The following is a 125,048-nucleotide window of genomic DNA, read 5'->3' as shown; positions in this document are numbered from 1 at the left end:
ACAACCAAACAACTTTTTGGGTGCATTCTCAGTGTGATGCTTTTCGCACCAAGATGAAAGTAAATTAAACAATAAAAAGACTGAAATTCAGAAGAAGAAGAAGCGAAAGGAAGGCTCAGCTCCTCAAAGACGAGCATACAGTGTGAGGCGATGTACATCTGCATGGGTATAAGGTAGCTGAAAACATATCTGAAGACTAGAGTCTAATTAAAAAGTAAACTTAATCTGCTCCTGCCTCAGCCCGGGTAATAACAAATGCCCTAGTTTGTGTGCATGTTTGCGTACGCACACGCAGACTTGGATGTGAGTGGTATCGTGGGAAATGCAAATAATTCAAATGGAAGAGCTTGTACTAATGAAGTGATGGAGTAATATGAGGACACAAGTTATCCTGACTGTGTATAAACGCAAATAAATACAGGATATTTGTTTTTAAAAAAAGGGTTTCGGCTTTAAGTTACTCCTCTTAGATGAAAATGCCCTTTTGTCACCAAAAAACAACACAAAAGTGGAATTACTGAACAGAACAAAGTTTGTAACATCTTTTCAGTGAACACAATTTGCTGCGTTGCTATTGAATTACTACTAATGAGGAACCACACAGAAGTGAATGCCCTGTTGTTGCATAAGAGATTAGACATGCTCGAATGCCTCAAATGGGGCCACGGGAGGCGACGCCTCTAAAACTCGTGCTATATTTAACCAAGGATTAAAATCTGGTAATGATGAGGGGTTTTGTTTTTTTTTTTCTTTTTTTTGGGAATAAAACCGCTTCTCGGATTTCTAAAGAACAATTAAGTCAACAGTTCTTTGCGAGGACCTTTTGTCCAACCACTTACACTGCTACACATTCTCGGTTGTGACATCTGGAAATTCGTTTCAATCCAGTCAATTTCCAAAATAAAGGCTATATTTAGAGAACAGCTGACAAGATATGACAAAGCATCCTTTAATACATGTGTACCTTTTATACTATTACATTCACAGGAATGGTTATGCATGCGCTGTCATGATGACTTAACATTGCAACACCATATGACATCCCAGCATGTGGTTTGCAGGATTTCATAATGATACAACTAATTTTGTCTTAAAGCAGAAGTGTGTCCAGTGCTTTATTGGAGAAAAGTGGATGACATAAGCTGTGTTTTTTTTTTTTGGCAACTGACCATGTTACATTAATTCTGGATTGCTGCCAAAGGGGCGACTGTGATATATTTCACTGCTGTGTTTGCCGTATCCACAGTAGCTGCAGCACACTAGAAAAGCATGCTATCACCTCAGAGCTGTCTGTTAGGAAAAGTGACTAAGATAAGACATATTAATGTTTTTTTTCTGAGGAAAATGTCCCCTTTAAAGGCATTTAAAGCTAATTTCCGATCTTCCGTGGTGTCATTAGATGAGAAAAGAGCATTTTCCAAGTCGTCTGAAGGTCTCAGTGCTTCAGTTTGTCCACTTATCGGTTGTGTTAGCCGTTGTAAGTTAATCATTTTTCACTCGCTATTTAACAAAGAGAGGAGGTTAACACTTATTGACCAGTCAGGAATATAGATGAGCTCCCTGAGGTCAAAGTCAGATGCTGGGTTACTGTGAGGAGCTGTAATTGATACCAAAGGGGCTTTTGCAAGTAAACAGGAACGTGATCTCGAACGCTCACTTGTCCACACTAGCTAATTACTAGTCTAGCTGTGATCCATGAAGTAGTTTTTATTTTACTCCGCTGCATTTTGTGCACTTAACCTCTCAGCCCTTGATATAAAGTGTGACTTCATATACTGTATCTCAACATATACCTCATGCATCCCATCTAATTAAATCATTCAAATAAATAAACGCGCGCACACACACAAAGTCACAAGAAACTCGTCAGTCAACTTGTGCACTCAGGGATCCACCCTAACACACCCTGCTGCTGCTGCTTGACAGGTCGAAAATGTTTCTCTAAGTGGAACAAAGTTATACGCATTGCGTCATTTCACCTCATTTCAGCAGTGGAATGCGCGCCCCCGTCACCCTTTACCTCACCTCACTGGCAACCCAACACCACCCCGCTGACCCCTGGGATGCTTTATTTTTCGCTCATATTTTTAGATATCCCATTGGGCTTTGCACTTTCCTACGAGAACCACCACCTGCTGCACACATCACGTCTATCGTGTCATCAGACGACCAGGACGTGAACTGAAGTGTTGCAGTTATTTGTGGATTTTAATGTCAGGAGGTCGCTTTGACACAATATTATGAGGTTAATCCCAGATTTCCAACATGTGTTTGTGGTAATCATGAGCATGTATTCTACCAGCAGTCTGGCTGTTAACTCCTCAAAAGTGTGTCTCCGTGGTAAAACCTTCAAGTGAACCGTATGTCTCCCTCTAGGTACAACTCAGTGCCCTTGCAGTTTTTGGTTCACATTTGTTTTCTCACTCGACCCATGCATACTTACAGAAGTCCTTCGGGGATATTGGCTGGTCATGTGGCTCAACCTTTTAGCAGTTGTCTGTGTCAGCAGCCCGCTGCACACTCGCTGTTCAGTGCTGTGTGTGCAGATGGAAACCCGAGGGACTTTTTAACATGACAGTGAATGCAACAGCAGCAGAGTTCACTGTTTAACTGCTGATAAAGATACTGAAGACCAGCTGCTCGGTGAAAGGCCCGTGCACGGTCACGGTGTCTAAAAACAAAAGATAAATGTTGAAATGTAGTCGGATTTGACGCCTGTCGCAGTCCTCGCACCTTTTTGACACACACCGAAATGCGTCACGTTCCCATCTTATCGAGGTCCGTGTTGCATAACAAGTGGTCACTCCGGTGTTAGATTCCTATCAGGTGTTTGTGTGCTTTCTCCCTCTTCAAAAGCACTTTCTAAAAAAGATTGTGCTGCACATGAGCTCGCTGAGGCTCCAACATGCTATCCCCACACCCCACCTGATGCTCTTATCCAGAGTGATTTAGAAGGACTGAGCATGGGTCGGTTTAGTGTCTTGCTCAATGACACTGCAAGGGGTCAGTTTGAGGACAGAGCCTCTGACCAAACCCGGGAACCACATTGTTCAGAGCAGGCTCTGCACCTCGATGTGTATAATTCAGTGCTCACTACCTACTGTGCCATCTCATGCCAAAGCAAACATGCCTGAGGGAAAAGTGGTTGCAGTTAGAGAGTAATAATCGAATCGTCTGGCTCGGCAACCCTCAGCCTACGCTACAGCTCTTGCCAATAATATTTCCGTTGCTGCATTTTGATAATGGCTACAATGAAAGTGCAAAGAGAGTTCATGCCTGCCCTTGATAAACACTGCTCAATATTTACAGTGGTCCTTGGCAGAACTGCTGGCCCTTTTGGATGCTGGGTGAACACACCCTTCTCCTGAACAGGCTGGCAAGAGGAATTCAATAGGACTCAAAGGGGGAACGGCACGGAGAGCTGCAAATTCCAATAGGTCTCCGGCAGAGGCGAGGAATGTGGCGGTGCTCGACTTGGTCACATGGCTCCGAGTGGCTGTCCATTCATTTTTTGAAGACTGAAAAGATCAATCACGTTGAATGAAACACACGCTTGTTTTTCAGTCAAAGACACCCAAGTCTTCCGGGCCATTAAGATTGAATGAGAAAACGAGGCAAATTATCCAATTTGATCAAAAATCAGTTGTTGCAGCCATTTCATGCGTATTTTCAGCCGCTGTGTGCGTCTCTTTTGGATTGTTCTTTGGAAGAATGACTCACTGCACCGCTTTTGTAAAACTCATTGGTAACTTTGAATCAGCTGTCTGTTTGCTCAGGCCTGTTAAATCTGAGATCAATCCCTGAGTGTCGCACAAATAAACAGAGACTAAGATAAGGGAATGGGCACAGCTCATCGAGCAGCTCCCCAGTCAGTCGCACTCCCGTGGCTGGGCATAGCCGAAAGGTGTGAGACACATAAGTCAAGCTGATCATGTCACTGAAGCAGATTTGATTTGTCACGGAGCGTAACCTTGAGGCGTACTACAGTGGCTCACATGTATCTTTGGCCTCTCACACGTTGCAGTAAGTGATGGGTTTGCATACGAGTACAGCACACAGGTGTAGTATCATTCACTCAAGTGAGCCTTCAGTGTGGATCAGAGCAACTCGCTGAGGTTCCTGCGGTGATGTTGTCGAATATGTTAAAGGTTTACATCCAGATTTTTAGAAGCTAAAAAAACAAACAATGGAAATAGTAGTCAAAATAAAATAGAAAAATGTTGTAGGGCATTTTTATTGAGCAAAAACTTGCATTAGCAAGATAAAATACTCTTCAGCACATGGATATACAACAAATTCAGTTTATTTCAGTAGTGTCTCCATCTACTGCACATTAGTTCATGATTAATTCATTTTCTCAGTGCAAAAGCTAACATCACTGGAAAACCAAGGGATGCTGCAAACGTGGTAACTTCATTGAGCGGTGCCCAACAGGACACAGTTTCCTACCCTGACGCGTTACCCTTCCCACTGAAACCCCAGGTGCAACAACTATAGTAATTAGACAGACTCTGTGTGACATTTGGGGTTCAAAGGTCTTCTGACTCAGGGATTAGCGCGGGCTCAAGGGAAGCGGTAGGGCGGGGAGCCGGACCGCCCGCCGACACCCAACCCAGAGCAAATCTGTTGAAAGAAGGTCGGTTTGGTGCTGTGTCGCCCTGGAGCTCGGAGAAGTTCGGGAGGGGATCCACCTGGAGGGGTTTGATGGGAGCAGGCCTGGGCGCCTTGCTGAAGCCACCAAATGGGGTTGCCACCCTGGAGGTGATGGAGTGACAGTGTTAACAGTAGCCATCATGTGCTAATGAGAGGGACTGCAGTGACATTTGAAGTGATGCAACTAATTAAAGCCAAGCAAAGATTTTGACCAGGGGACATATTCTAAGAGATACTGAAGCTGCTCAGAGTGAGAAGCATAGTAGGATGAAGGACAGTCTTTGTTTTACTCCTCCACTTGTATGCACATTGAATTAAAGCAAAGCTATGTCAGTTTGGAAAGAACAGAATAGTCAACAGAATAGTCCCAAATTTATAATACAAATGAGAAACTGAACTTATGCTGCTGATGCTGTATATAATTTAAGTTACTGAATCAGTTTTCAGACTTTTCTCTACTTGTGCTGCTTCTCCTGCATTTACCTTTACTCCATTACTAAATTCCAGTTGTAGTCACAGTGGCTACTGTTCAGTGAATAGCCTAGTGTTCATATGAAAGCAGCACCAGACCTCTCGTTATGTTCAAGAGAAATGCAACTATGACAGGAGCAGATTTTATATTACATAGAGCCAAACTCCACATTGATGGATCCATCCGTCCACCCTAACAGGATCAATGACCAACAGGAGACAGTTGTTCATTTCCCGATTTCCAGAACAGCTTTCTCTTAAAGCCATAACTATAGTTTTTCTATAAACTCCAAAACTAAATAGTCTGTGTGCCTCAAACATTTACAATCTCATCCCCCATTTTACTGAAGACGTCCTGTTCATCGGCTTGGATGGTACCTGTTGAAGCTCTTGTATCCCGGCAGACCTTGTTGGGGCTCTGGCTGCGGCATGTGAGTTACAAGAGTGTCAGCTAAGGCTGGGTCACTGATGATCGCCTGCTCCCATGGCGAGTGGTAAGCCTTCGGCACAGCCGTATTGTTGAACTTCTCTGGAGGGACGTCTTTCAGAGGACGTCCGTACCCTGGGTGGGTCACACCACACAGACAGTGATTGAACAACAGGGCTTTTCTACGTCAAATAAAACAAATTATGATTAGTCGGTTATAGCTGCTTATTTATACGTCTCCTTTTTGCTGCTGTCAGATTTGGGCACTTGCTAAGTAATGATGTGAAACTTAAGAATTAAATTCAAAACCGTGTTTTAAACAGCACCAAGTAAACACGCTGTCCAAAGAACGCCGATCCCTCCCTTTGATTTCTTTCTGGTTAGAGGAGATCACAGACCGGTCGGCTGGCCTCGACTAAACTTAAGGGGGGAGCGCATGCTGTTTGCTGATGTGTGTCATGATATGATTTCTGGGTAGTGGGGTTAAAAATGTGTTAAAGAGAAAGGTTGTGTATGTAGGTTGTTATAAATGTGTAATACACTAAGGTTGTGTTTGAAATTATAATATCCTCTAATGTTAAAGTTCACAGCAAAATAAAAGAAAGAGCATCACTGTGTGTGTGTGTGTGCACGCCTGCATGTGTGTATGTCTCCTTGCATAGTCTTTGTGTGTTGATGGGAGAGGCCTATCCAAAACACTATCCTTCAAACCCAGTGCTTCACTCAGGGGGGGCTCGCAAACTGAGGCATTACATAACACGGGGCGTCTTGTCACGTCCTAACCTCTTACAATGAACAATCCCCCCTTCCTGAGTTTATGTTTTGCCCTGAGGAGGAAGCAGGAGAGACCAAACAGACCTGTGGGGAAGTTTACAGATTTTTTTTTTTTTTTTTTTGGGGGGGGGGGATTTATTACAAACCACTGTGTAAAACATTTTCTGAGGAATATTGTTCTTGAAGTTGGACGTTTGGCTGAGCTGATATGCTTGTGGGAAAAGACTGTCACACTCCCAGCACCGTGTACTCTCTCTGTGTGGAGATGAAAGCACTGGAGGGACAGAGGGCGAGACAGCCAGCGTGGTACATTTCTACATGCTGAGATGTGTCTGCAGACAGACTGATAGATTGCCTTTATAATTAACCCGTCTCCAGCATATTTCCATACTATGTCAGCTCTATTTACTCTATGATTTAACTGTATATCGATAACTCGATACCTAAATTTTGCAACCAGTGCAGTGACATGGAACATGCACCCCTGGGTGAATGGCTCTGCTATTTTAAGAGTCCTTACCATTTGATACCTGATGCACTTTGGCCTGATTTCTGCTACAGCTGGAGTGACTTCATTCAAACACTGAAGGGTGGTGTCTGGTCCTGAGGTCCAGAAATAACACCCCACCCCTGCGTAGATGTACTCATCCCTAAATCTGTTTTGGTTTTGTGTCAACTGGGCAGAATTGAGACTCAAGGGAGGATGTGAGCGCAAAAAGCTGATGGTATCATTGGCACAAGAGGCAAACAGGAAACACTTCCCAGCGGTAAACCTCAGCAATTTTTCAAAAGATGGTCAAAGCTGATTGTCTCGAGGAGGGGTGTAAAGGTGGAGAAGGAGAGAGTTATCGGAATGTGGAGCGCATGAAACAAAGGAGTGGGATGAGAAGAAAGAGACAAAGAGGAAAAGAGAGAGAATAGAAAAACATGTAATCATATTCCGCCTGCAGACGCCTGCAGATTCCAGACAAGAAGGAAATGTTTTCCAAAATGATCAAGGGCTGCACGAGTACAAACATCCTTATCAAAACACAGCACATCTAGTGCTTTGTGGCGAGCACAAGATGTGCCGAGCAAAACACTTAAAGTGTTGTTATATTTCAGAAAATTGCACGACCAAAGCAAGAAGGTTAATAAATAAGCGCAAATTGTGCCTAATTTGTTAGTAAGATTGACAGATTTTGCATTAAATCCACTAGTGAGGAGAGCACTGGCCGGCTGTTGTGTGAGCTGTGATGAATGGATAGCAGATTCTAGTGTGTTCTTCTCCACAAACAGGGAGCGAGTTAGGTCAAGTTGTTTGTCTGCCCGGCTTTTAGCTACAGTATATATCACCGCCGCACTGGTGTCGGGGTCCTTGAAAATGTGTTAGTGTGTACAGTGTATCACCAGAGTTGCCTACCCGAAGCGATGCTGTCTGGATTTGGCACCGCTTTGGCGTCTGGCGTGTCAGACGGCACTTCGGGTGGCTGGTCGGCGCCGCTGTGGTTCTCTGTTGCGTTCCCAATCTCTGCCTGGGAAACCGCCATGTTCTAAAAGGAGGTTCAAACACAGGAGGTTCAAAGTTTACTGTCAGCCTTGGGCATGGTTGTTCAGGACACTTTTAGTCATTTTTTTTTTCTTAAGCTTTTGACCATTATCTTCATTTCCTGCGCAGCTACATCTGCAGAGTAAGATTGTGTAATACGATTAAAAAGCTTCAGCTATTAAGTGGATCTAAATAGTTTTATTAACAAGGTTTTGTAAAATAACATATTCTGGTATATTCAAATTCATGGGAATACAAAAAAATTTGCAAGTTGCATGCACAATCAATCATACTGAAACAAAATCTTCCACTTTTCGGCGTGTGGTTAACAAACCTTGATTTATCATGTTTTCCAGCAGCAACAAGAAAGAGAATTTCCCTGTGTGTCCATTTCCCCCTCAACATTAGAAACATTGTTTTTTGGGGTTAGGATGAAATGCACTGCAGCCTAAGCATCCAGCTTTCATCCCACTGAAAGATATTTATGATGATTTACTGCAGGACTTCCTCAGGAAATGTTGACAACATGAAACAAAATCCCTCTATTGCCTTAAGCAATAAATAAACCAGAACTATGCGAGTCCTTCTCACTTCAAAGATGAGTGGGGGAGAAAAAACTACCCTGGAGCATGATAATTATTTTATCTTTGGATGTCAAGCCATAATAACTACACAAGTCCACTACAAAGCTAAACAAAAGGGGATATAAGCTTTGCTCGTAATATAAAGAGCTTCAATAAAGAGAAACTTCATATGTTTGCTTTAATTTTACTGAACAACTCACTACATAAAGTGCTTTATGTGTGACCTGGCCATGCTAGACTTGGCACACTGTCCATTTATGCACAAAGGAGCTATGCACGACCAGCTGGAAGACTTTCACTACCACTGTCGCTGCTCCATGTCTATCGCACGAGTCACGACGCTTCCAAGTGCGCAATCTTTCTCACATGTGCTTCGTCAGGATGTAAGGTTATTGTGGCAATGTTTTTCATGTGGCCGAGGCGAAAGGATGTTTATGCTAAGCTAACAAAACACACAGATGTGTCGGGGCAATCCTGCAACAAGCAAGCAATCGTCTGACGCCTACCCTTACCAGAGGAGACAACATGGATATTAGCTGCATGTGTGTTTATGTGTTGTGCTTCTGCTTACACTGAGCTGCTTGTTGTTTTCATTCTGGATGCTTTCAAATGTGTATTTTTCGGAGCGTCTCTGGCGAATTTTGAATAGACGGGAGCCCCGGTTTGAGGCGAGAGACAATTCCTCCAGCATGATGTCCTTAGGCACGCTCATTTTCTTCCCGAGATCCATCTCTGCATCTAGACCCAAGGAGACAAACGAAAGACTGAAGAGCTTGTGTGTTTTCACTATATATCACAGTACAGTCTGCACATTGATCAGACTTCTGTCTAGACACATCTCTTTCTCTATTTCGTCACCTATCGAAGCTCACTCATCACAAACCATATTAACATAGCATAAAAAAAATCGCCTGGCAGCAAAAAGCGCTCTATATGTATTGCTGACTTGGTTTTCCTGCCAATAAGATGAATGAGGAATTATCCCTCCTTGTAATCCACTCATGTCCAGTGCTTGTTTTTGCGGTTAGCATTGCGTGCTTGCAACTGCATGCTGATCATGGGGATGTCACAGGCCTATATGAGAGTGTGAGACACATAATTTGCCAGAATATCTTTCAGCTGTCAGTAGCCTTCAGACCCTCCCAGTGAGCCGCACAGTTGCCCTCGCCCTGAAATAGAGCGTTCAAGGAACAACGACAAAAGGGATTAGTTACTTTAGCCCCATAAAAGTATTCATTTGCTTATTTATAGTCAGGGTCGTGGAAGGGATGTTTGGCAACTGCTGCACTGGCAAATGGAGGACTCGCACCTTCTATAAAGTGAATGTAGCAGTGACCCGCTGCATGTGTGTGTTGGACAGGGTGAGGTGGTGTTCACAGTAGTCTAGGAATTAAAATTGTGCTGTAAGTTATGGTGTTAAATCCACGTCTGTGTTGTTATGTATGACTAAAAAGATGTCATACAGACAGAAGTGAAGAATGCTATGCAATAAAAAGAAGGAGAGCTACACTGATGAAATGAAGATGAAATGATACAGATACCTTCTAGGGCTTGAACCTCCCTGCAGATTGCTGCTGCCTGCATTTTCCTCTCCCTCGTCGTCATGGTGGAGAACTGTGACATGGCTGCCCCTGGGGTGTGAGGGAAGAGGCAGAAAAGTCACAGGAGACAGCGTGCATCAGTACAAGCATTTAAACCACATGACGAGGCACCAAAGAAAGACAGCATGGCTGCATCGATTGGTCAACATCAAGAATCCACACCACGCACAAAGACGCACCGAAGCACGTAGAATTTATTGGGGCAGCGAAAAGGGCAAAGTTAGCACAACCCCTTTAAATAACCTTGGGCTGTTAAACGCCAACCACATGGTCTTCAGACACGGCAAGCAGCTGTGTCAGGAGTCCAGGAATCAATATGTTCGAAATTACCCAAGTAGGCCGAAAGGACACAGACAGAGAACACGGTGCTGTGACAGCAAACACGTGAAACGGTGAAGGAAAGAGCACAGCAGACGGTTAACACCAAGGTGTCAGTGAACACAAAACATATAGCAAGTACTTCTCATTAGGAAATGCCAACGTCTGCTCACCACACAAATCACTTCATCCTTTGGAGGTTTTTTTTGGGGGGGGGTTTCAGCTCATTCATTTTGATTCAGGTTTGCAACATTTATATTGTTATAATAAATGTTGTTAAGTTAAATATACAGCATCACAAGGCAAGCAGTGTGATCGACAGGGAAATGTGAAGGGAACGACTGCAGACGGTAGCGGGGAACACGCCTGACTCAAAGTGCAAGTGTCACACTAGAGCTGGACAGCACACCTGTGGAGAGGCCCAAGTGATGGCTTACCTGTTCTGAAGGACCCTCGGGGGGGGGGGGGGGCGAGGGGAGAGTCTCAAGTTGTGCCTGTCTCCTCGGGGTAGGAAGTCAGAAAGGTGAGATGCAAGAGGGTCAGACTGGGTAGAGTGACCAGCGAGGGTGCTTGTGCTCCCCGGCACTGAGGCTCGTCGCTGGGAGGGTGCGTGGAGGGGGCTGGAGCCTGACCCGACTGACTTAGTGACTGAATGAGTGGATGAGTGGGTGTCAGTTTGTCTGTTGTCATTGGTATTTGGTTCACAAGAGGAGGGGTGACTAAATTTAGAGCGCTGCCACTACTGCTCCCTTGGCCACCGTCTAACTCTCTGTCTGGTGTTATTACAGTAGCTCACGGATCAGTGAATCCCAACCAGAGGAACTGAAACTTAGGTGTAAGTTATTTTTGCAGTTGACAGTATATGTGGAAAGATTGTTGAAAATAATTGATAAAATAGTTTTTAAAATGTGATTTATAACATATACCCACATATTTGAATAATCATGTGATTGAGGTTGTTGCAAATAACTAATAAGTGAATATAAACAGCTAAAGATATACAGATATAAGCAAAACTAGCTAAAGCAGAGAGCTACAACCTAAATTAAAAATTATAGATGTAAATGTAATATATAAATGCAGCAATACACAACTAAAGCTATTGAATAAGTAGCAATAAACAGATGAAAGAGTGGACTAAAAGTAAGCTAAAGGTAAAATGTTTTAAGTGAGACCGTGTATTTATGAGCTGCTTTAAAGTTAAAAGATACAACTATTGGAAACATAATTGAAAGGAGTCCACGCAGTGATAAGAAGTTGTACTAGCTGGGTGGTAATAAATGATAAGCAGATCAGTGATTCAAACTAACTGAATCAACTTAAAACATGAGTTCATTTGTATAAAAATGTTTGCAACATTTAGTTTGAAATTAATTACGATGAATTCATTGCTGGATATTGTTAATGAAGAGGTACTGCCATGGCGGTGGGGGTTCGTCTGATGTAAAGGACTGGAAGGTGGTGGTCAGCTGTGGTTCACCTATTAATGTATCATATGCATGAACTGAAAAGCAGTAAAATAACAATACCACTGGAAAACCACTGACAAACCTTGAAAATCTAAATTAAAGTTGAGTCAGCCGCATTTGTCTTTATCACTGCCACAGAATTGCTGCGCACAGCCAACAGTAAATATATTCGGTGACATCCAGTATGGGAGTACGACCCCCCCCCCCCAGGCCCTGCAGACCAATCACTTACTATTTGTTTGAAATGCCATCATGTGATATACAAGAGACCAAGTCCTAATGGGGTGCACCCACCTTATAGTCTAGCCACTATGTTTCAACTGACCTTGCTAAATGTATTTGACCTCCTATATGTTTGTTCACATGTTGAAACAGACAAACAGCGGGAGTCAGGTTGGGTGTGCAGCGTCTAGTGGGGAAGGAAGGTGTTTAAAAGGAGAAAGTTCATTGTCATACAGAAAAGTATGCGAAGAACCTCCTTTTGTGTTGCACTTTATGGTGTGTTGTTCACATGTCGGTTCAAGCTCCATGCATTTAATGGCGTTTGAATCGCTCTCAAAGTGTTTTCCAAATCTAAATTATGGCCTCCCTGTGCGTCCTTATTTCTCAGTCTCCAATGGCTCGGCTACCATAGGTACCCAGTGTTATTACATAACTGGCGATCACCATGGGAACAAGTTCTCCTCCCAACCCCTCCTCCGCCCGGATACAGAGCTAGTGACTATTCAAGACAACACATCATACAAAAAAGCTTCATGGAATGGTACAGCAAGCAACAAATGGCCCAGAGCAAAGGATTTCATGCTTGAAATAAAGAGCAGAGAGCATAAACACAGCAATTTGGGAAATGGTGCTATTTCACTGTATTTATTTTTTTCTTAAAAACACTGGATGTGAAACCACATCTGAATCAGAACAGACATTGATTACTGAATTATAAGTGCAGTGGGTATCGATCAGTGTAATTATCGCAGCTACACAATAGCATGTGAGGATGCTCAGGGAGTCAGTTGAGACATACGTTAATGCTGTGGGATACATCTCATTTACCAGCCTAGTTTTAGTCTGTGGACTACTAGACGACTGGTCTATAATAAAAAGCAAAAAGCAATTACACACTGCACGAAAGTCTCCCTAATCTAAATGAAGTACAACAGTCTCCTTTCACTCCTAATTAAGATGCATCAACTTTCACTTTTAACTAATACTATTACTATTACATTGTCCTACATTATCCACAGATGCATATTTATGTAGCTCACCTTTTTCATAGAGAGCGGCCAACAGTGCAACAGATGCACAATAGAAAGGTGTTGGGTAACTAAAACAATAGAAATATACCAAATGTATGGCTTCTCACCTTCCTGTTCTCTCTCCTTTACTAATTAGTGACCACATAGACCAATTAAAACGTGCCTGGTAAGTAAGTGAATTAATCTTTCTTATTAAATCCCACATACTGTAATAACATGTCCACCCACTACGTGCAAAGAGGTATAGCCCTAACCTTTCCCCAAGTTTTAAGCCTCGCTTCTGATGCATCCCTAATCGTACTGCGACAGTGAAACGACTTCCAGATTTTTCACCGATTGAGAAAAGTGCACAGTCACTGCAAAGAACGGCATCTCATGGTAACAAATCCACACATTCAAAAACAATTTATCTTTCCCTCACATGTCCCTTACCTCGGGATGCTATAGCTACCTGTTCTGCGTGATCAGAACATATCAGTTCACACACATAATATCCATTCTGAACAACATACTCCTACACTCACTTCAGTGCATTTACCAAACTTGAAATGCTCAACTTTTAGGTCTCCTTACATTTTCAAAGCAACCATCTCTTTTCCGTTTTGTAGCATGCAGAGATTTCATCTCAAACATTTTATACTATAAGCATCAACAGCAAAACATAGAAGGCATTTTAAAGCAGTTATAAAATCATCAACACCAGGAAGAAGTCTAGCAATCTTTCCAAATATCAACTTTGACCTTTTTTAAGCTCACACAACTCACTCGTCATATTATGGTTTGTTTAGATGTTGGTGAAATGAAAATAACTGCACTTAAACGTGGCATAGTCGCACAGAGTCGTATCCTACCGCCTCCAGCTCCAAGTGTTGCTGGTGTACACTGACTTGTAAGTTTGCCCTCCCAAGGGCCTCTTACACTCAGGGGAGGACACTGAGGGCCCTAGGTTTGCCTGTGACTCAGACTTCTGAGGCTGCCACTGTCTGGGCAGGGACCTGTAACCAGCGTGCCCAACAGAGACAGAGCTTTTCGTTGAGGACATAAATGATGGCAACGGAGCTCGACTCTGGCTGTGCCTTTGGCTCTGGCTCCAAGTCTGGCTGCCTGTTTTCTGCGGCTCTTGGTAAGACACCCTGGCCTTCCACTGCGCTGGAGGCTCGGGCAGCATTTTGCGCTGTGCAGCCAAACGGATGTTTGAGGCAAGGGTTTGCTGGAGGTTCTGGAAAGCAAAGGCTTCATCCACCATGCCCAAGGGATGCTGGGAGGCGGCCTCCCAGGGTGTAGGGGGTTTGTGGTCCTTCTCTAGCCGGGATGTCTGCCTTCCTGGGTGAATTGTGGAGGCCCAAGGCGGGGGTTTCGGGGAGGAAGAAGCTGAAGCTGACTTCTTGCCTGCGGATGGTACTCTGGCTGGTGGTGAAAGGGAGTAGCTCCTGCCAAGTGCCTGCAAGGAAAGATCCAGACATGTTTATTTTAGTAAGGGCTCATTTTTGTTTGGCTGACTGGTGCTCCAGCCAAATCAAATCAGCTTGGAAAACGTTGGGAGAGTAGAGCAGCTCTTCATCATCAGCACATTTCCTGCAAGTGCTGTAATACTTTAAATGTACCCTGTTTAATTCTTTGAAGTATACATACAGTATATAAATAAATAGCCAGAAAAATAATGATTAAAGCTGTGTGGTTTAAACTATTGTGGACTTATAGCATGCAAAAGAATTCAAGCCAAGCAAAGTGAACCAGTATATACCTCAGAACAACCTGCTCATGAGAGTACATTGCCCTCCTACAGTAAGTGACACTGCTGTTGTTTCAATTGAAACTTCTTTGCAGCAGAGGCATCACTTCAATTCACTTCAATGGCATTTGAAAGTATCTAAATTCTCACTGTTAGGGTTACGTAGGGTGAAAAAGCAGAACCTTCGCTGCCTCTTACAACGAATGATGATGAATGTGGGAGCCATGCAGAAAAGGTAGTGCTGCCATCATCTGGTGAAAGATGGCAAGAGATGGCAACAATGAAAGCCCAGGATTTAAGAGAGTGCAGTAATATAAAAAGAGAGAGAGAAATGCATCTGAATGAGTTACAGAGGTGTAAATGATCTGCTGACTCATGTATCTTGTTGGCCTAAGATGCCAGCAGCAGTATTATCCTGCATTAGGACACGTACAAGAATGAATGAATAGATTAGCAGACAATCGGAGGCCATATTTTCAGGGTTTTGCATAGATGACTAGTACTTTGCCTGAAATAAATTATGTCCTATGTGCATTAGAAAGCTGGATCTTAATCTGATTTATGTGTAGATCACCGCTACTGCTGTGTTGTGATAATGCAGGTAGCACCAAGTGCAAACTGTTAGTAGGAGACAACTAAAACTGCAACTAAACCATTGATGTGTGGACAGCTGTGCATAAATAACGCACTTAAATGTGTTTATTTATGTACACATGACAGATGTATTTCAATGCACTCCTGCTTCCAAGGGTGAATTTTAAAACAAAAATGGTTGAGATAAAGTTGCATGTGTAATTAACCAAAAAGGCAACTAGGGCCTGTTTGAGTATAGGAATCAAATTCATCCACAAATAGCTGCAGTAATCTGCAACTTAATCATTCGTTTGATGTCAAAGTTTCCACTTTACAAGTTACTTTCTAAAAATGCATGATGCAATGTGGATATATATTTCAGCAGGAGACCGCTCACTTGACCTCTAGAATTACCCAGTGAGGTTGTCTGTCTTGAGTGAAGTCACAGGCCTATAAATACCCTTCATACATGCATCATCAGGCAGTCAATGTGCAGAAATGTGTGTCTCAGTCATTCTTTGTTGAAGAAAGGATCAGTGATTAAAGAAAACTGAATTATTTGAAATTAAAATTAAATCCAGATTTTTTTTTGGGGGGGGGGGTCTGAGCAATTACAGGCTAGTTTTGGAAGTATTTATAGTACAGGTGGAGAAGCAAGATGAAAAAAAAAAAAAGAAGAGACCAGAAATAGAAAACACCCAAAAAGCATGCTCCAAGGACAAAAGAAAGGAAAGCCAAACAAGGATAAAAGATGTTTTAATGGCACTGCAGTAAATCATACAGAGAGTGCACTATGAAGAGAAACACACAAAGGAAAAAGAAAAAGAAAAGAACATGAAGACCAAAAGCAGCCCTGTACTAAAAATACATTTGTGAACATCACCGGGCTGGTTATCCTCTCGATAATACTCCTTTAGCATGTCATTTATCAGCTATTCACATAAAACGAAAGCAAGACAAGGTGCCTGTTGTCGGAAAATAATACCACAGAGGTCTGAGAAATAGTAGCTTTCAGTGACTTAAGTTGAACTTTAAGCCTACTAGCTCTGGACCTCAGCACTCCGTCTCATGAGGCAGTTTAAATATAGTATCGAACATGATGCAACAGCTGGCATAAAGCTTAAAATAAAACTAACCTACTTAAGTAGGTGCTATGGAAAAGGCACAGGGGGGGAAAAAAGTACTGAAGAAACAAATCAACATTTGAAGTTTCAGCACTGTTGTCCCTCTTTGAACCGAGTACTGCTGTATTCTCCAGCATTTACTTCAAACTGCACAGTTATATAATCACAGCACTGACAATGCAAATTTTGCTTTGTGCTTGCTATCATTACAGCAGCCAGACTCTACCCTTCTTTTTGCCACTATTTTTGTGTTTACTTATTAGATTACATTATTCAACTTTGCTGTATTTTAGATGTTTTTGTTTATCAAAATAATATTACTCACATTTAGCATTTTTGTTTCCAAAATCAACTTCCTGTTGTCGCTGTCTAGCACAATTTCTTTTTTCTCTCATTCCTTCCTTTCAGTTTATGCTGGGCATCCTGCCCCCCTACCTTCATATAATTCCTTCATTTAGTTTTTTTTTTTACATAAAATTTAACTAATCAACAATAATTTCTTAAGTATTTATATTTCTTTCCTATAAAATGTTTCTTGCTTTGTATATTTGTACATATATCCCATTCTTATGCTTATGATCATGACATGTTTGTGCTACTTCCATTAGCTCTCAAAACTTTTAAAACCATCAAGCTCTGTACTATGACAAGAGCAGGTGGAGAAGAAGACAGTTAATGAAAGCGTGAGTTTGTGTGCTCAAAATATTTCACTTGTCAGTGGACAGAGCACACAACCTTTGATTCAAGAAGACACCAACTATGTGATGACTCAACCAGAATCACTCTTTATCAACAGCTGTAGGCTTCCACACCTGAGCCGAGCTCTTCTTAGCTGTAAACTTAGGCTTTGGAGCAGCTACAATATTGCCACCTGATGCAGATTCAGGTTTTGCAGCCAGAGGGAAACTAGGAACAACATAGCAACTGGGAGGCTGTGGCTGGTAAGGTGCTGAGGGAGCTGATAGGTAGGGCGGGCTACTGGTTGGTTGGTAAGGGGCCTGCACTGCCTGTTGGTACAGAGTGTTTGGAGATTGAGGAGCTTGGGGCTGATAAGGGGGTGGAACAGGTTGCTGATACTGTTGGTTATATGGTTGCTGGTATGGACCACCAGGAGGTGGCTGGTAAGGAATAGAGGGGGGATAAACATTAGCTGGGGCTTGCTGGTAGTGGCCATCAAGCATCATAGGTTGCATGGGCATCCCATAGGCCTGCGGGGGATATGGAGCATTAAACTGTCCAGCCGGCTGGATGGTGGGCATTTGCTCATATCTAATTGGTTGGTTTTCAACAGGTGGGTTAGGAGGTGAAGGGTCAGGCTTAGGTGCAGGGGGTTTGGGTGCCTCTGCTGCTGGGCCAAAGGTAAAGAGTGAAGAATTGAGTTGATAAGGTTGATGCTTCATGACATCTATAACATTGAGGGGTTTAGGAGCAGGTTTTTGTATTTCTTTGCCTTTTTTCTTTGCTTTGGATGAAGGACTACTTGGAGGGGGCTGCTTTGTTGCTGCTGGGGGATAAAAGGGGGACTGAATGGGATTATATGCTCGTGTAGGTGGAGCACGTACATTGGGAGTGTATCTCCACTCGCTTGGTAAGGAAGCAGTTGGCGATGTTGACCGGCTTGCCTTGTTTGCCTGGACAGTCTCCGAGTCCACAATATACTTCTCCATACGTGACTGCCTCTTAGCGAACATATCGGCTCCTTTCCCTCTGACAGCTGGCATCTCATAAGCTGAACCTGGGGATGATGGGTTTAGGACAGTAGCCATTGGGTTGATGGAAGAAGAAGCTCTTTGACTAAATGCAAAAGAGTGCATTCGCTGTGGTGGTGGTGGAGGAGGAATCTGTTTCTGTGGGGCATTTTGTGGTGGATTCCAAGGTTTTGGAGAAGGGCGTGTGTTCACAATTGATGGGGAAACATTCACAGTTTGCTGTGACTGTGGTACCCAGGTATTCATAGGTGTTTGAGGCTGTGTTTGAGCTGGAGGCCATGTATTCATTGGAGGTTGAGTTGGGGTCTTTGAAGAGGATGGCTGCCACTTTGGCTGTGGAGTGGGCTGGGGTGAAACTGGTTGAGCCCAAGGTGCTGGATGTTGGGTCTGAGTTTGCTCTTGGGCCCACGATGGTTGGGCCTGAGCTTGGGCAGGTACCGGTGCCCATGGATTCAAATGAGCTTGAGGCTGTGCTTGGGGCTGTACTTGGGAAGATTGGAGGTGAGCTTGTGATGGAGACCATGCAGTAATTGCAGGCTGCTGTTGCTGTTGTTGAGGCTGAGGCTGATGTGACGCCCAGGGTGGCTGAGGTTGACCTGGTTCTTGGGCCTGTGGCCATGCTTGTTTTGGAGCCTGATGCTGTGGTTGCTGAACCCATGGAGGCTGTTGCTGGGATTCTGGCTGAATTGGTTGAACCCAGGGCGGTTGTGCTTGGGGTTGTTGCACCCATAGTGGTTGATGCTGAGCATCCGTTTCTGGTGGTCGAGTCCATGAAGCCTGGGGTAGCTGCTGCGCTGCCTCTTGAGGTTGACCCCAAGTTTGCTGAAGGTGTGACTGCTCATAGGATTGTGTCCAGGAGGACTGAACCTGTGGCTGAGACTGTGGTTGCTCTCGAAGTTGGGTCCAGGATGGCTGAGCATTTGTCTGGGCCTGTGCCTGCTCCTGAGGTTGACTCCAGGATGGCTGAATTTGAGGAGTCCATGTATTTGTGGAGGGCTGAGGCTGTGCTTGTGCCTGAGAAGGCTGACGTGTCACCCAAGGTAGCTGTGGTGGGGACTGACTTGGGGGTGGCTCCTGGGGCTGCACTTGAGATGGATGCCAGGAATTGGTAGATGGCTGTTGCTGTGCTGTGGCCCAGGTAGACACAGGAGCGGGCTCAGGCTGCATGGTAGAATTCATGCGGCCATTTTCTTCATGAGCTGTCACTTGGTGAGGCTGTTGAGAATGGGGCTCTGGGCAAGTCCATGTGCCCTGCTCCTCTGTAATAGTGCTGGCAGGAGCTTCCTGTGTGGTAGAAGGGGGAGGAAGTTCAGGGGCAGGTGCAGGAGTTGGCTCTAGCTCTGGAGCAGGGGTACTCTCGGTGGTGGGGGCTACAGCAGGTGTGGAAACACTATTTTCAGCACACTGAGGCATGTCCTGGTTGGTCACTTCTATCTGTGGGGACCAAGGAGGAGACTGGGGGTTGATGACAGGCTTTGGAGCCACGGGTGGAGGGGTTTTGTGTTTAACGCGTTGAGTTTGGAGGAAATTACAAGCCTCAGCCCCAAGGCTAAGGTAGTCTTCCTCAGGCCCTGACTCAAAACCCAACTTCTTATCACTCCGGTTGAGGAGGTTCAGCAATGCTGGGTTTGGTGACACCTTTGGTGCTTCCTTGAATGTGAACATAGGCTTTCCAGTATTTTTTCTCCTTGTATCTTGCAAAAGACCCGTCCTAATTGCAGGGGTAGAAATGCGCTCATCACGAGAAGCTATCTGCTCTCCTTGGCCCACTGAATCTTGATTGGTCCCACTCATAGCAGAAGAATAAACCCCCATATTTTCTACTGAGAATGGCTTTGCAGTACGATTGCTGAAAGTACTCTGAATTTCACTGGTTTGATGTTGGACTGCTCCATTAATATTTGCAGTGTAATGCTGCATTTGCTGTTGCTGTTGATGATAGTCTTGCTGCTGTTGATACACTTGTTGTTGATAATTCTGTTGCTCATACTGATTTTGCTGATACTGCTGCTGATATTGCTGCTGCTGTTGGTAGTTCTGTTGTTGCTCATAGTACTGTTGTTCTTGATATTGCTGGTACTGCTGTTGTTGGCTTTGTTGGTGTGTATTTACATCCATGTAAGCATGGCTCTCTGTTGTGGACTGCATGTAAGAGTGTTCCACTTGCTTCCTTTCAGTTTCCTGCACTCCTTCCACAGGAATCCCCTGGCTTCTAAGCTCCTCATGTTCAGCAGAAATCTCATCCATCCTCTGACGTCGCTGGGCAAACATTAGGGCACCCTTGCCCTTGGTTTCAGGCAGACATTCCATATCTGCTCTGTTGTTTAGGTTCCTTTCAATCTCAAGGAGACCCTTGTCCCAGTTGATAGTTAGAACACCTTTACTATTATGTGCATTAGTGAGGAAATGCTTGTCTGTGTCAGAATTGTTTGCAGCCAAAAGAGTAAATTCAACAGTGTGGTTTGGTTGTTTGCCGTCTATTGTTTCCTCGTCCTCTTCGTCGCTGTACTCTGGTTCGTCTTCTCCTGTGCCGTAGCTCACAAGTGTGTATTTCTTGGCCCTCTGCCGATGTTTCTTGAACATCAACACCCCCTTGTTGTTGGGGTTGGGCGGAGCAGCCGTAAGAAGAAGAGCAATATGTTTACATTTGGACTTGGCTTCCTTTACCTGCTTCTCAGACAGACTCTCGCTACGCCTGAGCCCTGTTTAGAAAAGCAAAGAGAGATTTCAGTGTTTAGACTAATGAGGCTAAAACAGAGGTATTAAAGGGATTTCTTTTTAGTATTGACAACTTATAGAGGAAATATTAGCATTACCACAGCCTGTGTCAACACTGTGTCTGCACTGATCACACACTACTGACTAAATCATTTCAAATGATAATTGTGGCAAACCTTTTCAATATTAACTCCATCTATTCCATAATTTGGAAAATAAAAATACATTTTATTATGTAACAATTTAGTCCAGCACTCATTTGAAGAGTAGAAACAGAGCTGGCACAAATAGCATGGTGACAGATTAAACAAACAAGTTTCAAAAGAAAGTTAAGCCAGAAGGAAAGCAATTAATTTCAGTGAGCAACATTACACTGAAATCAGCCTTCTGTGAAAACATGTTTCACAAATGCAAATGCTCACAAGCAGACTTCAATAACGGGCTGAATCATAATAAATCAACATTTTTAGAGAAGTGTTGATTTAACTGTCATCAGTTTTGAAGATCAGGTCTATGGTAGTTTCGATTTTTCATCCACCCCATTTACGTAGGTGAGACTAGATTTAATAACAGAAACAAATCTCTGTGTGATTCAGTCCAGTTCAACAGTAGTTACATCAACACCTCTCTAAACAGTTTAAACAAATACTGAACATTAGCATTTTCATAGAGAAAGTACAGGAATGTGCATTAGTTTTAACAAGGGGTCCTTAATAAACTACCAACTAATAGCTTTTATTCACATATCATTATTTCACGTTCCTCATTTGTAATTGTATTATTCTAAATTTGCTCATTCAATAGAAGATAAAACATCCACCCTTAAAGCAATTATGAAATTCTCTGACCCATGTCTAATATCCTCATTTGTTCACTGACAATGCACTACAATAAATCAGTTGTTAATCCACATGAATTAACCTGAATTAGACATCGAGAACAATTAAAGTTAGCCTGCATGCAATAAATTGACCAGGACCAGAGCGCCTTTACCACAACCTTCTGCTTTTCTTACTTACTGTGAAATTTGCTGACACATGAGCCAAATTGATGCAATAATGCAGCATTAATAGGAGTTCTGCATTATAATATAATATTGAACATATGTAATAATAAAATAACAAGCAGGTTTACTTTTAAATATTCCTGTAAGACTAACCTGAAGGTGGAGGAGGTAGCGGGAGTGAGCAATAGACTCACTTTTAAAGCTCAGTTAAAGCACCCAGTTTGAAAGGATCAGGTATCAGGCTGAGGGAGCACATGCTGGTGTCTGTCAAAAGGCCACTTCTGCAGGCATCATCAGCATGCTGGTGTTATATTTATGCCTTCTACACCACTCCGAGGAACGCCTGAGTATCCATATTCACCGTCAAGCTTCTTCACAAGGAAAGGTTAAGATGTTTTATAATTTTTTTTTTTATTATTATTGTTTTTTAACCTATTTTCATATTGAGTCTTTATATAAAGCTTTCGTTAACAGTCACCTTTAGATCTTCACCATGCCTTCCCGACACCAATTTCTGTCTTAATTCAGGTTAGACCCGGATGTATCTGCTTCAGTGCAATGGAATGAGCACCCTCCTCCAACTGCACAGACACATGCTATTTTGAGGAGTACACTCAACACACCAGTCGTTGGAAAGCTTACAGATTGTGAAATGCAATTTTGTGTTATATGGAGTTTGGAAATTCTTTCTCAAGAAAAATATCCTTTTGTCTTCCACGCACTCACATAGAAAAAAAAACACAACAGGATAATGCTTAAATGGTCTATATCTACTTACTAGCGTGCCTTGGCCGATGCTTGTTAGGTCTGTCTTGACTACCTTCAGAATCAGAGTCTTGATCTTCAGATGGTGTTGCCTCTTCAGAGGGAATTCCAAATGAGACAGTAAAAGACCCAGGAATTCCCGCGTTGTGCCCTCCTCCTTCTTCTCCTTTGCATTGGGATCCCACAGATCCACTAACCCTGGGGCCACCCACACTCAGGATGCTCCTCCCTGCTTCTGATGCTGCTGGCTGATGCAAAATGACCTCCACCTGCCCCAGCATCAATGGAGAGCTGAGCACTACCCCGTGCTGGCTGAGCGGCTTCCTGACAGAGCAAGGCACACTGTGTGATGTGGTGCTGGTATGGATAGTCTCAATGGCCTCTCTGTTTGAGAGCTCTCCCGCAATCCCCAGTGCACTCCCAAGAGAGGTGCAGCCTGCATCATCCAGTGTTTGCTCAGACAGGGACACCTGCAGCTCAGCCATGTCCCCAGGGGAGAAGCACCGCCGTACCTCTTCATCATTGTCTTTAAAAACCGGTTCTTGGTTACTCTGATCACCAGATGAGACAGCATGTAGCTGGGTGCAAATCAGCTGGGGTCTCCTGGAAAACTCTTTGCCACTCTCCAGCTCCCTATAGTATGCTTCACCCTGGGACTCAGATATCACAAATTCCCTTGGGCTCTGGGACCTGTCCACTGGGGAGAAGATGTGCAGGGTGGTGCTCTCTGAAGTCTTGCCAGAGACTTGCTCACCACAGTACCTCTCTTGCGATTCATAGTCATCAGGGGAACTGGAGCAGTATCTGTCCGAGAAAAAAGGGAGAATAACAATGGGTGATCAGGTCAGCTTTTCTTAGTTGTTTAGATAATTTTTGTCTTAAAAGTAAATGAGACAGTGTCGCTTCAAACATTATTTGTTCCTTTAATGGGATATTGGTAAAATAGTTTGGACTTATGCATTAAATACTACCTCATATGCAAAATGTACATTATAAATGCCTGCATTTTTCCTTGCATATGAAGATATTAGTGATATGATTTGATTATGACTTTGCCAACTTCACCATTAAAATAAGAAATACCTAATCACCAAGGAGAGAAGCCATCAGGTTGCTCAGAAAGACTGTCTTGCACGGCTAAAGTTGTCAAAGTATTAGATTTATTCTTCATGCAGGAAGTTAAATGTAAGGGTCAGGTCTCTGAAGTGGAATATAATCATGTTTCAACATTGCTCTGCCTAATTTACACTTTCAAGGTCAGCAACGAGTAGAATAACAGAATGTCGTTATCTGTGACTGCAATAAGTCAGTTGTAGTCAATTAGACCTCTGTGGCTGCCGCTTTTCTCCAAAAAGGAAAGAGTGACATATCATAATACATTTTGATAGCTACAAGCTGAGGTCATCTGCTCTCCAAATCTACAGAGACATGATCCACACAGTCATAGAAACCACCCGCAATGTGCTCATAGGCCTGCTAGAAATTTAAATCACAAATTAACCTAATTCGAGAGCAAGACTTAACATAAAATATGCCTCTAAACAAGTGTGTATCCTTCTCAAGTTTAAATATGCGTGCCTTAATGCATGCACAGCAAAGATTTGATCATGTCGCCAGCTGCATGTCAGTCAGACACTCTGATTCACGCTGAGTGGCTGACACATAGCTGGTAATTCACTAATATACACACAGACACTAACACGTGTCTTTTCACAGTCAGTGGTTCAGTGAACTATGCAAAAGGGCGCAGGTCATAAAACAACATGCTATCTAAATGCTAATACAGCCGTGCTATAATCGTTTTGCTTTTCTGAGCATCAAGGACCCACACTACTGCTGAATGGCTCAGTTACACTGATATGACAGTGTTACTGAATGTACAGACGTATTCAGATGTCATATTGTGCTCACTGATCTTTTGTCGGGAGTACTCTAATGGGTTTCATGTGGAACTACCTTTTCAGAAGCAACTGCAGGCAGTCGATCGACGTGTCGATGAGAGCAAACGCTCGTAAAAGGGTGAGATCAGCACACGGCTCTCCGTTGAGTGATACCACCTCATCACCTTCCCGCACTCCAGCCAGGAAGGCACGGCCACCTTCTTCTACCTGGGGATGACAACAAAACACTAAGAAACCGTACATGCCAAATGAATAACATGAAAATGGGGTTTTAAACAGCATTATAAATATTCAAGAGATATGAAACAAGAACATAGGATGATAGTGTCTTTTCTCCCAGATGAATGCAAACACTTGTTTGAAACCTACACGATCAAGAGCTCACCGTAGAGTCAAACTCAATTTGCACTATAATGACATATTGAGCAACAGTAAAACCAGCAATTTTACCCTGACTTTTAATATTCATATTATAGCTGTAGGCATGCTCTCTGCAGAGTCATTTAAAGGGCACTTCTTTACACAGTTAAACGAACGACTGATGGTTTTATTCTCTTGTAACTGTTGCCCGAGGCCTATAAAGTGGTTCACTAATGAGAGGGTTTAATAAGCAGAAATACCCCATAAATTCTGTACAAAAGGCCAGTCATATGGCCAGGAGGATAATTTACTTCAGTTAAAATATTAGGAGATAGTGCTCCAAAACTTCATTCACCATAATTAAGTCACATATTTTTATCCGTTGTGGCTAATTCACCTAAAAGAGTCATTAGCATTTTTTTTTTTCAAACTAACATTTTTGATGTTCAAGAATCAATACAGGTTAGGCCTTGATGATGGTGAACATCCTCTTCTGCTATCACTCATGCTTACTGTCTGTCCACTTGACACCACGGCAACCCTTTCTTCTACTTGAATTATTTCACCACACCATCACAAAAACCAAAACAGACTCCATGGTTTCTTATGATGGAGTTGCCCAGAAAAGGTTCCTGGCAAGAAGCAGCCACGTAAATTGTGGAACAGCTCATAGCTCAGGCATTTCAAAACTTAAAACAACCATGGTTATCTCACTCTTTGTTTATTTTACCAACACACTCAAAGCATAATTTATATAGTAAATCTAGTTTCTATTTTACTAAATATACCTAACTTGAATAGATATTGTACAGCACAGTACAATATAGATGTTAATTTCCAACCCAGCAGCACTGCAACAAAAACATTGTACATTTTAAATACAAGTACTGAATAGTCTTGCAGCAACACCTCCATCCACTTGCAGTAAAGCAATCGTGTCACTAGATGGTGATGCACACACACACACACACATCTTGTACTGCAGAACATGGAAGGAAATATCCATGCATTACAGTGTTGATCAATTATTTTCGTGTTCCTATTGCAGAGCACGGGGTACATTCATACGTCTTATTTCTTCTAACTTGTGTTTGTCTTGAGGGGAAGATCAAAATCAAGCTGCACCTCTTTGCATCCAACGAAACCAAGCATTTCAACAGAGATATAAACAGACTGCCAAACACATAAGCGTGAGTCTAACAAAGCCAGAAACCAGGGCATTAAAAGCAAACTATATGATATATACAGTATATTTTAAGAGTTGCTTTAGAGCGGGTGACATTCTAATAAACCCCCCTACCTTTTGGCTCAATAGCTGAGGTTGTGTGAGCAAACAGGCCCTATAAGGCAACCTGTGCGCCTATCTATGGGGACTCACACCTCATAACAGGGAGGATTGGTTTGTCTGGAAGGGACACAGCAGCCGCTCATGCTCCAAAAAAGGAGGGGAAACATTTGTCGTTGTCTCTCCTCGCAACACAAAGATACACAAACATTGAGGAAATTTTGAAAAGAAGGCAGATATGACCTAGTGTCTCATTCCTCTTTGTTCCAAACTGCCTGTAGGAAGAGAAAGTAGTTTGCAGTAATTATGCTTGAAAGAACAGAAAAGAAATTATTCTGTAAAAATAGACACAAAATGCTTGACTACCGGGGCGATCGTCAGGTATTTGCATCACGTGGGGTCACAATTAGGCAACATATGTCTGTGTTATCCTGCGTTGCCCATTTTCAAATTATCTATTTAATGGGCTTAAACACAAGTGAAAATCACAGGAAATACAGAACACGTAATGTGTCCACATAGCTCCTGGCAGTTCCTGCCCTTCACAGCTTTAAGCAATTATGCTTTTACATTTCAGGAAAATATTTTCCAGCTGCTTTACAGGTAGCATTCACACCATGCGGGGAGGGCAGTTGTACTAAACGTCTCCACTCACTCATCTGTTCTTTTTTTGCCTTAGAGCAAAGTCACCTCCACTGGAGGGTTATGTTATTATTTACAGGAAAGCAATGGAAAGATGTGTTTTGCACTAAATTAGAGTCTATTAGTGTTTATACCGAAGCTCCAGTTCATGGCAAATGGCAATGAAGTGCTTGTGAATACAGTCACATTTCAGTTTCTGACAACCACAAATAGAACAATTAGTCTGATTTTAAATTGAATTAAGTGTTTCTTTAGATGTTTGCAGTAAGTATTAAGTTAAAAAAACAACCAAAACCCAGTGGTTTACCTTAAACCAAACCTTAATAAATCACCAATCATACCAAATCATATTTTTTATGGGCTAAAATCATTTTGAACTGGACTGACTATAATTTAACTACTTATATGGACAAATATAAAATCTTTATTACAGCACCATTACAGGGGGTGATGTGCTTTTCATAATTTGATTTACAGTAGATCCAACGGGGCTTCACTTTTGCATGGCACCGGCTTTAAAGCGCGGCCAGAAACACTGCAACTACTATTAATAGCATTATCAGACACATAAAGCTGCTGAAATATTGACATTAATTGCTTTGGATGATATAAAATAGAAAGAAATGTCGCTGCGTTCTGAATCAGAATGTAAATATTTTGCTGAAAAACGCAAAGCCAAAACTTTAGTAATGGAAGGAGCAGTGGAGAACTTTGTTTACTCCTGGAAATCAGCACTGAATGACTGAGGCAATGGTATTTTGCTGATTGCTTGGCAGCTTAATGCGGTTCCTATGGTGCACTATTAGGGCTGAAACATCAGCAACAAGAGTTCTCTCTGCTCTATAAAGACCACAATAACTCAGGCAAAGATTACTTCTCATTTAGGCTAAGAATATAATTTAATGAACTGTAGATGTCATCTGGATTATACATTTTAGAGGGACTTTGTTTCAGCGTGCAGACTCCAACTCCTAGTCCCCAGAGTTGGATACATGAAAGACTGGCATTAACATTACATTCGGTTGATCATTCAGCGTTCCACAACTGAGTTGATGCATGATGACGGTCCACATACCAAGATGACATACCTTAATAATGAGGAGGCCAAAAAGTCTCCCGCTCAGGTTGGTAGGATTTAGCTGATTTCTAGTCTGGAATATCTGTTTAGTAATAACACAGATTAAATCAAAAAGCATTATGCACAGCCAAGATGTGTGTAGCACCGTTATCATAGTTCAGATTTAAATGGCTCGGTGTTTTTGTTGAGGTGTTGTTGTGTTTGCAGATCGGGACGTAGAAAACGCTGCATTGTGCCGTTTCTGCAGCTTTAAAGCTGCGTGACCTCATCAACTTTGTAGTCAGGCCAGGACTCCAAATAAGAAGAAAAATACAGCTCGCCTTATATGGAGAGAACCTTTTAAGAGTGGATACCCCCGTGCCCTTACACTGTACTGCCTGTCAGTCCACTGAACAATCACTTTCTCTCAGTAAAACAAAACAGCTTCCACTACATTCAACAGTAGCTTCAAAAACACGTTTTGTTCGACGCGGGAGAACCTGTAGCTTAAGAGTATTTGGCATGATCTTAATGTGTTAGCTTTGTTGATTTTTCACTAACAGACTTGGCTCCCCGTCCTCCCCACAAGAAGAGTTTTGGAGGTAGACTTATGCCTTCCAGATGAGGTGGCCCAAAAGCCCCAGATGTCCTAGACTGAGCTGTATGCATCACATGTACACATCACATTCACTTTAATAAGCAAACACTCAGATGAAGTGAATTCGCAAGGCTCTTATATAACAGACGAGAACGTTTTGGAGGCCAAACACCACATTTATGTCTAAAATTAGACATAAATGTAGTGTTCTAAAGGAATATTAAAACTTAAACATGCTTTAGATGTCTGTTGGAGGACAGAGACTTTCACGGTTATTATACTCACTAAACCTCACTGATGGTGCTAATATTTGGCCCAGCTTGTTTCCATCGTGTTGACTCATCCTCATGCAAGACTTTATAGGCTATTTGTTTAACTTAACTGGTTTGCGATGTTGTTGTGAAGCTTTAGGTATTTGTGTAAAACTTGCAGACAGAGAACTTAAATAATTTTTGTTCAATCCATCATTTTTATGCTTTTTGCTGCATATGAACTGCTCAGTAAATGCATAAGTGAATTCTTTCAATCCTTTAAAATCAAATAACCCTGTCTGAGTTAATTCAACATGTCAGTCGATGTGCAGCCACTAATTCTCACGTGTAAAATGTCCGAATAATACCTTTATTTATTTAAAACCCCAATAGTGGTCACTAATGAACTTCAGAATTAATGGCTCAAATACTTGAAACAGGTTAAACATCTGTCGCCGAAATGATCTACTGACGCCTTCACGCCACTTTCGGGTGGAGCTTTGAAGTTGCAGGAATGCAGCATAAGAAAAACATTTACACGTTGACTTCACGGAGGACAAGTTGATGAGGGGGTCTGCGCAGTGACCATGTATCACTGTACCATATATAGAGGCTCAGCTGCTCTTTAGAGTAACGGCACTTGGCTTTACTTCTTCACGATGGACCAGTCTGTCTCGCATCATTTCATGAGAAAAAAAGTGAGAAAAGCCTCTTTTTTTACATTTTTATATTAGCATTTAAGACCAAATGGATAGCTTTAAAGATTAATGTGAACTGGAATAAAACCATTGCACAAAACTTTAACATCTGAGTATAATTAAAACAATTTCTTTGGGGATTGGGGATGCATACTGTACATGCTGACTACTAAACATCCAAAAAACTTACTACAAGTAAACCAGTTGGACGCAACAGTTATACATTACAGCTTGTGTAAATTAAATAAGAGACTGCTGTCTTAAGCAAGATTGTCTATAAACACTGGTGCTTGCATGTAAATGCATCATAAGTAGCTTTGTCACCAGAGGCTGGATTACATTCTCATATTGTTGTAAGGTTTATTTTTTACCACACCATCAGGTTAAACAAACAAATAACATGTAGCTAAAGTGTTTATAACATCATAGAATCATATTTGCTTGGACTCCCTTCTGTAACTTATCTAAATGTTTGTTTCAAGTGAAACCAGCATGGTCCTATCTACCTGAACTCCATATATTTGTTGGCATTAGGATTCAGACACAATGCCCTCAGCCTGCTTTTCACTCTTCAGTGTGGTTACTCATCTGAACAACGCTGTGCTTTCTTGCTATAGTTTTTTTTGTGAGTGATAACAGATCACTCTGCCTGCAGCTTCGCACTCTCGGCCTTGACCATATAAGGGTCCAGAGGAATCTTGCACCAAAAACACAGCCAACGCACACAAAAATGCAGCGAGACGCACTACTTTGAATTATTTCACCCCCACATGGGACTGTTCAAATAAATAAAATCATTCTTGCAGCCAGTGACTCAACGAAACTCTATGAAAAGTGATACCATACTTTGCACATACTTCTGATCTGAACTGATTATTGTACAAGATCTCCACAGAAACAAACTTCATCATCTTTGCAAGGAGACAAGATTTTTGCAGTGAGAGAGATTAGACCAACCCCGCCTTGACCTCAACTGAATGTTTTGAATCACATAAATATTATGAATAAAATCAACACCTGACACAAGTACGCATAGATACCTGGGAAACGAGAAAAGGTATGTAGGTGTCCCCCTCTCCCTCCCTCAGGGTGAATCCCCAGGGTGCACCACCACGCAGCGTTACGCAGATGTAATCCCCGGTGCCCATGCTGCGTACAGCTCCTCAGCCAAACCTCCAGAGCGCGATCATCGAGCTGAACAGCCAGCCCAGCAGCTGTTTGCAAAAACTACCTCCACCGCACCACTGTTTAATCCCCATCATCTGAGTTCTCCCCGAGTCCAGCCCGTTTTGGAAACGTCACGGCGCACGGACACGCCTGCAGGCGTTGCATGCAACTTGTGCTCAGTCCCGGTCATTGCTCTTAGGAGTTGCACTTCGTCATCTGTGGAGCTATACTATCTTAAAATGAGCTATATGAACGTCTATATGATCAATTATATTAAACTCTCCAAACAATAACAAAGTTAAAACCTACTACAAAGGATAAACATAAACCAATACACGTCATCTATTTACAAAATCACCTCAGCAAAATGTGCACAAACCCAAAGGCAAATGTGATCACTCTTATTTTTAGACTATGGCCGCAGACGCAGGCCTACACCGATTTCTCCACGGTGTGTTATCTCATCTCTTATCATAATATGACGGCGTTACTGTGTGTTTGGAGTCTTTCCTGTCAGGGCCGTAGCCAGTAGCCTATGCTAGAAACAGAAACTTCTAATTGCATCCATGCACCCACCACACTGAGTTTTCCAATTACCAAATTTCCCCAAACCTTGCGCAATTAAGTCTGCAATATAGTGGCCTACATATTAAAATGCCTAATCAATAAACCCAGGAAGCTTGTTGTCACTACTTTCACATATCTTCACAATAAATTCCATACAGGATGCTGACATTTCGTCCATCTAGGGTGCTTTTCTCATCTGACAGACTGAGAGATGTGAACTTTGATGAGCTCAGGTTCACCCCCCCCCCCCTGCGCGATCTGTGCTGACGTGTATGGGTAACGTGTATCACGCATGCGCACAGCGTCAGACACGACTCTCGAACCCGGCATGTTAGCGACAAGCACGTCGACGTAAGCCGGAAGCGCCGTTGTTTACGCGTCAGTATAAACGCACGCTGTGGGTTTTGTTTTTTTTTACGAGACTGCATGCGTGCTTTTAACGATGCAACCGCTTCATAAAGCTAGATCAAGCAAGAACTGGGAAAAAGAGGGGGGGGGCGCGTACGCTCCGGTTCTACCGCGTTAGCTGCGGTTTTCACGACGTTGGGTGTTTTATTTTGAAACGCGCCCGACAGGAAGCCGCGTCAGCCCTGCTCTGCCCCGGTTGTCGTGGCTGGAGCAACATAGCGACCGGCGCTCCGGTGAGTTTGACGTGGCACTCTGCTTCAGCTGGGAGCGACGGAGAAGAGGACTCTGCTCTGTGTTCAGGTAAATATAACCACAGCAACGTTTCCACACGGAGCAGGACAAATGTTTCCACTAGCTATGGGCGAAGGGGTTTTTGCTTAAGTGGACGCGGCGTTACGTTTAACACCAATACGGTATCAGCGTCACGGCAAACTTTGTAGTAATTTCCGTGTGGCTAGCAAGATGTTTCCAATCAACGCGCAATTAACAGTCGGGTGACTGCGCCGGGACGACGAGGTGTTAAAGTTTATTACTGTGCTACAAAGAGGATAAAGTGTGTTTCAGCACTGCTTCGTGTAAATCCACGAAATATTGGGATGCTCACGATTTTAGCCATCATAACGGTCTTTGACGTGGCAACTCCTGGAGACGACCGCACAGTGGCTCGATAAGAAACAAACAACAAAAAAAAAAAGATCAATTAAACCTGATTATTTGTTTTTTTATGTTTTGCTACTGTCGTGGTTACATGTGTTAAATGGCTTTAATATGATTTAATAGAAGGCTTTTATAGAGATGTCAATACGCAGCAGTTAGCTAACACTATTATGGGCCCAAGCATTGCTGCACTTTATTACCTTAATGCTAACTAACTTGTTTTTTACAAGTTTAAAACATGAATAAAAGTGTACATATTGTTTATTATAACTCACTTTTTTTTTTAACTATTGGAATCCAGATGGCAGCAAAACCCACAGCTCCCTTACAGCCCTGTAGTGTTTTTAAATGTAAAGACACACTAATTACACGTCTGTGTGATTATTCATGTTGCTGGAGTCAATGTAAATATTGGGGCAAAGACTACTTCTTAATTTTGATTGCAAAAAGAAGAAACAAACAACCTATTAGAAGCTCGCACGACCACAGAAGGCCTGCTTTATCTCTCAGTAAGCAATGTCAAAAGTCCACCTTACAGAGTGTTGATGATTGCATGAGGTCAAATATCAGCTGTTGTTAACATGCTACATGTGTTTTATAATACAAATACGAAGTGGAGCGCCTGTTGCAACCTGAATGGCAGCTTTTAATCTATTCTGATCTGTGTGTTATTTTATTTTACAGAACCTTAAAAAAGAAATGGAAAAAAAAAAAAAAACGCATGCATACATATTGTAAGCTTTCGATTTGATCGTTTCAACTTTGCAGGTTGGCGCTCTCACTCATCGTGGCATGAGAAGACCGTGACAGCCATCTCATCAAGATGAGTCAACAGGGTTATGTTGCGACACCTCCATACTCCCAGGCCCAGCCAGGGATGGGGGGATACCAAGGTGGGTTTGGAACGGGTCCTGCACAGCCCCTCTATGGGCACTATGGGGGACCTCCACAGGCATTCAACGCTCCACCGACAGGTAAACTAGTTTCGCTTTCCATATCTAGATTGCTTCCAAAATAACATTGCTGTTCTCCCCTTCAGGTCCAGTCTTGCCTCCCAAATGTGTACGTGTCACGTTATTCATATGTTTAAATAACATATATTATTGCAATTACTACACTTTCTCTCTAAAAGCTCACAAATCCCAGACGGATGAAGTTTACTGTTTTGGGCTGACACGAATAATTTGAAATTATAGCTCATAAGTGCATGCTTTGCAGAATATGAGTAATGACTTGTAACATCTCTTAATGTGCAGCTGGATGTGTCATCTGTTGTATTGATCATTATGCTGTATCTGCCAGTGGATGAACTTATGTATCTGCCCTTTAAATGATTCATGTGCTCTAGCCCTGTGATAACACACATTTTATGTTACAAAATTACTGACTGTATTTTAAATGCCACGGCACCCTGAGGCAAGTTCTGTATGCAGGGTAAACCAATTCTTGCTGTCCCTTCCCTCCAAGTAGAACTAATGGCATAATGAAGGTCTTTTGATGAAATAGCAAAGAAAACATTAAAGAAACGAATACACCACACTACACTAATACACGTCTGTTACTTGATGCAGGTATGATGAAATCACCAGTGTCCTCTGCCCCTGGTATGCCTCCACCTCCAGCATCCAGTCAGTACAATCCGAATGTCCAGCAGAATGGCGCTCATCCACAAAGGTACTGACCTTCACTCAGACGGTGACTGAGTGGGCGGCTTATTTTCCCTAAAATTGGTATAGACATCATAAATGTGTAATACAAGTATGGCTGATCAAGGCTTCACATTGTCAGGCTGCATAAAGAAAAGAGTCATTTGATGGCTAAAACTATGAAATAATAATGTTAAATAAAAAACAAAGACAGTTAAGATTAAATGGCAAAAAGACAATTACATTCAGAGGTGGCTCTTGACTGCTGTTTTCAAACAGTTTAGTGTGGGAATGTTCCAGATGTCAGGGGGAAGGCTGAAGTACTTTTATTACTAACTTCACTAACTGTCCTCACATTCATCAGATATCCTGCTCAACCAGCTGCATCTGCCACTTATGGACAGCCTCCACAGTCACCATACAACAGCATGGCATCGCCTGGCCTGCCTCCGGCTCAGCAGCAGCTGACCAATCAGATGAGTGCCATGAACCTGGGTAACTTTGGTATGTTCACTTATGTATGTTTTTTACCATTCAGGCAGCAGCATATGACATTCACATCTGCAAGTAATTGGTTTTGAGAAGTATTGTTTTTTAGCAGAAAGTACAAATCACACTTGATCCAGCTCTTAGCATAGCATTGATTGGTTATTAGTGCCAAAAAAATGTTTTGTCAGATAGAATATTAACGTGTGTGGTTGCTAATTTCTTCCTCGTGTAGCCCCAGGTTCTATGCAAAGCCCTCCTCTTCCAGCAAGCTCTGTAGCCCAGCAGCATTTCCAGACACCACCTCCTCCGGCAATGGGGCAGCCACAGATGCTTCAAGGCCCACAGTCACCCCTCATGTCCCCCCAGATGTCTCCGCCACAGTCACCCCAGGCGAGTATGTCCGTGACAAACCAACCTATGGCAAGCCCCCAAATGGCAGGCCCACCCATGGCAGGCCCACCCATGGCAGGCATGGGTAGACCATTTCCTGGGGCACCTCCTCCAGGCCCAGGAGGTTTCCAACCGCCAGGTCCAGGAGCTGCTGGTCCACAAGGATACCCACAGCAACCAGGTAACTGCGACTCTGGACGCCAGTAAAAAAATAAAAAATGGCTTCTATCAGTCAGAAAAGTATTCTTAAAAGAGCTTTAAATTGTTTTTGTCATAGGACTGTGTTATTTACTTGCAAAAAGTCTGACACTTTGAGGTTTGCTCTTCATTGTTCCGTGTTTAGAACCATGGTTAGACCAATCTTGCTGCTTGACACAAAGAAAATAACAACAGCGACTAAAACATTTAAAACCACAACACACTAGTAAAAACATTAATAATAAAAAATGTCTGTACTTTTGCTACAGTGTATCTTCAATGCTTTTCAGGTTACTTTATGTCGTGACCCGTTTTGTTAACTGAATAGTCTCTAGTGTTGTCATTGTTAGTATTAGGGCAGTCAGATCAGAACTCATGTTCATCCAAGAAACCAAACCAAGAAATACTAACATCCAGTATGTGCCCTTTTAATGTTCAGGTCAGTTTGGGGGACACATGATGGGGCCCCAACCAGGCATGCCAGGAGCCTTCCCTGGAGCACCCGCAGCCATGTCTGGGCCACCGCAGAAGAAACTGGATCCTGACTCTATCCCAAGCACAGTGAGTAGACAACAAACCTACCTTCATGCATACAAAATATACAAAGATGTCACAAATGTGATTCTTCGAAATGGGTCTGCAAATGGCACATGCTTCTTTGCTTTTGTTCATATCAATGATGTAATGCATGATAGAAAAGGATGAAGATGGAGTTCTAGCAATGCAGAAAACAACAGATTTGTTTAAATATTATACAGATTATATATAAACTTGGCAAATATCACATGTATTTGTAGTTAGTCTATATGCATTAATAAAGTATCTGTTTTTAAGTCACTATTTCTGGAATGTCACACGGTACTGTACATAACTATAGACTCTTGTTCTAGACCCAAGTCATTGAGGATGACCAAGTAAAAAAAGGGGGGCAGGTCTTCAGCACCAACATCCGAGGACAGGTCCCACCCTTGGTTACCACCGACTTTACAGTACAGGATCAAGGTAAAACCGAATAACATATAACCTTCTCTTCAACCACAAATTTGAGCAGCTATGGATAATCAACTGTATTTTAAAGTACAGAGAGTATCAACTTTAGTTCCTTTGTACAGTTTGTATATATATATATATATATATATACTTGTCCTTATATATGCCCGTTGTGTGGTTGACATTAGGCAACAAACAAACTCACTTTGGCTTAGGTTAGAGAAAAATCATGGTTTTGTTTAAAGTTTAACAGTCATGCTGTGTGTGAAGTTTTTCATTCCCTATAAAAAGTATTTGTAATTGCAGTTTAGTTGTCTACAGTAGAAACATTTTAGGAGACAGGGATTTAAAATAAACATGGAACTAGAGCCAGCACTTCATTCCTACAGTCTTAGATGTGCTTGTAGCATCATGGTCAGTGACTCTTTTTTTTTGCTAACTTCAGGCAATGCCAGTCCCAGATTCGTACGCTGCACCACATACTCTCTGCCCTGCACTGCCGATCTGGCCAAACAGTGTCAAGTGCCTCTGGCCTCCATCATTAAGCCCTTTGCCAGCTTGCCAAAGAATGAGGTAAGTCATGGTTTTATCTAGAATTCAAAGTCAGTTTCTCCATCTAAAACATGTTTAATTATATCAAATGAACATTATATCAACATCTATTCACCAGCTATGATAAAACAAAAAAACAGAGAAGGACTAGTTTTTGGCTGCTTGGCTGTGGAAAAAACACTGGTGTGCTGTAAGTCCAACTCTTGCAGGGAATGATGAATGCTAATGCACACTAGTGCCTCCCACAGATGGTGAATTAATTTGTGGTGGTCAGCCTTGTATTTGGAAACATCCATCAATTGATGCAGCATTATGCCTATAGTTTTGATGACTGTTTCCCACTGACACATACGTTCCATCATTTCTTTTTTAAGCAAATCCAAATAACACACACATGACATACGTACATACATACAAGACAATTCTTTTTTTTTTTTTTTTTTTTCATGAGCCTAAATTCTATGTATAGGAAATATTCTAGCCAAACCATTTCTATCTTTAGAGTACAATGTGTTTTGGAAAATTTGTACACTGTCATCTCAGTAATAACTCACAACCACACTTGTGGGATTTTGTCTTTATGCACTGTGAAGCACAATTAAGGCAATTCCCTGAGTTGCATTTTGTTGTTTGTGATTTCCTACTGCAGCATTTAACACCAGGATAGAGACTAGTACATGTGTTTTTATTTTTAAAAACGTATTAAAACATAAACAAGCAAAATGATCACTTTGGGACACCGCGGTAGAATATGCAACCACAACATTTACTTGTTTAGAGAGATGATCCTAGTACCACAATTGCATTCATCGTGGTAAATAAATAAATAAATTTGTCCTGTGAGTGACCTCCTTTTGTATCATGTGTGGTCCAAGAATCTTGCCTTAGTTATTTCCCCCCTCCACTGGCCTTGTCCCTGGCTCCAATTGGCCTTTTTAGGCAATGTTAGCTTTCTCTCAACTGGCTTTAAGCTAATTGGCTAATGTCAGATCTGCAGGGACCTCTGTGCAGGAGACGAGGCATGCACAACACGAATTTAAGTGGATTGCACTCTCAGATTAAGTGTACTGTGTCAATAGAATTATACCAAAATGGAAAAGAACAATGTATTGCGCTTTGTTTGTTGTTTGGGTTGTGTTGCCCTGAGATACACCAAACACTTCTGCATGTCCCTGAAGTCCCCTGCCAATGTATTTCTTTCAAAGAGCCTGAGAGTTGCAAAGAGCTTAAAATAACTAGTGTTAATAATAGCGTCATCTACAGGTATGTGGTATATTAAAAAGCTTCACGCCAGGGCTAAATGTTCTGCATATGAGAATGCAATGTGCTTACTGTGGTTTAAATGGCTAATAGTTCATCCTGAGTAATATTTACATGGATGTGCAGAATGGACAAGTGTATAATCCAAATACAGTAAATAATGCCTTAATTAAAAACAAAGTAAACATCACAGTGAATAAAGAAAAAGAAAAACATGTGATCACTGTAAATACAATGTCTTTCTGTTAGTTAGTTTATAGTTCTTAAAGATTTCAGCATCCTTTTATACTAATGTCTGTTTCTTTAAAAAGACAGTGACTGATTTAAATTAGAGCACCTGTTGATAATTTTAAAACAATGTCCATTATATTTGTACCTGCATAGACCCCTCTGTACGTCGTAAACCACGGTGAGACAGGTCCCATCCGCTGCAATCGATGCAAGGCCTACATGTGTCCATACATGCAGTTCATCGATGGCGGCCGTCGATACCAGTGTGGTTTCTGCAACTGTGTTAATGAAGGTACAGTACTATGGAAACAAACTGCTAACTTAAAAAACACAATAAGATGACAAAATGTCAGGTAAACTGCCTCAACAATAAGAAAATGGGAAGCGAGTACTATAAACATGCTGTGCACATGTTGTCTCAACACAGTGCCCGTCTTCTATTTTCAACATCTTGACCACATGGGCCGGAGAGTGGACTTCTATGAGAGGCCTGAGCTGTCCCTCGGATCCTATGAGTTTGTAGCCACCCTGGACTACTGCAAGGTACGGGACGACTCCTCAAGTCTTCACTTCTCTGTTGACTGCTATTTAATACACATTATGCAGAGTGCATTAAGACAATCAATAGAGACAGGCACTCAAATCCATGCATTGTTTGCTACTGCTGACGATTTAAGGCTGCAGGGGTCATAAAAACTTGTCACTTGTTCACACAGAAATGAAATTTCCATCTTAAGGATTTTTATTAGTGATTATTATAAACACTAAAATGGCAATTATGCTAATCAACTGTATCCCAATGAAGGCTGTGGCCGTTGAGAACAAGATAAGAGGGTCAGATTGCGTTGGCAAAGCTGAGTCACTCCACTGGCCTACTTTTACTTTTGTTTATTAAGGCTTATAAACAGACTCCACAGGCCGGCTATTAAACACAAGCCTGAAAGGTGTCTTGTCATGGCTTGTAACGGTGGAAACATAACAATGTCTTGCAGACAGTCCCCATCACACACACTCCATTACCATCATACCTGCCATGGTATACCCCACATTATAAGCAAGTCCAAATGGAAATATCACTGGTGTTTGAGACCTGTTAACATAGAATTCAAGGAGGGCATGAGGGTAGAGTCTACGTTAAGTACGTTTTGGGCACTTTCTTGATACGTTATGAATAAAAAGAATAGTTCTGATGCTAGTGGCTAGTTTATTCATTAATTTACAGTTGCAAACTCATGTGTCAAATGTGTCGCCTTCTTCCACAGAACAACAAGCCTCCGAATCCACCTGCCTACATCTTCATGATTGACGTTTCCTATAACAACATTAAAAGTGGACTGGTCAAACTGATATGCGACGAGCTGAAGACTCTGCTGGAGAAGCTGCCCAGGTACATACAGGGAAATGGGGGAGAAACATACAGCCACAGTATCAGAATCAGTTGAAATGCAAATCTGAATGCTCGTTATGTAGTTCACATCTAACATATGAAGATTTTTGGATGATGGTTTTACAGACGGCTGCCAAAATGTAAAATATCCTGCAGACTCTCACCTTTCACTGGCATCCAAAACAAAACCAAAACGAAAGGGTTTTCTGAACAGGCACCTTACGGATTTGTGGCAACCATTGTTTTGGTTCTGTTGTATCAGTGAGTGTTTTGATTTACCATGAAGGAGAGGATGAGTTACTTCACCTGGCTACTCCTAAAATAACTTTCTTCAGTCCTCCCTACCCCCTTAGTGCCAGCACCCATATATTCATATTTGTCCGCTGCCATTACATCATCTGTTAAACACTTCGAAGTGCACTCAAGATAAGTCCTATCTTCAGCTGTGAATCTTTCCTTTTATTTTTAAAGGCACTAAATTCAAAACACTGAACACCCACTGTTTTTATATGTATCATGTAATTCATCAAAATGCATGTTTAATTCACTAGAGTGGAGGTTAAGTAAATGCAGATGTACATCTTGAGTGTAGAAATGACTTCTTTGTAGTCATCACTGGTATTTTTCAATCCCTGTCTGGAACGAGAAAGAACAAAACAAACTCAAATCATGCTGAAGTGGTTATTTCCAACAACACCTGTGGCTAATGTTTCAAGGGGCTCACAGTGAACCAGTGGTGTATTTTTTCTTCTAAGCTACATTGGTGTGTTTGAGGGATTTATAATAAGCAGAGAGACGTACAAAGTGCAGTTGCAGGCAGCACTCGGGCTCAAACAGGTGTAGTTTTCATTAACAACCAAAATTAACTCTGACTTATACATAAACATTATTAATCTGGTCCTGGAAGGATGTTACTACACTTTACTACTTGATATGGATTGGAAATCGAGCTTTTAATAGGTGAAAGTGATTCAGTCCATGCCATCCCAAAGACAAAACTTGAAGATTTGCTGATTTACAGAGCTACATGGCAGCGTACACACACACAGCTTTGACCCCAAGATACAAATGGATTTGATGATGCAGATCATAAATAACAATCATTCATCCTGGAGTTCACGGGTGCTTGTTCTCTCTCCCTCACCAGAGAGGAAGGAGCAGAGAGCTCTGCCATTAAGGTCGGCTTTGTCACCTACAACAAGGTCCTCCATTTTTATAACGTGAAGAGCGCCTTGGCCCAGCCCCAGATGATGGTGGTCTCAGACACGGCAGAGATGTTTGTCCCGCTGCTTGATGGCTTCCTCGTCAACTACCAGGACTCGAGGGCTGTTATCTACAAGTAAGATACATGTTATCACCCATTATGCAGTAAGGAAGAAATAATTAGACATGTTGTCTAATAATTCTCAAGCTTTTAAATTCAGCTAAACAAGAAAAATGCTGTAATACTTCCTTTAAATTGAAAACTGTTTAGCTTAGCAAAGAGGTTAAGATAGCTTCAGTCAAACATCTCAAGAACAACCTCTGTGAAGCCATTATAATAAGACATTACAGTCAGCGAGTCAGCTGAAGACAGCTGCTATAAGATCTGACGATTGAGTCGTAATCCTGTTCATGTTCTCTTCAGCCTCCTGGACCAGATCCCTGACATGTTTGCAGACACCAACGAGAGTGAAACGGTCTTTGCCCCTGTCATCCAGGCCGGTGTGGAGGCATTTAAGGTTAGCCACAGGGCGACATGTGTCAACATGAAGTGGGAGATGAGGGGCTGTAGGTGTAGCTGTTGTATGTTTCGCTGCAGTTGTGAAATACATATTTGACAAACCGCATTTCTCAATCCTCTTTTTATTTTTTAGTGCATTTTTTATAAATATGCTAATAGATTCCAATAGTGAAGCCAGAACGCATAATAGTGTATTTTTCAAATAAAGGTCAGCCAGTTTAGATCTAAACACCCACCGACCCCCGCAAGGTTTTCAATTTTTTCAAAATGTTTTAGCTGCGGTGCTCGTGCCAACTTTGCCAGTGATCTCTGAACTCTTTCAACCTTCAAACTGAGTGAAGCAACACATTTCTTTTTTGCCTCCTTGATATGTTTGTGTTTACTTTAAAATCCAGCAGTGAAATGAGGTCAGCGTTGGCGCGCACTAAAGGAAAAGTGTAATTGTCAGCAGTTGTGAGATTACACAGCACCAAATAGTCACTGACTTCTTGTTTGTTTTGCTCATGTCTTGTAATGTTCATATTTTTATTTTGCATATTGCTTACATATTTCTTTGTCTATTTATTTGTAACATTGTACTGGCCAGTTGAATGTTGCACCTCCTGACCTCAGGACTTCACTGTAATGCAGTTTGATCACTGTAATGTAAAGGAAAACACTACGAATGCTAGAATCATGCTTCACACATTTTTATTTCTTTTTTATTTTATATATCACTCTCCATCCTCCAGGCTGCAGAGTGTAGCGGGAAGCTCTTTATCTTCCACTCCTCCATGCCTACTGCCGAGGCTCCCGGCAAACTGAAGAACAGGGATGACAAAAAGCTGGTCAACACTGAAAAAGAGAAGGTGAGTAACATTTTGTCTGCAAGTGGAAACTACTGCAGCGGATGCTCTGTTTGAAAAGTGAGCCGCAAGGAACCGTTGACTAACACAGCTGAAATGTTTTTCTCCAGACTCTGTTCCAGCCTCAGAAAGGAGTGTATGAGCAGCTGTCTAAGGACTGTGTGGCACAGGGCTGCTGTGTGGATCTTTTCCTCTTTCCCAGCCAGTATGTTGACTTGGCAACAATGGCTGATGTGCCCTCTCACACCGGAGGCTCCATCTACAAGTACAACAACTTCCAGGTAAAACATTCTGCAGACCTACATGTTTATACAGTATATGGAGGCCACTTTCCGCAGTTTGTACTTGTCATCATTGTACTAAGACATCATAGTTTGCAGCTGAATAAAAGCTTGTTGTGTCCACATAATGAATCTGGCACAGCAGCCATAGTCTACTATGTCATAGTAGACATAGAACTGTCCCATCCCAACAACAATGTGAAACTGCTCCAACTTGTGCAAACGCAACACATACTTAACTGATTCAGTGCGGTTCTGTGACTTGAGCACTAAATAATGTCATTTAGTGTTAGTTCACCTTTGCTCAGGCTGACATTTCACTAAAAACATCTCTCTAAATATTAAACGGTTACTTTTTTAATGTACAGTAATGATTCCCCATCTGCTTATCATTGGCACAACAATAAATTATTACAACACTGCCATCTATTGGTTGGATTTTCTTATGATAGTTGCTGCTTACTCTACTGGACATTATGCTCTTAGGTGGAAACGGATGGGGAGCATTTCCTGAGAGACCTGAGGAAAGATGTGCAGAAGAGCATTGGATTTGATGCCATCATGCGTGTTCGTACAAGTACAGGTAAGTTCTTGTAATGGTTCAACATTTTCTCTCTAATGACGACCTCTCATTACTTTAAATTGACATTGTTGTGTCCGATCTGTCTTCAGGCTTCAGAGCCACAGACTTCTTTGGTGCCATCCATATGAACAACACCACAGATGTAGAAATAGCCGCTGTGGATTGTGACAAGGCTGTGACGGTTGAATACAAGCATGACGACACACTCAATGAGGAGACCGGGGCATTTATCCAGGTAGGTGTCTTTTAAAAGTGTGGCTCGTTTAAGAGAAATATTAAAGCAGTTTATCGTCTGTCAAGAGTTAAACTCTTCTATTTGATTGCGCCTCTTTTCCCAGTGTGCCTTGCTGTACACCACAGTCAACGGGCAGCGACGCCTGCGCATCCACAACCTCAGTCTGAACTGCAGCTCGCAGTTGTTGGAGCTGTACAAGAGCTGCGAGACCGACTCCCTCATCAACTTCTTTGCCAAATCAGGTGAGCACCCTCGTATTTAAGTGGACTTAAATACAGAAAACCTTTATCTCCTGCTCTAAAGCTGCATTCAGGAATGTGTGTTTGCTCATCCCATACAGCCAGGTCTCTGCATGTGGGGAGTGTAATGGAATTTGGATGTAGCCTGCTGATGTACTGCAGTATCATTCAGATCTTTCCCAATGCATCACTTGATCGATCTCTGGAATACTCACCGACTTACGAGTAAACGAAGAATGACCTGTAGAAATAAGAACCACATGTTGCACATAAAGCACAGATGACACTGAGCCTGGCTCTAATCTGCACAGACACACTAGCAGATCTTTATTACAGCTGTATTACTGGCCTTCACTTTCTTTTTCTCACTGCTCCTGCTTCCCTTTGACTCATCTTTACTCCCCTTCTTATCAACCACTGCCAGTCAGCCCCCCGGGGTTCCTCTCCTCCCCCACGTTTGTCTTTTAACTAACCTTTTCTCATGCCTGTGCAGCTTACCGTGCCATATTGAACCAGCCTCTAAAGAATGTGCGCGAGATCCTGGTCAACCAGACAGCCCACATGTTGGCCTGCTACAGGAAGAACTGCGCCAGCCCCTCCGCTGCCAGCCAGGTCAGTACAGGCCAGCACATCAAACGCCTTTAATTTAGGGTTTGGCCTCAATCTACAGCGCTCCTCAATGTGTGGCATCTCACAGGAAGTAACTGTAGCATTTTTCTGCATGTAGCTGATCCTGCCTGACGCCATGAAGGTGTTCCCGGTCTACATGAACAGCCTGATGAAAACTGCTCCGTTGATGGGCAGCACCGAGCTCTCCACAGACGACAGAGCGCATCAGAGGCTGTCGGTCATGGGCATGGGGGTGGAGGACACACAGCTGCTGCTCTACCCACGTCTTATTCCACTGGTAGGAAACAAACCTTCGTACACCCGAGTGCACACTGACCTTTTTGTATTTCTATACTTGTAGTACACCGCAGTAAATTATCTGTCTACACTTAAAATGTCAGAAACCTGATCCGTTTTGTTTTGTTTTTCTTTTACAGCACAAAATGGACGTCGGCAGTAGCGGCTGTGCCTGCTCCAGTGCGCTGCTCAGAGGAGCGACTTGACGACTCAGGAATGTTCCTGCTGGAGAACGGACACTCCATGTTTCTGTGGCTGGGCCAAGCGAGCCCACCAGATCTCATCCAGGGCATCTTCAACCTGCCCTCTCTTGCCCACCTGCAAGGACACATGGTCAGAGTTCATTTAACTGCACTTAAACTTCAACATATCTACAGTTCTGTGGATATTGTGAGAAACAGACTTTGTATAACTCAGCACTGTATATACTGTATATTATACTTGAAGCAATTTATTATGATAGTGGCCTTTCATAACTAACGTAACAAATCATTTATTGTCATACTGTGCTTTTCAGCCTGCGCTGCCGGACCTGGACAATCCATTGTCCATGAAGGTCAGATCCATCATCAGCGGTCTGCTCGAAAAGAGGCCAAACTCCATGAAGGTACAGTAACAAATACAAAGCAGATGCGTCAATGTATCAAAAACCAAAAGCTTTCACATTAAATACAATATAGTTTCAATTTAAGGAACATTTTTTACTCAGTACAAGAGACGACAATTTAGCGGAAACAATATTTAAATACATAAATAGCCCCACAACTGCAGCTTTAACCCTCAATTAGTATTTCAGTATTTTTATTTCATGTTTCACATAGTGCTGGTGAGTCTAGTACATCATATCCTACAACACCCTTGAACTCTGCTGGTACACGTCCTTGCTGTGTAGCCAGCCAAGGTTTCAAAGAGGACACTTAAAACAAAAAACACACATACACATAGGGATAAGAAATTCGGTTGAAATCTGTCTGTGTATGTTTGAGTTGTTGCATTTGAACTGGAGGCAGGCGGCACTTTGTCTAATTTCTTGTTTCTGGTCCACTTAGCTCCAAATCGTGAGGCAGAGGGACAAACCAGAGATACAGTTCCGTCAGTTCCTGGTGGAGGATAAAAGTCTGCACGGCGGCGCCTCCTACATGGACTTCCTTTGCTACGTTCACCGAGAGATCAGGCAGCTGCTCACTTAACCCCCAGTGCTTGGCCGCAGTGCTCCCATCCAGACTGGCCTGTGAGTAACACAACAACTAATGGACCGTGCGCAAATCTCACAGGGTCCATCTCAGCAGGCTTCATTTCAATCTTAAGGATGATCCACAGAGAGAGAGAGACATTAAGTGTCAAGAAGAGGGAACAAGGAACCAGGGAAAGCCTTATGATATTCCTTGTCAAGAGTCCAGAGCTGCCTTTATCATCACTTAATAAACTCACAGTACGAACTTCAAATAGCCTCTTGTTACTTAAGAAACTTCCAGGAGGAATTAAACGGACAACAGATCCATAAAGAGACTGGAAGGACATCAGTGCCGGAGGCTCAAGTGCATTGTTGCATAAAGCTCGTCGGCATAAGCAATACATCACACACCTCTACTGGGTGTTCTGTCGAGTAAAGCATTTACCTTTGTAGAGTTACAGAGTTTATATAAGACAAGAGATTATTTGGGGGAATACTGTAGAGGTTTAATTTGAAACTCCCATGAAAACCAACTATGTAAAGAGTCTAAACAGTTGAAAATTTCAATTTCTTTTTGAAAATGTTTAAAATTCTACTATATTTAAACAACATACATACGTTTCTGCATTTTATCAAACTCTGGCGCTCCTAGTGAAGATGTATTCAACCTTTAAGCAGTGTATCCACATGAATTCATTCTTTTGCAGAAGCAATGCTGAAATAGAAGTCAGCAGTTTGTCAGGACTGAGAATTGTTCCTGTCATTACACCGTGAGTAATTCCGAGCATTCGATTCACACATGCTCCCACTAACATTCAGATTCTTTGACCATTTATGGCTGAGGTTTTATCTCCATTGTGTGCAGTGACACAGAAAATGGTTTTGTTTGGGTGTTTTGAGGTCATCAAAACAGCTGTTGCTCAACTTACGGAACTTTTTTCCTTCAGAATAAAAGTCAGAATTAGTTTAGGGACATCATTAACAACACATTACGGCCAAACTGTCACCACAAAGCAGGGAAAGGGAGCACGTTATGATTTAATGTGTCAATGTCAAATCACATGTCGGTGTAAAGACGTCTCACTGCCTATAATATGCAAACTTTTGTGACAACACTTAACGTTTCAGTCCTGAGTTTCAGTCCAGTTATAGCATCATACTACGTTGCCTTGTTTGTTTTTAACAGCAGGAAAATGCTTTTCTGTAATTTGTCCTCTTCATTTCATAAATACTGTACAATGTTGTGTATGTGTGGCCTACAAAACGTTTTTGTACATTAAATGCACATGTTACCATCTGCATTACAGTAAGAAAATCTTTAAAATCATTAGCAAATTTTGTTTTATATACACGTTTTATCTCAGGTAATTTAAGTACCTTGCTATTTTTAGGTTGGAAACCATGTCTTACATTTAACTGGAAATACAGATGGCTGTTTTTTTGGAGTGGACGGGCTTTATCTATCGTGTACTTTTATTTCAAACCTGAAAACAACTTCTATCTGATTAAATCCTTAACTATTGCTACAGAGCTTTTTTTTTTATGTGAATATGTGTGTTTCAACACCAACATGTATATTTTGTATATTCAACCAAGCCACTAAGATGCAACCAGACATCTGCAACACTACTGTGCGTCAAAGGCAGCATCAAGCAAAAGTTACACATTCACTTTGCTGATTGGTGGTCGTCTACGTCTTCATATCCAGATAGCAAACACGAAACCAAGCAATCATGACCTCTTCGTGTTTTGGTTTCGGTGTGTTAAGGTGTTATCACCACAAGGGGGCATCAGACGACTGCTGTTCAGTCACAGTCAGTTCTGCTTTTTGATCAGTGCTTAATTGTCTCTGTTTTTGTTGGATAACAATCTGATTTTAACCTCATGAACAACAATCGATCCATACTGAGAATTATTATACGAGTTTAGGACGCGTTGTTAGAAGTACAGCAGAGAAATGCAGCTGCTGGACTGGAGCACTGTGATCGGTCATTATGTCTGTTCATATAAAATCATATGTTGTACTTCCTGTAACATATCCCAATGATCCAGTAGTTTCCAATTAGCGAATGGAAGTCAGTCAGACTTGTTCTTCTTCTTCTTTTTCTTATGTATTTGCTCACAAATGGGGGGCAATCAGCGCTTTAATCAGTGACAGCAGAAACTGGTGTGGGCGCCTGAATACCTGAATGTATCAACACCCCCAAAACCCCTACTGCACCTTGTTTTTGAAAGCAGCGAATCATATGAAGAAATCTAAAGAGCTGAAATTCACCCGAGAGCGAATTTTCCTTTTAATACTGTACAACTGACAATCTTTTGTACAATGAGCATAATACCATATAAATAACCTCAAACACTGCTCTTAGTGTGAACTAAAACTAAATTAAACATCCTCATAGATGGTTTACTTTACAGGGAATATGCATATACATGTGGTTAAATGAAATACACTGAAAGCAGCAAAGATCATGATCTAATGCTATACTTAATATAGCTGTCTGTGTGCTTCTGTAGACAAACCATTGATATTATGGTCCGGTTTTGACATCAATACAATCCTCGTGTTGTCTCATTCTAGTTGGCAAGTAAACATAAACAAAGTTGAAAAGTTTTGTCATAGAGCTCTCGTGTGGTTTTATCTATATTATATACAAGTTAAAACAGAACAACGTACGTTTCCTTCTCTAAACGCTTCCTGCACAGAGCAAACGGACAGACCACAATGGATGACGACGGTGGGGGTGGGAACACTCTGGAAACGGAGCGCCGGTCTGGAATGTGAAAACGAGGACAAATGTGAAAACTACGTCAGATATTTAGTTCGGCTCCTTTTTTTTTTTTTCTGATGCTTTAAAAAGTCACAGTGATCTCACTTGGCAGTAAATAAAACAAAGCTGCAACAGAGCTAGGAGAAAGCTCTCGAGCTCCTTTCATGAGACGTCTTTTGATGCCGGTGGGCTCTTGATGTTGGAACTCGCTGTTCAGCTAACAGACACTCGCACACGCGTCCTTTCTCTCTCCACTAATCGTTTTTCTTCCCTTAATTCAATAAATGGTCAAAAGGCGGCTAATTCCAGAGTGTTCACACCGTGTTGCCACCTCCTACTTGTGGCCCACAGTAATGAATGAGATTTTATCTATGATCAAAAGTCTGCATAGGACACTGTACACAGTATGAGTCCAAGTCAGTCAGCTGGGCCGAGCTAAAGATGACGTTCTCTTCGGGAGCCTCCGCCGTCAGCCAAAAGTTAAAGAACGTTCTCAAACAGGTGCATCGATCGCATGATGTTCTCGTCCTGCGGAGGAAAAACAAACAGTTGTGCAAATGAGCCAATGCAAGCGTGCACGACGGGGGCGAGAGCAGATGTCGCGGAGTGTCCTGCTTACGTTTTGGCAGCAGTCGATGAACTCGTCTATGGTGACCACGCCGTCTTTATTCTTATCCATCTTCTGTTGGGCACAGAGAGAAGGACACATGAAAAAACAAGCAACAAACAACCGTTCTGCTGGAGCGTCTTTACTGTGACTGGCAAATACAGAGAGGTGAACGCTGCCACTCGCCTGGAAGAAAACTTCTACGTGCTGACGGGGCGTCTCCTCCTTGAGGACGGGGTATGTGCACTTTCCCATCATGTCGTAGATGGCCTTCATGATGTCTAGCATTTCCTGGGACGTGAAGAAAAAAGGGGTGAGCTGTAGCTGTGTTTGTTTTGTGACAGGTCGAAGCCTCTAATGAACCCGGCTGCTTTGAAATCAGTAGAGCTTACAGGGACGTACCTCTTTAGTGATATAACCGTCTTTGTTGATATCATAAAGGTTGAAAGCCCAGTTGAGTTTTTCCTGGATTGTGCCTCGCAGAAGAATAGAAAGGCCCATAACAAAATCCTGAGACAAACAACAAGCAATTCAAAACCTGTGTGAGAAATCAAACAACAATATGCACTCTGATTTCATACATTAACATTTGTTTTACAGTACATCAGGTACTAATTAGAAGCCATTGATGAAACAGGAGGGGGGTGCTGACGCTGTGAATTAAAAAGCACCTCATTATTCAAATTATTAGCCAACTCGTAATCCACGTCGGCCCCTCGGGGGAATCTAACCCTGTGCTTTATACACAGTTTGGACTGCACAGTGGCCTGTGAAGCTTTGGTGTGGAGTGACGACAGCTCTTCTGTCCTAATAAGCAAATATATGCCCTTCATAAATATTAATCGCATGTTGATAGCATCCCTAGTAGACTCGCTTGGACTAAATTAAAATGACTGGGGCTGCAGGTTATGTAACGCTCCAGTGAAAACACCTCAGGGGCCTTGCGGTGTCAACACTTTAAAAATGTTATGTTTGACGTCCTTTCGCAGCGTTTTTTTATGCAAACAGAAAAACGCACATGCTAATATGGTCTTACCTCAAAACTCACAGAGCCGTTGTGATCTGTGTCGAATGCATTGAACAGGAAATGTGCATATGTTGAAGCGTCTGTGAGGAGAAGAAATGCACAGAGAAGATATAAAACAGCAACTTAATTAACACCAGTAGTTCCAGGTATAGATTTAAAAGCCTCTTAACGTCTTTGCTTTTAGTGCACGATTATAATATTTGCATTACACCGAGCACTTCCACGCTCCACAGATACGAACCTGCTTCCTTCCCTCTGTATTTCAGAGTCCCTGCATTATCTCTGACAGAAGTTTAACTTCCTGTTTACTTCCTAAACATGAGTAAAAGACTCGAAAAGAGGCAACACAAGCAGTAGAAGTCAAAGTGGGGCACAAACCTCCTTGTGGGAAGAACTGCGAGTAGATGTCTTTAAAAGTTTCTTCGTTGACGACTCCACTGGGGCACTCCTGCAGAAAATTGAATTGCACAGGTCAGTCAGCATCTATTATATTAAAGCCTTGCTCTTATTTTAAAGTCCTCGCCTTAAATCTGAGTTTAAGATGTGCCAATCATGGTGCGACATACAGATACCGTCTATGTCCTCCACTGAAAATCAATTTTCAGTGGAGGAGGCAGATATCTTCGCTCCAGCGGTTAAAGTCTTACAATGAACAAGATTTGGAGGAGTAGATGTCTTTTTTTTTTTTTTTTTTTTGCTTTTAATTTTGACATGATTTAGGAAAAAAAACATGTATCAAATTACAAACGATTCCTTTATGACGTTCAAATTGTTTTACACAGTGGATTAGTTAATACTTTCTATCAGTAGCAGCAGCATCCATGTGTTTCTCTGACCTCATAAGCGTACTCATCAATGTTGAACCACAGAGGTCAACGAAACACTGTTTTATCAGCTGGTGTTAAGTTTGTCTTTAACCTCAAATGAATAAATTAATTGCTAGTTAATCTCTGAATAACGGTATTTGACTGTATGTTGAGAACGGTATTTAACAGATACAGATTCATGTCCAAGTTGGTGATATTCAATCTGCAAACCAATGAAAGCTTAAGAAATTTCTTGTCCACAGTCACTCAAGGTCACCCACCAGTGGCAAAAGACTGAATGCTCTTACATAACACATTATTTAACCTCTTTTGAAATCAAAGAACCGACCGAAGGCACGGCGGATGACCTCGCACGGAGCAGCGTGGTGATACAGGCGGGTAGCTCTGCAGGTTCAGTTTCTGCTCCGCGCGAGGCTGCACGCCGCATGCACACTCTGGCAGGATATTGAATTTAGAGACATAGGAAATGGTTTGTCTATAAAGAGCATTTCTACATTAGGAGGCGTGCAATTCAGTGGTTTCTATACAGATAATACATCATGACCACAGGGGAGGTTGTGGTAAATCAAAAAAACACAAGGAACAGATTGAAGAGGATACAATAACATGAAGACATCTATGATACATGTTCAAAAGAAGCAGCAAATAATAAAGAAAGTGTGAAAACATACTGAAATGCTTTTGTGCATCTACATGTCCCGTAAACGCATTTGTCTTAAAGACTTTTTCCACACTTGATTAACCTCAACCTGAAGAAAGTTTACTGCAGCCAGTTGTTTTTCTCGACTTTTCCGGGCTGACTGGGAGAAAAGCAGCTTCCTCCATTCGAGACATGGTTGATGAATCACAGGGCACACCGGGGGTTCCTAATTCCTCACATCACTTCTGATCAGCAACTTTGGGAAACAAGGGGAGGTTCGAAAATAAAGATGAAACCTTGTTGTTTTGCTTCAAACAGGCTTTTTTTTTCGGTTTGTTTCAAGATGATGCTGCAAGGTTGTGTGCATCCGTCCCCAGACACTCTTCCTCTGTTGTCTCAGGCCCGGTTGTGTAACTTGTGGGGTGATGTGAGGTCAAGAATTTAGGGGAAAAAAGACAGAAAGCGAGCACAAGTTTGACTCAAGGTGATGTTTTTGAGGCTCAATTAAACGAAATCTGTGAGTCCGTGGTGTCGGGGTGATGCAGCACGGTGAAAACTAGTAGACAGATCAAACTGCATCTAGATTATAATCTGACCATTGTGGCAAATGAAAACTATGTAAGTTCTTCCTGTTTGGTTTTATTTTGTGGGATATATTGATAAAACTTAATATGGTTCGATTGACTTTAATTGGTGACTAGTTTTAGCATTTAACTCCATGTACAGCAGTGGGGGGGGGGAATCTTAAACATCATAAGCAGCATAAAAAGTATGTTCCACTGCATTTGTGTACGTCTGACACAGCAGGTCTTTGTTGTTCCGTAGATTCATTAGGACACTGTTTATTTTCCACAGCATGGCAGTGAACGGGTTGTCAACAGTCAACCTTTGAGTAAAGCAGCTGAAGGAAAAGTTGTGTAATTAAGTACTTAAGTGAGCAGAGTGGGATTTGGAAAACGAGCACTGTCATCTCACTGTGGTCCGTGCACGCCTCTGTGTGGGGCAATTACAGTTGTCAACACTAACGACACAATGATGAGGCGGGACAGTAATATACAAGTGGCTTCTTCTAACAAAGCTAACTCACCCCTCACGAGTGCAGAAGAAAAAGGTAGATTTGAGCGCTCAGTCGAGTCGACCGCTGATGACATTGGCGAGGAAGGCAGTTTCTTTTTTTCCAATTGAGAATGAAGCCGGGGTGACATTATCGCATACAACACAATTCCCCTGCAATTCAATTTAAAGTTCAGTGAAATCGTTGCACTCACTTTATAACAGCCTTAAGGTCGCTTGAGGATAAACTTTGATGTAGCTAAGCTAAAAGTCGGGACCTCGTTCTCACATTCCCTTTATTTTTTTTATTTTTTTTTACATAAGCCGCTAAAATATCGAACCTTCTGGGAAAAGGTGAAGCAAATTCTCCATATAGATATTTTACATTTCTACGGTCTTTACAACAAACTCGGATCTAATGTGAGTCAATCCTTACCCACACCGTCCTTTTTAAACGTAGGGTCAAGATGCATATATGGTTATTTAATTATTATAAGTCATATTCCATTGATTGTTTGAGACTCTATAATGAGCAAAGAGCAAGTGGAGTAATAGTACATTGTGCAAAACGACAACAAATGAAAGGTGTAATTTTCCACTTGTCCCTGGATGTTGTTCCATTTTGCACATTATTCAGTGCCAATCTCATTATACAAAGAGAGAGAGGTCAGACAATGTATTTGTATTCATTTGATATACTTGTAAAATTAGCTCATCCATGATAATAAAATCACAAATACAATCTGTGAAATGCAAATCCGGCCAGGCATGAAATTCCTTTCCGTGACTTGTGAAGTGATGCAGCAAGCAGGCTAGGGGGGAATGAAATAAACCTGTGTACAGCAGGCGCATCATCACCGATGGAAGAGAAACTAAGATCTTAATCTAGTGCCTGAGGCAGTGCCCCGGACTGTGAACTTCGAAAGCCCAGCTGATTTTTCCAGATAATATTGTGCTTCTTCCTGCAGTCTGGGGTCAGCGGGTTTATGAAACAATGAGTTCTCACATACTTTTTAAGTAAACTCCGGAGCCACAAGTGTTATTTTTGTACCAGCTAGACGTATTTCTAAACCTAAGTTCCACTTTGACCACCTGCAAGTGAAAGACTCGGTAAGACAAACGACCTCATCTTGTGCCATGGACATTAGAACCATTTGATTTGCTTTGAAACCCCGGACACCAAGGACAAAAGGCCACATTTCTCATCATAGGAACCATGCCAGCTACTATTAGTCTGGCTGGCGTTAAAAGCTTGTCAATGTCACTGGGCTGGGGCAAGACGAAGATGAGTTGTGGGACGACACAGGGCTTTAAAAAAATCTGCTTCCTTACTTCCTTAGTAATGGACGTAAGCTTTTTCATATTCCTCCTGCTATTTGTCTTTGTCAGATTGGGACTTCTGTCTAATTACACAGTAAAGAAGAGTAACTGGAATATAAAGGAAGCTTATTCCTACCACACATTAACAACACTACAGTGTCTACTGTAATGTCTGGGTAAGTGAAGATGTGGTGCTACAGGTACAGTCCCAATGTCTTGGGGGTACAGATGTTTGTACAGTACTTTGCTGCAAGACATCTAATTGTTGTTGAGGTTTTCGTATGTTGGACCAAAGTGGCGGACCAACAGACACCACAGTCTCTAGAGCCATGTTTCCATTGTGGCTAAAAATAAAATGAAAAATCTGTAATGTAAAAAATGACATCGGGGAAATCAGGCAGTTTGTGGCACAAATTAAAGGCCTCATTAGTCCAGGTCTTATCTCCTACTCTGTCTCAAGTGGAAGTGGACTAATGGGCAGCCTTTGCAGGGACTTGGAGCAAAGTGCAGGCTAAACAGGAAACTGAAGCCCCATGGGAATTCCACTATCACAGGATTTTGGGTCACCTCATTATGCCTCACACCAGAGATGACAATGAAGTGTGGTGGTTTGATGTCGGCTGCTCTCGAGGACTTTGACCTGGATTGTGCATCAGTAATCTTCAGTGGCGGCTTTGAGGTGTGACCTAATTATCCCTGGCGTCGTGAACAGTGTAGAGAGATGTTCTGTGGTACGCACAGTTGGATGCGATAACATTTAGCGAAAGATGCAGATGATTCAGCAAAAACAGCTTTGCTCAGATGGCTAATTATAGTTTCATTGCTATATAAAAAGAAAGTGGAGCTGTTTGAGGACAATCGAGTGGAAACACCCCTGCCAATACAGATAGCTGTAAAATGATAAATAAATAATAACAACAAAACGTCCAGGAGAAAAGAAGGAGAGATGTCCGGGAGAGAACGACGCTGAGGCTGCACGGTTGCCTTGTCACTTACATTCTTGAAGCCTCGGTAAAGGATCTGTAGCTCCTTGCGGGAGAAACGTGTCTGGGATTCGAGCTGTTCCAGGCCCTCCGGGCGATGGCGGACTGCAGAGAGTTCGAGCTCATCTTCGACGCTGTCTGGAAAGGTGAAGGCAGAGGGTCAGATGTGAACAGATGCTGGAGGGACTCTCTGCAAATGAGCATTTCTAAGACTAGAATTTAAAATATCCCAAAATTAAAATATATTCTAAACTTTATTTAACTTTTATATTGAAAACATCTATTTTGACAGAACATGACCTCAAATTGAAGGTAATCCTTCTAGGTAATAAAGAAAATCTGCATTTTTTTTTATTTATTTGCAACTGTTATTTCACAAAATCAAATAGAAATCGGAACCGTTTCGTCTTCTCTACACCAAATACAACAGCTAAAGTAATTAGTGTTATTGGGACCCCAGGAGAAAGTCCTTGTAGGGAGAGTCTCTTCGTGACGGAGGGCAGTGGAGCCCTGTGAAACGTTTTAATGGGCCTGTAATGATGGCAGATGCTGTCTGGGCCCTGTCACCGACTGCACTGTCCTTGCAGCACAGCGTTTGACATGTCTTGTTGGCGCCGGACCCCTCATGTATTTGGAGTGTGACACAGTGTCTAAATGCCTCATTAGCTCCACACAGTCTTAGTGTGGCCCAAGGCAAAAGGCCACATCTTCTAAGAGAGCACAATTAACCTGTTGCTATGGAGCCAAAGCTTTGAATTGGGAGCTGTTATGAAGTAATAAAACAGTTGTTTGATCCCATACATTGTCCTCATGCAATGTAGGTGACGACCCAGCGAATGGAAAGAAAATATTCTGCGACGCTATGATGGATTTTACTTTTTTGCAAACCCTCAAATCTTTCGCAAGCAAGCATCAAAGCAGCATCTGTCTTGTGTCTCTACCTGCATTTCTCAAATATTCTATGTGAAATGCAAAAAAGTGAAGTTTAAAGGATTTCTATGAAGGAACGTTGCAGCTGAAATGCAGCTTATGCAATCATGTGTAAGCCTGCAGGCTATTGAGTGTATGCCCCGATACCAGGAAGAGCCACAGAAAGGAAACACTTAAACAAAGAAAAACAAAAAAAACAGAGACATAGAGGGACAGAGAAAGAGTGAGAGCCTTGGAAGAGCCACTTGCTTTGATTACTGGACGATGGCTTTTTGGCTGTGGAGCATGGAAAGAGCCTCATGAGCCGAGCTCTCACCCCGCGCTTGTGGACAGTCTGAGGGTAACCTGGGAAATACAGCATTATAGGTTTTACAGTAACCCAGGCAACTCGCAGCCTACAGAAACCGGACATGCAAGAGGTGAGAGTGTTGTTAGAGGTCACACAGACGTAGTGTCTCTGCCTCTCGTCGCTGGGTCTTCAGGACAACAATGCAGAATTGTGAGCTATATTCATTTAAAATTGCACCAGGGAGCCTCAAAAGACAGAAAGACATGACTTCATGAGTTTGGTTAAAAAAAAATAGCGACGGCTAGGACTGGCACCAGCACCCCAGCAACTCTTAACAGGAAAATCTGTAAGGATAACAGATGGATAATACTGTAGGTGGTGTTTAGTTGTAGTAATTTCTTGATAAATGAAAACCTTGACGTGCTGGTGGTGCTAGTTGGAGAGAAAGGTTCATCACCGAGGTCACACTCTTCCGACTATGGATGAAAAACATTTCGCGACAAAGCATCCAACAGCTTATCAGTCTGGACTGACAGTTCGCCGCTTCTATCCACACAGTATGGACAGAATATAGACCTGGACTGAATACACCACAGTAATGCTACACATGTAAATAAGTGCAAGAGAGGTTTCCTGTCTCACTTTTCTGTCTCATGCATGTCTACTACAGTAAGAAAAGAGCAGTTCAACTCTGCCTCGACATCACTGCAAGTCACGAGCATGTAGTTCACTGGGTCGCATTACTGATTAACAAGTCTCCTGGCACACTGCAGGCTATCACTGTAAAACACAGGTGGATATGATATGGACCCTGTGCCTTCAAATCAGACTGTAATTTAATATCTCACCAGTCTTTTTACGCAGTCAAACATGTTTCCAATAGCAGCTCGGCTCTAGTGACTCGTAAACAAAACAGGCGTGTCAAATGTTTGAATTGATGGCCACAGCACAGAAATCAACCTCACTTATGTTATATGCAGCTCCTCCCTGAGCATGAAGGTCATTAAGTAAAAAGTTCTTGCCTAAAAGCACACAAGTCCATTTCCCCTCTCACTCTGGGCTATTCTTAAAAATTTAACGTGAGGTTTGAAGGCAGCAGTGAGAGCGTTACTATGAGAAAACCATTTCTCAATCACACCGGCAATTAATTAATTTCAAGGCATCAATCACAGGTAAAAATAATATCAGTGCTGAAGCTGATAACTAGTCATGTAACACACACACACACACACACACACACACACACACACAAAAGCAGGCCAACAGGGGCAGCAGCCCTCTATAAAACTGGGCTATAAAGGGACATGGTGGTAAAAATGACATCATTGAATAGAGAAGTGAGTAATAAATCTGTAACCCGGTCTGGAGCATCGTGGAGGTTCTGAGGAAAACTGGATGTGAGCAGAAGCATAAACCTACTGATGTATCAGATGAACAAGTACACAAATGCCAAAAGTGCATTTACTTTAACTGAAAAGACAAGAGACTCCACATGCTCGACGCACTGTGAGTCTGTATTCAGGTAGAACAGTGCTTCATGCTGAATAGAAACATTCAGCAACAACTCACAGGGATGTGAGAGGTGCGTGCTCCTCTTATTAGCACTTGAACATGCGGTTTTATCTTGATCACATGTGTTAAATATGAAATACTGCTCAGCACAATTGGTCACGTATGAAGCAGAATGCTTGATGCTCGGACAAAGACGCTTCCCAGAATAGTTGCAAAGTCAAAATGTGCTGGTCTAGTGCAGAGACAAAGAGCCAGATGGTTAAAAGCACTTGGCTCAGATAGTGGCGAGGTGCACACAATGACATCAGGGAGTACAAAAAATAGAAGTCTGATAAATAAGACACTGTTGATTCAGTCAAGCCAGTTCATATTGCCCTCTATGGTGACACAGTAACTTTGAGATTTAGAGGATGAAGAGACACGCTCAAGCTCTCATTTGTCCTTGTTACCTGCCTGACACACACCTCCCTTCCCTGAGTGGAGAGGACACGTCTGAGCGCCCTCACTAGGGTTGAACTAGACAGATGTTGCTTTTGTTACCAAGATATATTAGTCTTGGCAGCAATCTGGCTTTATTTGGAAGAATTACTGTACTAGACACTCACATTTCTACCTTAGAGCTCGAGGACAAGGTGATGGGCCCCCGCCAGCTGAACAGTGAGTTCAGGGTTGCAGTTCAAACACTATGATCCGTCCTGTCACTAACGGCGTCAAAAGCGTGAATGTTGGTAAAAAGCCGAACTGAACGTGAATGCAATAAAAATTGATCTCTATAGTAGAATAACAGCGCTTGAGTGACGTAGCACTTAACCGTGCAGGAAAAGAGCATGCATTCATGACTGTCTGATTAATGTTTGCCCTTTTAGTTTATTGACAAAATCGATTAGACGCTCGAGTATGTGTATAATAATGAGATCAGACAAGGCAGCGGCTCGTGAGCTGGTTTCCTCGTCCCCTTAGCCACAAATGTCAAAAGTGTGCTGTATTACTGGCAGTGCATGTCCATTTTATATAAAAAAAAAAAAAACCAAACATAAGCAATGTTGTTGTCCTGAAGACTCAGGAAGGCTTTCAGAGCAGGAGGATTTCAGAGAGTCTAAACATCTTACATGACAGCTTCAGTCATTCCGTGCACACACATACATACCGTCATGCCGTACTGTACTTTTGCCTTCCTCGAAAAAAAGAAATAAAATAAAAACCTAAAAACCTGATCTGAGGAAGTTGTGGGGCGATGGCTCATATAGCAGCAGGTTGTAACTTACTGCACAGCTCAGAAACACAATTCATAGCCACCTCTGAATTGCAAAACTGCCTCAGCCATTTTTTTCCCCTGTAGCAATACGAAGAGAATAAGATTAAATTCCCTGTGAGGGTTATAAACAAAGAAAAATGTCTCAGCGAAATATAATTACCATGGGACATAGTTTAACTAGCTCTGTAGACTGTAGATCCGTAAAATGGTCTACCTCGCTGCATCTTCTGTATCAATAAGCTGACAACCTGCAAAACTACTTGCACCCTGAATAATGAATGTGGCGATATTACTCCCCCAAATGAGCCTGCTGCACCCCCTCAAGGTAAAGTCAATCAAAGGGTAAACCCCACCTAGCCCTAAATCGATTGGATCCATGAACTGAAGAAGAGTTGCTACCAAAATATTTGAAGCTTAAAATAAATAAATCTGTGCTGAACTGATACAGTTTGAGCCTGCTGCTTCTTTAATGTGGCGTTAGGGTCTGTGTAGTGCTACACTGAGGCAAACCGTGGCCCGGGTTAGTTAAGAGAAGAAGCTCTGTATTTGATTTGAGATACACATTAGAATGATTGAATTGATCTGTGGTGGTGGAGGGGGGAAGTGTAGGTTTAATCTGTGTGAAATTGGTTGAGATGATGTCTCAGGCATCGATATCATCCATCATACTCTGCATTTCACTTCCCCACTGTCTCTCTTTTAGTTGCTGGCCATGAGCAGTTAGTTATCTAAAGTTAGTGTTATCTAAAATAGTGCGGCTGTTCTTTTTTCTCTTGCGTCTGAGTTATAGTTTTCGCTGTGTGAGTCTGAGAGAAAGTCTAGTAGAATATGTTTGGTTAAAATTAAGCCTGGCTTTTTAAACATTTAATCACTGAGTCGAACAGAAATAGAGATAGGAAGGGACATCAAATAACTGGAGCTTGGACAGGATAAAAACCTTTGATGCAAACCTTTAATGATTAAACATTATTAGTATTCTTTGTGATAAAAAATTGTGATAGATGTGGGCTACGGATCAAACTGTTTTTTGCTGAATAGGTTATACAGCGGACATAAGTAACATATCAACACTATACATGAGAGCCCGTTCAGATTTTCTGTAGAAGCTACAGATGGCATAAAGATTTGATGTATGTGTATTTGTAGATCTAGTTTCAAACGCTAATTTCTTGGCAGTTCTTCTCATAATTCATTTCAGGTTAAACCTATATTTCGGCACAACTATGTGTCAATTATACTACTGTTTTTAATTTTTTTTTATTTTTATCAAAACACTATCATTAGAAGCCATCTTGGCTCACAGAACCAATAAATCACTCACGACCTCACAAGAATGTCTCATGGGATTTGCGGCTGATCAATGACTCACATTTCGTCGCTTTAACGGAGTCGGCCACCGTGAGGATTCCCATCGATAAGCTCCCACCGCTGATGACAACCCACCCCGCTGTCGTTGACAAACCAACACCTGAACTCTATGCTGATCTTATCTCAACCTGAGCTTTCTCCTAATATAGCCTGTTCCAACTCTGGGTAATATAACACAGAACTATCAAACATCAATCTGAGGATATCTAGTCCATCACAAGGCTGCACTGTGTCTCCCGCGGTCCATTTATGGGAAAAATATGTAAACTTAGGAACAAGCAGGTATGAATGATTGCAAGAGCTCAAACAAAGCAGCATTAGCTAGACAGAAGAGTTAGACAGAAAGTTACTCCTAAGCTTTAAGCTGATATTAGCATTTAATATCCAAGTGACGCTCGAGTTGGAATTGAAATTGTACCAGCGTGATTTTATCATGTCTTCAGGCCCGTTATAATCAGTAGTCATGTGCTGGGGCACTTCAAGTCCTTCATCTGCGTAATCTTATCTGGCAGTGGATGCCAGTGCTGGCTTACCATTTTTCTGCACCTTAATGCGTCGTCTATACATTGTGGTTCAAAAACTGGTTCCTCACTCGAACGAGATTAATCAATCTGCAGAGAGCAAAAATCCAGACACTGATTATTTCACTATATGTTAATCATTCAGTGGGAGAGTATCTCAGTATACTGCAGCATACTGCAGATCGTTCCCATGCAATATGCTGTACCAATATACCATCATCAACATCTTTGCATCTTTTGCACTACTCCAGTCTTAAATTTAAACTTTTAAACTCTGGTAACGAATGATAGCATCGACTCTGACAGCAAACTAACTGAACCAAATCTATTTATTTAAATGTGAATATGCTGTAGGACATATTTTGACATGTTTGCTGTTCTCACATCAGGTTTTAACACAGTGAATCCCATGTGTTTATCTCCAACACCTTAATCTGTCTCCTTCAATCTGAGAGATGTGTCGAAATAAAAAAATGTGGACATTAACGCTATACTTATTTGAGTGCAGTATTATTCTAATGAACAAAACACGTACACATATGTTTTAACCTTATAACATATCAACTCATTCTTACAGCAGCACTATAACAACTGCAGGGAAAAGAGGAAAACCAATGAAAGGCACTGCACAAACATGGGGTTTAGCCAATACACCTCTTCAGTCTTGAAAAAGAAAGAAACCGCTGGTGTACTAAGCAACAATTCAATTCAATTTGATTAATTTTATTTGTATAGCGCTTTTACCAATTGTCATTGTTGCAAAGCAGCTTTTCCCAACCAATGAAACTATGGAATGTTACATGAACGTGAATGAATGTGTATGAATCAGATAATAATAATAATCAGATTGTCCCTGATGAGCAAGCCGAAGGCGACAGTGGCAAGGAAAAACTCCCTGAGAACTCAACAGGGAACCCATCCTCGTATGGGTGATAACAGAAAGCAGGAGTTGATCATTCATACTGTGTGTAAGGCAGCAGGCAGTTCAGTATAACAGTTCATGTCTTTAAGTTAATATGGAGTCCAGTTACAGAATGGATTGGCTATGTGAGGGCTTCTCATGCAGATAAACGAATCCATCAAACTAAGACAAAACACGGTAAAAAAAAAAATCATTACTAACAGCTAGAAAAAAATGTGGCTTCCCTCACATGCAAATTGAAGCTAATGATTTATTACATATTTTGCTGGCTGGTCAATACAGCTCTCTCTCCCATCCCTCTAAAGGTCAACACATGGAGCATTTACAGGAGGTCACATTGTCATGTGGTCGATTTATCAAGCACGGACATAAAGCCTTTTGGCAACATTTAATGTAAGTCAGCCAGCGAGAGCCAGAGGATTGGCGGCTACTTTTTATGCCCAATATTTATTGTGTCAGTGTGCGGACAGCATGCTCACTTTAACACCTCATCCTAGACTTAAAGTCCCAAGGCTGCATGTTGTTCTTGAGGGAAAAAGGGACAAATGTGACAGACACTTGGCACCTGGCAATTAACTGAAATTACACCCAGCGAGACAGGGGACGAGAACAGCAGATGAGCAGTGTCTGGCAGCCTGGCCAGTGGTTGATTTTATCCATGCTGGCATGACTCCCAAAAAGAAAAAGGCCAGAGTGATATCAAACTGACCTGCTTTTTCCGAGTCACACCAGTGCTACTGGCACCAGCCGCCTCTCAGCGGTGTACCAAATTGGAGAAAGTGTTGTGTTGCCATTTTTGATCTATTGCTCAAGCAGTGTCTCGGTCAACAACACATCTGCTTACAGATGAGCCGTGCCTCTGGTTCTATTTGTTGCAATTTAATGCTGTCAAAAAAGATTGTTTTGATTTGCTCACGTGAAGTTTATTTATTCTCACGGTAAAAATAGAAGCTGATCAGATTTGGGCAATTCATCTACTGTTTATAAACCCATACACATATCAAGACAAGCTGGTGACACTTTGAGTATAAGAGGGGACGAATAAGTCAAATAAGTGAACTGTGAAATGAAAAGTGAAAAGATAAATGGAAGAGCAATGGCACATATAATGCCTGCATATCCAGATCTGCCGGATGACAGAAGATAAAACATCTTGCTTCTTTGCAAAGGCTGACTTTGCCTTTCTTGAGGTGTAATAAATCCCCCTTTTTGTAGCACCAGAAATTTTATTATGCTCCAAAACAAAATTATAGCAGAAGTCCAGAACACCAAAGCTGGACACTGGACTGATTACTAATGTGCTTTCAAAAGTGTTTGATTTGCAGATCCAAGTCAATAAAAGAAAAGTAATTCATACACAGTCCCAACAGTGTAATGAGAAAGTCTCACTTTATATGAGATAAATCACACGGACGATGAGGGAGGTGGATACCGATCTACTGTTTGTTCCCATTGGGTGAGCCCAAATACAAATAAGCCCTGAGACTGGAGCTGGGGAGAGCGATATGTCATTCGTGTTATTAAATAAAACAGCCTCCCGTTCCTTATGGCAGGCGGAAAAATGACAGTGAAATTGACTTAGGAACAGGAAGACAGCAAAGCAGGGTGGGTGCATGGCCTGCCTAAAAAACCAAAAGCAATTTTTACACATTACTGAGACCACAAATACCTACCGTCTGCACAACGGTCATGAATAAAAATGTTTACAGATATTTGCATTTTAAATCTTTTTTGAGATAACATGATGAATTTTCTTATCCTGGGACGTGACACCACAAGTTTTGTGCCTTTTTGGCAACGATAAAAGTCAGATCCAAATAAATCTCAGTCCGAGACTGGGAACAGATGTGTACAAACAGCCAAATGGGCCGACGCCTTGATGATTTCCTTTAGATTAGCTACTGCAAGGCAGGAAGGCGAAGTAACAGAGGCTCTTTACTGGCATAAACAATGTATTAGCCATTAGTTTCTGACATTAGTGCAATTTGCTACAGTTTGTTTGCTGCCTCATGCACTTACAGTAGTTATAATCAGTTTAAACAAGCTGACATCTCAGTGTTTTCAAGTCCACGAAGCTAATTGTTCAGCTTTAAAATGGACGACACATGAAATGCAGTCCTTTGATGTGTGAGAGTGTCAGTGACTGCACTGACAGAAGCGATGGGGACTGGATGCCAAGGGTTTTTTTTTTTTTTTTTTTTTTTATGAGTGAAAGCATGCTCTCACACTGGCCGTAATGACGCACCATCAGAAGGCCAAAGCGTATATTGGCATCTGGAGGAAAGAGCAGTCTATGCTTTTAATTGCAAACATTTGCCACTTTCAGTGTTTCAGTTATTGAGTGTTTCAATAACGGTGTGTGTTTAAGAAAACCCTTTGTTGGAATCGGAAAGGAAAAGGCGTCTGCCCTTTAGTCTCCAAATCACTTTAAACATTACAAGGTGGGGAAGGAGATGAGGTTTTATCATGTTTCAAAGTTTGAAAGAAAAAAAAAAGGCAGAGATTCCAAAACAGCCTCAATAACTCTAGTTGTGCTTTTACTGTTGAATTTTGTGGATCGTTTGTGCATCCATTTCCTTTTAGTTGATTATCTTTGAGCATTTAGAAAAGGACATTTCATGAGCAGACTATCTTTGATCAGTTTTCCATCCAGGCTTTACAGCTGATGCTGTATGACGTCCCATCAGGCTTATCCCTGTGCAGCAGATAGTTGCAAGTGTACTGCAGAACTCGCTGGTAATGATATTGGTTCACACGGGCACAAGTCAGCACTTTCTAACCTCGTGTTCCAGTACCCTTTTAAAGTACTGCAGTACGCAGGCTATTCCTACCTTCAGACACACTCTGTCTTCAGTCAGCGCAAACAATGAATGAACTGTGGAAGTTTGGGGTAGAGTTAGAAACAAAGAGTTGAGATCTTGAGACTCCAAAACATCAATGTGGGCCGAGAGGGCGTCTCTTTTTGCGACTTCACAAAAGAGACACTGAAACAAAAGTTTTCTTTATTGAATCTATGGAAATTAGAGGGGAGTTAAAAATCCTGACTACATTGAATGCATCTGGAAACAAAGCACAAGGGTTTATTAGTTATATTTCTGGCAAAGGAAATACTGAATATTGCATGAGAGCCTCTGTCCTTGGGATAATTGTGGAAAAATATTGTTGCTTAATCCACGTGGTAACATGATTATTCATTTTGTTGGCTAATTAAAGTCATGAACATGATACCGGCTGCATAGCCTTGATTGAAAACTAAATGCCACATGTGCAGTTTTGAAGCTCTAGAGATTGTTAGTTTATGAAAGACTTTTTCTCTGTTTATAACAACACTTAACCTTAAGCAATGCATTCTTTTTCTTCCTTTAATTAGACTTTCACAATCTGCAGAGTGAAGCACTGCTTTGTGAGATCTGAATTAATGAATATCAGAAAAGCCAAGCGAACGTCTTCACATTTAATAACATCTGAGGATTACACAAGCTGGTGCTTTAGCAACACTGCACATTATACTGCATCCCATTACTGCCAGTGCAATTTAATTAAATACATCTTTTTGAATACCCTCTTCCACAGGAAGCTTCTAAGCACAGCAATCATCCATGTCAGATCTTTGGCTCAGACCCATCTGTCATCCTCCTTATATCAAAATGTATTATCTGTGATGTTTTCATCTCAACTGATTGCTTGATTGATACTCGCCCTTGCTTCCCTGACTCAAATTGACAGGCCGAATGCTCTTACTTTAAAATAAGCTCATCCGCCGTGCCCTCCTTCCCTCTAAAGACACCAGATGGATCCATAACTTGGGATGCTCAGGCAAAGGTTAAGTCAATCATGTCACTGCTCTAAATAGGCATCTTGGAAAAAAGCCAAAGGGTAATTGCCCCAGTTGATTGTTGTCCTTTTAAATGGATTGGTAAGTGGATGGACAATTACTGTTTGCAGGAGAGCTGCCGGCAAAATATCTCACACCTCACTACCTGCGACTGAGTCATTGTTTCCACCTTTTTGAATCCTACTTTGCCCCCTTGAGTAATAACACTATTAATTTCCATGATGGACGTTATGAGATAGATTCAAACGGACTGATTTTAAATGGCATCATCTGAAATAATGACAAAGATGCTAAGCACTTCTGCTGACTCAACGTTGGTGATGGATGTGTGACTCGACACAGACAACAAGCTCATAAAGATGCAGTCAAGTTTATACCAATCCCCATGAAACAGTGGGCGTCCCGTGAACGTTCCCGGCTTGAAAAAACGCCGAGCTTCGGATCCTAAAACACAGATGTGATTCTCATGCTGTAAGTCGGCTCTACTCCCACATGACGTGATTATCAATGACAGGCATGTCAGGGCGGCTAGAACGCAAATAAATGCCACCACGCAGCAGCAGAAAGGTCATTCATAATTCAGAACAATTCAATAGGCTTTTTATTGTGTTCAAAACTGTGCGATTCAGATCAATTTCACTTCATCACGTTACACCAGTGATGGCAGTGCCACAGGACGCTTGACAATTTATTCTGGTGAAGACTTGAGGTAAGAACATCTAACCTATCTATTGCTTCACAACACGTTTTGTGGCTCAACTCGGGCCCCCGTGCACCAATTAGCTCAGCCGACACCTCCAGGACACTTTCCAGTAAGTGTAAACAGACAGTCGGCAGCAAATGTTGCTCCTTGGTGCGAACACAAACTCTCTGTTGCTAGAGCATAAAACCGCATCAAGGACCCAGAGAACACAACAGCCTTGTTACATGGATTCGCCTGCTAGGACACTTTCTGCTCTATTGCCAGATAATAAACAATGGGTCCCACGTCCCATCCCTGTTGGGGTACTATGTACTCGTGAGCGTGTTTGTGGGCATGTGTGATTGAGGAGGTTTGGGGTTGGGGATATTGAGGCATATGGCTGAACCGCAGAATTATTTATCATTGTGTGACACACTGATTAGTCTGTGCCCTAGGAGGCTTTGCTCAGCACTTTGCAGAAATGAAGTTGTACGTGTGCATGTTTGCGTGAAAAGCGTCTGTGTGCATGTGACAAACAGAAATATATTCCTAACTATTCCGCAATGCATCAAAACAAATCTGACTAGAAAGTGCGAAAGTCCAAATTTCTATTAATTGATTACTGATAAGATGAGCCTTTAGTCATCTGCAGTGAAATTTCAATACTAGCCTTGGGATAGTTAGCAACAATACATGCACGGATCATTGCATCTCCATTCCTATTTAAACTGAAAGCAGCTACTGTATCGCTAGTCACCAGGCCTCTCTCTTATATTCTAAGTAAAATGCTTGGGCACTGCCTGATGCAATGATCTTGTTATATTTTGCCAACACAGAGTAAAGCCAGTGGCAGTGCGAGGCTGTTTCCAGAACTGAAGCCTGTGTGATCTGTGCACTAGAAGTGATCAGAGTAGAAAGGGCAATGCGGTCTGCTACGATTTGATCCTTACCAAGCTTACTGTTTCTTTTCTTTCTGCCAGCTGACGCTACAGTAAAGTGTGGCGCCGCGCTCTCAGCTCACATTTCCTTCCGCAATTAGGAGGTTTACCACTTCAAATTTGCAGCCCAGCTGAGAAAGTCTCTCAGCATTTACCACACAGAGGCTTTTAATGCAAGACCTTTATCCCACGGATGCCCCAGTGGAGCTGCTCAGGTGGCCGGCAGTAGAAGGATGTGATCGCACTGGGCAGCTCCCAGCTGTGAACACGTCTCACTGTATGAATGTGAAGCAGAGCGTGCATACTCCGATACACACTTTCCCTGGAGGTTTTATAAAAATAAAAAATGTTAAAAAAAACAACAACAACAACAAAAAACCCTTTTAGTTATCACAGAAGGTAACAGCTGTAAAATAGATATAAAAATGTATAGACAAGTAACCTTGTCTATACAAGGTGAAGTTACTACATACAAAAAAACAGTCAATGTTGTAAAGTGTTGGTCGGTCAAAACAAGCAACACAATCTGATCTACAACACAAATGAAGAAGCTTCCACTACCTGTGGATCCTACACGTGCACAATGGTGAGGACGATTCTTCTTTACAGAACTGCTTCAGCTCACACTCCGGGTGTAGATCTGCTGAGGTCACACCCTAACCCTATAACACTAACCCCCAATGTTTCCCCTCACATAAGAAGCTCTTGACTCTTGACTCCAGTTAGGTTTAGTTAATGTCATTAGCCTGGAGATTAACATGTTAACAACCTATAAGTTGCCTAATAAAAAGTCTTGACCTTATTTATAATGCATGAATTCACCAACTTTTTCCATGTGAAGCAATTTTCAGGCTTATTTTCAGCCTCCCTAGTCTCTGCTGTTTGTCCTTCTTCTCCTGAAAATGACTGTATTGACAGCTTGTCAGGTACCACGAGCTCAGATATTCTCTGAGTAATTACACTCTGAGACACCTGTGTCGAATACAGATCACATCAACGGGCTCGACACGGCGCGCGTTGACGTCTGTATCATCTCACCACGGAGAATAATCAATATCGTGTCGCCTGCATTTGAAAATGACGAGCGAGGGGAAAGCAATTTTCAACTCGCCGCTGTTAAGTGAAGCATGTAAGCGGTTACGCTGAGCATGAGGGTCACTGTTCCCCCCCTCGAATGAAAACACCGCTCCCATGTGCTTTTAAAGGAACACAGCCACAGCCAATACACAGACGCTCACACCTCTGCAGTCTTCTGGGGTCAGGTCTGCTTTTTCTCAGCTACACACTATCACACGTTATTTTTTCTGTTTACTTATTGTCTCTGTGAATATGCATGAAGCTTCAGGGAGTTTTGACTGATTATCCTAATTAGAAGATAAGGCGTATTTACTCAACAGCAGTCTGATGGATGAGCTGGTTTCAGCTCACACTGCTTACTATGCTGCTCTACTTTATTTAATGAGACGACTGCAGTAGGTCTAAACTAAACAGTTTATTTAGCTCTGATACATTCTGTGCTTGGTGATCCTTGCTGCTTCCTAAGTAGCCCATGATGGCTCGCCCTCAAATGCACAAGGAGACATGTACACAAGCTGGGATTTTGTTGCATTTTGAGCTGTGACAAACACATAGCACAAACTATGTTCACGAAAACAGAAGATCCGCCTCCATAAATCCAGATTAAATATACTCAGAGGCACAAGTGTCTTTTGCGTCCCAGTTTTCATCTCTAGAAATCCAATCAACTCTTGCCTCTCTAGCTTTACGATCTAAGCTGACACATTTTTCTTACTCAAGATCTGGTCACATCACAAGTTTGCACGACGAAAGTTTAAAAAGAATTCCAGCAACCTAAGAGTAAATAACTCTAATGAGACTAGGGAACTTAAGCTGGATGGGAAATTACTCATACTGCAATAACTACAACGTTACACATCTGTCAGCGAGCATTTTTCAGCACATCTCCAGTTACTCTCCTCATTTCTGTCTCTCTCTACTTCGATGTCTCCATCAGTTTCTTACCCTCTGAGAAGCTGATGAGCCCCAGAATGTGCAGCAGCTTGATTGAAGCGAACACCAGCACCACTATGCCCACCGTCTGCAGCCCCTCTGTCTCCCAGATTGCACTCAGCATTGCTCCACCCTCAGCCCACTCCGCGCCACCATATCCCGTCCCGAACCCGGAGCCCGAGCCAGCCTCCTCGCCCTCAGGACCACTGCCAGGACCAGGACCAGCACTGCCACCTGGCCCCGCACTCCAGTTCCCCTGCGCCCACTCCAGCTCTACGCCGGCCCACACGCAAGGGCCGGGCGCCTCCTGGCACCCGCCTACTGCCTGCTTGCTCCCTAAATCCAGTCTGGGTAAGGTTAGGGTGGGATGGGGTCAAGAGTCATTAAGGGTCTCTCTGATCTTGAGGGATCACTGAGAATTCAGAAAAGCGGACTCAAAAAGAAATAAAGTCCAAGCATGCTGATCTGGACGCCTCCTTTTCCTTTTTCTTTCCTCTCCTCGCAAATGAGGAGACATGTGAGAGCAGCGGAAAAAAGAAAGGAGAGCAAACTCTGCTCTTCTCTGACAGTTTGCGCCTCCCGCTTGTTCTTTCAGGAGCTCCGGCTGCCTCGCTGCAAAGTAAAGGGAGGGCAGATGAGAGGGAGTGGATAAGAGTGAGGGAGTGTGGAGGGAGGGGAGATGAGACAGGAGGAGAGGGGAGGCGCGCTACCGGAAGATACACAACCTCTCATGAGCTATACATGTTCACATTAAGTTCAAACACATACAACCCACATAGTGGGATGCAAATGGAGCACCGAACGGCAGCACAGAATGTGTCACTGAATTTTAATTTGTTTGTCACTTCTGAGTTATGAGTGTGTGACACTACTATTGTACAGTCGCATCATTAAATTATGAAAATGGAAATATTATCCAGGCTATAGGAAGAAATGAAGATGCAGATGATGAAGGGGGAAAAGACCAGGGAGGGATAATTCCACCCATAAAAGCAGGAAGGGAGGAAAAAAACACTACACAACTCTCATTGTGATTTCTTTTAATCACACACAGACAAAACAAACTGCTCAACAGGCTTTTTGGAAACCTCCCACGGTTATGACGGAGCTGCCTTACTGCACACATAAAGGAAGAATAAACAAAATCTTCACCTTTTGAGGTTTTCAAAGCTGAATGTAGAAGAGTTCAATGAGGTCAGCACGTCATCAAGGGTCTTTACATGCTCTGATGTCAGAGTTTTGGACGTGAGGGGGGAAATAGTTGATCACACCACTTCATTAAATGCAATAACTTTTCTTCTTTTCTCATGTGTGTATGTGTGTGTGTGTGTGAGAGAGAGAGTGTGACGTTGATTCATGTGGCAAATCAGTGAAGACACCACCATCTACTGGCCCTGCGTATACTGTCATCATCACTATCGCCCATCACTGGAAGAATCATTTATTTAAATACCAAAGTAACAAACTAAATAAACAAACTTCACTTAAACATACTGCACATGTATTTGATAAATTCATGACATAACTAATTAGACCCAATTTCACTAAACTCATGCCTCAGATGCACAAAAACAAGAACCAGAGATTTCCTTTATTGCAACTCGAAGCAGCAGAAATACCAACTGCACTCAAAATTGCACGTGATTTAACTCCCTGAACACACTCTCAGTACAAACAAAAACACAATTTAAAGCACATCAGTTTCTTTAATTCATTTGCAAGTCTAAACAGAGTTGTTTTTCTTCCTCCAACAGACTATTTTGAGTCCCAGAAATAAAAGTCTGTTGTACATTTCCCGCCTTTATTCCATCTATACTGACCATCTATCACTGGTGTGAATGCACAAAGCCACTTTATTATTTTAGTGCTGTGAGAGGAAAAAGTGACCAGCCACTTACTCTATGTGCCTGGTGATAAATGTTCAATAAATAGCAGCAGCTTATTCCAGAGATGGAAAACCCTCACTCTCTCAATAACACAGACTGGAACTGGATTCTGCTTAATTATGCATGTATAAATTAGCAGAATACTGTTTGAAAAAGATAATAATATTCTGCAGACACGTCCTAACCTGTGTGAGGAGTCACTGATATCCATAGTCCATGGTATCCATAGTAAGTGAGAAACAAAATGACTGCACGGATCACTGGAAAACATTGTATGAGAAGTGATGACAGCAAAAAAAAAACAAAAAAAACACATTATTAAATAACATAAGAGTGATGTATGCTTTCTGAGTGGAAAAATGGCTTATTAGCATGCCCCAGATCTTTTCAGTCACCACTCTGAGTGGCCTCTCTACTTATATTGATCCACATTAGCCTAAAGATTATAATTACACAAGTGATATCAGCCAAGAAAACATGACTCTGACATTTTGTATGAAGTTGTCCAAGCTGCAGGTGAGTGGATAAATACAAAAACATTTGAGGTGCTAAACTCGGATTTTAGATTAAGATTAATAAGTGCAAGTAATTGCTTTGGTTCATTTCAGGCACCAAACATCAAGCAAGTTAGGAACTAGCTTTTGAACAAAGTGGAGCATTGAGGAGCTAAAGAGAATAAATACGAGCGATAGGTAACCTCTAAATTAATGATTAATATTAAAATTTTCTGTTCTCTCTCAAAAACAGCCACGATGCTAAGCAGACTGTGACTGTGTTGTAGCTCAGTTGATGCAGCAGTCAGGTACAGTGTGGAGTACTGAATGTAACCTAACTGTTGCATGCTTCAGTGTCACCTGGGCTACAACACGCATCTCACAGCAGCTCTGCACACAATATGTGGTGAAGCCACGTGCACAGTGGCCTGGGGAAGCGTCACATCACAGAGCCTCAGGCCTTCCTCTGCCACGGTCTGTCTGTATACAAATGATCCCCGGTTATTAAAAGATGTAGGGAAGATCAAAACCAGCTCAGAGATACTGCATCCAATGAGAGCGGAGTGTGAGACGTATGAGAGAGAAGAAAAAAAAAAAAAAAAGATTGAAGAGGGTTTTTTGTGCCAAGTCTCATCCATCCAACTACCAGAGGAGCTGTGATATTACGCCCCACATGTTGCTCCATTAATGTCACACTTATCTTGTACAATCACCACTCTAACGCTGTTACATCACAACCCATCTGACACATGGTGAACCTGTTATGAACCAGACCAAGGTTGGTTTAGAGGCCGATCGTCTTCTACAAATGTTAACTACAGTTGCCTGTCACTCTGTGGAACGCTGTGAACTGTAGACAAGACAAATAACCTTAATAACATTAAGATTGAAGCTAAAATCTGAAAAAACTAAACGCAGCACAGACTCAATTATTGCTGATGGCTGTCGTAAGACTGGAAATCTGCGTCTGTGCAGTGTTGAAAGGAGTTTAATTGCATCAGTGTACTAATATTTCTGTTTTACATGAGCGATCACTGCGAAAAAAAAGTCTTCAGATCAATGTTAAGTAAAAAAATGAACTACTGAATGGATCCGAATTTCACAAAACACATTCAGTCGTTTGATGACAGCTCACAAAAAGCTCCCACGGAGACCTCAGCCTCTGTTGGATGGCATCTCTAACCGATCCCAGTCTGAAATGTCAAGTTGCACAGAGGTCTGCTGCGTTGCCATCTCTTGTAGTCCACATTCCTTATCTGTGTAATGAACAGGATAAGTCTGAGCGACAAGCCCGCAGCCTTTTTTGTGTTCATCTTCCTCTGTTTGGCTGATAAGACACTGATCTCGGGAAAGATTACGTCACATATTTTTTCCTTTCACTCATCGCTGCCACCTGTCTGGCCACTTTCCATCCTGAGAATTCACAAGGGGGGGATCTTATCGCTTCTTGTCCTGGCGGAGTGGACGCAGAGGACGCAGCCAGCTGCAGAGGTCAATGAGTCAGTCTCGCAAGCCGTGGGGGCGTTAAATATATGTAATACATACTGAGAAGGCAAAACAAGCTGAAACCATTGTCTTTCTACGCTGCATTTAATGAGGGCGCTTAAATGATTTCCTTCCAACACCTTTGGACTATTAAGTAAACAGTGCCGGGCAGTAACTTGTGATAAAATTAAACTAATCACCATAGATGCAGGTGTCTTCTCCTGTGAATGTAAATTTTTTTTTTTTTCCAAAGTAGCGACAACATTCGATTACCAAACACCACCCCGAGAACACAATTTTCATTAAGTATCCGACTAGTGTTATCTTTCTTGAGTGAAAGTACGGGACCGAGAGAACAGGGGCTGTAACCGTCATCAATCAGAGCCACGCTGATCGGCGGACGGGCAAAGAGGTGACGATGAGAATGTACCACTGTTTACAGATCGGTTTAGGGTACAAGTGGGAGATATAAGTAGACAACACCTGCAGTGATTTGCTCAGGCATGCAAAGAGGCATTAGTGTTTGCTTTGTGTTTTCCAAGGCACATTGAAATGAGGCTGTCATATTTACTGAAGCGGCGCCCGTGAAGGGGAAGGCAATTATGAGCTGTGAACCGGGGCAACCCTCAGCGAAGCAGCACGCTAAGTCAACCATGAAGCGCCGAGGGGTGACTCGGATACAGGGGACTTAGTTTGTGGACTCCAGAAATGAACCTGCCAAATCTGTGTGTGTGTGTAGTGTAGGTATGCATTTGGGGACCTTATCAACTTTCAACCCATCAGCTCTACAAACCCCATTTACATAAAAGTGGGGACTTTTTCAAAAATGCACTAAAAACTCAAATGTGTGATTGTGACCAACTTTATTATACTTATTTCAAGTTTGATGCCTGCAACTCATTTAAAAAAAAGACCACAATGTTGGGACAGAGGCTTGTTTACCCCTGTATTACATCACCCTTCCCTTTAATTACACTTTTTAATCATTTGGGCACATTTCCAAGTGGGATGTTTGCCCATTCCTGCAGGATGAGGATGAATGGTAAATACACAAGTTCACCCTCTCTGTACTGACCATTTTTCTAGTTTATTTGCAAAGTTACAAATGTGTCCTGTTTACAAGCAGTGACACACTTTGGGGTGTAGACTTAAAATTCAGTCTAATCCAAACTGGGCTTTCAAACCAAATGTGTAAACATGACATTAGGCCTGGTAAAATTCACCTTTTTGTCAGTGTAGAGGAAATTTCGTCTGACAATGTATCATTAATGTCAGTATTTAAGTGCTTTTTATTAAATTATTACATTTAAAAAACCTATATTGAAGGCCTCCTATATGCCTTATCTTAAGAAAAGTTAACCTCCCTAAGTCAAAGCTGTTTATTTTCACAAGACACGCCAGCCTGTCTCTTATAGGCGCTAGATCGTATCAACATTGCAATTCATTCTAGATGATTAGTTGTAGTGTAATAGGAAGGAGTCAATGGCATTGTGTGAAACTGGACAGTACCACAACCCTCAGGGCGGTGTGCTGGAGCTGATAACATTGACCTGCTTCTCCGTCTGTCTTGGCCATATTCACTGTGGTGCGGGTCTCCGTCAGCTCAATGGCGACAACACACAGACTCGAGAAAAAGAGGACACGGGTGATCTGTGCTCCGCCACCTTGTCATGTGATTTATGGTGCGCTACCCTTCAGCAGCGGAGTGCCAGTCAAAGCGAGCTTACAGTGCAAAGGTTGACGGACACTACGCATTAGCAGGAACAGAAAGAGCGACGAGAAGACAAGGCGGGGCATTACAATGGCAGACGGCTGGAGCCACTGTCCGGGAGGATGAGATACGACGGGCATAGTTCATCAGCGAGGAAGGGATGCAGAGAGAAAATCAATACAGCTGGTTATTTCTTAAATAAATCGCAAATGTGAAATTGTTACAGCAGCATGTGACAGGCAAAGGGCTTCGGTGTGGTCCACATGAGAACAATGGAAACATGAGGAGAACTGTGTTTGTGTGCTATAATTCATCTTTTTTCTTTATTGTTTCATAATGCACAATTAGAAAAGAAAGACTTCCACCCTTCAAGCTGGGATTGGAAATTATAAAGATTAAGCAGACAGTGATAACTATTACAAGCAAAGCAGTGTTCCTGAGGCAACATTTGGCCTAGGTGTAGCTCTCCAGTGATGAAATATTCTGGTATTCAACAACATATCATTCCTAGTTAATTGCGTAGAGACATCCCTTACCATAACAGCCTTAAACGAGGGGAAATGGTTTATCGGAGCTGTTCGGTTCACAGATCCGTGAAGTGGATCAGACATCACTTAGCAGCAAGAGCAGCCACTGGAATAAAGTTTGGGCTTTAATGACCCTAAAGACAAAGACGGGGAATTAAAACTAAATCACGCACGGTAAGTTTAGTCAAGTGAGCTCAATAAAATGTATTAAGTCCTGTGGTACACAATGGAAATGGCATAGTGATAGGACGGTAACACAATTAAACACAGTTAACCCTTTCTAAACATAATCTGTAATGACCATACAGAGCCCACTGTTTAATAGCAGCAGGCTCTAGTTCAGTTACACCTTGCAACAATAAATAGCACCATATTTTGTGTGTGTGTGGGGTACACAATCAGGCTCAGTGTTATATTAGGAAGTGACAAAAAGATGTGTGAGAATTTTGCACAAATGCAGGAACTGAGAGAACAACAACAACAACAACAACAAAGTTCACTTGCTCTGTGTTTTCCATGAGCTCATCCTTCAGTCGTAAAACATGATCTGAACGAATGACCCAATCCCTTTCTGCGATTAAAACAGCTCAAGGGGAAAGACGCAGGACTTTTGGAGAGCATTTCTAGCAGAAATGCGAATAATCTAAACAATTTAAATCCAAATGTTCATTGGAGCAGGAGAGAAGAGGCCTAATATCAACTCTTCTAGCGTTCACAACTCTGTGTAAACTGTGTGAGGGTCTGGTTGAGGAGCCTGGAGGCTGTTGGTTTGTTTATTAGCTTAGTGGCGAGTAACTGCCCGGGCTCCAGAATCAACAGCTACTATAAAAAGCTTCACCTCAGGTGATCCTTAATCAAGCTCGAAAACAACGCGCCCTTTTTTATAAGCGTGCCCGGAGACGGAGCCTTTAAAACAAATTACGGCACTGTACATGCTAATTCTGGGAATCCGTCACTGGTCGCTCTCTTATCATTGCTGTGATTGATGATGGAGTAAAGCAGCTGCCTGGGGAAACACCACTAACAGCGTTTAATTCAGTGGAAACTGTGAGGCAATAACAATACACCAGTATTACCTGTCTGAGACTCCAGGCTATTATCAAAAATGATAATAAATTGCACCGTTTTAAAGGTTTATTCAGTGAATAATGCTCGACTAATTTGTTTCGAATGAAAAAACAAAACAAAACAAACAAATGGTAACATGAATGGAAATTATAGTGCGAATATTAAAAAAGAGACAGCAGTGTTTTATTTCTACATCAAGAGATGAATGATCACACCTTCACAAGCAGGAGCAGTGCCAAGGTTTCTCCAATCTATTCAACCTTTACTGTGTGGAAGAGACAAAACTAAGGAGACATTTAGTCCTGCTGTAATTATGCATAGTTCTGTTTGAAACACATTTCGAGATTTGTTGTTTATTTATTATTTGTAACCTCATGACAACTTCTGTAAAGGTTAACAATTAACTTCTGCTCAATGTTTTACAAGGTTAGAACAGTTGTTATTATGTCTATTATTGTTACTTAAGGTGCTAGTTGAGTAAATCTAACTAGGAACACCGACGGATAATTAGATTTGTTGTTTGAACTGCATGAGATTAAAGCTTTTAGTAATTTCCAGAGTGAGGGAAAACTCCACTTATAATACTTCTTTTCTCTTATCAGTTGTACACTACCCAACCAAAAAAAAAGTCACACACTAATATTTTGTTGGACCGCCTTATGCCACGCATTCAATCCTGACATTGTCATCTTGGAAATTGTCCATGCCATCATGGAAGAAAAAAAATCCAATGATCTAATAACCTGGTCATTCAGTTCATTCAGGTAGTCAGCTGAGCTCATTCTTTGGACACATAATGTTGCTAAACCTAGACCTGACCACCTGCAGCAGCCCCAGATCATAGCACTGCCTCCACTAGGCTTTAAGGGTGCATGACTTCACCTGTCTTTTTTCTTACCCTGATGCTCCCATCACTCTGTAACAGAGTAAATCTGGACTCATCAGATCACATGAGCTTCTTCTATTGGACAGTTCTTAACCCAGTTTAAGTAGTTTCAACAATCTCTTTGCTTAATTCATGCCAATAATTTGACCCTTGTGAAACATATTTTCTATGACCACAGGATATGTCTTTAGACATGCTTTTTTAAGAGTTACTCACTGCATCAGAGCAACTTGTTGCCAGCTGTAAAATAATCATCCATGCTTTAATTATCCAATTACCTATTTGCTCAGTTAAATCCAGGTAGAGACTTTCTTTTTGGATGGGCAGTGTACATCACCCTATACCCTGGTTGGTTGAGGCTTTAGTTCCCTCTGCTGGCACATCTGCTTACTTTCACATCACTGGCAATGGGCCAGTGTTTAGTTCTACACTATATCCATACATTGGTAAACAGACAGCACTATTACTGACAAAATTATAATGAGGGTTTTCATCATAGCAAATTAAAAAAATTAGATTCTTTAGCTCAAACAAAAGTTATGATGTTTTAATGACTCCGACAGTCTGTTCATGCTGGTATGTTTGTACAAATCATTTTTGGTGTTATGAAGAAAATGCTTCTGGCTTCGTGTTTCTTTTTATGTTCTCTGCTACACTAAACTAAAATGTTGTTTTATTATGCACGCAAGTGACAGAACCTAACAAGATGTAGAAAAAAAAAAAACATCAACAAAACACATCTAAAAGCCACGTCACGGCAGCTGGTATGCCAAAGAAAAAAAAACCCCTTCATGTGATTCATGTGATGTAAACACTCTCTTAGCAAATATTATCGTGATGTAAACACATTTTTAGTCTACTGTGCTTTCGCACTGACAAGTATTCCTGGTCCCACCATCAATCCAAGCCACAGATGTTTGCTCGGTCTCCGTTTGTTCATTTACTGTTCCCCACTTAACAACAGAAAAGCATTTGCAGTGTGTAATTACAGCATTATGTCACAACAACATACTTAACCCTGCTGAAGAAACGGACATAAACACAGACTATTAAGCTTGTATAGTCAAACCATTAAACAAAAACCCAGATAAGACTGTAGCTCCTTAAACACTGGATGCTGGATATGTGTTTTTTTCACTTTACAAACTTTACACTGCACTCGTCAGCTGCCACATCCCTGTGTGACGGTGGCATGCCACTGTCACTCACTGTCACGCCACTAAAGAGAGGCACAGAGACTGAGAAGAGCCATTTGCGTCCGGCTGTGTTGCAAGTCTATTTTTAAACACCAAGCCACTAAGTGGGAGAGCACCACAGAGTAATACACAGCTCCACAAATTTCTGTTTCACCTTTTTATTTTGTATCTTAAGGTGAATTTTAAAACCAAGTGGTTATTTTAAAAAGCACTTGACACACTCCTTTATCAAATACTCATGTTTAATCAACATGGTTTTCATAATGAACTGACACAAAGCTGATTTAAATATACGCAGAAATAAATGCTAGACATCAATCATCAACTTCAGTGTACTGAAACGAAAAGATTTTCCTTCATATTAGTCGTTTGATTGATTTTGGGGGGGTTTGTAAATCATTTGTATCTGTTGAACTATATTTAAAGCATTATTTTTTTCACAAGCATGATAAGACATTTTCTATGTTCTATTATTTCCTGAAGAGTTCAGGACTTGTTACCAAGACGGTGAAATAGCGTAAGGCAATTTAAGAAAAAAAAAAGAACCTCATCCACAGTGAATGCATGTGTGTCAGGTTGTCACACAAACAGGGATTTATAATTGATAGATGATGGGATTCCAGTCCCACAAATTAGCATTTTTATTCCTTGCTAGTTGGAGTAAATTTTGCTTGTTTGTTTGCTTGTCTCAGCCCAGCCATAAGGCAAACAGCTTGGCAGCCTGTACAGTAAGTATAGCCTATAAATAACAGGTGGTCTTGTGCACCAGAGAGACCCAACTTCTGAATATTAGATTCACACTTTCGTGGGCAAGAATCAGTGTGGCACCTTGACAGATCTCCAGTGGGCGCGGGTTCAACCATTGTTCTCTGCTGAGCCACACAGAAAAGAAAGTGAAGTTTAATCGCAGAGGAGAAGCCGTATTTCATGTTTAACTGCAATCAATAGGCAGCAAATCACCACACTGGAGCCTGAGAATGGTTCAACTTTCTGCCAACTTTCTAAAACTAAAACTTCTGCTTCGGTTTTTCCTTTACATCCAACTCATTAGCACTCCATTTCAAATAGAGACTTCCCTAAAGGGCATTACACCATTTCATTTTGATTCCTACCTAACCATAGAAAAAGAGAAATGTCATCTTGGAAAGCTCCCAGTGCTGAAGGTTCAAGCTGCTGCAGAATCGTGTTCAGTTCTCGACTGTCTCACTCTCATTTCGGTAAACAAGTTAGCCGACCCACAGATGATGCATGCATTCATATCCAAACTGTTTTCATTCAAATTGAATAAAGTAAATCAAACTGAAGCATCACGATACGTCAGAGACCGTTGGATGCTCAAAATGATGCAGCAAAAAGCTGAAAACATAGGATTAAAAGAATGTCACGTTTCAATATTTGACCATATGTGTAGCGCATGACTCATAACTGTGGAGCCAATTAGCAGCAAAGTCAGGTGAGTCATGCAGATAAGTAAAGTATTAAATTAAACTAGATTCCAGAGCAGATGCAGAGGCTGCTGCACACTTTGATGAATGACAGACTGAAAGTTGGGACTAACTCGTGATATGAACAACATACAGCAACAGGTCAAAATGGTCTGTGCAGTCTGCAGGCAAAGCACGTCAGTGCAGTCAGTCGAAAATACCGTTGCAGCTGGATTTAATTTGAAAGGTCATACCTCCACTATAGATGCTCAGACAAACTCTCAGCTAGTACACAGTTTCAGCAAAGTGCATGCTTTTAGACTCAACAAGTAGTCGATTGGTATCCAAAAAAAGAAAAAGAGAAGAAAAGGCACCTTTTCTAAACACGAAAGGAGTTTGACGTCTGCTTACCGTCATAGCCGGCTTCTAACAAACCGAACTGCTCCAGCACCTTAACAAAGAGGACCACAACCACCAGCACAGCAATCATTTCCAGTCCCTCCAAGTTCATAGTGAACATGTCGCACAGGTCACAGGCTGCCCATGGCCAAAGACGCAGAGCTGAGGGTACAGCGCTGTCTGCAGGCCATTTAACTCCACTTAAGAGCCCCGCATCTCTGTCTCTGATGAGAGACCGGCACAAGTCGGAGAGGGAGGGAAGGGAAAGGGGAGAACAAGTGTGTGCAAGAGAAAGGAAGGAGGAGGAGGGGGGGGGACGGAGAGGCGAGGATAGAAGAGGGGGCGTGAGGCGAGAATGGAAAACAGAGGCAAAGAGACAAGAAGGGACAGGAGGGATGAACCTGGATACAGTGACGGGTAATAGACAGAATCTCAGATAGATAGTGAGAGTGATGCACCAGCTGCTGTGGGATACGGAGGACTGATCGGATTTGAGTGAACAGATGCCAACATTTGTGTTTTCTTTTTTCCCCCTCATAGCTGACAATTATTACTCACCAACATAATACCTGATGCACTCACACATTCTTCTGTGTGTACGGCTTGCAGGCTAAATTTGAATTTCTAAAATTAATTGTAACCATAAAACTGTAATAATCATCAATATACACTCCCTAACCCACATTAAAGTGAAAACATGTTTCTAGATTCTGTTTAAAATGTATTAAAATGACTTCTGCATCCTGTTTTCATTTTTACTGAGCTGTGGAAAACTGTCTGGACATAGTTTGAAAAGGTCACAGGAAAAAAAAAACCAAGCCATTCACTTTGTCATCCTGGGTTATTACAGTAAATATAGACTATTTGTAACTTGTCAGTTTTATCTATTTACAATTAAATCTTCAATAATGTGCAAAAGCTGGGGGGGGGGGTTGAGTACGAGGGATTTCTAATGCCTTGAATGGCCTCCTCTAGCGCCACCATGAGGTTGGAATAAAGCAGGCCTAATTTTGAGTGAAAAATGAGTGGACACCTTGCCATGACACTTTTTTACATACAACATATTCATGTTTTCCTTAATACCAATTGTAACAATTAGCTTATTTTTTATAATCAGGTCAAATTTTTATTTAATGCAATACACTGTCTCTACATAACAACTAAATAACCTGTGCTGCACTTCGTGTTTCCTTGCTTTTTGGTAAACATTAGCATGTAACCATTTATTTTTCTTCTTCTATTAAATTCATCAGTATAAAACATAATTTTCTTGTTTTTGTGTGGCAATAAAAAACCATCACGTTAGGCTTTACTCTTGATTACGGGACAGGGGCCACTTGTCCTTGGAAGATAATTATGAAGAGGATTATGAAATACTGTTTTCAGAAAAGTTCGGACAGAGGCATGTTTTCCATTCTTGGTTTTCTTCTTCGTGATGTACCAGACACAGTACAGACTACAGACAGACGCACACACAAAGTCGTAAAAGCTGTTGTGTGATACTCAGAACGAGATCTGGCATGTCCTGGAAAAGATGCTGCCTCTATGGCAATACATTCATCGCATAACATGGTGCCTTGACACACAGGAATGTCCATTGACTAAGAATATATCTGAATATTTCCCACAATTTGAGTTGTATGTTGCAGCAGTAGTACATTGTAGATGACAGATTGCTATAAAATGCTACACTTTTAAAGCGATACATTGCAAACATGACTGTAGTAGCTGCACTGACAGACAAGGTACCTTGCAATTCCCCATATAACCTAAAGATGTGAATAGCCTTTCAGTGTTTCCCACCTTTTCAGTATTTACTCTGTTAAGGTTCTAATAGGGGTTATGACTCACCATCAGTGTAAAAGGTGTAAAAACAGTGTTATAAATAACCCACGTGTGTGACCTCACTATCACCTGGACTTCAGTAAAGCATGACACCTTAAGCAGAATGGATGTAGGAGTTTAGAGTGGAAATCGGGCTGTGTTCAGCAGCAGGAGGCCACAGGCAGGAGAAAGCAAAAAAAGACTACAGCTTCTATCCGATTCTCAAAATGAACAAATAAAAAAAGGAGAAATGTTCATGAGGAGCAATATTCATCACAACCTTGTACCAAAACACAGGGAGATGATGTTTCCAAGACAGCGTTTGCATGCTTATCAAGTAAAAACCACAATGTATTTTATAATTAAAGCTGCCCCACAGATAAGGTCCCTCGTGCAACCTCTCGGGGATGAAACTGATCCCACAATCATCTTCACAGCCCCACGGCTCAAAGGGAATTGTGAGGACAGAGATTTACCATGGAAACAACCTCTGTGTTGTGCATGCTACTGGGCAGATCATTTGTCCTACTATCAGTTGCTTTTCTTTATTTGTGGCAGCTGAGCAAGAGCCAAATATAGCTCCTGAGCCCCAAGAGTGTGTGTGTGTGTGTGTCTACGTAACAGATCAGGCAACTGTGTAGGAAGCTCACAGAGAATAGGGGTTTGTAAAGGTGAAAAGAAGGTGGGATAATGGTCTCAAAGGCAAAAATATAACTAGAGAGAAAAAAAAGTCGTGTTTTAATCTGAAATTGTCATATTTTCCTTTCACTGCACGTGTTTCCACTCAACGCTAACATCAGAACATGACCTGATCTCAGAGAAACTTCCAACATCTGCTCTCCAATCACCTCACAACTTTGCACCGAGTGTAATCATAGCTTGTGGATAATGGTAATGAAAATAATCAACGTTTGTGCGTGTCATCAGCACACAGTATGCCGTATCAGTGTGATTGGTGATGAAGGTAATTGCCAGCGCGGAGAACCGTGGTGTATTAGTAAAAGCTGGGAGCACGCACCGTACTGTAGGGTGCAGGGGACGCACCTGCAAACGGGCACTGCTGCTGCATTAAACAAATCCACAAAAACTCTTAATGATGGTTGTGCTAATGATTTCATCTTCTTAAAGAATGAGGCTAATGATATATTTTTTTAAATTCTTATTAGCAAAAAGCTAAAACCAACAATGACAATAACAATGTTTGTGCTAACAAAAGATTACTCCAGTCCAACCAACATTTACTAGAAACTCCAGTACAGACTTACTTATTTTAAAGTGCAATTTGTGGGCCTGCAGGTAAAACCTCTTAATATAAATGAATAAACCCAATGTAAAGAACAAACAGTTTCCTTACATTAAATTAAGTTACAATTGAATCCCCATCTGTGGACAAGCCCAGCACTGCAATGTGGCATTAAAACAAATTAATGTCTTTCATTTGCTTGTAGAAATTACACAAAAAGGCCACAAGTGGCCTGTAGCCTTCAAACAAATATACTAATTGCAAATGAATGCTATTTAGATTGTGTGAAATCCCCAGTATTGGATTGTGGTATGATGAGTTTGCATTCAGATCTGTTGTGTAAGACATTACCTCGGAGAGAGAACATAATGTAATATAAAGCACTCTCCTACCATCAAATCAAATGATCTCGGTTGTATTATAAAGAGTATTACAGAACATTTATGGTGCTGCTGTAAAAGACAGTGAAAAATGATCACCGTTTGATGGCCAAATGCAACTATATAGACAAACACCGAGTGTGATAAAGACCCACACTGACCTATAAATGATAACACTATAGATTGCAAAATGGAAGGTTTTGCATATTGCGTGAATTTCTGCAGCTACTTGAAACAAATACTCCAGCCGTCTAAAGCAAGTGCATAAAAGTGTCCTTGAAAACAGACACCTGTTAGTTTTGTCTGCTAGAACAGTAAGAAACTTGTTTGATTTTGCTGCCATCAAGTGGTAACAGCAAGAAGCACTGAACCAGGTGGAAGCCATGAACAAATAAGTGGGTCAAAACTGCTCGAGTGCAAATAGAGAGCAGACGGAAACCCATGAACACAGGTGCTCAGGTTTTATACTTCAATATTAGCATTAAAACATTGACAAAGCTTTCCTGCTTTACACAAGTTACTTAATATTATAAATTGTATTTGTTAACTGCATATTTCTTTATTTGTTATTCTTGGTAAAGATATTTTGTAATCAATTACTGATGTAGTTCTGTCTGATTTTTATCTCCCCCTTTCATTAGCTGATGCAGTCTGAATTAGAAATTCTTATGTCTGTCACTAATTTTCCTCCACGGTTGAGACCACTTCTGTGCACCCGCACCGTCTATATGAGCAGCATATCCGTCATTAATCCAGGTCTCAGAGAGCCCTCTTAATACTGGTCACCGTGCACTGCGGGAATGCAGTGATTAATTTCGCAGAGCAAACTGCTGCACTGAATGCAATACCACGGTGAGAAGCCCAAAACAAGCGCACAGTTCAAAAGCCAAGCGGTGCAGCTTCACTTTTCAATTTAAATGCTAATTTAGAGCACTGAAAAACCAGTACAGTATAATGACACAGTGACTTTGAACAGGGCAGAGATTATGTGTTGCTGATAACAAGAAAAAAAGAAACAGATAGGAAGGTGAAAGTCGCTTAATTGAACCGTCCTCATTTCTTCCAGTAAGGGTAGACTTTACATTTGCATATCAGAGGATATTAGTATCTGAAGTCTTCTGAAGTCATATAGCTTAATAGAATCATTGACATTTTCCAAATATTGGGAGACTGGGAGAAAAACTCCTGTTTCATTTTGAGTTTTTCTGCAGTGCAAAACCTTATATCCATCAATACAGCGTTTTAAAATGCAAGACTGGTCTTAGGCTGATAATGCTCTGTGGTCAAAAGCAGTTCACAGTAATTCATACAAGACAATTAAGGGTCTGAACATCACGTACCCTATATTAATGACCACTGAGTCCTTTAAGGACTTCTAATTGGCCGATAGTTAACACTGTGACGGGGTCAACACACTTGAAGCGACAGTGAGATAAAGAGATGTGTGCACACTAAATGTCCTCTTGAATCTCTGTCACATTGTGTTGAACACCCAGCACAGCCGAACACGATGAGTAGCTCTGTGAGAAATGCTGCATGTGACAAACGGGTTGGAAAAATGTAACAAGATCAATTCTAAGTTTCTCGGACAGATGATTGATTTTTACTGTGATTATTACACTAAGAGACGTATTTGACTACACTAACAATACAAAGTGCTGAAGTCTATGGAGTTGACTCCATATTGCTTACATTTACCGTATGATCATCAGGTCTCGGTTTTAAATTTTCACCGGAAAATATCTTGTTTTTAATCTGATCATAGTTTGGCCAAAAGGAAGCATGGTGTTCGGTGGCACGGCTACCCCCAAAAAATGACAGCTGCTATCCCTGTGGTCGGCCAAAGTCTCCACTCAGTTCTGTAAACACCAGAAGGTCTGGAGGGAGATGGGGCCAGCAACAAGAACCATACTGGACATCTCCATCGCCCCTGGTGTTAATGTCACAAGGAAATAACAAGAAAAACACGCTGGTTGTGTTTCACAACTCAGTTTATATCATTAGTTTAGCTTGGTAACAGCAGAGCTTATATGAGACACTGTTAAATCTTTGTTGAACACATTTCTGCGCGTTTTCATCCTCTTTTCAGTGACTGAAAGGCACCAAACACAGCACCAGCATTAATTTACCAGTTGGGCGCCTGAGTCATAGTTAGTGTTTTGCTGTTTCCTTTAGAGCAGCTCTACTTCTGAGTGTTCCTCTTCCACTCCTACACAAACTCTACTCGGTTCCCAAACGACACAAACAAGGCAAGACATTTAAAATAATAATGGCAGAAAGCACAACAAGGCCAAACACATCAGCGAGTACCACCGTAATGACACTGGCACAGCTCTTGTCCATGGGCCATTAGAAACACTGTGGCAACGCTCAATGCCAGACTAGGCGAGATGAAAAGGAGTTGGAGGGCAAAGTTCCTACGGGTACTCGTTGGACCATCATCTTTTGTCATGTAGATGAGTGCAGCGATGAGCACTAACAGAAAGCATTTGAGTGGGTAGTGAAGTAGCACTGAGGTCTCTAATATTGTGCATGTTTAACCATTTACAAAATTAATTAGTACCTTACACAAGTGGACTAAATTCATGGAAAAATACTAAATACAAAATCAGAAATTACATATAAATGTACAGATGTACGTCTGATCCACTTGTACATAGAAAAGAATGAATCAAACAATAAGCTCTCAAATTGTCATTATTGATATAGATGAGTTTTTTTCTTGTTGTTTTTAAATGATCATCTTCACTCTGGCTGGTTTTCAACTCTCTATGAGCCTCGCTCTGCTGGAGGATTCTTCCTTACTATGTGAACTGCTATTTACTGCTGTTCAGTCTGACAAAACTCAGTCTTACCCTTACAGTTATTTATTATTCATCATGGTCAAAAAGCTCTAAAACTTTACATGTTCAATTCGGACAAGTGCTGTCAAAAGCTCTTGTGACCTATTACTCACCATTTCTATCAATCAAAGAATTTGTATTACTCCTGCTTGAATAAGAATTCTCATTTCTTGAAATTTCATAGTGACAACTACAACTACACATGTTGGTGTGGGGTAGTTGAGTGTAGCAGAGCGTGGCAGAGAGGGGGCTGAACAGAGCAGAAATTGATTTTAAATCGAGCATCATGCTTACACTACATTAACATAGTAGGTGTCGGCTGACAGCATTTTAAACCAACAGATAAAAGTAACATTAGCTTTGCTGCTGCTGTTGATGAAATTTAACACAGATACACACAGTAGTAGTGGCAAACCTGCTTTTGTGTAACTAGCTGAATTCAAAAACCCTTTGTTTAAATATTTACTTTGATTTGCGAGTCAGTCAGTTTGCTGTTGTAATCAGTGATTTGCACGAATGGAAAAGTTGGACAGGCATAACAACAATAACTGAAGACACAGTGCATGTACAGTCCACTGTTAAGACTGTTTGCGTATCTGCATCACATGTTCTCCTTTCTAGGTCCCTGTGAAATAAAATGTGCTTACAGTGCACACATCTGCCTGCTCTGTGATCTATTGCTTGAGAGAGTTACAAAAAGAGTGCCTCATTCATTTTGCTTTCGAGCTCTCTCACAATACCCGAGTGAAATATGAGTTACTGTCCCTTTAAGCGTCATCCATTCTGTCTCTCTCCCACTGCCCCACTAAATATAACCTCTAACAATTATTGTCTGCAGGCCCACCCACTAAATATTTTATTGTTCTTTAATGAAGACTGGACTTCCTCGTCTTTTGTTACGGTGACAAGCTGTGACGGAAATGCTGATCAGCACATTACTGCAGGGAGACGGAGAGGCAGCACAAGCTGGCGCGAGCGTGCTGGCACAGAGTCGATGTGGCGTGCTGCATGCATGCGTGCGTGTGCTGCCACTGTAAAATCAATATTGGGAAAAGCAAATAGGGGAAATAAAAAGTCATGCAAGTTTGTGGAGCTTACACTGAAATGCTGGTGGCCAATTTCAAGTCAATTTCATGGACTGCTGGTGTGGCAACATGAATTCACATTACGGAGAAAACAGCAGATTAACGGGGAACTTTGTGGATGCTTAGGTCTAAAACGCATAAGAGATAATAAAGGAGAACAAATATTTATCTGTAAAAGTATTTTAACACATACAGTGGAAGAAATGCAACACACAAAAGAATCCTTTCAAACAGGTAATTGGATTTCTTCTAATTCGTTTAGCTGCTAACTTGTGCATCTAAAGCATCACATCAACCAGTCACCTCCTCTTTCCATCACTCATACCTGTGGTCTTGCGTCTTTGTTTTGGCTGCAGAGAGAAGATGACCATCAGAGCCCCCATGATCCAGACTTTCTCGCCTAGTGATCTGGAAGTCCTTCTAGGTTTTACACACTTTCCCTTCGCACACTGGGATGGCTTGAGAGTGCAAACAAAGAAACAAACAAACAAACAACGAGATGCTGGGAACCTTACATAAAGAACCAAGGCTCCGCTCTAAACTTCTCTTTTATATTCACCCTGGTTATGTGGGCAGTACGACGAGCAAAAGGAGTGGGAGTAAAACATGCGTGCCTCTGCTGAGTTTTGAATTTTGACGCGCAGCCCCCCTCCCTTCCCCTATTTTCCCGCTCCGAAGTGGGAGCTTGCTAGCTTCTCTCTACTCTGCAAAAAAAAAAAACAACTACCAGTTGAACCTCCAGATTAATTGAGTGTTCGTGGAGGAAGCCAGTAACATGCTGAGGAGAGTGGTGCCGTACTGCCGCTCTGTTCAACAGATCTCCCCTCAAACGGGGAGAAGAGTGATTGGAGGAAGGCGAGAGAGCTCACACTGTAGATAACCAGTTTTTTTTCTCCCCTCACCAGCTGCCTTTTAACTACATCTCCTGCTGGAGATGAAAGGAGAGAACCACGCTGTGCCCACAGCACTCAGAAGCCAGCCTTGCAGTGGCTGGTGGAAATATTTAAAATATGTACAAGCAATCATCAGCGAGCACCTCTGCGACCTGCTAATGCTGACGAGGGACGTTCCTGTGGTAATAACATCAACAATACAGGCTTTTATCCATCAACGTACAACATAATAACTGGTACATTTTTATGATTTCATGGGTTTTCTGTGCAAATCTCAATTACAATGTAAATCCTGTAGTAGCCAAAACACTGAAATTCAATGAGACCATCCCATCATAGACCACATGGAGAAAAAAGTGACTGCCTCTTCAGAGCTGATCCTTACGTGGCAGACTCTGACCGACTTTGGGGTACATCCGCGGGATTACCGAGAAGGTCCGCGGGTCTGAATCATGTTAAGACCCTCATCTGTCCCCTCTCCATCCTTCGCTCTGAACAGGGCGAAATGTTCCACAGAGATGTGCGCCTGGTGTGACACATCAAAAGAGGAAAATAGAATGAAAAATCCTTCCGCCACCCACGCGCAAATCATTTCATGAACTGTGTGACGGCAGTCCAATTCAGAAACCGAAACAGCCAACCACTGCAATCAAGGACCAATTTGCACCCACTTCACTAACCTGCTTCCTGTCAGCTCGTCTTTTTTTACTTTGTTGGTCCGATGTTAAGGTCACACACAAAGTAACTTTAGCAGCATCGCCGGGGGGGGCAGGCTCTGCAAATTGTACAAATATTGAACAGTGCATACACAGTATAAACACTTAACACAAAGGAGTGACTGGGGCCATTCTGAAGGTCAGGAACCCTTGAATCACCAACAAGCACCCTATTTCTCTTGTAATTGGGCTCTTCTATTGAAGGCTGACCAGAAAGAAGTGCAATTACTTCAGCGTGACACCAGCATTGTAAAACTAGCAGCCCCTTGAGGGGAAAGAAAAACTGTTTTGTGGCTATTTTATTTACCTGCACATTTTTTTTTTGTTTGGTTTGGAAAATGATTCAAACCACATGTTTTTTTGTTTGTTCACTTATTTTATTCTCTTCCTCTTTATCAGAAGTAAGACCAGCCCACAATATGTCTTTTATCACTGAGGTGATACAAGGGGACAAGGTGTCCCTTCTAAATATTAAACATAATATAATAAATATATTATAAAAAGTTATAAAAAAAGACTGACATGGTCTTTATTCAGGTTCAGAGATGTGAACTCTACCTATGGTTAATTAGATTAGATGCTTTTTCTCCCATGTATTCCTCATTTGTTGGATTGGTGTTTGGTTTAAAATGTGGATATACATGTACTACATCTCAGCTTGGGTGCTTCTGGTTTGTCGTGGCCACTAAAGCGAAGCCAAAATGCCAAACTTCAAAATGCCAAAATGCCAAATATTGTTTTGAGTTATTGTTTTCAATATTGTATTAAGAACTGAAATATTGAAAGTAGCCTACGATAGCACAACTAGCATGAACAGCAATGGAGCGATATTTGAAAGACACAACAAAAGTCCACTCTGGTCAACAGTATAGTATGCATATCAATGTCCATCTGCGTATTAAAGTATTGCAAACATAAATTTCCCACGTGGCCTGAACTCTTAAGCTGTATCCCCATTATAAGGATTGGTCCAAATCAGCTGAGCATGGCTTTTCAAAGGGTTAGTCTAATTATGTAGGAGCACTAGTGACTTTTCATTAAATTAAACACTCCAGAGAATCGAGTGGAATAATTAAATGTCATCATCTGCACATATGAGGTTTGTTCCACCCCATTCGTGGAAAAACAATATGATTAACGGTATGGAATTAGAAAGACATTTAGTATGGCGATACAAATGTTTTAAAATTGAAATAAAGAGTATTGAGTCACACAGGTATCACCTATAACAATTAGCCCTGGTCAACACAGTGGCAAGAAAAAATAAGTGAAGTATTTGCTTAAATACATTAAATGTGATCTGATCTGGTCACAAATATCAAAATTTCTAAGCGGATAAAATGCAAACATTAATGGTCTATCATATCCCTTCAACACACAGGGTGATGGTGGAAAAAATAAGGGAAATTGGAAGAGATACGTTCAAGCAAGCGCTTACTGTGGCTGTGGATTGGACCTGCAACGCGTTCAGGAGGAACCATTCTTCCCCACCACAAAATTGCAAACACTTATTTTTTCTTGTCGCTGTAAATAGCTACTTGAAAATGTAAAATGCTTGTGTATGTGAAGTATGTCCCGCAGGAGCTCTGCTGCCCACAGATCCCTGACGTACTTGAGTTGACTGTCCATTACCCTAAGTGGCAAGCTTCTTGCCTTATTTCTTTCTACGTTAAATAACCTTTCTTCCTCCTGTTTTCCGCCCGTTTATCAATCTGATGCTGTACACCCTGCACTTCATTAAAATGACTGCTGCTACTCTGTAGGTGTATGTGACTCAGACACAGACTGACGAGCCAGTTGCCCTCTGTGTCTTTTGAACTAACACCGTGCGAAGGGAAATGGAAATGTAGTTGAGCAATCGCCACGGGGAGCTTGTGAACAGCACTTCATGCACAATGAGAGCTATGAATCAGACGAGCTTCGCTGCACAGAGGTGACGCTAAGCGAAGACTTTTCCGATACACGTACCCTCGGACCAAGCACTTGGAAAAGGCTCCACTTTCTCACAAGAAAAGGTGCCAGAGTAACACCTGGAGCAGAGAACAAAGTGCCACAGTGCAGGGAACCAAACTCAGTCTAGAGCTAAACGGAAACGCTGCACTGATGTTTTATTCTCAGACAAAAGAACAACTTTCAACAACAGAATCAACAGTATCCGAATAAATGTTCCTGTCACATCTCCAGTCTAAATAGGAAGCAGCAGCAACTGCAGCAGCAGATAAAACCGGACATGATCACATAGAGTAGATGCTCTTTAAGCGAATGTTAAGTCATCTCTGACTAAGAGCTCAAGCTGCTCTATTATCTCATAAATATTATAACAATGTTAATTAACATTCAGTGTTTCCAATGTGCATATCTGCATTTTTTTATAACGGACCCCATGTTATTATTATTACTGTTATTAGTATAGCACATGTTGTTTAATACTGAGCTCATGCCTCTGTGTGATATTATTGGCATTTGAATATGGATTCGTTTCTGCAGTGGCCCAGTTTGCCCACAGGGGTCTGTTTTTATAGCTCTTCAAAAACACAGTACTTATTTTGTCCACAAAGTGGCAGCAAAACCGCGTCAAGAACATGTATCTCCAACAGATTTTGATGTTGATGCACACCTTGAGTTTGCTTTATCCATCTACAAACTATGTTCATTTACATGTCATACGTTTTTGTAGATACACAAATGAATAAATGATGAATAAAAAAAACATTCAAACTAACAAAAATCATTCTGAGTCCTCACACAACTGATGTGTGAGCCTGTGTTTTGAAGACACGGAGCAGCTCCTGTCAACTGACACATTAACTGACAGGTTTGCTTACATTTGTGTCAAGTTATCCTCCTGGAGGGAGTAGATAATAGCGACCACCCTAAAGCTGCTTAAACGCTACTGCTGAAATGCTCATCCTGCTGTCACCACATACTGCAAACTAGGGAAACTAACGACGTAAAAACAAAGCTGCAGGCAGTATACTCCAGCAAGAAGTCATAGCAGGTTTTTTTTTCACGGATTTTGATCTTATCCATGTAGGGAAAGGAGGAAAAACTTACATTTAGACATGTTCATTTGGGCACACACTGATGGCACTGAGGCAGCAACAGCATAACCAGCTATAGCAAAACAATGTTGTTGCAGTTTGGCATATATAAATGATTTTATTTTTTATTTATCTATGTTGATGCTAGTGGACAATGAAGATGGAAATGGAAATGAAGATTGCACCGTTATGGTTTAGTCAGTAGAGGGAGCAATTGATTTATACTAATTTGCACTCACATGGCTTTCTCCATATCCAAATACATATATGTGGAAGACAAATCAGCTGCAATATTGTGCTGTTTACAACCTAATGATATCTAATCTGCTGCTAAAAGCACGCTGACTGTGATCTCCTTCCTCCTGTCTGAACAGTGTTTAGATCGAGACTGTAAATGTATGTAAATGTAAATTACAGAGAGCAGCCGTCCCTTTCTTTACATGATGTAATCCACACACACACACACACACACACACACACACACACACACACACACAGCCTGCAAAAAGCACGCAGCAATGTGTCAGATATCTTCCTTCTACTGTACTTTCTCTGTACTATAAATCTTTCATTGTCCAACATATATAGAATAGTTCTGTCAGTTTTGTGATACAGACTGGCAGAAACATGATTTTTTTTTTTAAATTGCATTAAGAAATACTTTAGGTAAAAGTGTTTCATGGTCTGAAACACTTCTGATGTCTATATATCATTAACAAAAGACAAGAGAACCGACTGTTTTGATGATGGCCACTGATGATGTAGGTTTGCTAGCACTCACTGTGAAACCAACCAAGTGTAGTATGTTCAGTGGAAATCGAACTTGGTTCCAGTGCATCCGTTATTCTCAGCTCTTAGACTGGTTCATTTCTGAAGTAAAGATGATGCTGTGAACTTGTTTTCACTCCTCACGGATTCACTCTCTCCTTGGCAGCAAAACATGTCACACCAGACTTCAGAAATTGCTGCAGATTTAAAACTTTTAGGGTTGACTGAATCTGTTATGACACCTTTGTAACACTTACTGGCCTAGAATCGGACTACAACGCAAAACTAAACATGACCACAGATAAACTCTCATCACTTAAAAGAACCATTTCTGATTGTGAACTGTATGTTTGTCTATCAAATGACAACATTTGGCTTTTATCCAAAGCGACTTACAAGGATACATGTTACAAAACAAAGCAGGGTAAGCGAAAGGAGGTCTTGCCGAAAGACCCCCACTTCATTTGGGCCACAACTAAGATTCAGAACCCAGGTCTCCCACATGGAGGGCAGTGATCTTTCCACTACTCCAGCCACTAGGAAATAAAAAAAACAGTACATCACACCAGACAATAATGATCTAGTCTGTCTGATGGCTGCTAAGGTCAGAGGGAAACTTTGGTCTGCACTAAGCACATGTCTATATAATTTTCTTGAAACCATCTAAGAGCAGCAAGCATAGAAGTGCTGTTTAAAAAGGAAATGAAATGGAAAGAGTGTTGTTCACATCAGGGGTAAGACATCATGTTAATATTGCTGTGAAATGGTTCTTTTTCCTGCATGGGAGGGAAGAAATGACAAATAGCAACAGGGAGCTGAAATTGTCCACTGCAGCATTGAAAAACACACAAAAAAAAAAAAAAACACCAAAAACTGCTTTGCGGTTATCGCGCTATAAGCACTTTCATTAACAGAGTAGCAGTGGAAAAAAGCAGCCACTGATCCCCGTTCAAACGCTCTGCCTGCAAAAAAGGCATGACATAAAAGCATTTTTAAATACTCATAAGCTCGTCCAAAACAGGAGCTCTTAATCAGCAGTTGGCAAAGATATACCCAACATCCAGATGCTCTTTTTCGGAAAGAATCTGCGTACTTGCTGTTTCTAATTAGAGATCAATTAAGAACGGTCTTTAGAGAACACATAAGCACAGTGGTTCCAGAGGTTGTCGCGAGGCATATTGTCAAAGCCAAAATACAGCAGTGGGGAATGATAAATGGCTGAGTTTGTACATGCAAGCTCAACAGTTAATGACGTATATGAAGGATAGCTGCAACCTTGCAACAGCGCTCACGGCCGTTATGATGCAGCAATATAAATGTCAGCACACTCAGCTCTTTTCTTTCCTGTGCAGTCACCAAAGCCTCTGCCATCAACAGTAACTAGTACACCGTGAACCTGGTCTAATCATAATACACTGCCCGCTCAGAAAACTAAAAGTCACCACCTGGAATTAACTGAGCAAATAGGTAAGAGCCACCCATTAGATAATTACTGCATGGATGATTATTTTTCAGCTGGCGACAAGTTATTTAACATTAACTAATGCAGTGAGTAGCTACTCATTTCTTAAACAACCATGTCTGAAGACACATCCTGTGGTTGCTAAGATGTTAATCTGTTTCAGATGGTACAAATTATTGGCATGAATCAAGCAAAGCAAAGTTGGCACTGGAGTTCGAATCCCAGGTGTGGCCTACCTCCGGTAGAGGTCCTAAGGCAAGACCTCCTTACGCTTACGTTGCCTACCCTTGTAAGTCGCTTTGCATAAAAGCGTCTACCAAATTACTAAATGTAAATGCAAAGTAAAATCTAAGGAGATTGATGAAACAACTAAAACTAGGTTAAGAACTTTCCAATGGAAGAAGGTCATGTGATCTGATGAGTCCAGATTTGTCCTGCTCCAGAGTGATGGGAGCATCAGGGTAAGAAGAAGAGGCGGGTGAAGTGATGCACCCATCATGCCTAGGGCCTACTGTACAAGCCTGTGGGGGCAGTGTTATAATCTGGGGTTGCTGCAGTTGGTCAGGTCTAGGTTCAGCAACGTTATTTGTCCAAAGAATAAGGTCAGTTGACTTCCTGTATATACTGAATGACCAGGTTATTACATCAATGGGTTTTTTCTTCCCAGAGTCCAGACCTTAACCCCATTGAGAATCTTTGAGATGTGCTGGAGAAGACTTTGTGCAGCGGTCTGACTCTCCCATCGTCAACACAAGCTCTTGGAGAAAAATGTATGCAACTCAACAGGGATAAGCGTTATAAGTTTATTGAAAGGATGCCACAGTGAATGAGTGCTGCAATCAAAGCTAGGAGTGTGCAACTTGTTTTTTTTTTTCTTTTTTGGACGGGCAGTGTATGTTGCTGCAGTGACAACGGGCAACATTACCTGTGCAGATGGTCTGAATCAGTGGGCATCAGCCTCTTGGAGTGCACTGCGTCCATCAGTCATCAATCAGGGACAAACACAGCCCAGTGAAAACGTTATTTCCCTTCACACAGTGGGAAAAAAAAATCATAATTCCCATAACAGGGCTAAGCAGGGCATCCTAGCCATTTGTCTGTTTGTTGAACTGCAGTGAGTCAACCATTTATTTGTCATTATACCTCGGCTAATAAATAATGTTTTGTACACACCCTACAGCGAGGTAGCACAGTTGTTCAGGGCTGTCTTGAATAAATTGTGAGGATGCCATGGCAAATAATATGTAGTTAGGTTTGTGAGAGTACAAGAAACAAACGTTGTTTCTTCCATTTGTGCCTTTTATTCAACAGTGGCAAAGAGTGGTGACGTGTATGACTTTAGTTCAGTGGCGCTCCCAAGTCCAGAACGTTCCTCAAGCCATAATAAAAATAGGAGCTGAGCAGAGTCATCATTTTAATCAAGTTTTCCTGCTGCACCATAAAGCGCATCCAGCCGATTCAGTGCTACAGAAAAACAGCAGGAAACAAAAGCCGTCTCTCTGCTGCAGTCTGACTGCAGAAAGAGACAAAACACAGGTTCTGAACCATCTCACATTCTGCACCAGGGGCTGTATGGGGCTGTCCAACATGGACACTTGCCAAACTATTACAGTAGGGCCCAAAGTCTCATTGGCACCATGCCCGTGTCCCTCTGTGCACCCCGTGGGGCCAGACTTTGATTACACCCCGACACGTTGCTGCAGTCTGCGTGACACTGAGCCTGTTACAGACCGGTGCTCACTGACGTTGGACCAGTCTCAAAACCGGCATCTAAAAATTACAGTAGATTTGCAGCATCAGTGCTGTTCTGCTCACTCAAACGTGACACGCGTCACTTCAAGTCAAAATAGTGCGAGATCAAATTTCTCACTGCGTAGCAACACATGACAAATCTGCACACATGGTCACAGGGACATCAAGCCCCTTCATCCCTTCTTAACACAGTGGATATTGCATTGCAGCAGTGTAATAAGCAGTATTCACTGCGAATCATAACACCTCACACCCGATTCATCTAAAAAATAAAAATAAAAAACTCATGCTGAGCTGTGAGGAAACACACTTCCATGGTACCATTGCCAGTTATTTGGAGGCACAAATACTGCTAAATAAGCAATCCTGACGGTAGATGAAAACATAATTTAATGCTCTTTTGAATCAGAGCGGCCCCTAAAGCCCAGCAGCAATAAACATTACTCCTCACTCCACTTCATTTTAGCGATATTGGAGACTGTATATGATCATTCAACAGAGTATCTTACCCAATTGTGCTCTGCCTGAGAGAGCAAGGGAGCAGTTTAGTCCTCTGCATAAGAAATGATACTAAGCTCTTAAACTTATTATTAAATATGCACAGTTTAATCAGCTAGCCCTTTTTTTTCTCCAGTAACACAGCTTGTTCAGCTGAGAGGGTGGGGATCTATCCAGAATGTAAGGTCATGAGCGCAGCAGTGGTCTCTGCACATAAGGAATTTTAATGACATTTTTATAACACCTCTGTTCTGCTGGACAACCAAAACAAGATTTTTCCCTTCGATTTGATGTATTGATTTGGGCTAAATGTATGAACTCAACTTATTTCTTAGATAAAGACTGTTTTTTTTTTTTCCTCTTTCTTCAAGTTACAGTCTTGCTTCATGTGCCAATAAAAAAATCAAAGACGTTCCACATATATTACTACTGTCGTACTCTACAGATGCAATACATACAAAACACAATCCATTATTAAATATATTCTAAAATATTTCTCAGATTTTCTCAACGTTTGCACTGAGGCAGACAAATTAGAGAGCTCTCTCTATGAACTCAATCTGTTCTCATCCCAGCACGCTTCAATTTAAACTTGTGCCGAGTCCAGACAGAGCAAATAAAGACCTCTCCCCTAGCACTCAATCAAACCTGCATATACCCACTATCCCATACAATGTGCTGCATAAGAGAATTACTTCCACCCTCTTTATAGTCTTTTAAATCTGAAGTCATTTGCTGTCTACTGTTGGTCAGTGAAGTTTTATATGGGACAGTCTGGCACAGTGTTTTTAATATGTCAAGTAGAAACTGCTTTATGAGGCATGTCCATGTGTCTGTGTGTGTGCGTGTGTGCACTGGTGCTTTTGCTGTACCAATTAAAGACATTTTCAAATACCACATGAGAAATGCTATTGTGTATCCTTAGATAAACAACCTTCAGCAGCCCTTTCGCTGGACCACGTTCAGAAACAGCACCATGAATAACACATTCATTCACTCCCCCCGGGCCACGATCTCATCTGAAATCTATTAGGCTGCCTGTGATGACAGCTCGTCAGTGACAGTGACAGCCGAAACACTAACTGTGTCAATGATGCTAAGACTGCTGCGGCGTTGCTCCATCCCCACCCAACAGCATCAGATATCTATTAATAAACCAGTGAGTGGAGGGGAAACCCTTTTCCTCCCCCTGGGTAAATTGCGCGACACGTTGGAAGTCATCTTTTAGCGCATACTGCGGCCTGTAACCAAATGCTATCTGTGCCAGTGGCTACGGTGACACGCAAGTATCACCTCCTCTCTTATGTTTCCTACATCAGGGACAGATAATGTGTCAGTGCTGAGAAGTCGCTGCGACGTTTCGTCATGTCATCCCAGCATTCACTCACTTTCAGGGGCTGAGAAAACAAGATGACATTTGGTGGAAACAGTCGATGTACTTTGTTATTATCGGCCTTATCTGATGTACTGCAGTAGGGCAGTGAAGTGATTAAAATGTAAATAGCTGCAGTGCAAAATGAGATAAGAACAGGATTCCCCAAAAAGACGTGGTTACTATCTAATTTAAAAGCTGAACTCGAGCCAACAGCTTTTGGTCATTAATCCTTGTAGATCAAGAGGGGCTACTAGATTGTGTCTTTGTTTCATGCCTCCCTCCTCCGAATCATTCAATCAATCATCAGTGTCTGTGTGCATCAAAACTGTTTGATCCAGATTGTGGTTCGCCTGCGCTTCCCTGAATCTTGATTCTGATGTGAAAGTAGAAGCCAGTCAATATGTTGAATGTAGCAGGCTGCCTTAAATATCAACCAACCCCACACAAAAAGGCTTAAGACAGAATTATACAAGCTGGAAACGGCACCACTTAAATCATCTTTTATTACTTTGTAATGCCTTTGTGTTCTGCTGTGACTGCACTAATGTCCGGATCCTGCAGTGAGAGGAACAAAGAGTGCTGGGCACAGATTGTCTTCAGAGTGGATGCTACAAATACAAATACAAATACTGCCAGGCTAATTCAGCTGCACACTCTTTGCAAGGACTAGATAAACAATGACTAATACTGTTGTTGTCTCTGAACATGCTGAGACAAAGTAAAGCCAATTGCTTCTCTACTTAATGCATAGTACAGTAAATATATGAATAGATATGGAAAAATTGAAGTTCACATCATCTAGTTGTTCCCCAATAATAAAGCAAAGCAAAAACTTCTATTATTGTACGCAAAAGCGTTCCACTTTCACCTTTAATCAACATCAAATTTGTGATTTGTGATTGCAACCCACCGAGTGGTGCAGTCAGAATGCACAGAAGTAATTTTATATTCAGACGGAGATCCCAAAGTTTCCAAACACGCCCAATATTTTGGAGAAATGAGCATAAAGTGATGCTGAAGGCATCTTGAATATTTCCATTTGATGGAATAATGCAGGTGTCTCGGTGTCAGTGCCTGGTAGTGTAGCTTCACTGAGCAGGAGGAACAGGTGAGTACAGAACGGTATCCTCCACGTCATAGTGGAGTGAGATCGTTGTTCTAACTTTAAAGCAGCTGAAGGCAAAAAACAAAAGAGGTGGCTGTTAATGCAGAGGCAAAGATGTGGTAAAGAGAAAAAATCTAACCTTTCAGTGTGCACATTCGAGGCAGTTAGTTAACTACCAAAGCATGAAAATCCAATTACTTTACCTCATGCTTCTCCTTCACTTGATATAGTTACACCACAGCAGGGCTTCATGATCAATCATATTAAAATCACAAGCTCGGTTCAAACCCCCTACACAGTCTCAGTTTTGCATAACAATGATTCTGGCGCTTTTGCTTTGGAGGACTCGCCACTGCACCAAACCAAGAGCTCCTTTTTTGCCGCTCTTGCGTGCGTTTCAGTAATGATCACGTTGTTTTCTCCATTCTCATCAAGAAAATAATTCACAAAGTGACACTACAGGCAGAAATGCATTGCTTAGGAGTCATGTGAGGAAACTGTGATCTTAATTCTTTGTGAAAAGAAATTGTGATTCATAGTTTACCATGAGTCATGCACGCCTACACTACAGACACATGTGTAAGATGATCCGCTAGGTAAACCACCTACTGCATAAGTGCATACGGTACAATATCTCCACTGACCTCAATGTACATTCCTCAAGCTCGAAGTCAAGATAACACTATAAAGTTTAAACTCTTCAAAATCACTTCTACTTGATCCTACAGTGACTGGCCTTTCACCCCAGTGAAGCCATTTCCATAACTAGCTCATCTATGGAGCACCTGATAGAACTAGGTTAAGTTCCTGCTCATAAAAATTACATGACGTTAACCTGACTGGCAGAAATGTCCGTCTGAATAATGCATTGCTTGGTGAATACTGAGCTCTGACAGTGTACTCATTCCCGAGACGTCTCAGTGAACATAAAACACTGAGCTCTTCCCTCAGGGACGGCAGCTAATGGGACAGAAATCAATTGGAGAAGTCAGGTGGACAACGACGTTACCAATTGATGCGGGCAGCTGTGGTTGTTAATGTGATGTTGGGAGTTAGTCCTGTCTTTAAGCGCTGCAGTCATGGCTCATTGATAATCCATAATGTGAATGAAGGAGCGTGTGAGGGTTGTCAATTTGTCCAAGTCAGCCAGATCGGGGGGTGAAAAATGTAATTCAATATTTATTTTATTCAATATTCAATATTTAACTGAAGATAAAGTTACAGGTATGACTAAAGGAAGTGATGCAAATTAATCAGAACTGTACTCTTTGTTCAGTTTTCTTCTCATCTGGACTTGGAAAAGATTGCGGGGGCCTTTCTACCTATCAATACCCAGAGCTCGTTGTCTAATAATTTGTTAATGGACCATTTTCTTCATGGCATGCCAGTCTCTCCTCTGCCCAGCTCTCTTTCATTGATGCTTCTCACACTGGTGCAATTTCTGAATCATGTAGTCTGCCTATGTGGTGCTATCAAATTAATGCAAACACACACTCACACTTCAGCGTACTGTCCTTCAGATTTGCGGTGCTCCCTTCTGTGCTTCCACCCACCAACTGTACAGTATATAACAAATACAGCAGATGAATACACTCCAGCATTTCTCCACTGACCTGAGGGAGGGATTCATTTTCCCAGACACACCACAACATTGTGAGCTGTGACAGCACTTGCTCAGTAGCAGGCATTTCATGGTTTCAGTTTTAAATCAAAGCACAATGTCGGAAACCAGCCCATTTCCCCGCAATTATGCAAGTCATTTCGATTACGCTGTTTGCAGGAGTCAATTATAATAACCCATCGGCAGGTTTTACAAGTGCAGCGCTGGGTAGTGCAGTTTTAATGTGAGGCCGCAAATTGCAGCTCGTGCTGTTTAGCATGCATTCGTCACAGCGGTACAAGCAGTTGCCGCTCGAGTGTTAATGGGTTCATTGTTGGGTAACAGGAACAAATTTCTATTTCTCAGAGCGCACTGCAGCCACCCAAATGCACGCGCATTGATGTCGAGGGATGCCCTTACAAATGTGAATACACACCAGCCAAAGGTGAGTTTTCGACCTAGAGCTCACGTTTGTGCACCCTCCGAGGAGAAAAAAAGTGGTGAAATGGGTGCGTTTGAATGCAGTTAGGGACCGCTGCGCCATATCATCCATCTCTAATGGAAGTCACATCAGTCTGTAAGCCTCAGCCGTGGCCTGAACTCACATCCAATCATCTTCTCCGCTCTCTAGAAATGACCAGAGGGAGAGGAAACAGCCGGGGCTTAGAGACAGCAATAAAGTGCATGTCTAGAGTTCAAAAGTGCAGGAATGTGGACAATGCAAAGGCACAGCTATGTCAACAATATCGATAACTGTTCAGAAAGTGACAACCCCTGGACATAATCGAAACTAAAGTTGCAACCTAATATTATTTTTATCAGTATTAATTTGTTATGCATTTATTTTATTAGCAGGTTAAATTTCTGAAATATGGTAAAATATGCTTGAAATTCAAGGGAATGCAAAGACAAACTTCTCCTCAGCTATGTGACAGAATTTCTGTCTCACACGAGACAGTGTGTCTCCTCCTCTTACATACCTTAAAAAACCACAATCTGCAAGCTCTTCCCAATCTGGTGTGGGGGTGTGGAGTTAAACAAACACAGGCCTCAAGTCACAGTGAGTACAGAGACATTTGCTCACAGTGCAGTTTGACAGCACTTTGAATTTTCAGAGCTTTGGTAATGTTCTTCATTTATAGCCGTAAGCAGACAGCTATTAAACTGAAGGAGTCCCTGTGGGTGGCAGGTGTCTGAAGTGCTGAAACATCCTTGATGAAAGCACCGAATCCCATGCTGCAGCAACGCTGCACTCTAGACGTCCTAACATCCATAAAGCATCAACGTAACTCCTGTTCACGACTGCTGTGAACACTTCCATCTCTCAATTGCCTGCCCTCGCTGAAACAGAGCAGAAAGGGTGAAAGTCTGCACCAAATAGTGCAGTCTCTGCAACCATCATAAAATCCTATTTCACGGTCAAGCTGGTGGCGTCACTGCTCTGTTCTGTATCCGGGCTTGGGGGTCAATAGGCAATCGATGAATTCCCTTTCTCATCTTCACAGCTCAGCAACAAAAATTGACCAAATTCACTAGAGAATGAGCAGGAATTGACCAGAATTGAAAGTACCAGGCAGTTAAAACTTAAATGAGCTAAAACATATATAAGAAGACAGCAGTTTGACTCTTGTTTGTCATGAGTTCAATCAATCACAAATCAAATAAATGAGAGTTATACATAGGTTTGAAGCACTTGGAAAAACTGGATACAGCAAGTTATTTTCTATGTTAAAATTAATACATCGAGCCGCATGTATTGCCTTGTTTCCTCGTTTACTCTCCATTAACCTTGAATTAGATGGCATCATTTTGGGGTTTCTCAAGACTATGCAACATTTACCAAGTTACCTTATTTCACACAATAGATTTACAAACATCTCTACCTCTGAAAGGAACTTCTGTAGTAAGCAGGATTGCCTGCAGGATTGTTTTATTTGTGGCCTCAGACAGGGATTACAGTACACATCAATTATTCACGTTGTGCTTCTTGCCAGAAGTGGACAATTGAATGAAAACCCAATGCAACACAATGTAAACACAAACCATCAGTGATTAACAGCTGAAATTTGTTGCAGCTGGAGATGTTTTCCATGTACAAAGTAGGTAAGAGAGATAAAAGGTGAGTTATTACTGAAATAATAATGACAACACATCTTTCTTATTAGTAAACATGTGTGTTTTCTTAGTTGATTGTTTGGGCTCAGTGTTAGAGGAGTGTAGTCATGCTGATATCATGAATAAGAAATTAGCAGAAGCTCCTTTATTGATCTTAACATAAATCTAACAAAATAACTACAGTTAGGGTTCAGCTTAAATGCTGCTTGAGGAAACCATACAGCATAGGTTTGAACTGAATCATTATTGTACTGCATAATTTTCTCATTAAAATAAAAGGGAAATTATATTTTTCTCCCCAGAAGACAAAAAAACAAGCAACACAATGTATGTGTTCACCAAAACCATCACTGTATTTGCTCCTGACGGTAGGCAGATGCATTGTGACCACCCACACATGCACAAGTCCCCTCGTACAAGTATTTTTGCACCGTTCTGTCACAACACCACTAGCAACAGCAGCCCCTGCGATGGTGACACGAACCCACTCACAATCCCAGTGAACGGCACACTAAAGCCTCTGCAGCGGACACTGGGAAGGGGAATAAGATCCTGGTAAGTCTGAGTTAACAGAGGAAATAACCTTCAGCATATAAAAATCCCATACATGCGAATGCTCTTAGGTTCAGGCAAAGTAACAGAAATGTAAATCATCTTCCAGTCGCATCACTTATTTTGATACTCCATTATATCACCGGCTGGGTGATCAGACTTGCAAAGCGAGGCCAATCAGTATTAGCATAGGTTAAACGCATACAGGGGTTATAAAACAATGGTAGGCAATCAGAGCAGCAGCACGTGACGTGACTACACAGCGAGGCTGCGGGAAACTAATGTTCCTCTACCCCAGCCCAGTTCAGTCATTATGGGGGTAAAACTACATTTAGAGTGCACATTAATTGCCCAACAGCATTAATACAGCTAATCTGCTTGTTGCAATGTTTGTGATTGGAGGAAGAATCATTAGTTTTTTTCTTACTGTTATTTCTACTAACTGGCAGATTTCGAGTGCATACAGTTTTGATGATATTTCAGTCTGATGGACTCACTTTTAAATATCTATATATATATATTTTTCAACCTCTCTCTAATTAGTCCTTGGCTTTATCCACCCAACCAGAGTCTATTTTAGCACATCCCAGCGTGCACTGGTCAGATTCACTAAGTGCCATGATCATTTTGTTAAAGGACAAGTAATTGTGGTCTCTGATAGCCTCTGGGCTTCTTCAAGACCAATTTGTCCACTTGTCACTTGAGGGCTGGGGCTCAGAACTCAGTGTGGGGCAGGGAAGGAACCTGACAAATGAGATCTCCCTGTGATGTGTTGAGTGCTTCCTCCTCGTGTGTTTGCTGATGAGTGTGTGCGTTTTCTGGTGTGTTACCGTGCACCACAACACTGATGATCGATAATGAGGCCCCCCCTTTGTTTGACTTTGTGTCTGTAGCGGAGTGTAGTATTTCAGTTGTGCCTTTCAGCACTCAACATGTCAACACTATCCTTCCATATAAAGTGGCAATACTATAGACTTTATAACAAGCCCATCTGTTTCAATTTCGATGTAATTTCCCACTGTATACCTGAATGTGTTGAACGTATTCCTGTGTGGCTCATCACCTGCAGCATCTTCTCCCAAACCCTCATCATCAAACTATCACATACAGTAGCATCTTTAGCAGAGAAATCATCTCTTCTGCTGTGTCGTCCCTCTTTTACAGCATTTTTGTGTTTGCTCCAGGCTCTGGATTTAGCCAGCCATTAGAGAAGAAGGCCCATTTTTCATGTGTAATGGCGTCTCCCATGAACATAAACCTGGAGGAGAACTATCATTTCGCTTGGCGCCATGACTTCTACAAACCAGCAACAGATACTACAGTACGAGAGGTAAAGGTTATATGAGGCATGGAGGTACAGTTAATAGAAGCAACCAACAAGAGAACAAAGGAACATATTTATAGCTGTTCACATTCAACCTACTGTCCTGCAGCTACAAGGGAGGCTGATGACTCTCAGCTATGGTGCACACTTACACGTCTTCAGGTGCAGGTCAATGCAGTTTAACAATCTCCATTTTTCTCTTATCATTAAGTGTCTATGTATAAGCACAGAAGTTAGCAAAACCAGCACTGTTTCCAGAACTACAATAGCATCATATTATCAAAACCTGGAGATATTTTGGTACTGTAAAGAGCTAGAACTGCAGTACTGTGTGTGTGTTTATTGTGAGGTATCATGTGTTTATCCCACCTGACCCTTAAAGTTGCACAAATAAATACCTTTGCATCTTTAATTCACAAAGGGTTCACTTTAACTTTTAGATGTGAAAATAGACAACTGCAACGTGATAATACACTTGCCAATATAGCATCTTTCACTGTCATATGAATACATCTGCAAGACATGAATACTAGTTTAGCAATTGAAAAAAATTGTAATGTGTCTACCACAACTAGCAGATGACATTTAAGGGAAATCCTGATTCTGCAAAATGAGCAAAGTTCACATTTATCTCGTCTGTAATCCTACTAGATTACATTTAATACATGCAGAGCTCTAAATCGGTGTAAATACAGAATATGTGCTGAGGTATAAAAATCAGGTAATAACAGAGATTTAACCAGCTGCTAGTGACTAACCCTCTTTTGAAAACCTTATCAAAACCCACGAGTGTCTCATTACACAAACAATACCAACGCGTAACACGGCAGAGAAATCTAGCCTCTAACTGTACCCACAGTGAAACCCCACACCACTACTCCTGCATGACAGACAATATCAGCCTCCCCAAGAGGGTTTTGTCTGTGATGGCACTTTCCATCAGCACACTGTGGAGTACAGTGCTTCAGTTGCAGCAACCGAGGGAACACTGGCACTCAATATTTGCCCTTTAGGTATGAAGTCATAGCTTACCTAAGTGAAGTGACTGAATCAGTAAACGGACGAGAAGTTAAAGCAGCAGATCTGAGCGACTTGGAGGAAGGTTGGCAAGTATGGTACTAGGATTGAATTGTGATTTCACAATAAGACAAATGAATCCAAACCTGAATGTAATTACAACAATTGCACACATGCATAAATACTCAGTAATAGATTGGGCTCTGTAGTACACACTACAGAGCAGAACATTTTTAAGGTATTTTTTCAGGCTTCTATATTGAAAAAGGGAAAAAAAAATATATAATACATCACACAGTAAGTCAAATGTAATCTCAAAGATAAATGGAATAAAACCACATGCTGTGATGTGGTAGTAATGAGGAACACACTTGGTTTGATACAACTCTTTCGTTTCTATTTGCTTGGATCACCCACTGTTCCAGCCCAATTCAAATGCCTTTTAAATTTCTCTTTAATGGCAGCGTGAAACCAACACAGTGGGCCACATGTTGGCCACTCTCTGAGATCTAACCAAGGGTTGGATTTATTTTATGTGAGACCAACCGGGGGAATTTACACTTGCTGTTCTGGGCACATATATGCTTGTAGTGCTGAGTCTCCATTAGGTTTATGTAATTAATGATAAAAGACATGGATAATCCATCACACCACATGACAACATCAAGGCAATTCATCTTCTGGATGCCTCCCACATAAAGCATATGCATGCATGCAACAATTAACCATCAATAAGACGATTTGTGAAACTAAATGTGATTTATGTGTCAGCACATTCTCAAGATTTTTAAGGTAGTATGAACTCCGAAGACTGCTCTTCCTCTATCTGGTGGTTAAAACAAAAACACTGCTGCTCTGGCGTGTGTGTGAATCTGTAATCTGAAAGTGAGCTGTGGCTGAAATGTTGGATGGATTTGAGAGGGAAACCAAACCAATAGGGCCCAACGTGCCCCGGTGCCCTGCTCCAACCATCTCTACCTGCAGGCAAAATGCAGGGAAAACAAGACAACACAGCCTAACCAGGCAAACACGACTGCATAAGTGCATTTGCTTTGTGTAAATGTACGTGAGAATCAAAGGTGGGTGGTATTCTCACTTTACTCAACAGCCAATAGTCTCTTTTAGATGTAAAACTTAAAACTTAAGTGTAAATATTAAGTCTCTAGACAAATTTAAGTGAACACACCCTTTGAGCTTTATTTATGTTTCTCAAGTCTGATTTTAAGTTGTGGGAAGCCACAGTCGGTTAACATGATTATAAACGTCTTGAACTAACCCTGAGGGGCCTGTTTATGCCAAAGCTCTGAATTTTTGCAGCAGCAGACGTCTGCATTCAAACTTATCTTCTGCCTCAGTAGATAAACAGTTCAGCGTCAAGATGGGGACCATCTGGATTGGATTTTTATTTTCAATACAATGTGACCTCACTTATTTATGTCTCTGTCAAAGCTTCACAATGTTATATTTAAGATTGTATCACTTTATTATATTTGATCCAGGTCACGTGAGTGTGTGAGAGCCTCTGCACGCAGAGAGAGAGAGGTGTAGAAAATAAATATTCTTCCTGTGGCTGCATTAACGACTGATTCTCTTTTAATAGGTTTATCTTCATTTATTTTATTTGTGTCTCTTGGTTGGAAATTGTCAGGAGAGTTGAAATCATTTAATAGCACTATATTTCCTGTGCTTCTTTCTTCTCTGTTAGTACTGGCATGGTCGAATGGTTGGCTTATACTGTACAGTAAAACGACCACCCCAGAGAACAGTTTTTTTCTGGGTCATTCTCTGTCGTCAAGTGATACATTTCATAGAAGGCAGAAATTGAAATGCTCCAGCAAATATTGCTTTGTCTGCATCTCTATTTACTCCTTTTCCATCTCCACCCCAGTGACTCACTTCGATTTACTCCAGCAAGTCTCAGATTACACTTTTTATTTCCCCACAAACAGGAAGCTACTCTTATTATCTGCGAGAGATTAAAACTGTACTACAAGACCAGAATCCCCAGGCGAAACAAGAAGGGAGTCGTCAAAAAAAAACAAAAAAAAAACACCACTGCTACTTTTGTGTGGGTGTGAATGTGCTGTATAGATCCTGTTGCCATGATAATGACTTGTAAAATCTTTCCTGTTCGTATTATACTTTGTGGTGAAAGGTTTTGGCAATTAGTGTTTAAATTAATGTACTAAAACTGACCCTCATAGACTGCACTCAATTTCTCAATCAACATCTTAATCAACAGCACTGTTTTTGGTCTGAATGTTCAATAAAGCCACAGCAAAACACTCATACAGTTATTGTCATAGACTAAGTTATGAATCTTAGCTTTTAGTTGTTTCCAGGTAAAGTGTTTTTTTTCCTATCCCAGCTTCTTTGACTACAGTGTTTTTTCATGGTTGTGTTTAGGCACTCACAGCGCTAAGCTAAGGTTAGAGAAAGACTGTGGTCTGACTTAATAGAAGAGAATTTACAGTTACTGCAGACACAATGTGTTTATTAACCTTTAAACAAAACCACAATCTTCCTCTAACTTTAACCAAAGTGCTTTTCATGTCTAAACCTAACCACACAAAGTACACTGGAGTTGGACTGGGGTCTGTGGTGTCACAGTCCTGCGCATTATTCAGACCAACACCCTCCCCAACCACCTCTTTGCAATTCATTTTCCAGTAGTAATTAACACAATACATTGTTTTATACATTACGTGTACAAAAACAGATATACATTTAGTTGTACAGGAACACATATTTTTTTGAGACAGGATCAAATACCCAATCTATTACTGAGTTGCTATATAGCAATTAATCACCCTAAATAATATCACATCTTTACTTGACTGAATTTTTTCCAATCATTTTGAGTCAGTTTAAACAGAAACACAGAGCAGAGGAAAAGGCTCCGATTTCCTTTCGGGGCACAGTTTAATCAAAGAAGAGAGCAAAAACGACAGCAGGAGGGAAAATAGGGCAAAGGATCTGAAAAGAGAGACAAGAGCAAAAGGGTGATCCATCCTTATTATTTACTAATCTAATGTATCAATCAGCCCGTCAGAGGCAGTAGAATGGTCACTGTGATCTGTGAGGCAGTACACACGAGTAGATAGGCCTGGCTGGAGTGCAGTGATTCCTGAGGCACGGGTACTGTAAATGGCAAACACAAATACCTTCCTTCTTTTGCTTTGCATTTAAATTGAATGTGGGATGGCTTCAGTGGTCCGTGGAAAATGCAGGAGACTGAAGAGAAATTGTAAATGACACCTTGCTTCCTTGGAGGATGCTCTGTTGCTCGTTGTGTCATACATCACCTCCACAGCTCTTTGCTACGTTCACACATCGAGGTGAAAACATTTAATCTGTTTTCGAGCGTTTCTGCGGTGTCGTACACGAAGGAAAAGGCTTCGCAACCTGTCATCTATAATGCGATGTGAATCCTTATCAAATTCGTAGTAAAAACATACCTTTATTGAACTGAACATGGGATGGATGCTCCGATTGATCCGGCACAGTGTCAATCAAACTAATTCAGCATGGTTTCCAAATTGCACCGCAGAAGTTTCTGTCCAACCACACATGCATTCAAGACAAATTTATGATTGAAGATGGAACAGGTGTGGGGATTCATTATTATTTTAAGGTCCAATAAATTCACCATGTCTGACAAGAGATGAAAAATATCTGTCATTCAACCACATAAACTGGGATCATTTACAAAGGCGAGCAGGAGAGCGAGTCCTGTCTAGAATGCTAAAGATACACATAGGCTGATTTGATAGACACAAGTGAGCACAAAAAGGATGTAATGAATTGAAAACAGATTACAGTGGCTTTAAAATTAAATGTTACCTGTTTAATGTTCTTTATGTTTGGGAAATACCTGTCAAAATAACCTAATGCTATCTGAAGTACAAGTTAAAATGTTAACTCAGACACATGCTGAAATACTAACTCTAAACCCATCACAGTTAGGCTCACCTCCACTAATTCATCTGGGAATTTATGTCTCCTAATGAAGGCATTTGAGCTCCTTTGTTATGCTTTGGCACTGATGTTAGATAAGTGAGACTCCTCGTGCTTACACCTGTCTAGTGCTGACACAGGGTTAGCCAGGTAGGTAATGGGGCCAAGGGTGGATTTGTCCGCAGAGCGATGGAGAAGGAGCTCCATTTTCTGCATGACCGTCCACAACAAGCACTGCCAGAGAGAGTGAGTGATTACACTGCTTTACAAAAACAGCTGTGGGAATTGATGAGAGGAAGAATCTGGGTTCAATCTTGACCTGAAAACAGTCACCTTACCTCACTGTGATTCCCACAGACGAAGCTATAGTAGGTGGCTGGGTTGTAGTTTCCTCGATTTGGAGGTTAGGCAACATTCTGGTCTAACAACATTGTCAGTTCGCTGCAACACTGGAGCTGGGGACACCAGCTTTACGCAAAAACCAGAAAACTAAGCTACGTTAAAACTGAATTAAACTGGAATCATGCAAAAGGTTGAATACAGTGTGTACTGCAAGTCATAAACATGCCATACTGATGTCATGCTGCAGTGGGCTCAGCTGCACTGTGGTACATATAACAGCTAGAACGGCAAGGTGCACACGTGCTCTCAACGGGACCATATACAGTATATATTACAGGCGTGTCTATGTGTGTGTGTATATATGTATATATATATATATATATATATATATATATATATGTGTGTGTGTGTGTGTGTGTGTATATATGTGGGTTCTCTCTTTCTTTTTTCAGCCCAGCTGGTGACTAGCTGGGCTGACTTTTACTCAATGACACAACAATGTGAGAACCAAACCTGCTCCACAGTGACAGAGGCTAACAGGGTGTAATTAAGAAATAAAACGCTGTTTACTCTGCCTGCCTTGATATATGATACTCATGGACATTTTGTTTTCCTGATACAGCATACTTCATTAACTTTGTGACTGAAACAAAAAGTCCTCATGGATAATAGGTTTTGTAAATCAGTATTAATACCTGTCTGAAATCACAGAAAAAGCAACAGAAAGCAGTTTTTTTTTTTTTTCATTTTAATGTAATAATCTCCCCAAAATGTCTTAACCCTGAGCACAAGTTTGATCACGAGTCACACAGGGAATTCTCTCCACAGTGAAAAGTCAAAACCATCAGGAATAAACAGCCCGTCATTTACACCCTGCCTCTTGTCTATCATTTTACTGCCTCTGTTTATGCAGCCGCTCGACATGATCTGCGCACCATCCTCCGCTTTCAGCGAGGGAGATTGATATGTTTGAAATTTCAATCTACAACCAATCAACGAGGACATGTAAACCATTTCAGAACAGCCATTTTCATTAGGGGATCCACACAGTGCCAGAGGCAAAACAAATAAGGAAAGGGGAAAAAAGGTACAAAAGCCTAGATACCTGAGGGAGTGCAGCAAAAGATCTCTCAATAAAAACATGATTATTCTCAGTAGAAAAGCTTTTTTCTTATGCTTTCTGTGCTTGAACATAACCAACAACACTACTAATGTGCATTGTTTGTGTGATTGCAAGCGTGAATGAAGAATTAAAGTTGAATAAGCAGAAAAAGGTGGGCAAGAGAGTTGAAGCTGAGAGGTGGGAACTTCTTCCAAGTAAATTAAGATTCCTCTTACTAGTCTGCAATCTTAAAGGGCACAATTTACTTCTATTTAGCTTTGGTCCACTGAGGTGATGTCGATCCTCTTAATATCTTCTCTTATAAAAACAGAGGGCAGATTGTTCTGTTTTGTGTTTGTTTGTTGTTTCGCACTGATACCAACCCTGGGAGATGGATTTTCTGCTGGATTCAGTAAGCACAGTGATACCTCATGCACGGCAGCTCCACCATTCCCACCCAACTAAAAATAACCCAGCTATTCTTCCCACTCACGAGGACTCTCGTTTATAAACATTAGCGCAAATGGGAAAACTGATTACAGGGGGCTTGCTACGGTGAATTTAAATGGACAGTGGCACGGGGTGCAGAAAATTTAGGGCAGATGTAGTCCAGGATATCTGAAGGGACAAGTGGATGCTGTCCATCACTAAATCCACAACTTTTACCAAAATGTCAGTATGTGTTAAAGCACAAAAAATGTGTCGCTTGATTATTAAGGCCGACCCAATAATATTACAATCAGTCCCATTTTACAGTCCTACTAAGCTCATGGTTAAACATGTATGTTCCTTTAATGGTCACCTAAGATCCAATCCAATGTTTTTTGGAGATTGATCTACTTTAAAAACTATAAGTCTACCTAATGTGATAAAGGTAATTCTATTTTAATACTTCCAGTTCTTGCTACTTACATACATACATAAGTGGCAAACATTGTACTTATACCCCACTATATTAATTTGATAGCTGTACATAACCTAAACTTACTATTAACACACACTTAAAGTAGCCAAAGTGTCCATTTATTTGGGTTAGACTCCTATTCTTCATCGAAATAAATAAATAAACCCACTGATTTTACTAAATTATTCAGTTGAAGTAGCAATGTCAGAGTGTACATTACACAAAAGAAAATCTGACTAGAATCCCTTGACACACAAAGCTTTAATCCTATTATATTTCTATGACATGCTCATGAAAATCACACCATTACAAAAAGGCACTCAGTTGTAGGTGTGGTGAGGATTTCAGATTGTAGTAATTCAGATTTCATGTGTCATTTATTAATCCTGAGCTTGAAATCTCAAAGAGTATTTGAACAGGCCGTCACCCATTTAACTACTGTAGGACAGTTAACAATGAGTTCCAATAATACTCGTAATGTAGCCTGAAATGCTGCGTACTGCCCCAACAAACCAGATAATCTGTGCTGATCTAGTGTTGGACTGCAACACAGCAGCAGAAACCAGAAACCAGTTAAAGGCAGGGACACTGAAAAAAAAGAGACTGTGAACTGGACCTGCCAGCAAACCGATACGGTTACAATCAAACGTGTTCTCTCTGTTTCTGTGCCACAAAAAAGCAGCAGACCTTGGGATAGGGGTCATGATGAAAGGTCGCAATGCATGGTTAAACGAAAGCCGTTGCCAAATGGCGCTGATGCTTGTTGGTCTACTTCTATTTTGTAAGAGGCTAGGCAACATGCTAATCAGCTGATGTGAGTCGGGCTGTGTTAGCCATCTTGTTAAGCTGCATTTCTATATTTCCCTACTATGTAGTGACAGAAACGTTAGGTTTCGATTTACATTTACACACCTTAGATATATATTTGCATGCAGGAGCAGGCAAATGTTTGACTGGAATACTGACTACGATTAAAATCTGGAAAGTGTTCTCGAAGAAGTATAAATACCTCCCTATGGATGATGGTGATTGAGTTTTAGTGTTATCTATGATTTGCCGCAGAATCTGAATGTCATTCAATATCAGCTGTTCTCCAGTGTTTGCTTTGGGCTCCAGTCATTTTGGAGCGTCTTCTTGTCCAAGTTGACACCGAATACTCCACAGAGAATTAAACGCGTCATAGGATTGAAAGCAAACCAAAAAGTCATTCACATCCCATCCTGCACAGCATAAACACAACATCAGACTTCAGACTGTGATACTCTCAGATGCTTGTCAGGTGAATCAAGCAGATGCCATGTTAGTTCACTGGGTGTGAAAGGAAGCATTACGCAACATGGTTAGCCATCTGTTATCATTGCGCCTGTCCAAATATGATGGAAGAAATAGTCAGCTCCAGACAAGATACTCAGAAAAACTAAGCATGTTTTCTAAGTTTTTAAATGTTTGTACATCTTTAATTTAACGGAATAAATTCTACACCAGCTGCAAAAGATAAAAAATTAATTAAATATCAGACGCCCCCTTGGTCCTTTTGTCCCAGTAATATTTATATGAGCTCTACAGAGCCTGCAAATGTCCATAAACACATTATAGTGCAGAAAAGCTTATGGGTATGCCACAAACCATAGCTATTATTACCTCTATTACCTCGATGTTAAAGTAAATGTGTGCACTGTCTATATAAAGATTGTGTACACGTGTCAACACTATACTGTGCGTATCACAACTAAATTATCTGATCTAAACCTCGGACAACTAAAACAAGCAGCTTCAAAAGCATGGACGTTATTGCACACACACGATGCCAGCCAAACCTGCCTGTGGGTATCAAATATTCAGTGTTTGGTCAGGGATTATGGGCTTTGAACGTGCCGTCCTCAGGGGATAGTTGGAACATGACCTGCTAATAGCCATCAAGAAACCAAAGAGAGGGAAACAAAGACGAGCCTTTGCACCATTGAGCAGACCCCCTCCTACCACCACCACCACCTCCACACGTGCGCTCACAAGTATGAACATTTTGGTGATGAAAGGTTTGAGCTGCAATAACTCCACTAAGGTACAGTTCACCTTAGTGGTTAAAAAGCAGTTTAATATGGAAAAAGGACTGCTGTAAATGCTTATCAATTTAGCTCAATGTCACTTGAGCATAAGGGAAAATTAAATTTGGACTTCAAGCCACCCAAGTTTATTCCCCAATTTCTTTTCAAAAACACAGAATGCTGTGTTGCAAAACTCAATAGTTTAAACATTTCTGACCTTTACAAAAGCCCTGGAGTGCTTTTCAGAAATACTGAAACAGAAGTGGACAGCATTACAGACCTGTATGGCTCTACAAACCATTGTGACACTTCTGTGAAATCATTTGACAGCACTCCTCCAAACTCTGAGGGTATTTCACAAATCCCCATGGAGTCCTTCCACCATCTTACACTGTAATTAAATAATCTTGTCTGCTGGTTGGCAGTAAATTACACTATTAACACAGTCTAATATTACATCCAGATGTACAAGAAGAAGGAAAACATGTTTTATCAGCGGCTCTACAATACAAATAATCACATCAACACATTAATGTTTTCCGTCAAAAACTTGCCAAAGTTAAATAGAAATTCTCTCTAGCACCTCAAACATTGTCATGCATTGGCTAAAGATAAATGGTAATTCGTCAATTGCAGTATCTCTGACTCTGTGAGTAAAACGTGACGAGCACAAACTTAAGCAACAGACCTGCAGTATCCAGACAAACCGTCACTTCATCATCATCTTTAATATTAGCATCAACAGTCAGCAGTCTAACCCTTGTGCTAACTATACAACTATTACGACATGTCTTTGATTGAAGAAGACACCACTTCACATGTAAAATAATGCCTACAGTATAAGATAACCATCAAGTGTAAAAATCTTCATTACAAATGAACCAGTCACTCCATCACACATGGTTTTAATTTGACTGGGGGCTGTGTGATAGCAATTCTATTATCTAACTATTGATTGCTAAGACACCCAACTATTGACTAAGGAAACTGCTTCAAATCTGCATCCCTATTTCCAACATACATTATTCAAAGCACAAATTATTCTGAGCTGCTGATGAAAATATGAATTACTGAAGCAATTTATCAGACAGATATTATTCCTAGTTTTTAACTACACTGTCTTAAAGTCCTTGAATTCAACCGACAACCCCTCCGGACAGACTCTGTAAGAACCATTCGATGGATCTGATTAGGGCCATCCCTTTAGAAGTAAACTGAGCATTACTGGTTTGGAAGGAAACACAGGCAGACTGAGGACAAGCTAAGGCAAACAGACTTTAGCCTGCCAAAGAAAACCTGAAGCGAGTTTCCAGGGGAAGGATATGTGCCTTTCTCTGCTCTCCCTCTTGCCACTGCAGTCTTCAAGCAGACGAGCTGTCTCACCAAACTACTGTCAGTCTAATCCAATGGATTTTCAGATAATGTCACTGAATGCAAATGTACTGAAATAGACACCACTGGTAAACTAGCATCATTTGCACTGTTGAGAAACAAACAAAAAGGAAAATCACCCATATAGCAATATCCAATCCAACGTATTTCAGAGAGTAGATCAAAAATGCTTGCTTGGCATTTACTTGCCGCATGCACCAACAATTGTTCTATTATAAAGAACACAGACAGAACAATATTACACTCCACTGAACCCAAAGTAACTGCATTGATACATTAAAATCAATACGAGCTGGTTAAAATGCTCGGGGGCTCATCAAAGCTTTGGAAGCACAGAAGAAGTGCTACAAAGCAAATTGTTAATCAGTCTTGTTATAAAAAGCTGAGCGAAGAGGTTGAGAGAGCATGTGCTGGGGTGTCAAACGATATGCTCGGAATCACTTACGACTATGTCAGCCTGTCCTGATGACAAAAAATAAAAAAATAAAAAAAGGCTGAGGCATTACAGAAGCTGAGACGCCTGACAGCCGAACACTCAGCCAAGAAGTGAAGTGTGAAGATGTTGGAGAACGATTCCACAAAGTATCTGGAGCAAATGGCAGATTTAGTGTGGGCTGTGATGCAATCCAGCTGAATAGAAGTGGTCAACACACATTTAAGGCCATCTCACTGCACAACCAAAGGTACTAGCTATATGGTGTAATGGATACACACTGAAGCGGAGCCACTTAAAAGTAAGCAGCGTAAATCACCCAGGTTTAAGATGTCTAAATGATCCTCGTGAATACTAGACTGGTTGTTCTCCGTGCTAGTCTGTCACACAGTTGGAAATGTTGGAAGATATGAAGAGTTCCCCTGGTGTGAGACACACAAATATATTTCTGCTTTTCACTGTACTCGATATGTGGCGGCACATACAAGCATATATCTGCTGCTCTGTTCAGATTTATATCCTGGTGACTCGTTTTTTACCTTAAATCTTCTCCCTCCGTACAGCAGGGGGGGGGAATTTAAGACCTACCAGGCATCAGTGGCGGCATGAATATGAACATTGGATTCCTGTTTAAGATGTAGCTCAAAAAAAGTTGCTGTGCAGGTGTTTTGATCAATAAATTATTTCCTGTGCTTAGCGAAGACATCAAACAAATTCTCCTTGGATTAAAACGTCAAGCTTTGGCCAACGTTAATGGATATATTATTAGGATAACAACGTCCAAACTACATCTTATCATACATTTTGTTTATAGAGCTTAATACACAAAAAGTCTGTGTGGGCAAAATTCATCCATGACATTAGAGATATGATTTACAGCAATATCTGCCAGAGCCCGTTCTGCTACATCACACACATTACCCTCGACCTACACTATGTGTTTGTGCTGGCCTTGGCAACTAAGTGATCAATGAAGCAACGACTGTGAGGCTGTTCTAGGACAATAAACATCTTAATTAAAATCTCATGGTCTGCTAACTGACCACATCTATCATCCTCTTCCCCAGGTCACACAAATATGGCCGCGCCAGCCTAGCTCTGGTCAGACTCTATTTATATTAATCTGCAGCACAGATTGCATAAGTTCAGTTAATATGTGCTGTCTACATAAAAATGGACGCACTACAGTGGAGAGTGTCTTGTAAATGACTGGTAATGTTTTTCATAATGTAATACAAATAAAGCTTTTTCTAGAAATCAACAAATATATGTTTTATTTGATATTTCTCCTAAAAATGGTTTAGAATAAATAAATGTTCCATGATGGAAAATACTGCAGCTAAATAAATGAATGCACTGTCCTGTATATCTAATTACCGTTGATACATTGCACTATTAAAATCCATGTGTTATTACAGGGCTGACTGTACATACTACTTGTATATACTGTATATATTCAGATAGATTATATTTATGAGCTATATTCTTTTATAGACTTCAGATTTTATAGGTTTACTAAGGTTCATATAACAGCACTTATTTTGCATTGAATTAAATGATTCGCTGTAGTCAATAATTTAGAATATGTTGCTCTGCCTCAGCACATATGCAGTAATTGAGTTCAGTCCAAAGGGAAATATGTCCAGTCATGTATTTAAAACAATCAATAGTTATCTTCATTATTGCAAAAGCTTTTTGCAAAACACTGTAGTCACTGTATCTTACACTTAAAACAATACCATGGTTTTAACAAACAAATCTTTGTGGATACCAAAGGACATTATGTCTCAATATACACTAATCACGTTATCACCAAGTGGGAATTGCATTGTGACGTAAAGGACCTGCAGGTAGCTATAGAAACCGACTGCACACTCCTTTGGGTAGATACAGTAAATGTGTTTTTCCAGGCTTGGTATCTCCCACAAGACCGCGGTATATTTATCGGTATGATTGGAAAGCTGAAGACACCTCCACCTTTTATAGGGGAGCCCGGTGATGGAGCAACTCTCCCATGGCTGCCTCTCAACCTCCTCACTTGTTCTCTGGGTCTAGAAGGTCAAGGAGACTGTAGAAAGTAGGTTATGGTTATCTGAATATGCTCTCCATGTGAACAGCTCAAATTTGAAATCCCTGTCTTTCACTGACACTGTAATAATATATACAATTTGTCAGCAGGAGCCACTGCTTTTTAAAACACTTTTAAAAGTCTCATATGCTCAGAAGCATGTTGGAATTCATTAGCAGGTACATGTAGCATCACACGGGGACTTAGCACCATCTCGCTCATGCAAGGTGATAATCAACAATCTTCTCGACAGCGAGGTTCAGCTAACACACTATCAAGGCAGGAGCAGTTGCTGGTGTCATCACATCATATGTACAGCTCACCGGTTTAAAAAAAAAAAATGCTGTAAGAACAAAGAATGAGCGATCACACCACCGTCTGCATGATGCATTTAAATAATCCTCAGCAACAGTTAGATTCATACCAAAAATATGTGCTAGTGATAAGTGGATGCCACTGCTGGTCACCCTTATCTTAATTCTTCATGCAGTAATCTTCTGGTAATCCACTATAATCCGAGATTTATTTTGTTAAATCCAATGATTCACTATTTGGCTTATTAAAAAAAAAAAAAAAAGCTGTGGGCTCTATTCTGCTTTGCAGCATGACACAGGTGCAGAAATAGTGATGAATAATGTTGTGTGCGTACACACAGGATAAAACAACCTGCTTCTGGGGGGTTGATTTGGCAAACGCATAGAAGAATCATATTATTATATAAGTATTTTGGATTTTATTGTTTTTTGCTGTCTAATACCAACTCATAAAAGTTGCAGGTGCAACTGATGTGTGCACAAAAAGATAACACCATGTGCTTTTAATGAATCTGTATGCGAGGGCTTAGATTTTAACACCCAAACACTGCATAAGAAGCAGTTAAACACACACAAGTATGAGGAGGAATACGTTTAAGTAATAAATTCAAGCCACTCTGGAAATCTTCACAATTCTCAAGTGGGGCTTACCGGCACAAATGTGTACACAGGACACATGTCCTAACAGATTTAACAAGTTTGAAGTGAATTCCCATGGAGATAAGTCAACAACCTCTGCGGATTTAGGAGAGTTACGGCAAATGGAAACACATGAGGGGAAAATCCGTCTGTCCAAGTCCGCTGGGAGCCTTACCGTTGTTGAGCGTGCCTGTGATGAGTCTGAACAGGTACTGTGCGAACTTGAAGATCTCCCGCTTGCACCTTTTCCTGCAGCTCATCTTTGCTCCTTGACGAGAGGGGCTCGGGAAAGGTGAGCGCCAAACGAGGACTCTGACTTCAGGGCGAGACCGAAACTTTTGACAGAGTCCCCACGGCAGGGTGCGCGTCCTCTTCTCTCCTCCGCTCCTGTGGCTGTGTCCGTGTGGCCCCTGGGTCTGCGTGTGGCGGTGGGACTGGTGATCATGAGTGAGTGCAGGGCAGCGAAGGGGGCTCGTCTTGCGTGTGCGCGGCCGTGTGTCTATTTATCCAGGCTCCTCTGTTGAGTGGCTCCAGGGTAAGTCTTATTACCACAGGGATTGCTGTGTGCTCCTTTGTCAGGTCATTAATATCTGCTTTTCCGATACTTTACCTCCTGCAGGGGCTTCTCTCAGTCTGTTTTATCCCTGCTTCCAACACTCCCACCTTCTTTTCAGACTTTTCCTGCAACTCCTCTGAGCAAGCGCTCCCCTACTCTTCTTCTGTGTGACCACACACACTACTCTGTTGACTTCACGATACAGGGGTTATCCAGTGACTCTCTCCCTCTCTGTCTCTCTCAGACACAACCAGACGCGCACACTCCCACAGTTGATCTCGTAGTGCGCCTGCTGCTCACTCTACTCAGCACCATCTGTGGATGTTTTACCCTCACTGACGGTTGCCATGGAGGTGTGGCCTGATTGGCCCGAGAGGAGGAGGAGGAGGAGGAGAGGAAGAAGAGAAAGCGCACGAGGAGGAGGAGGAGGAGGAGAGAAATAAAGGAGAATTAAGGGGAAAGTGTCCACCTCAATGAATCAGCAATGGCAGCACATTATGGGTCTGGCACAAGATGTGTAATTGAACGTTAAAACAATGAGTGACAGTAATGGACTGTGTTAAGGGAACGCTGTGAGCTCTTGAGACACAAATAATGGACGTAGCTGAGGGAGAGACGAATACACTGCAAAAATAAAAAAAGTCGATAAGTTGGAGAGAACAGCCGTGGAGCCCCCCTCCGTTGGTGAGATTTCTGTCAACAAAACGTCAAGGTCGGTATTAATAGTGACTGATAAGTTACGCCCTGTATCTGTGATGACATTCGGACCAGTCAAGTGCATCATCTTTGCCGCTAATTGGCCCACACTGTCCCTCAATTGCACTCATCTATCAATGCCAAGCTTTCCTATCTGAAAAGGCTGTCATTAACTCAAAACTGTTTCCAGCCTTACTGCTGCAGGAAATCTGCTTTAAAAAAAAGCTTAGAGGTATATTTTAGGTATAAAATAAAAATAGGGTTTATATGTGGTTTGAAATGGGGTTGAGATTCTACAGGTCACTTGACAGAAAGGCAGATCTATTTTGGTGAATCCTGCTCTGTGTCGAGTCTCTGCAGACTCTGACCTTGGTGTTCTTGTCTGTATTTTATGCAAGCACACACACATACACACACATCCGGACAGGAATAAAATGGGAGGGGACTGGTCCATATGCAGGAATAAAAAGTGTGTCTCTAGGAAAAGCAATAAGATTTCAAGGACTTGAAGTATTGTGTGAAACTTCTTACTGGGTCAGAGCAGCACAGAACTAGCACAGTGTCTCAAATAGGTGAATAATTTACAGGATACCTGTGGGGCGTAGCAGTGCCTTTGCGACGTGACTCGCTTTCACGGACTTTAGCAGGGACATGACAGACAAATGTCAACCAATGAGGACATATAAAATAGGTTTTACTGTTACTGTATTGAATAAGCCTTTGTTACTGCCGGTGATACTTTCATCCTCACTGCAGCCTACTGCTTGATAATTTGCTTTTACCAGCAAAAGTGACAACTTTTAGTAGCATTTTATATTCTGCCTCATTAAACTAGCAAATTATTGTTAGCTGCATGAGCTGGTAAAATCATTTTATGTCAGGCTGTCTTCTTCTAAAACAGACAGGACCCTGTAAAAGTTATGACTTTCAGTTATGACCTGATTCATACTGGAGTTATGGGGAAAAAGAAGCAGCAGTATTTTGTATGGTCAGATCACGCCAGTTAGCAACAGTGTCACATAAAGAACAGTTTGATGAGGAGTTTTAAAAACGCCTGAGATGTCTATTGAGGCAAGAATTATTTTGTGGCTTAATCCTGAATGAGTGCTGTGCCTGGACAAAATCACTGACAAGCAACATCCACCAATTGTTCTTGTGGACAGGGTTCAGCATGGGCACCTTAACACTGTGTCCTGACTCCTGTCAATATTGGCAAACATAATATTATTTACATTTTTTTCTGCATTGTTATCATTTATTCTTTATATTTTAGCATACTATAGCAGCTGGTAATATTAAATTGCACTTAAATCTGATATATTAGCATCCACAATATGATATAGCACACGTGAAAGACCCTAACGTGCAGCCAAACTTGACTTTAAAACATAATAATACTATCGTAGACAGTAAGAAAAATCTAGTAAGACACAAAGCTAACGATTTCAACTTTAATTAGACTATTATGTTTAAGCCATTCATTAAACTGTGTTGTCTACTTATCGACTGTTGTTCCTACACACAAGTTAGGAAAGTGTCCATTTCTGTGCTTGCAGACTTGCTTCAGTCCATATTTCGCAAGCCCCAACCCACACACAAACCCCATCACGACTGCACCTGCAGTCTATTAGGTGGTTTCATGTCCCTGAAGTCCCCGAATTTTCATGCTGGTGTCTGGGAGCAGCTCCACTGGAGTTTTCGAGAAAACATGATGCATACTGATCTAAAATCTGTGACATAATGAGAACAATGAAATCTGTCACCTTACTATTTTTGAACAGGCCTGGTGCAAACATCACTCAGGTACAATCTGTTACAGACCAAACTGCACTATAACTAAAAGTCATGTTTTTCTTTTCTTCAAGTAACTCAGAGTACTCCCAAAGCCCTGTTGAGCATAAAGCGTGATATGTGGGACAAATCACCACATTCCAAGTCCATATACAGTCAGGAAAAACCCGCGACGTGACTAATGTTTACTTCAATGACAGTGATCAGGGAAATAAAGGATATGGAAGCTAAGGTCAACACAAACACAGAAAAATGTGTGGATTGGTTTAGAAAATACACGGAGAACAGATCCTACTTTAAATAACTACAACATTTAATTGAATATAGTAAACTTAATCAAGAGCAGAGTCGCCTCACAGCTACAAGGACCTGGGTTTGAATTCCAACAATCAACAAAGGGGCTTTTCTCAGATCTACTGAGCTGACTGTCTTCCACAGTCTTCAGACACTTCAGCTGAGCAGCCCAATGTAAAACCATTTTAAGAAGAAGCATCATCTTAAGTTATCCAACACTATCTGCAGAACGCCGGCTCCTATTCAAACACAATGAACTGAACATAACCCTGCTCGTTCCTACTGCGCATCAGATAAAGCTAGTGCTACTGCATCAAAGTAGTGTGCAAATAATCACAGCCTTGACATGAAATGATTTGGCCAGAAGCTCTTAAGTACCCGTGAGTCTACCAAAAAAAAGAGTTTTCTTGATGAAGTGTGAACTGATTTCACCTCAGGTGCTGCTTAGAGGAAGTTAAAATCAAAACGGTGCACCATACAATATTAACAATCTCGATTGGCCTTGCAATCTCATCTTCAGAGTTTTAGACTTTCTAAACATAAAATAATTGCAAGCAAATTGTCTACCGTGTTTTGGTTCAGAACAGACGTTTCAAATAACAGGTACATATATCACCCTTTAGATTTTAGAATAGCATTAAGTCCCAAAGAAATGATTCATGTTTGATAGAACATGAGATTTGTCATGTAGCACCCTGCAGCAATGACAGGAGTAACGTGAAATAGGCTCCACTCAGGGAGAATTTGACAGATATATTGATCCATCTGGAAAACACGGACCGCGAGCGCCCGAGGCTAAGAGCCACCGTTGCCACCGAGAGGCTCCCCCTTAATGTGTTAAAGCAATTTGATCAGAGATCAGCTTGTCTCCAAACACAGAGCACAATGTACTTCCTTTAAATAGATGTAAAACAACAATACAATGTCCACCGTTAAGCACAAGCCACTACACAGAACTCAGGAACGAGAAATCGAACGTCAAGTGAGGGACAGTTTATAGAGTAGCCATCTACAGCTGAGTGTGCTTCACTGCACTAGTATTCCACCTACTCACCTTAATGTGAGTGGCAATATGCAGAATAAAAGTCCCTTTAGAAGTGTTTTTAGAGGATCACGACACTGGACATGTCATCATTATAAAAACCACCATCCACAGTCTTACATGTCAGGTTGCCACATTTTGACTGGCATTTACACTGCATGTTAATACCCAGTGCTTCTATACTATAGAGTGAATTATATTTTATCTGCCACTGTAATTTATTTGTATAGGTTGTTGGTGGCTCGTGAATTGCTGTTTAAATGTAGGGAGAGCGATACTGCTTTCTATTTCATACTGTGTGCATTTGGTTTTTATCAAATAACACTTCTATGTGCATCACGGGAGAAGCAGACATGAAAAATAAATGAAGACGGCTGTTAATTCTTATTTCTACCAATACACTCGCAGCTCATTAATGCCAGAGCTACAAAAGTTTGCCTCGTCAAACCCTGCAGGCGAAGAAATCTGCAGGCTGTCATTAGACAAGCGCTGAGTCTATTATCTTCCAGTACCTGAACGTATCGCTCTGAGATGAGCAATATCTTTAGCGTTCAGTGCAGCTGAGTTTTGGTAAACAAGGCCGCTGCCAATATGCCATCAGCACAGTGCAACAACCTTGGTTACCAGTAAACAACAAGCAGACGCTCGCCACTGAGTGGATGTCACACACACCGACATAAGTAAATGTCTCTATAATCGCGTTAAAATTTAATAAATATGAAGGTTTTACAGCGAGTTTGCTGCTAATCTGGCGCTGTGCGAGAGACTGTGTTGATGTCTCACTTAAGTAACCAGGTTGGTCAGGGAAATCGGTTAACACGGCTGATCGGGGAAGGAGTTTACATGCAGCACGAGCTTGAAGCATGGGTCACAGATTTCAGCTGCATTTTGACGGATGATATTTCCTGATGTTTTCCCATCTGCTTCTCTAATCCCCTACTCTAACTAAGTTAAGAAATCACCTTACTTACAGGAAGCCACCTGTAGTAAATGATTCAAATGCATGCCTGACAAATGACTGAAAGGAGAAAAAGTTATTACTGGTAGTAGTTATTAGTTACTTTAACTGACAAGAACTAAAAATCAATCCAGACTTTACCAAGAAATAGTTACTAGTAACTACTAAAGGAAGCACGGCACAAAGTATCAATATGGTAATTTGCTGTTAAAGAACCAAACTCTGCGATTGTGACTTAAAGCTGAAACGCTTAATTATAGGTGACAGTGACAAATCCACATAAACTTTTAATGTGACTAGGTTAATACATGCTAAATACAGTTGTTAGTTACCATGATAACTGAAGAAAACATGCAAATGAGCTCTAGCCTAACAGTCACCGTAGGCCAAGAAAATAAAGGTGCAATAAAACAAAAGCTCATCAACATGAGCCACCACGCTACAACGGGACAATCTGCTGAGTACACAGAAAGCTGGAGGGAGACAATAACTGCAGTATCAGTTCTGTTCTGTCTGCTTTCCATAGGAATAAATCCACTGAGACACCCTGCATAAACACTTCTGCTGCAGTTGATTTCAACGCTGAGAGGAGAAATAACAGGAAACAGTAGATATACTCTAGAGTCGGGGTGATGCATTCAATTTGAGATACAACAGTTAAGGCTGGGCTCTCTGCCCTGGACGACGCATTGGATACACAAATTCATAAGCATGAGAAATAAGGCGGTAATAAGATGCAACGACGGAAGCAAGCAGCCATAGAACAACCTTTAAATCCATATCCACTTTAACCGAGGCAATAACAACCTGGATCACATGCGGCAAGATGGAATTAAACACATTTTTCACTCAAACGTAAAGGACGGTAGTGTAATGACTTTATCAACATTACAGCAGGCAGCTTTAAAAAAATAATAGCTTGGAAGGAGAA

General features: G+C 41.5%; 4 protein-coding genes across 9 annotated transcripts; 1 reads left to right on the top strand and 3 right to left on the bottom strand.

Moving 5' to 3' along the window:
• Positions 1 to 4,232: 4,232 nt before the first annotated feature.
• On the bottom strand, positions 4,233 to 12,549 carry LOC113157303 (myozenin-2-like). 2 transcript variants are annotated; one of them, XM_026352713.1, is made up of 6 exons: positions 10,794 to 12,549; positions 9,979 to 10,068; positions 9,009 to 9,175; positions 7,728 to 7,857; positions 5,503 to 5,686; positions 4,233 to 4,755 (listed from the first exon to the last, which is right to left on the bottom strand). In XM_026352713.1, exons 2-6 carry the CDS (start codon positions 10,058 to 10,060, stop codon positions 4,530 to 4,532), a joined length of 789 nt encoding a protein of 262 aa, XP_026208498.1. In that variant the 5' UTR covers positions 10,061 to 10,068; positions 10,794 to 12,549; the 3' UTR covers positions 4,233 to 4,529. The 2 variants fall into 2 exon arrangements, with proteins under 2 accessions (XP_026208498.1, XP_026208497.1); XM_026352712.1 differs by having other exon boundaries at positions 9,979 to 12,549.
• Positions 12,550 to 12,671: 122 nt separating this feature from the next.
• Positions 12,672 to 30,741, bottom strand: LOC113157302 (synaptopodin-2). Of its 3 annotated transcripts, none has more exons than XM_026352710.1 (5): positions 30,538 to 30,741; positions 24,662 to 24,813; positions 22,719 to 23,509; positions 18,070 to 20,918; positions 12,672 to 14,519 (listed from the first exon to the last, which is right to left on the bottom strand). In XM_026352710.1, the coding sequence occupies exons 1-5, from the start codon at positions 30,643 to 30,645 to the stop codon at positions 13,926 to 13,928; spliced, it is 4,494 nt and encodes a 1,497-aa protein (XP_026208495.1). In that variant the 5' UTR covers positions 30,646 to 30,741; the 3' UTR covers positions 12,672 to 13,925. The 3 variants fall into 3 exon arrangements, with proteins under 3 accessions (XP_026208495.1, XP_026208496.1, XP_026208494.1); XM_026352711.1 differs by having other exon boundaries at positions 18,130 to 20,918; XM_026352709.1 differs by lacking the exon at positions 12,672 to 14,519 and having other exon boundaries at positions 16,123 to 20,918.
• A 1,091-nt stretch (positions 30,742 to 31,832) lies between these two features.
• sec24d (SEC24 homolog D, COPII coat complex component) lies at positions 31,833 to 46,953 on the top strand. The gene is given in 24 exon segments (XM_026352808.1): positions 31,833 to 31,939; positions 33,065 to 33,270; positions 33,868 to 33,970; positions 34,307 to 34,446; positions 34,664 to 35,002; positions 35,459 to 35,580; positions 35,910 to 36,021; positions 36,455 to 36,582; positions 38,206 to 38,344; positions 38,480 to 38,595; positions 39,315 to 39,439; positions 40,587 to 40,778; positions 41,067 to 41,160; positions 41,894 to 42,010; positions 42,118 to 42,288; positions 42,775 to 42,871; positions 42,961 to 43,106; positions 43,210 to 43,348; positions 43,839 to 43,957; positions 44,073 to 44,252; positions 44,392 to 44,418; positions 44,420 to 44,584; positions 44,769 to 44,858; positions 45,301 to 46,953. Coding segments are annotated over 23 exon segments (3,153 nt in total). The 5' UTR covers positions 31,833 to 31,939; positions 33,065 to 33,119; the 3' UTR covers positions 45,442 to 46,953.
• Positions 46,954 to 48,257: 1,304 nt separating this feature from the next.
• kcnip4 (Kv channel interacting protein 4) lies at positions 48,258 to 87,888 on the bottom strand. Of its 3 annotated transcripts, none has more exons than XM_026352810.2 (8): positions 87,692 to 87,888; positions 54,667 to 54,791; positions 50,209 to 50,278; positions 49,840 to 49,910; positions 49,206 to 49,313; positions 48,990 to 49,094; positions 48,816 to 48,878; positions 48,258 to 48,724 (listed from the first exon to the last, which is right to left on the bottom strand). In XM_026352810.2, the coding sequence occupies exons 1-8, from the start codon at positions 87,747 to 87,749 to the stop codon at positions 48,677 to 48,679; spliced, it is 648 nt and encodes a 215-aa protein (XP_026208595.1). In that variant the 5' UTR covers positions 87,750 to 87,888; the 3' UTR covers positions 48,258 to 48,676. The 3 variants fall into 3 exon arrangements, with proteins under 3 accessions (XP_026208595.1, XP_026208594.1, XP_026208596.1); XM_026352809.2 differs by lacking the exon at positions 87,692 to 87,888 and adding an exon at positions 68,928 to 69,517; XM_026352811.2 differs by lacking the exon at positions 87,692 to 87,888 and adding an exon at positions 55,833 to 55,983.
• Positions 87,889 to 125,048: the final 37,160 nt, after the last annotated feature.

The sequence above is a fragment of the Anabas testudineus genome, chromosome 18, assembly GCF_900324465.2.
Source record: "Anabas testudineus chromosome 18, fAnaTes1.2, whole genome shotgun sequence".
In the NCBI taxonomy this organism is placed as follows: domain Eukaryota; kingdom Metazoa; phylum Chordata; class Actinopteri; order Anabantiformes; family Anabantidae; genus Anabas; species Anabas testudineus.
Note: the sequence above shows the minus strand (reverse complement) of the source record. Positions and strands in the feature narration are given on the sequence as shown.

What these genes read in the sequence shown, in the direction of transcription:
- LOC113157303 (XM_026352712.1), bottom strand. Translation starts at nt 10,060, where the DNA reads ATGTCACAGTTCTCCACCATGACGACGAGGGAGAGGAAAATGCAGGCA. An exon ending in GGAGGTTCAAGCCCTAGAAG is followed by an intron (nt 9,176 to 9,978) that starts GTATCTGTATCA and finishes CCTTGGGTCTAG; the next exon opens with ATGCAGAGATGGATCTCGGG. An exon ending in AAAACAACAAGCAGCTCAGT is followed by an intron (nt 7,858 to 9,008) that starts GTAAGCAGAAGC and finishes ACCTCCTTTTAG; the next exon opens with AACATGGCGGTTTCCCAGGC.
- LOC113157302 (XM_026352709.1), bottom strand. Translation starts at nt 30,645, where the DNA reads ATGGGCACCGGGGATTACATCTGCGTAACGCTGCGTGGTGGTGCACCC. An exon ending in TACCTTTTCTCGTTTCCCAG is followed by an intron (nt 24,814 to 30,537) that starts GTATCTATGCGT and finishes TGTCATCCCCAG; the next exon opens with GTAGAAGAAGGTGGCCGTGC. An exon ending in CTGCAGTTGCTTCTGAAAAG is followed by an intron (nt 23,510 to 24,661) that starts GTAGTTCCACAT and finishes TTTCTCGGACAG; the next exon opens with ATACTGCTCCAGTTCCCCTG.
- kcnip4 (XM_026352809.2), bottom strand. Translation starts at nt 69,039, where the DNA reads ATGCTGAGTGCAATCTGGGAGACAGAGGGGCTGCAGACGGTGGGCATA. An exon ending in GCAGTTCTTCCCACAAGGAG is followed by an intron (nt 49,911 to 50,208) that starts GTTTGTGCCCCA and finishes TTCTCCTCACAG; the next exon opens with ACGCTTCAACATATGCACAT. An exon ending in TCATCGACTGCTGCCAAAAC is followed by an intron (nt 48,725 to 48,815) that starts GTAAGCAGGACA and finishes TTTCCTCCGCAG; the next exon opens with GACGAGAACATCATGCGATC.